Source organism: Lacerta agilis, chromosome 1 (genome assembly GCF_009819535.1).
Source record: "Lacerta agilis isolate rLacAgi1 chromosome 1, rLacAgi1.pri, whole genome shotgun sequence".
In the NCBI taxonomy this organism is placed as follows: Eukaryota; Metazoa; Chordata; class Lepidosauria; order Squamata; family Lacertidae; genus Lacerta; species Lacerta agilis.
In genome coordinates this window covers 6,787,693-6,909,588 of record NC_046312.1, presented here as the reverse complement: position 1 = coordinate 6,909,588, position 121,896 = coordinate 6,787,693, and the positions used below count along the sequence as shown (strand labels likewise).

Genomic DNA, 121,896 nt, shown 5'->3' with positions numbered 1-121,896 from the left:
GTGGCGAGGCGGGCAGCTGGGGGAAGGCGGCGCGCTCTGCACGTCCTCAAAGGCACTCTTTCCCTCACGCGCTGCGCTGCGAAACAGGCGCCCCCTGAGGATGTGCAGAGCGCCGTGAGCCGCGTGGGGGGGTGGGGGTGGCAGCCCCAAACCATGAGGGACTACGGGGGTCAAAGTGCCGCCGCCGCTCCTTTAACGGGCGGGGAGGCGGTGGGCGTCTGCCTGCCTGGATGAAAGGCCGGGCCGACGCCGCGGACGTGCCGGTGCCGCCTCTCCCTCCTCTCCGCCCCGAAGGCCCGTCGCCGTGTGAGGAGGAGCCGTCGCCGCCTGCTCACGGCTGCCGCCGCCGCCGCCGCTCCGCCTCCTCCTCCTCCTCCTGCCGCCGCCGCCGCCGCCGCTGCCCTTCCTTCCTTCCCTCGCTTCCCCTTTCCTGACAAGCCGCCGGCCGGGCTCCTGCTTCCCCTTCAGGTACGTCGCGCTTCGGCTTCTTCCTCCTCTCCGTTCTCCTCGTCGTCGTCCTGCGCCGCCTCTCCTCTTCCTCGGCCCGCCAGGCCGGCTCGTTAGTCAGCAGCCGGGCCCGCCCCGGTGCCTCGGCCCGCTAGGCCGGCGGGCCCTGCGGGGCTCCGTGAGGGGAAGGAGTGGCCGGTTAGCGGGGTCTCCCGGCCCCGCGGATCAGGGGTCGCCTCGTGGAAGAGGAAATGGGGGGGGGGGCTCGGAAGAAGCCCCCCACCCACTCCTGTGCAGGCTTCGCGGGGTTATTTTGGGGGCCCCGTTAGGGCGGAGAGGGGGAGACGGGCGGCACTCTCGGGCGTTTTTTGCTTCTGCCTCTCAGGAGCAAGGAATGGGGGCTTTGTGGGGGGGGGAGAGGGGGGAACCCCCAAAATAATTAAGTGGGAAGTAGTTTCCTCCAGAGTCGGGGAATCCTGTTCTCAGACTGTCTCCCCCTTCCCCACCTTTTTAATAGGAGAAATATTCCACTCACCCACCCACAAATGCACCCCCCAGAAGACCCCACGCTTCTGGTTAGGAAATACTGCGGAGATGTAAGGAAGGGTTGCTTCCCTTTTTCTAACCTCCCCCCCCCCCTTTTTTTTTAATTGTTAGGCCTTTTTAGTCCGCATAACCAAAACTGACAATCCAAGTTGGGGCACACCTGGGCTTGAGCTCTCACACCTGGGAGTGAGCTCAGTGGGACTTGCTTCTGAGTAGACATTGCTTTGCGCTGGGAGCGGGGCAAGAAACCTCTTGCATGCTGGCAGGAAAATGCCAGCCCGCCTGTGGGTGTACCTGAAAGGTGTGTGTCCCTTCCAAGAAAAGTCTCTCCTCCAGCCCCGTGATAAGAATCTGGGGTGCCAAATCTGTGGTCCCCAAGGATATGCTTTAATGTGCTGGATCTTCTCACTGTTACCCCCCCCCCCCCTGCCCCTCCGCTCATAAAAGCTAGGGGTCCTAATTGTGCCTTCAAATCCCTGCTGATAAAATAGTTTGGGTGGGGTCTTCTGTTTCATAGAAGAAAGGGTGCTAAAGTTGTAAGAAGGCCAACAGTGAGAGGCTGAGGCAAATTCAAGACTAAGGGATATGCTCTTAGCTATGGAACTGTGCGTTTTAAAATTTATATTTTATTTCATTGATGTCCTGCTTTTCTCCCAAGGAGCTCAAGGTAGATTACATAGCTGTCCACACACCCCATTTTATCCTCACAACAACACTCTGGTTAGCCTGAGCGCTTTCGAGTGGCCCAGGGTCACCCAGCAAGCCTCCTGATTTGAACCCTGATCTCCGGTCATCGTCCAGTACTCTTAACCATCACTGCATACTGAAGTTCATTTTAGCTAAAAGATTCTCTAGGGATAGACTTCCTGGGAATGATCGGGTGAAGGAGATGGCAGTCTTTGGAAAAAAGTCCCGTGGGAATATGGAAGGTGAATTCTGAGTGACATGGTTTAATTAATGAGGATCTGATTAGAGTGCAATATCTTGGGGAGATGTGTAGTATTTATGAGGAGGGATAGGCTGAGGTGTGGACTCCTCTAATTTTTGAAGGGCTCAAGGGAATGGAATTCATGCCTCGCAAGTTTGCTTGGTGGGAAGATGATCCAATGCTTGGGGGTTCTGTGCTCCCAGTTCTATGGTTTCTTTGTTGGTCCTGAATGCATTTCTGGTTCACTCCTGGAGTGTTGGAATTTCTCCAGGAGTTCATTGCAGGTTCGTCTAATTATCAGTGCTCCCTCGTGACACACTCATTGTGGACTTGAGGGATCATGATGATGGAGTGAGATGTAGACTTTGCGCCCAAGACTCGAAGCAGACTTTTCTCTGCCTTGCTTTAACTTATTTACATTTGGATCAGGTATCAGAGTGCTGGTTTAAGTTTCAGAAATGAAATGTCAGCGTTCAAAAGAAAAATCGCCTGTGGATTTTGCCCTTCGCAGGAAATAAGAAATTCTACGTTGGTGGGCCCACTTTGGAAAATAGTTCTCATTGTGCCTGTGCTGTTCAAATATGGTTCCTGGAAGATTAAGGAAATGTTCTTGTGCTATACCTAAGGTAGGCTTTAGGTGGTTTCTTAGGTATGTTGGCTTAAGCCTTGGTGTGAATTCTTCTTGAAAGGCTGTTCATCTGTGCTTGGCTGAACATGGGCGAGGGAAACAAAGAGTTGGTTCAGGCAGGCTAATGCCTAGCAGTACAGGAACGAGCTGGCACAAGCCTTGCGTTTGCATTCCCCTTTCTCCCCTTTCTCCATGTTAAAAAACGTCCACTTCAGAGCTAATCACAGTTTCTCATAATGTCGGAGCACAAGGAACTGTGTTCAGATCCAAAACAGAAACTTTCTGTTGGCTCATGTGTGATAGGGAAAGGAAGGGAGGGGACGTGTACATAGCTTTGTCTAAACCTGGCTGTGAGTCTTCCTCTAAATTCGTAATGCTTTAGAGTTTTTCTAGTGATGACTTGGCTGAAATTTACTTCCACTTAATACCATAGTTGACCAAGTGAATTGTGAAAGCACATTGTCACCAATTAAAACATTTGAGGGAGGAGAGGCATTCAAGCAAGTGAACTAAATAGTTCGTATAATAAATGAAATGTAACTGCTGAAACAGATTAATTTCGTCACTTATTCTAAGGCATTTCTCTCCCCCACCCCATTTTACTTTATTGAAAGCATTTAGTACTGCACTGCAATGTGTAAGTGAGGCCAGCCCTTCAATTGCAATGAAAAGTGAACATCGTTTTGCTCTATATAAATTCTGGAACAGTACTTGGAAAAGCTTACGTTGGAGAAAGTCTAAGTGTACTACGCTAATAGGTTCTAGGCATAACTATTTCTATAAGTTACAGGTAGGTAGCTGTGTTGGTCTGCCATAGTCAAAACAAAATAAAAAAGAAGAAAATTCCTTCCAGTAGCACCTTAGAGACCAACTAAGTTTTTTCTTGGTATGAGCTTTCTTCAGGTATCTGAAGAAGTGTGCCTGCACACGAAAGCTCATACCAAGAACAAACTTAGTTGGTCTCTAAGGTGCTACTGGAAGGAATTTTTTTCTTTTTTCTTTTGTTATTTCTGTAAGGGTACCCTCTTCACTCTTGCATGACAGCTGCATGAGTCTGCTATATACAGTATGTATCATGGCTTAATCATCAGGTTTAGTTTGATAAAACAGTTTCAGTAATAGATTCTCTGGGTTCCCTGTACTGCTTGCTGGGAATGTTGTAGGGACTTGGCATCTTGCATTTCTTCAAAAGATGCGGCGTACTTTGCTTCAGATGTCACTGACTTTAGGGAAGCAGTAGCTGTTAATAGAGCAGCAAATGAAGTCTTAACCCTCCAGTCCTAAATATACTTCTCTTGGACCCTGTCCCATTGATTTCAGTGAACTTCCAAATATGTATGTGCTTAGACTACAGCCTAAAACCAGCGGATTGTGTAGTTCTGTTTCGCTTGTATGTTAAAATTACAATAGTCATCTTCATCTTAAAGTAACGGAAAAGGTGAATATGAAGTTAAGGCATTTGTGTGGAAACTGCGAGTAGCTCTAATTAATTACTACTCGGCCTACAGCCTCCCTTTCAGGCTATGATAAAATAAAGTCTCAGGGATATGATTCTGAAGCTGCTTCCCCACCCCACCCCGGTATATATGTAGGCAAATGTGTGAAGAAATGAGCAATGAGATTTCATTGCTTTGCTTTTCTGTTCACCAACCTTGGATTGTTTTTATTTTGAATATGTATTTTGTGTTTCTATAGTGTGATTTTATCATGTGAACTGCCCTGATACCTATGGGTATAGGGCTGTATACAAATTTAATAAATAATAATAATAATAATAATAACCTTGGACTTCAAACTCTAGTACAGGTTTCCTCAACCTCGGCGCTCCAGGTGTTAAAACTCCCATGATCCCTAGCTAGCAGGACCAGTGGTCAGGGATGATGGGAATTGTAGTCTCAAATCATCTGGAGGGCCGAGGTTGAGGGAGCCTGCTCTAGTAGTTTACTTCTTGACTATGTGTGCTATAATAATAATGATTAAATTGTCCTTAAATTCAGGGTGGATTTGATTTAAATCACGATTTAAATCACTAGTCAGTAAGGCTCAGGGTGGATTTAAATAAAAAAAATCCGATTTAAATCGGAATTTTTTTATTTAAATTGGAATTTTTTTTATTTAAATCCACCCTGAGCCTTACTGACTAGTGATTTAAATCATGATTTATATCAAATCCACCCTGCTTAAATTTATGGACTTTAAAAATGAGCTGTTATGATTTCTAAGGTGATGTCCTAGTAATAATGAAATTCTCCCCCTAACCTGTTAGATGTGGAGTCCAAGCTTATGCATGTTTACTCACTACATAAGAACATAAGAGTTCTGCTGAATCAGACCAAGGGCCCATGTAGTCCAGCATCCTGGTTTTCACAGTGGCCAACCAGATGCCTATGTTCTACCTCCAAAGGTGGAGGTAGAACATAGTCTGTCAATGGCTACTAACTATGGTGGCTATCGTCCATTGATTAGTCTAACCTGCTTTTAAAGCCATCCAGGTGAGTGGCCATCAGTGCCTTTTATGGGAGTGAATTACATAGTTCAGCTATTTGCTATGTGAAGTAGAAGATTCTTTTGAATCATCCAACATTCATGTCCATCAGATGTCTACAGGTTCGAGTGTTTATGGGAGTAAACCTCACTCTTAAGTGTGTAAAGGTAAAGGGACCCTTGACCATTAGGTCCAGTCGTGTCCGACTCTGGGGTTGCAGCGCTCATCTCGCGTTACTGGCTGAGGGAGCTGGCTTACAGCTTCCGGGTCATGTGGCCAGCATGACGTAAGCCGCTTCTGGTGAACCAGAGCAGTGCACGGAAACACCGTTTTCCTTCCTGCCGGAGCGGTACCTATTTATCTACTTGCACTTTGACGTGCTTTTGAACTGTTAGGTGGGCAGGAGCAGGGACCGAGCAACGGGAGCTCACCCTGTTGCGGGGATTTGAACCGCAAACCTTCTGATCAGCAGGCCCTAGGCTCTGTGGTTTAACCCACAGCACCACCCGCGTCCCTCTTAAGTGTGTACAGGAGTGCAATTTTTAGTTTGTATTCTGGAGCTAAATAATTGTATGAGTAGAATGTGTTCTGCCTGTGCAGCAGTCTCTCCCCCTTCTGCCCTTGCACGCCCCCCCCCCCAAAATCTGCTCTGGAGGATTCGGGGAATCTGCAGAACAGATTTAGAGGGTATGTTGGGGGCAGGAGAAGGGGAGAACATTCTGTTGCACAAGGAGAAATCTTTGTGCTGACGGAACATTCCCCTTAGCTCTGTGTTGAATACATCCTGAAGTATTGTAAAAGCCTGATAGAATCCCTACCTACAAAAAAGTTGAGATTCCTGTCTCTTTTAAAATGTATTCAAGGACAAGACCTAAAGTGTGAAGTTGTTCTTGAGGAATCTGATGAATATGCCAGATACTGTAAACAGGCTACAGAACTGGTGACACTGGAAACAACTATGCCATGCTAACCTTTTAATCTTAACTAGCTGATCCTTTTTCTATACGCAGGATTTTCTCAACATAAGGTGTTTAGCAGCGGGTGGCTCGGAAGAAGAATCTTACAAGGGCCAGGAGTAGATGCTTAAAGCAGTGAAAATATTGGTAATGCTTCTTGTCCTATGCAGATTTAGTTGTGTCTAAACCTGTTGGGATCAACAGGCTTGGAAATGCCTGACATTGTGAAGGCAGTACTTAACTGAAAATCAAGCTGAATATTGGTTATTTATTAAAGGAATAAACTGGAGCACTCAGAATAGCATATACATAAATAGTGCCTACAGGACAATTATGTTGAAGTATGGTACTAACTCCTGGTAATGGGATAATATTTGGTTTGATTGCAATGTCTTGCCATCTAAAGAATGTGTATTTTAATGGGATTATTGGTTAGTAAGAGTTGGTAAGAACAGGAAGCAGGAAGCTGGCCCTGGAGGATTGTGTGAACTGTTTAACAGTGAAATCAATTACTAGATGGGGATTTCCACATGCACACTGCTAAATATAATAATTTAAATTTCTTGGTCCTTCAGCTTCAAAACTTGAATGAAAAGAAAGCTGTTGCACCTACAACACATTGGAAAGGGCACTGTTTAAATATGATAACATGCCTTAATCCAGTACTTGCTTGTTGTAAATGCTGCCATTCAAGCTGTGCACAACGCAAGTGGCTTTTTGTTTTGTTTTTCCATTTGCTGTGTGCTCCAATTGAACTGCAAGAGCAGCTTACCAGAGGTCAATCAGTCAATCTGTGGCTAAAATGGTTCTTCTAGACTACACTAGCTAGCTTTCTAAACCAAGTTACAGGAAAGCCAGCGCAATCAGAAAATGGCTCCTCCTCCTCTATTAGATTTGGCAGCTTGGTGACCCCCTAAGCATAACACATTTTTGGGGGATTGTCAAACAGCTGTGAAGGGTGCAGAATGGGTGCCAGTAGGCTGCATCTGACTTGACAGATCAGAAGTAGTGTATACCTGACCAATATATGGGAGTGATAATGATAACTTTATAGGGTTGTCATCAAGATAAGTAAGTGGAAAATGTTGCTGCTAGTTCTGAGCCTTAAGGAGAAGGTAGAATGCCAATTTAAATAACCTTAATAACTGTGAAGAAAGACAGTAGTAACCCTGCTCTGTAAAAACATGAGCCACCGTGGCCCTTCCCCCTGTTACCGGTAAGTGGTGCAGCAAATAGCATGCCTTTGGTCATGAATTATTTCTATTGAAGACTGCAAACAAAAGAGTTTATTTAGCATGCAGGCTGCAATCGTGAACCCACTTACCTAAGAGTAAGCCCCACTGAATCTGTGTTGCAGCCATAATTGTTCCAAATAGTTTCAGTAGAGGAAAAGAAAGCGCAACTTTCCTCTTGAAAAACCTTTGCTGCTTCCTTTGGAAGGAATTCTAAAAGCACAAGAAGTTTGTTTGGATCAAGGTTGGCTCTGTTTTGGGGTTCTCAACTAGAATATGTCAATTCTCTGTGTGGCTGTTAAGCTTGCAGGCTTTCCACAGGCATCTTACTGGCCACTGGGAGAACAGGATGCTGGACTAGACGGGTGATTGGCCTGATCCAGTAGGCTGTCCTTGTGAGTTGAAGATATTCCAGCATTCTGAGTCCTTGGGCAGCCAGATGGAATGATCAGGAAAGAACTGCACCTCGGAGTGCAGTTCATTTGTTTATAGCGTTTGTACCTTGCTCTTTGGTCAAGAAGGCTCTCCCAGCAACTTACAAGAATAGCAGTCAGACAAAACAAAATAAAAAATATTTTAAAAAATCCTTCCGGTAGCACCTTAGAGACCAACTAAGTTTGTTATTGGTATGAGCTTTCGTGTGCCTGCACACTTCTTCAGATACACTGAAACAGAAGTCGCCAGACCCTTATATATAGTGAGAGAGTGGGGAGGGGTATTACTCAGAAGGGTGGTGGGAATGGGTGATCAGCTGATAGGTGTGGAAAACCTGTTGACCACTGTTAACAACTGCAATTAGTCTTATGGGAAAAGCAAGGGGTGAGATGGCTAAAGATAGCTTTGTCATCTATAATGAGATAAGAATCCAATGTCTTTGTTCAGACCAGGTCTCTCCATGGTTTTAAGTTGGGTAATGAGTTGCAATTCAGCAACTTCTCTTTCCAGTCTATTTCTGAAATTCCTTTGTAGCAAGACAGCTACTTTGAGATCTTGTATAGAATGTCCTGGGAGATTGAAGTGTTCTCCTACTGGTTTCTCTGTCTTGTGATTCCTGATATCAGATTTATGTCCATTTATCCTTTGGCAGTCCCTACTGTTGGATACTGTGCTCTGTCTCCATGGTTAAAGGCAGTACGTATGCGTCCAAACACCAAATACTGGAAATTCCAGGAGGGCACAGTCCGGTTGTGCCCAGGTCCTGCTCGCAGGTTTCCCACGGCACCTGGTTGGCCACTGTTCCCTCAGGTGGCACAATGAGTCAGTGCATCTGGCTGTTAAAACGGGAGGTTGGTGGTTTGAGGCCACCCAGGGATGGCTGTGGGCAGGATTCATGCATTGCTGGGGGTTGGACTAGATGACCCTCGGGATCCCTTCCAACTCTTAAGATTCCATGATTCTATGTGAGCAGGGTGCTGGACTAGAAGGGCCGTTGAATGGATCCAGTAGACTTTTCTTAAGACTATGCTCTTACCTTAATTAAAATATTTCCCCTTTTCTGCTTAAAAAGGTGGGGAAACTGGTTTTGGAGGAGATAGCAAATCTACATTTATGTAAATGTGTGTAAATGGTATCGCTGTTCTCCCAGTAAACACTCCGGATTCTCAATTAGTCTCTTAAGATGTTTTAATAGCATTTGCGGAACTTCCTTAATGCTTGTCTGTTAACAATTCTACTTCATGGGTCTGAAGGCCGAAGCCTTGGAGAGCTCTTGCTTCAAAGATTACAGCGCTCAGGCTTCTTTAAGGGTGCATCTGGTATTCTCTCTTCCTCTTCAGAGAGCAATATTGGGAGCTGTGCCACGTTTCATACCATGTAAAAGGAAGAGCTAGACTTGCTCCAGCTTGCAGAGGGCGGCGTGATTATGTGTAGCAGCTCTCACCCCTGCCCCCTTTCCACTCTTCCTGTGCTCCACCTTTTTCTACTTCGGAGATTAGATTATCATAGGTCAAAGTACTTCTAGTTGCTGTTTGAACCAGATTACAGTATGGGCGCTGGGAAAACTGAGCAGTTTGTGTTGGAAGTTTAGTAAAAGCAGTGAAGTTTTCATTCCTCCCTTCAGGCAAAATGACTTGGGGGGGGGGAGGCTGGGGAAGCATTTCTGTGCCTGGGGTAGTAGATAAGGGGTTGCTGAAGGTCTTCCCCATGGAAGTCATAAACACATCACAGTGAAGGTAATGAAATTGTGGTTTTGGTTCTGGAAAGATTTTAAAAAGTCCACTTGCAGAGAATAGATTGAAGTCCTACTGCTCACTGCTGTTTCACGAAGTGGAACTAACTCATTTCCCCCCCTTTGCCCTCTTTCACGTATGCTCAGATTTAGACAAAATACCTCAGATTCCTAAGAGTCAAAACCAAATATTTAGGGCTTGGCTTGTAGAACGTTGAAAGAGAGACCCAATTAAATACTAGAATGCCAGCCCAACATTTTTAGAAGCCTAGAGAACCAGGCACCCAGGGTTTTTGATACCGTGTTACTCTGACATGCATATTTGACAGCCCTTCGAAAGTTGAATTAATCACTTTCTTGCAAGCAACATAATTTGCTCTTAAATAATGTTCCGGGCGGGTGGTATTCAGCTGAGTTTAACCCACTGAAATTAATGAAAGTGACTAAGTTAGGTCTATTAATTTCAGTGAGCCTGCTCTGAGGAAAACTTAGTTGAATACCACCCGGTGTTGTTAAATAATTTGATGGAATAACACTGAAGTTTCGTAGCTGTCCGTTGATGGTACTTCAGAACCCACCGAAAGGTCACACAGCTCCTTGAAAGCACATGGTGTTTACAGGGTAACATGAGCAAAAGCCAGGCCCCTGCCCTGAAGAGCTTACAATCTAAATATATACTGTGGTGCGCTGAGAGGTGGGGAAAGAGATGTAAGGATAAAAAGTGACGATTGTAAGCAAATGCAATTATGCATCTTCAGAGTTTGTTACTGTTGGGGATTATGACTAACGGGATGAGCCAAAGTACTCGGTGTTTAGGATCTGCTTTTTCCTGTTCAGGTTTTAATAAACCTTAGGAGTTGTTTTGATCTGTGCTTTGCTCCCATATCAAGTGATGTTACGAACAGTATGTTTTCCTGTTGAAACTGCAGGCGGTCTGTGGAAGTCTTTAAACCAGATTAAACCAGATTTCCCTGCCCCAGTTTTCATGAAGTTGGAAGTAGTAGTCTCTGCACTCCTTTTTTCCTAACTCTTTTTATTTTAATGGAGGAATATAAAAAGCTGGCTAGGAAACATTTGCATTCCTTCTTTTTAAGGTATTTCTTTCTCCGTTGTGCTGGGTGAATGCTCAACATTTGAAATGTGGAACTGTGCGCCACAGTCCACGTGAAAAAAGTTTGTGAAACACTCTGTGCCCATCTCGGTCCCATTATGAGTTTGTTTTGCAAGAGCTGAAAGTAAACACTTCAGCACACAATTCATAATTGCTCTGCTGTAACTAGCTGGACTTAATGAGTACTGTAGCTTAATTAGATTATATTTGAATGAATACATAAATTCTTCAAAATGAGCTTGAAGAGATATTAGTACATCAAATAAAGATGGAGAGATTTCAAATTTGCCTCGGTGGAAGCCTTCAATGAAAACCGTTGTGGGGCAGCGACTATCCTAGGCCTTCATATCTTGTGGTATCGGGCTTTATGCAACCCAACAGCCATACAGGACCACCTCCAGGTTTAAGGAGGCTCTGGTGCCCTTTCATGGACCTCTCTGGTGGAGCTGTAGACAGGTGCCCATAAGCGGGAAATGAGAGCAGCATCACTCTCCTGCCCATGCAAATCCCCAGTAATTGATGTTCAGAGGCACACCATCTCTGATACTGGAAGCAAACTACTTGATTAATGGCCATTGATAGACTTACCCTTCATGAATTTGTCTAATTCCCTTTTAAAAGCTGTCCAAGTTTATGACCATCACTACATCTTGTGGTAGCATTCTCAGTAGTTTGCCTATGCACAGTGTGAAGAAGTCCTTTCTTTTGGCTGTCCTGATTCCTGAATCGCCTACCATTTAACTTTACTGGATGTCCTAGTATTGAGAGAGAGGGAGAGATAAGCTTCTCCCTATCCACTTTCTCTACACCATGTTTAATTTTATACACCTCTGTCATCTCCCCGCTTTACACACATTTTTTTGCTATGCTAAGGAGCCCCAAACCTTTAACCTTTCCTTACAGGGGAGTTGCTGTAGCCATTGATCATTTTGGTTGTACTTTTCTGCACTTTCTCCTAGCTCTACAATATACTTTTCAAGGTGTAGCAAGCACTGTTTTGTACACAGTATTCCAAGTGCTATTTTCAGTCCCTTTTCTACTGATCACTAACAGGGAATTCACCTTTTTCATTGCTGCCTTGCATTGGGTATTAGCAAGTTATCCACCGCAGCCCCAATAACTTTTTTCCCCTAGTTAGTCACCACAGGTTCAGACCTCAGTATTGTATATGTGAAGTTAGGGATTTCTTCCTCTCCTCCCAAATGGAATCAGTTAACACTTCCTTACTGAATGGCACTTGCCATTCTGCTGCCCATTCACCCAGTTTGGAGAGATACTTTTGGAATTACTTGCATTCTTTTGTCTTTCCCACCCTGAATAATTTGGTATCATCAGCAAACTTAGCTACCTCTATACATATGCATGCAAAATAATGTGCTATATTCAGAATATTCTTCAGGAGGACAGCATAGAGAGCTTTGTACCCCCCCCCCCCCGCCCTCTCACTATATATAAGGGTCTGGTGACTTCTGTTTCAGTGTATCTGAAGAAGCGTGCATGCACACAAAAGCTCATACCAAGAACAAACTTAGTTGGTCTCTAAGGTGCTACTGGGAGGAATTTATTTGTTTGTTTGTTTGTTTGTTTGTTTTGTTTTGACTATGGCAGACCAACACGGCTACCTACCTGTAACTGAGTCTCAATCAGGTAGAGTTAACAATGAAGATTAAAGTTTATTTCAAGCACAAACAAGTTTTAAAATATATTCGAAGCGCTGTCACTCTATTCCCTCTCAGTCTTGTCCCTGTCTCTAACTCACTCTGACTCCTCTATCTTGCCCCCCAAAAGAACCACCCGAACTAACACTGTCAAAACCTCTGGGCTGAGCCTCAAAATCAGGTAGGCTCCGCCTCCAGGCTTTCTTATTGGTCAACCTATTAACCCTTTCTCTCCCCCAATACAATTGTATCCCCAAAGAATGGGCAAACGCCACACCTGGTTTTAAGGAAGTGTACTTGGTACATAAACCTTTCCTGGAAGGTGTTGCTTGTTTCAGCTTGGCTGGCAATCATATGCGTCATCCTTTCTCATCAGTGTAATTTGGTTTTCTTTCCTGACTCAGCTAGAGCTGTTTTCGTTTGTGGACCAGTTTCTCTCACTTACCATGGTCTAGATTGCACAGGCTGAACTTGGATGAGGAGGGGTCTTCCTCTGAGCAGTGAGATTGGCTAAATTTACACCGGGTCACTTCCATCTTCATCCCTTCATTCACTTACTCACTCCAAGCATACAGTGTGATGGTGTTCTGTAGCAGTGTACATCACCGGGGTAGAGAAGGCAGAATGTGACATGAGAGGCTGTTTCAGTAATACATAGGCTCTAAAGTGAAATAATTGTAGTTTCATGAACAGACAGATAAGTGTAATTTAGGATGCAATCCAGTCATGCATCCAATGAAGTGGACTATGGTCCTCAAAAGTTATGTCATAATAAATTTGTTAGCTTTGAAGTATTGCAAGACTCTGTGGTTGTTTTTTTGGGTGTGTGTGATTTTTTGTTTGTTTGTTTGCAGCAACAGGCCCGCTGAAAATTGCCCCAGTATAACAAAATTGCATGCAGCTGTTGGAAACCAGCTGCAGCCATTAGATTAACTCTTAAGGAATTTGGTGTGTGCTGGCTAGAACTGAGATGGAGCGGAAGCAGGGAAGCAATGGAAAGGGGAGGCTCAAAAAGCAGGGAAACAGCAGGGCGGAGCTGGATTTTAAGAAGGATTCGGCATTTTGCAGTGGGGAGGAAGTGATTCACAAGTCTGTCCATTTTTGCAAACAAATCCACGGAAATTAGAAGCTGAAACATTTTTACTAGCATTTGACAGAAAGCAAATCATTAGGCTCATTGGTGCATGTGTGCTGAAAGCAGGGGAGAACAAACTCTCCTACAGAAGTTTCCTCTCTGTCTCTTCAAGCAAACAACTGAGTGGGTTTTTCATAGCTGCCTCATTTATATTGATAAAGAGTCTCCAGTGCACTGGATTGGGATGACCCTTCAGACCTATTGCCGATTTCTTTTTCTCCCCCTAGCTGTAGCCTAACCTCATGATATAGGAAGGAAGCTTTTATAACTTGTCATGCGTCACTAGTAGAGAAATATGTCTCTCCTTAGATTTGTGGTCCTTGATTTCCATGCCCCCCACTTCCTTTCACAATCGTTCTACCAGATGCCTGGGAGTTTTGTCAGCAGCATTGGGTTGCTTGCAGGATGATTTGAGCCTAGTCACAGCTTATTTCTGATAGTTTTGACCCTAGGAAGATGACTAAGCAGCTGTGTGCCACTGTAAATCATTCTGACATAGCTGTAGGCAGGTCCTGGACTTGCTGGTGACTGATGGGGATGGCAAAATGACCTTAAAATCTTGGATTCATCTTTGATCCCAACTGAAGACCTTCTTCACCACCACCCCAAATGACTTTAAAGAAAAGTTTTAAAATGGAAACGGCAAGTGACAAACTTCAGAATTCTGTGCAATCTGTAAAAATTGCAGGTACTGGTGGTATTTAAAATTGATGAGGGATTTGGAGTTGAAGGATGAACAGTGAAGGAATCAAATTTGCAAGTGGAATTGAGTTATTCAGGATGGGCACTGTCTTAACTGGTTGGCCAGCCAGCTGAATGGCAAAGGAGATCTAACCGTAAATGGGCAGAACAGTGCACATTGTGTGATGACTCATCTCAATTCTGTGTGTGCTTTTGTGGACACTGAGATCCAGTGCCGAGGGCCTTCTGGCGGTTCCCTCACTGCGAGAAGCTAAGCTACAGGGAACCAGGCAGAGGGCCTTCTCGGTAGTGGCGCCTGCCCTGTGGAACGCCCTCCCATCACAGGTCAAGGAGATAAACAACTACCTGACATTCAGAAAATACATGAAGGCAGCCCTTTTCAGGGAAGTTTTTAATGTGTGATATTTTTGTATCTGATTTTTGTTGGAAGCCACCCAGAGTGGCTGGGGAAATCCAGCCAGATGGGCGGGGTACAAATAATAAATATTATTATTATTATTATTACTTTTGAAAGTGATCTTGGTTGTTATATTAGAAAGGTCTCTGGAATCTCAAGCGCAGTGATGTAGCAGTAAAAAAAAAAAGGCAGAAACAAATAAGGAAAGGGTTGACGCTAATAACAGCAAGTAACAATGGTGCTTGCATGGCCATGAGTAGAATGCAATGTATAGTTTTGGGTTCCTCACCTTGAATGCAACAGCTCAGTGATCGTAAGAAGCTGTTTTCTACTGGGCTAGACCATAGGTCTGTCTATCCCAGTATTGTTGACTCTTGCTGACAGTGACACTCCAGGCAGGGTTATTTCCTATTGCTGCATGCTCTTTTCTGTCTAGAGATTGTAAGGATTGAACCAGGGATGTTTGGTTTTACAAAGCATGTGCTCGGCCAAGGAGCTATGCCCCCCCCCATTCAAATATTACCTTTGTGTGGGAAGTGCTGTGGCTCAGCCTGATCCCATTGACACTATGTGTAAGATATCCTACCTCTATGGTGTTGTCACTGACTTTGCATGAGAAGCCCTTTCAAAGTAGAAAGCTAGCACATTAAGCAGAAAGCTGGGCTAGAGTCTCCTGTGACCCAATAGCTTTCTGCATAATCGCCTTCTGCATGCAGAAGTCTTGAGAAAATACAATCCTCTGTGTGCATTTCTAAATTGGGCAGACTTGGGAGGGTTGAACACATCCTCCATCCCACCCCCAAGCAGCTGAATTAGCTCTGACTTGGTCATGAAAATAGAACTAGGCTTAAAATCTCAATTTTTCATTGCGCATGCAGTATGACTTAAACTGAAAGGGCAGGTTTGCCCTACTTCCTATTACGGTATATCAAAACCAAATTTGAGCAATTATTGGTGCAATACTTGATGATCCAATAAAATGTCTCTTAAGATTTATTTTGAAGCTCTGGTACAAAATTGTGACTAAAGTTGCAATCCTAACCTCTGAGTAAGTAATTGACTGGGATGTATTTCCGAGTAGACATGGTTAGGATTGTACTGTACAGTACTGTAAAACTGCTAGCACTCCTGTTTGTTTTGGAATTGCTATGGTCTATGTAAGAAATGTCCCTTGGTTGGAGCCAAGCGGTACCTAGCAGTACATGTTCATGAGGATTCTCAGCTTTCTGAATCTTTAGTTCTAAATGGAAAACTCAAAGATTGGTTTCTAGAGCCAAATCGTACTGGAGTATTGGCAGAGTTATTTACCAACAATTCTGGTTGCACCATTGTACAGATAAGGACAGCATGCAAGATGCTGAATTGGTCTTCTGAAGCCATTTTGTATACCGACTTTTGCTTGTGTCTAGAAACCAAAGACATTCCTGTAGTTCTTACTGGTAATAGAGCACTGAACATGAAAGATGCAAGTTTTGTTTCTGTTTAGCCCATCATTGCACCTCCTCTATATCTGGTGCCACAAGCGGGCTTCCTTTGGAGGGTATGTAAAAGCAAAATATTTGTAAGTTTCCTCTAAATGTTCTAATTCTATTAAATTTGTTGGGGAAATTAAAGTAATGTGTGTGTGTAGTTCTGAATTCTCATGGGACTAGGTAATTTTCATAGATAAAACCCCTATGATACATTACTGGTGTAAGGTTACGTGCTAAACTTAGTACAGTACCCTGCTTTTGGCATGGCAAGTATACAAGAGGAGTAGCAGTCCTTATCTTTTCAATGAGCTAGTCTTCACAAAATGGACTCATTTGTTTCCTAAACTGAAGCTTGTATGGGTGCTATTCTGTTACCTTGAATATTGCTGTATTAAAAAACAAACAAACATTTAAACAGAAACTCTTAAAACTCATATGGGGAATTCATGGGATAAAGAATGATATTTGAGGGGGGGTGTTGGTTAAATTTTATGTGATTTGGTTAGAGCAAATATGTTAACTGTAGAGCAAGTTACAGGTAGGTTGTCGTGTTGGTCTGCCATAGTTTAAAAAAAAAATGCTTCCAGTAGCACCTTAGAGACCAACTAAGTTTGTTCTTGGTATGAGCTTTTGTGTGCATGCACACTTCTTCAGATAGAGCGTAGAGCAAGTGTACTAACTGAGCAGCATTTTTAAAAAGTCATACTGCCTATGGAACAAATGTGTGCAGGTGGGTGAGAGAGACTTGTTCAGTGCATTAAAACACTGTTCCCTTGATAGGACTTTCTTCATCCTTGTGTGTCTTGATGGGAAGCCTTTTGCTCATTTTCCATGCCCTGATCTTGTGTGATGCTTGAACTGAGCCACTCAGAAAGTCAAATTTAACCATGCAGTACTTCAAATAGCTGAGGGCAAAATTCTTTCTAGAGTAATCTTCCAAGTCTCATTGAAGAAGGCAGAAGATTTGCTAGAGCGGAGCTCAGCTCCTGCTATGTTTATAGTTGTTCTGTCTAAAGTCACGCAGGTCTATCCACGAGCACTGCATTGGTGGAAGAATGCCTGAGAAATCACATGGAAGCTGCTTAAAACTCCTTTGGGGAAAGGCTGGGCCAGAGAGCGGCATGTTAAATATTGAGCTGGGCTAGTTGAAATGCCCCTGGTAGATTGTCACTGTCTGAAAGCTACCCTAACTCAGTTTAGAATCTTGTGTGCTGGCTCATGTGTAATCCTTTTTCTCTTTTGGAAAAATCTTCCATGCAGTCCACGTGTAGGTTTGTCACTTGGCAGAACTGCATGTGCATGTATTGTACATTGTTTTAAATGTGGTCTAAATGTGGGGACGCGGGTGGCGCTGTGGGTTTTAAACCACAGAGCCTAGGGCTTGCTGATCAGAAGGTTGGCGGTTCGAATCCCTGTGATGGGGTGAGCTCCCGTTGCTCGGTCCCAGCTCCTGCCCACCTAGCAGTTCAAAAGCACATCAAAAGTGCAAGTAGATGGACTTCCGGCTGGCGACGCCATAGCGGGTGGTCGGGGCTGCTTCGGCTGCGAGGCGCCCGATCCATCCCGGGGGTTAGGAGCCGCGCTACCGCAGCGCGCGGCTCCGGTTGGGGTGCGGGAAGAGCGTCCCGCACCCTGGGCTCCCCGGCTGTGCCCGCGGAGGCTCCGAACCCTTCCCCTACCCCCCTGTAAAGGGGGAGTGGGGGTGAAGGGACAACGGAGCCGGGCTTACGGGGATATGCCCCAACCGGGATGCAAATGCGGCGGCAAAGCCCGCGGTGAGCGTCCAAGTTCTACCTGTGAAGAATGGAGCTAAAGGAACCCGGTGGTCGTGAGTAAATAATCTTGGCAGAAATCGTGTTTTTGGAACGATCCGGGGGGAAGGAGAAAGGCAGCCTGCCTCCCTCCCTTCGAGCCTAAGAAATTAACCAATTTGAGGGATTGCTGCCACAGAACTGGTTATAAAGTATCTAAAATCGATACATGAGACTGGCAAACTTTTTTCTTGGGAAGCTAACTAGCGGAAAATATCTCTATTTAAAGTTGCGGTGTTTGCGCTCCAGCTTAGGAAAATGGCGACGAACAAAGAGACAGGAGAAGAAATATGATACCCACTTCCTCCTCCTCTGCCAGTATGCTGGGTTTCGTCCTTGAACTGGTATTGAACTCTGGACTAACAGATGAACAAAGGCTCACTGCCTTGAAGGTGGAACTAATTTACAGAAAAGTCAAAGTCTTGTGTGGGGGTCTGAAATGGAACCAACTGCCCACAGAGGAGGCTAACAAAACTTTTGACACTTTGGAAGGAAATCTTGTCAAAGAGCTGAGAGGATGGATGGAAAGATGGGAAGAAATGAATGAGCTACTTCGGAGAAGAAATTCGCTTGTTGGGGGTGGCAGCCCCAAGGCGATGTCAAGATTTGCTATATCCAGTCCCCGAGGTGTGAGCTCGGGGGCCAGGGACAGAGAATTAAGGTATTTACAAGAAGAAAAGGAATGCTACAAAGAACCGGAGAAGCTGAGAGAGGGAGAGTTGGATACCTCGGAGCTCGTGGCAAGGAGAGCTTTGGACTGTGCCTGGATCTGTGGACGTTGGGAGAGGGAAGTTGCATGGAAGTTCAGTGCTGATGCCATCAGGAGAAGAAGAATGGACAGAGGGGGTGTGGGGTGAAGTATTAAGTAAAATCTAAAGCAATCTGTTATGGTATTTTGAAATCGGAGGGTGAACACTGTCAACAATAGTTTGTTTTATTATTTGTTTGAACATGAAAAGAGATATTTCAAGTTTTTATGTTATTAGCAGCAGTTCAAAGGATAGAAGAGATAGATTTGATGAGGATGATTTGTGAGGATTTATGAGGATGTAGTATAAATGAAGTCATTTTAAGTGGTTTAAGTGTATAGATTAAGACGATTAAGACTAAGATGAAGATTAAGATGAATGTTTTACTTTATATATATAATTAAGTTTAATTTTTTTTTAAATGAAGAGGTTAAAAAGTAGATTATGGATATAAACTCGAAGGTGAAAAGGCAGGGGAAGTCAACTGTCAAGATTGGAAAAAGAAATTTTTTTTTGTAGATGTCTAATTAAGAAGAAAAATCATGGCAATTTTTGTATAAGATGTGTAATTGTATTTGTTTTGTATGTGTATAAATGTAGGTGTGGTTAAGGTTGTATGTTGTTATAAGTAAAAATGTCAATAAATTCTTATAAAAAAAAAAAAAACAAAAGTGCAAGTAGATAAATAGGTACCTCTCTGGCGGGAAAGTAAACGGCATTTCCATGCGCTGCTCTGGTTCGCCAGAAGTGGCTTAGTCATGCCCGCCACATGACCCAGAAGCTGTACGCCGGCTCCCTTGGCCAGTAACATGAGATGAGCGCCGCAACCCCAGAGTCGGACACGACTGGACCTAATGGTCAGGGGCCCCTTTACCTTTAATTGACTTTATCCATTTGCATTTTAATTTATTTATGCCATTTCTATACCACTGAATATATATGTATGTATGTATGTATGTATGTATGTATGTTTGTATGTATATGTATATGTATATATATTATAAATGGTGTACAGACAAAGCAGCAGTGACAAACAGACCACTTGAACAATAAATATTACAAAAACACAGCTACATATAAAATGTTGCATTAATACAAAATTACTAGCAATCACAAAGCAGTTATCAGTTCCAAGACACCTCTTCTTTCATGCTTCTGGCTTTCATCCAGGACTCCACCCATCCATCCTGGCTCTTCGTTAGGGCCAAGACAAACTCACAGCCTCACCCATAAAATCTCCCAAAGAGGAGGAGGAGAATACTACTACTACTACTACTACTACTACTAATAATAATAATAATTTATTTGTACCCCGCCCATCCCGCTGGGTTTCCCCAGCCATTTTGGGTGGCTTCCAACAAAGATTAAAATACATTAAAATGTGACGCATTAAAAACTTCACTAAACAGGGCTGCCTTCAGTTGTTTTCTAAATATCAGGTAGTTGTTTCTCTTTGACATCTGATGGGAGGGCATTCCACAGGGTGGGCGCCACTACTGAGAAGGCCCTCTGCCTGGTTCCCTGTAACCTCACTTCCTACAGTGAGGGAACCGCCAGAAGGCCCTCAGCGCTGGACCTCAGTGTCCGGGCAGAACGATGGGGGTGGAGATGCTCCTTCAGGTATACTGGGCCGAGGCTGTTTCGGGCTTTAAAGGTCAGCACCAACACTTTGAATTGTGCTCGGAAACGTACTGGGAGCCAATGTAGGTCTTTCAGGACCGGTGTTATATGGTCTCGGCGGCCGCTCCCAGTCACCAGTCTAGCTGCCGCATTCTGGATTAGTTGTAGTTTCCGGGTCACCTTCAAAGGTAGCCCCACGTAGAGCGCATTGCAATAGTAGAATTCCTGGAACCTGCTTGACATCACTTTAGTAGTGTCTCACTCTAGGCTTGCTTTTCATGGGCAGGCCCAAGGTAGATGGAGGATCCTCAGGGTGCCCCCAGCTGTGTCTCATTCATTCCCTGCACCCAGCCCCAGGTATAGCAAAGTTGAAGAGTTTTCCATGGGGGTCCCAAGGAAAGACTAAAAAGACACACCTCCCAGTTCTTTCTCTAACCTCTGCCCATTTCTTCTTTGTATATAGCAGGCATGTCCAACAGGTAGATCGTGATCTACCGGTAGATCACTGGACGTCTGTGGTAGATCACCGGTAGATCAGTGGCTCCCCCCAAAGAAGCAAAAAAACTTTGGCTCCCCTAAAAAAAACCTCAACGTCTTTGCCCTGCACCCCAAAAATGACCTGAACCACCAAAACAGGGCTTTCCTTCCTAAAAAAAACCTCAATGTTGCTTTCCTCCTCCCTAAAGAAGCTCAACAACTTTTACGTTGTCACGGAAAACGGAGACCCGAGGACAAAGTTACCCGTCCACCTGGATCGTCAGGCAAAGACCTGAAGACGTTGCGGAACAAAAGGAGTCCAGCCGCCACAGAGCAAAGCAAAGCACAAAGTTTATTGCGCAATAGGTTCCAGATAAATCTGAACGCCCCTAAAAGGGTTACATGAACTTTTAAAACTTCATCAAGCATCCCATCATACATTTCAGGAACGTCACCATCACATGGGAAAAACGTCAGATGATTGACAGAAGGAAGGGGGGCTTACAGGATCTGCATATGGGGAAAACAAGTTTAGCATAACGATCAAGGTGACAGGAACAGGTAAATGGTTTAAGGGTGGGTACAATACACATGGAGAGTTTCTACTGGGGAGAGACAATAGGGGATCCTTGGGAGGATGTCTGCTGCTATGGTAACTGATGGATGGAACTTGAGTGGATTATTGGGAGGGGTGCATGTCCTCCTACACCTGGATGGGGACGTGACTGCCCGCTGAAAGGATTATGGAGGTTCATCGACACAAAGTCCAAAAATTATACATGTTCAAGAAAGTGTACTTCGGATGGTCGGAGGATGGCGGGAACCGAGGGGATGAAGAGTCCATCTCCTGAGGAGAAGATAGACACTCGAACTGAGCAGATTGGACACTGCGTTCAGGAGTTATGGATTTTATAATAATAAGACCTTTTTAGCTGTCAGAATGGGCCACCCAGACTCTGAACTGTCTATTTGTTACATTGTTGCAAGTTATAATTAATAGCTTCCCAAACTGGATACATTTTGGTTTCGGTTCCATTGTTCTCACAGCAGGGAGCCTGTCAATACCCACTTAGCGTTCAGTCAAGCGTGAAGGTGATGATTGAATCATAGTAGCCAAGCTGAACGTTCCATTTTGCAGGCTGAGCTGAATGCATGCTCCTGATTGGTGGGTTTCCCGTTCATTGAGAAAATGGAGACCAGCGGAGCGCTGTTTGACAAAAGCGCTTTTCCAGGGGCTTTTCGGAACGCAGATTGGGATTTAGGGGAACCCTTCATCACGAGGGTTTTATGTGGTGCTTGTGTGACTTGCAAGGTGTAGGGAGATGGCCGGAAAAGGGGGAAAGGAATGCCCGCTCATCGTCGGGCTTTAGCGAGTTCACGAGTCCCGCACTCGCTACCGGGGAGGCATAGCGGTGGGGGAAGGTGGTGGCAGGTAAATTTCCCTATCAACGTGAACCCCTAAAAAACAGGGCTTTCCTTTCTAAAAAAAAGCTCAACAACTTTGACCTGAACCCCCCAAAAGAGGGTAGATCACTGCCAATTTTTAACTCTGTGAGTAGATCGCAGTCTCTTGGAAGTTGGCCACCCCTGGTATATAGCAACTATCAAATGTGATTAATAATAATAATTACACAGGTTTGGAAAAGCAGGGTAAGCAATATACAAATGTTAGTGTGCTCTGTCTCTGCTTGATATGTGTCTGATTACTGATGCCTACAGATTTTGATGAACATGCTTTGACATGTGTGTAGAAATACCCTCTTCAGACTAATTTGCTAGGTTGGAATGGGTCATTCCTCCTTCAGTTCCACACTATCAGTAGCTCCTTTCATTCCTCCTGCTTAACAATAGGGCTATTGAATCTGCGGAAGGTTAACGAAGCGTTTTTCTTTGTCAGCTGCCCAGTCTCTTTGTATGTGCGAACAGCAGACTGAATAGAAATAACAGACAAAATGTTACCGGGTCGCAGTGATGCGCGGCTTAAAGTTGAAGGCCTGTTTGGGTTTCCAGATTGCTGGCTCCCTTGAGGTTTTGTTGCAGGACCCTGAAGTACTTCATAACATCTTTTTTCCATTTTGTTTTGTTGTGACAAAACATAGGAGTGTGCTTCACCAGGCAGACTATAATCACTTCCTCCTCTTTTCCCCAGCCTCAGATTATGGCGGTCCTTCAGGATGCAGCTCAAGATCATTCTGCGTCAGTTACAAGTCTAGGGAGGTGTGATGTCTCTCCCATCTCTGGGTAGCAGAAACGGTCGTGAACTGTCCTGAGACTGCATGCTTGGGACCAGACTACATGCATCTTTGTGTATGTTGTGCATGTGGTTTTTAAATAGGAGCTGCAGCTGGGGAGGGGGAATAAACATTTGGATCAGGATCACGCTGTGCTTGATTTTTGTTGGGAATGAAGCATGGATCAGGAAGCCCCTGCTGCTGCTACTATTAAAAAATATACACCAATGAACCCACCCATACAACTGTATGCAAACATGTCTTTGATTTAAAGTTGGAAGAGACCACAAGGGCCATCCAGTCCAACCCCCTGCCAAGCAGGAAACACCATCAAAGCATTCCTGACAGATGGCTGTCAAGCCTCCGCTTAAAGACCTCCAAAGAAGGAGACTCCACCACACTCATTGGCAGCAAAATCCACTGTCGGAACAGCTCTTGCTGTCAGGAAGTTCTTCCTAATATTTAGGTGAAGACTCAAAAACATAAGAGCAGCCCTTCTAGATCAGATTGATGTATAATTATAGTATCTATATAGAACCTTCAGGTCCAAGAGCAATATGCCTCTGAATAACAGGGTTTTTGTGGGGGGGGGAGGCACTTGGGAATAGCAGCGAGCGATCTGGAGGTGTGCTGAATAGGCATGCAGCATTTTCCTGGTCAGGCTGCTTAGGGGAGCTTTGGGACGAATACAGGGACCTGCCAGTTTAGTGTTAAAATGCTAGACAAAAAGCACAGGAAACTCTTATTCAGGCAGCCCATAGAGTGGATAGGATGTTTATAATCTGCAGGTTGGGGGAAACCCTCCACCTACATGGGCATCTGTTATCACTGAAATTTCTGTTCTTGTCTGGCACTTGGAGAAATCTGTTCGCTAACCATAACTTCCTCTGTCGTATTCCTGCTAACAACTCTTAGCAGCTTATGTTCTGCCCAAAAAAGCACAGAGATCTCACACATACACTGCCTCTGCTCTTTTCAAGCTTTCCCCCTTCCCCCAGTATAGAGGTGAGATTGGTCCTACAGAGCTGGAATCCTGTTCTGATTCAAGGTGGATTTTAGAATTCATGTGCTTTTTATCCGGGAGTAGTGACGACACCGATTCCTCCATCTTTTCTCTTGTTCTCTGGGTGGATTTGATTTAAATCACTAGTTAGTAAGGCTCAGGGTGGATTTAAATAAAAAAAATCTGATTTAAAATTTAAAAAATCCACCCTGAGCCTTACTGACTAGTGATTTAAATCTTGATTTAAATCAGATTGATATAAATCAAATCCACCCTGAAAGAAATGATGTTAATAGAAGGTGAATGTTCTTTTTAGTGGTGCATAGAATTGAGCCAGCCCTCTGGCTTATCTCTGAAGAATAGCTGAACTAGCAATTGTCCAGGGTATTGTTGCACCGTGGTGTTGGCTTGTAAGTGTAAGAATTGCAGCTATTCCCTCTCTTCCCTCCCTCCCCTGATCCCAAGGCCTTGGAGCTTTGCCAAACAGCATTTTTCTGTGCATGTATGTGGAAGATAGGAATGCAGTGCATCCTACTTGCTCACTGGTTAAAATTTGGTCATTGTTTCACATGAAGGACATTGACTCTGCTCTGTTCTCAGACGTATGTTATGGGCAGTTCAGTCTTTGCACAATCTTCCAGCATAACCCTTGGAACCCTCAGAGTTATCCTGGTGCTGCACATCTGGTCAAATCAAACACCTTCTGTCTATATATCATTTGCTAAGGTAACCCAAGGCTTTCGTGAGCAAGGGTAGGTACTGTAAGACAAACAACTTACGTGCATTTAACTTGTACACTTTCCAGCTTTACACACATGAGGGTTCCCATTGAACCCAGTGTATTTTGACTATACACGATTTTGATTTTAGACACGATCCCTGGAACGTAACCTACCGGTGTGTGAAAATTGCAGGCCAGGACCTGAAAAGTAGTTGGACAAGACATTCAAGGGTTGATGACTGCAGTACGGTCTTCTTGGGGCTACCACTGGAGAGTCTGAAACATATTATCAATTGCTGGGGTACATTCACACACACACACACACACCCCCCGCTCTGGCCAGTTACACAGGTTGCTAATTTGCTTCTGGGCAAATACAAAGTGCTGGTTCTAAGCTTTTCAGCCTTGGGCGCATACCTTCAAGTTCAACTTTCCCTGTTTAGCCAACCTACCAGTTGAAGGCAAGTCAGAAGGCACAATTTACCGTCTTCTCATTACGGTGGATCATTACAGTAATGGCTAGAAGCCAGAGCTCCACAGTTGTGACCCCACAAGCGTTGGAACCTCCTTCCTGAATAAGATAGGAAATGGCAGAAGCAGATGCCTGATTTAAGTAGATACATATGTAATGTTGGTGGTGGATTTGAGTATTTATGGAGAAAAGCCTCTGTAGATGTAAAACACCTTGTTTGTTTGTTATGACCGTGGAAATGATGTGGCTGTTTTTAGACAGAGCTGGCAACATAATTTAAAGTTATGACTGGAACCTATCTTATCACCGCAACAAGTTATAGCAAGCTGGGCGGCGGGGGGGGGGGCACACACAAATTGTGAGCAAGTTTCCAAAGCTGTGGATTAGTATACTGGAGAGGAGATTACTACTGCTAAGAACAAAGTTCTCACCCATTTGCTTTTATTTTATTTTATTTTTATAAGAATTTATTGGCATTTTTCTATAACAACATATACCCACACCCACACCTACAATTAAACAAATGCAAAACAAATAAAACAAATACAAACAATGTCAAGTTTTCTTATTGCATCTTTCTAGAAAAAAAAAAAATTTCTATTTCCATATCTTGACTATTGACTTCCCCTGCCTTTTCACCTTCGAGTTTATATCCTTAATCTATTTTATAACCATTTCTCCTAAAAAAGAAAAAAGAAATTAAATTCAGTTGTATAATTACAATCAATTATATCTTCAACATTTTACTAAAAATACATCATCATAATAATACCTCGTCATAATTCTTCTTCATTTATTCTTATCGATTTCTTATCTTAATCTACATCTTGATCTCAATCCTCTTAATCCATAAACTTAATCCACTTAAATTCACTTTACTTATACTCCCCCTCACAGATCTTCACAACTCATTCGATCAAATCTATCTCTTCTATCCTTAAGATTGCTGCTAATAACATGATAACTTGAAATATCTCCTTTCATGTTCAAATAAAAAATATAACAGAAAATTGTTGACAGTATTCACCCTCCGATTTCAGTTTACCATATCAGGCTACCTTAAATTTTACTTAATGCTTCACCCCACACCCCCTCTGTCCATTATTCTTCTCCTGGTGGCTTCAGCACTAAACTTCCATGTAGCTTCCCTCTCCAAACGTCCACAGATCCAGGCACAGTCCAAATCTCTCCTTGCCACGAGATCAGAGGTATCCATCTCATCATCTCTCAGCTTCTTCGGTTCTTTGTAACATTTCTTTTCTTCTTGTAAATACCTTAATTCTCTGTCCCTGGCCCCCGAGCTCACACCTCGGGGACTGGATATAAGAAATCTTGACGTCGCCTTGGGGCTGCCACCCCCAGAAAGCGAATTTCTTCTCCGAAGTAGCTCACTCATTTCTCTCCAACTTTGCATCAACCCTCTCAGCTCCTTGGCAAGGCATTCTTCCAAAATGTCAAAAGTTTTAAAAGCCTCCTCTGTGGGCAATTGGTTCCATTTCAGACCCCCACACAAGACTTTGACTTTTCTACAAAGCAGTTCCACCTTCAAGGCAGTGAGTCTCTGTTCATCCGTTAGTCCAGAGTTCAATACCAGTTCAAGGACGAAACCCAACATACTGGCAGAGGAGGAGGAAGTGGGTGTCATATTTCTACTCCCCTCTTTGTTCGTCGCCATTTTCCTGGGCTGGAGCGCAAATACCGCAACTTTAAATGGAGATATTTTCCTCTAGTTAACTTCCCGAAAGAAAAGTTTGCCAGTCTCATGTGTCGATTTTAAATACATTGTAACCAGTTCTGTAGCAGTAATCACTCAAATTGGTTAGATTCTTGAGCTCGAAGGGAGGGAGGCAGGCTGCCCTTCTCCTTCCCCCCGGATCGTCCCAAAAGCACGATTTCTACTCAAATTCTTTACTCACGACCACCGGGTTCCTTTAGCTCCATTCTTCACAGGTAGAACTTAGACGCTCACCGCGGGCTCTGTCGCCGCATTTGCATCCCGGTTGGGGCATGTCCCCGAAGCCCGGCTCCGGTTGTCCCTTCACCCCCACTCCCCCTTTACAGGGGGAGCGAGGGAAGGGTTCGGAGCCTCCGCGGGCGCTGCCGGGGAGCCCAGGGTGCGGGACGCTCTTCCCGCACCCCAACCGGAGCCCCGCTTTGCGGTAGCGGGGCTCCTGACCCCCGGGATGGACAGGGCGCTTCGGACCCGAAGCAGCCCTCGACCACCCGGCGATTGCGTCGCCGCCGGAAGTCCTCACCCATTTGCTTTTAAACTGCTACAAAGCTAACTTTAGAAGTGTAGTTTTGCCATTAAAATGGATTCTGTAAAACTACGAGTCCTTTCTCCTGGGTGGATAGAATATAATCTTATTTAAAGCAACTGGCTTTTGAAATAAATCCAACTTCAAAATGGATCTTGAATTAAATATAAACATGTCTAAATTAATCATCGCACAAAACAGAACGCTATGCTATTCTGTAAGTTACTTTTGTGCTGCCTAGGTCTAGAACCTCATACGGGCTACGTATAAAATAAGCCAGGGTGGTGCGATTATACCGGCTGAACTTGCCTTATAGTGAATCAGACCATTGGTCGACCTGACCCAGGCTTGTCAGTGTTGATTGGCTGTGGTTCTCCAGGATTTCAGGCTGGAATCTTTCCCAGCTCTACCTGGGGATGCCAGGGATTGAAACTGGGACATCCTTCATGCAAAGCGGATGCTGTACTACTGAGCCATGGCCCTTCCTTTCAGGAATGGTTAGTTGCTAAACAAGCCAATTTAAAGTTGGTTTGTTTAGCAGTTAACCATGGTTCATTGTTTACCAAGATCCCTGGTTTATTACCTAACATGAAGCTGAGATTCTTTGAAACTGAATTCAAGGGGAATGGGGAGGCCTGAGCCTGATGCTTAGTTCATGCTCATTCCATCATGGTTTACTACTCCACATGTACTGGGTCAGTATTTGCAAAAGCCTTTGAAGTTCACATTAGGAGTGATGCTGCTTCCTTGATTGCTCCTGTTCCCCGAGCCCTTTCTATGTTCCTCCATCCATTGAATCATCTCCACTGTGTTATTGCCAAGCTGGCTTGAAGTGGAACGGTCTCCCTCTGGAGGTTGTGGACTCTCCTTCCTTGGAGGTTTTAAAGCAGAGGTTGGATGGTAACAACTTGATAACAACTTTATGATTCTGTGTAGTATTGCTAAGCTTACAGTGGCTGAGGTTAGCCCTTGCTGAATAATAGTCAAGTTTAGGGTGGGAGGAAACACGAAAGGGAAGAATATCAGTCAATAAATGCTTAAGAACATAAATGAGACCAGGACCCTTGTCCATGCAGAAGTCTTTTTTCTTTTTCCTCGAGCTCTTTGGAGCTCTTTAATTCAGGCATGCATTGATAATGTTTGTAGGCTTGGAAACCTAGAAGTACCATAGAATGAGCTTTCTGTTAGCTGCCTTGCAAAGCTCGCATGGTGCCTGGACCTAGTTGGCAATTCTTTCCTCCCTTTGCCAAAACATTGCAGCCAGAATAAATTACACCTACGGTATGATGACGGTAAAGCAGCATAATTGAACATAGACCTTAGTGCAGAATTCCATCTTTGTAAGAAGCTGTGTAATTATACTCCTTCCCAGGCTTGGAAAAATCCTAGACATCGAAAAGCTGGTGCTGATGCCCAAGAATGTCTCCTTTCTACTCACCCTGCATGGAACTGGAAAAAAGAGGGGAAGGCGGGGGGGGGGAGTTCCCAAGCCCCTGATTCTGACGCCCACAACTCTTCCATAATATCAGCCCACCAGCCTGTAAGTCTGTGTTTGCCTTCTTTAAACCACTTTAACAGTGTGAGGTAGGGGGAAGAAGTGCAATTGGAAAGCCTTTGGAAGTGACAAAAACGGAGGAAATGAGGTAGCGCCCTGACTTTGTGGAACTTGGGCTGGGGATTGCTCCTGTTTAAAACCCTGGAGAGCCACAGCAAGTCGTAGTAGGTCAGAGGTAGACAATGTGATGTTCTCAAGATGTTGTTGGCGTCCAGCTCCCGTCAGCCCCAGCCTGTGTGGTTAGGGATAATGCAAATGAGAGTCCAACAACTTCTGGAGAGAGCGCACCACTCTGGCTACCATTGGTGGAGATGATGACCAGGCTATGTTCCACTTCTCAGAGTAGCTTAATCGTTCGCTCTGGGTAGAGCCCTCTCCCCAAATAATATGAGAATACTGACTGCTGCTGCCGCCTCCTCCTCCAAGTTAACTGCCAGTGCATTTTATGCCATTGACAGTCATTGCTTCAGTCTTTTTAGACTGGGATATCCATGTCTCACTCCCCTTGTATGGCGGCTCCACACAATGTTGTCCATTTGTGTCTTTCACAGTGCAACTTCCATATTTTTTTTCTTGCTGCCCATGGTATGATTTACTTTATTATGTTTGTGAAGAATGGTTGGGCTGCACAATATCTCCACAAATGTAGGTGCCCTTAGCATTACTCATCTATCTTTTTAAAGAGCTGTTGTTTTGGTGTGCGCAGTGATCTGTTGGACAGGGTAGGCTCACAACTCACTACATGTTCACTATAACCTTTCTGCAGGGCACCCTGTTTATTTTTGTTTAATTGTGCTCTTAAGTAGTGCTTTTAAACTCTTCCAATCGACGCTTCCAGCCCGAAAGAAACGTTAAAGCACTTTTTTTGGGGGGGGGTGGTGCGTGCGGGTATTATTTTTTGCCTTTCATGGATAATAATGAGCGGCCATGCATAAATGAAAAAATTGTTTTTATTTTTTAAGGATCTCTTGGAATTTTTCTCCCTTAAATGACTGTTCAATTGAATTTGACTTCTCCACTTATATAGCAGCTGTGTCCCTTCCACAGGTGTGGATGGAATATAGGAGGGTGAAGACACAGAATAAGTGTCTTATCCTCCACCATGTTGAAAGCCACTTGCAGTTCTTAATGCAGGTGACATTGGAAGAAGAAGCATGATTATTAATTAGTGCTAGGAGCCATGCATCTGGAAACAGCCCTTAGCATAGGATTGGAAGTGAAAATGTTGGGAAAGGAATTCAGGCATGCAGAGATGAGCATAAATTGGCACAGCTGCTGCATGTGGACCAGCGTTAGAAACAGATATGAAAGCTAGGAGCTAAATGGCACCTCAGACCTTACCTTGGTTGTGGGGCCCAACAACAGAATGTCTAGGCATGCTTTTCAAATAACAAGAATACAAAAGCTGAAAATGAATGAGCTGCAGCTAAAATATTATGTTCGTTTTTTACATGGTCTAGTCCTTCCGTTGCCCACCCCCCTAATATTCTTAAGAGGATCTCTTCTCCAGTCTTCAGTTAGTAGCTGGAAGTGGGGAGGCAGGAAAAGGTCCTCCTTTCCTTCCACTCTGAAGTTTTAATCTGAAATCCTGGGCGCAGTACTAGTGCCCAGAGCTCAGAAAATGCTCACGCTAAAGAAATCCCCTGTTGCAAAATGCACCCAGAGCAATGGGAGTTTCGAACACAGGATGTGGACTTCTACTAGAGCTTCTCAGTTTCACTGGAAAGCTGCTATTTGTGTTCTCGCCCTTCCTTAAACCACCAAGATCTGCAGGTTATGCTGCACAGCCTAGACCAGGCATAGGCAACCTTCGGCTCTCCAGATGTTTTGGCCTACAACTCCCATGATCCCTAGCTAATAGGACCAGTGGTCAGGGATGATGGGAATTGTAGTCCGAAACATCTGGAGAGCCGAAGGTTGCTGACCCCTGGCCTAGACTGCAAGTCAGAACCAGAGCACCGAGGTCAGTATAACAGCTTGATGACATTTGAGGGTAGCTCACCAGATGGTACAGATTCCCTGGTATGGTTGGAATGGGAGGCATTTACCTAGAGGATATTTAGAGGGCTGAGATTATTGTGTTCAGCAAATGGCTTCATTGGATCAGTTTAATTGAGAGAAGAACAAGAAGATTTGAGTGAGTCTCTTGTCTGTCTGCCGTCGTCTTCTTTCTATGTTTAAAAGCAAACCGAAGGAAGAACCCTTAAAAGCTGTATAAAATGAGATTCCTGATAACTTTTATTACAAAAAATGTACCGGTATTTTAAGAAGAACGCTTCCCTTGTGAGTGGCTAACCAAATAACTGAAATTGTGCCTAGGCCTCCCTCTCCCCTCTGCTTCCTGGTGAAAAACCAGAATTTCAACAGATGGGTTACCCAAGAGATCTGGGGCGATATGTGTTGGCATGCAATTTTTTTGGGGGGGGACACACCCTAAATTGCAAGTAGCTAGGAGTGGCTGGCAGAGAGTAGCTCTTGCATGACTTGCCACCATACTGGACATAAAACTGCTGCTGGGCCCAACGGATTGGTGGTTGGGCTGCTAATAAGCATGTCTGTTTGGGCAGCTTTAAATCCTAAGAAAAGGTTTGTTGGATCTTCAGAGCAGATATTCAGCCAGTCCGGCATCCTTTCTTTCCCAGCAGCGACCAGCTGGCTCATCCAGCAGACCTCACAAGCTGAGCATGAAGGCAATAGTTTTTGTCCCCAACACTAAATATTTTTTTTTTGGGGGGGAGGTGTACTTCCTTTCAACACCGAGGTTCTATTTAGCGATTCTGGCTGATAGATTCATCAATCAGTGTTGTTTCCAGTGAATTTGTCTGATCCTTTTTTGAAAAGTTGACGAAGACGCTAGTTGCCACAGCAGCCACACCTTGAAGTGAATTCCATTACACTTCATTAGAAGTGCTTCATTACCGTCAGTTCTGCCCTGAATATCAACTCATTACTGAGTTTTAGCATTATGGGAGAGAGGAGTGTTTACACTTCCCCAGTATTATATAATTATATAAACTTCTATTGTGTACTTTCTCAATTGTATACCCCCCTAAAAAAAAAAAAAGTAGAGTGGCTGCTCTAATTACAATTCACTGCCTTGACCCTAAGGCCAAACGTTGATTGCAGGAAGTACAGACAACAAGGAAACATCCTCTTTTTAAAATTGTACCTTTGGATTCCAAGCAGCAAGCAAATAAATAGTTGTCACGGCTTATTTATACATTATTTTATTGGAGAAAGGATCCACAAAGAGAGTGCACAACATTCAAATCCTCCAGTTTGAAGTCTTAACACACAGCATTAAAACTGAGAACAAATAGCAGGGAGGAATTTAAAGCTGCCCCCCAAAGCATGCCAGGACATTAAAAGTTTTAACAACTCGCCTAAAGAAACCCGCATAAATGACAGAGCCAGCCTCTGGGGTGTTGCAACCAAGAGGGCCCTGCCCCTCATTCCAGCGAAAGGCACATCTGCCAGTGCAGAACCAGGCCTCAGATGAACACAGTAAATGGGATGCGTTCACGTGGAAGAAAGCAGCCCTTCGAATATTCTGGGCTGTGTGATATGTAGGGGCGTGAATGTGTTGGTTGTAAATACATAGAAGGACCCTGGACTATCTTTAGGGTTGGGCAGATCCCTATGAGCGGAGGTGTTACGGTTTGTAGACAAAGAAAAAGAAGGGAATGACTGTAAAAGGTTTAGTTTTGCTGAACACTTTGAAGCAGAATCAAACTCTCTGATGATTATTGACATGCAAATTCTGCAGACCACCCACATTTCTTGAAAGCGCGAGATGACTGCGCTTCCGGAAGCCTTGTCCGGTTATAGATTCCCAGAGACGTGTTTGCTGTGTGTGTTCAGGGACACACCTGATCTCTAAACATTGGAGATTGTGGTTGAGCTGCCGTGGAAGCTTATGGATTTAAAGCAGCCCCCCATAACTTTGCTGTGGACTCCGATACTTTCCTTCACTTTGCATTTCCGACTTGTTGATTAGCGTTGCTCTTTAATCTCTCTGGAGCTGTGCCCTGGGAGGTAGCTGGTCTTGGCACCAGATGGCCCTGAACTGTGTGAACTTGAATGGGGGACAAGGAAGCCTCTGCATTCTGAACTTGGGTGTGTGTCAGATGTGAGCAGCGTCACAGCCTGCAGGGCCTCTGCTTTTGGCCCACAGGAGGAAAAAAGGAGGGCAGCGCCCATTCCAAACCAACTTTGCAAACAATGGACTGTAAATTTCACGATAAGGCTCTCATTGCCAGTTTGTTTGAAAATAGCATTCAGGTGTGTGCGAGAGAGATTCCCCCAGGTTAAAGAAACGTAATTACAAACAAATTGGTCCAGGGGTCTTTGTGCTCAAAGTTCTTGGATGTAGGGGTAGAACCAAAAGGGATTTGCTTCCCTCCCTTGCATTTTGTGGGCATCGATTTTTAGAGGGGATTTTAAAAAATGAAAATGGTGTACAACATCATAGAAGTGCTCCTAGGAAATAACCTGCAAAAATTCAGAAGGATGCCCAGTATTTTCCAACCAAGCACCACTAGCAAAGAGCAGCTTCTAGTCAGAAAACCTTGTCCACTACTGATAGTTCTCATGTCATGACTCCCTTTAATGTTTTAAGGAATCCCTCTTCTTCCTCCCGTATTGCTTCTTTAAAAATGGACTTTTGAAAAGGTTTTCTTAAGTAGTTTGCTTATTAACATCTTTCTCTATTTCTTTGCAGATTTTTTCCTATAGGCAGTAGTGAAGCAAAGCACAATGGAATTCTACGAGTCGACCTATTTCATTGTCCTCGTCCCCTCTGTCGTGATTGCCGTTATCTTCCTCTTCTTCTGGCTTTTTATGAAGGAAACTCTGTACGATGAAGCCCTCGCGAAACAAAAGAGGGACCAAAAGTTTCCGCCTGCTAAGGCTGATAAAAAGAAGGCAGAGAAGAAGAAGAACAAGAAGAAGGAGGCTCAGAATGGGAACCTCCACGAGTCTGACTCGGAGAGCGCCCCTCGAGACTTCAAGCTATCTGATGCTTTGGGGGCGGAAGAGGAGCATATCCCTCCTGCCCCTTTGGGTGTGACAGAGGCCCCCAGCGGCCTCCGAGAGAGGAAGAAGAAGGAGAAGAAGCGCAAAGGTAGCCCAGAGGAGCAGGCGCCCAAAGAACCGGACAGCACCAAGTCTGGAGGGAAGAAAGTGGAGCCAGTACCTGTTACGAAACAGCCCACCCCACCGTCCGATGGAGCTGGGTCAAAGAAGAAGGCGGGGCAAAAGAAGCAGAAGAATGGAATAGGTATCTTCATGCTAGAATTTGGGGCCGGGGGGGGGTGGTTTAGCCCACTCTGGTTCCTAAGCTGATGAGATGGATTAAAATACAAAATGGCACAATATATCTTTACTGCTTTCTCTCACCTCCACAAACATTGCCCTAAGTAAAGCTTAGCTCCCGGTTTAAAATACAAAGGGTGCTTCCAGGCTGTCAGTGTTTTACAGATAGGCCTTGATTGATGATAAATTCAGGCTGTGCAAGCAGAGTGGGTTTGGCGCTCTTGCACAGCAAGCCCCCCCCCCCCAAAAAAAATTAGACACTTTTGCTGTAAGGAAAAACTTATCTGGAAATGCTCTGGAAAGTGTGTGATAACACCAATTGCTTGATGTGGTGTCATAATAGTCTCCCTGCAGACTTTGGGCTCCATAAACAGGTTGTCTGAAAGCTGCTTAAGTGTCCTGTTGCAGAATGCTTCCAAAAGAGGTTTGGGGTTATTTTGAGTCCCTGTGGAACTGCTAGCTAACTCCTGCTGCCTCCATAGAATTGGGACTCATTTATTTCTGCTCCCCACCCAATAAATCCCACACTTTTTGGTGCTGTATAGTAGTAAGCCACCGTTTTATCTAAGGATGGCAAAGATGGAAATATAAAAGGAGTGGAGAATAGTTTCAGCATGAGGCACTTTCTTCACCCTGCATTTGATCGCTACTGTTAAGATATAGTAAAAGACTTTCCAGTATGCTTGAAGGCTAGCTGGTGTCACAGGTTCAGCATAAAAATTCTCGCCAAAGCATGCAGTCTTTCCTCATTTTCAGATTACTTCTGCACCAGCATCCTGTGTTGCAATTGCTTAATGTTCTTGCATTATCCCAGATTGTTATCTCTCTACCAGTCCCCTTCCACCCTGTTCTCTTCTCTTTATTTTTTCAATGTGCTGCTTCTTTATATACACATTTGATGATTGCTACTGAGGTGCTGCTGCAAGATGCTCTATATGCTGCGGTTTTTAGGTTTTCTTTACTTAAAAAAAAATACTGCAGTGATTCAGTATTCCGAGGTGTAGTTAACTGCTCTCACGGCTAATCTCCCTAGACCTGAGTCTTAGCAACTCTGTGGTCTGAGCACAATATAAGTGAGGCAATGTTTTGCAAAACTTAAGTTTCAAAATCAGAATAAGGATGCGGACCTTGCTGCTTAACAACCCCATGACTTCCATGAGGAAATGGCTCTTTGTTATTTCAGTAAATGCTTTGCTATGTAAAGCTTCATATTGGCATGTAAAAGTTTGCCTGAACCCCTGATACTGTAGTTTTGCACCTCCTGGTGTTTTGCCTCGTATCTGTGGAGTGCAGCTTCAAAAACAGGCATGTTCTGTTGGTCCAAGCAAGCTTTTGGGCTGTTCAGAACTTGTCCCCAGCCCCAGATGTTCAGAGTAAAAAACAAACAAAAAACAGTTGTGGTATTACTAATCCACCATTCATTCTTGGTTGCAGTTCTGTGTTAACTCTTCTTTTGGCCTATATTTAAAGCCTTCCACACAGGTGCTTCTGAAAAATAACAGTTGTAACTACTTCTGTTACTTTAAATATTAGCAAAATGTTTGTCATTATGATAGGAGAGGGTGTGTATGGAGACAGAGCTTGTATATTGTAAGGATCATGGTATTATTGATGTTTGTGTGTAAGTGTGTCTCACTTTGGCAAAGTGACACAGCATCCTTGGTGTGGGGATGGGGCTGTATATATGTATATATAATCTATATGGATGGCACCTAACACAGGACAGTCTAGATTATTTACAATTGAATTTTAAAACATACAAAATTGAGTGGAGTCACCCATTTTTGAGTGCTGGGCAAATTTGCCTCTGCATTGTTCCCAAGTGCAGTGTGTACCTTCTGGCTTCCCTACAGGGGTGAATTCAATTTCATAATTAAGTAAAGGTGAAGACTTGGAAACTGATGGAGCTCAGCGTTTATACCGTTCCCCTGCATCTTGAGATCCCAACCATTGAGGCTGTTCTTCCTTGCATAGCCTCAGCCTGTGTTCCATTTCTTGGTCATGTTAGAGTGTGGCAAAATGTTGAGGTCTATCTTGACAGTGTCTAAATACATACATACAGTGGTACCTCAGGTTACATACGCTTCAGGTTACATACTCCGCTAACCCAGAAATAACGCTTCGGGTTAAGAACTTTGCTTCAGGATAAGAACAGAAATTGTACTCTGGCAGCACAGCGGCAGCGGGAGGTCCCATTAGCTAAAGTGGTGCTTCAGGTTAAGAACAGTTTCAGGTTAATAACGGACCTCCGGAACGAATTAAGTTCTTAACCCGAGGTACCACTGTATATACATGCACATATACCATGTTAGATCACTCTAAAGCCTCATATGTCTTGTCTTTTATAGATGACCAGGATGCCAAGACTGATTCATTTCTACCCCCGACTAAAAAGCAGGACCCTCTCCTGTTGCATCATGAGATAAAACAAGAAAGTGTATCAGGCAAGAAGAAAGTTTCTGCAAAGAAACAAAAGACAGATAATGGTAATATACATATTTCTCTTTCTCACTCTTCTTTTAAGATTCTTTCATCGTCAGTGGGGATGGAGTAACTGCCATGAGTTTAATTTTCAGGATTTGTCCTCTGCATTCCAAGACACTATTCAAAAATGTTTAGGAAAATAGGGTACTCACCAGGCCAGTTCAGAAGGGGGAAGGAGTAGAGAGCCTGTTGTAACCCCTCACTGCGTATGTGAACAGTACAGTTGCCCAGGGCATTTTGCTTTTGACCTCAAGGTTGCTCTATTCAAGCAAAACGTCTTTAGGGGCAGATAGAGCTTGAGGCTGCAGAACAGGAATTCATCGACATGTTTGATGTGATTTTGTCAGGGCTGATTCAGAATGTAATATTCCAAGTTTCTATTGGATCTACCTAAATCTAATGACGTTTTGACATATACATACAGGATCTTGTCAACTGATTAATAGACTTACATATACTATTGCTGTTTTCATTTCATTTTTCTCTCGCCTTTCCCTATGTGTGCTCATTTTTGATGTTGCATTACAAACAGTTCCTCCCTGCACTGATTGTGTGCGCATATACATGCATGTAAGCACATTTACAGAATGACACTTTTTAAATTGTATGCATGTGGTGTGATTGTTTTATTTATTTAAGTTTCTATTCTTCCTTTCCTCCAAGGACCTCAAGGCAGTGTATATAATCCTCTCTCTTCTCCATCCGCTGCTTCCGATTATATACTCATATTACCCCTGGAGCGTAAGTTAGACTGATAGAAGGTGACAGGTCCCAGTGAGCTTAACAACTAGTGTTAGAAACTCAGATATATAAGCTAGATGCCAAATGGCTCCTTAAACCAAGGTTATAGTTGCCAAAATGGAATGTCTAGTTAGCATTTGGGAGCCAGAAGGCTCAAAAGTTATATTCTTCGAGAAAACCTTTTGGTTCCTGAAATTCATTCTGGATGTGCAGATAAAATATCACAGATAGAATTCTACAGGGTGTGTTGTGAGTGTGTGAAAACAGGCAAGATCTGAGGATCCCCAGGCATGCACCTCCAGAGGTTGGAGACATCAGGTGGCACTGGGCATCTTCACTGGGTCGCAAGTGGCCAGTACCCAGGTACAGAATGTGCCTGGCGAATTTCGACCACTGCTCACAACTGAGTGGGGTTTAGAACCCCGGACTCTCTACTCAACCACAATGCCACACTGACCCAGTCGATCATTTCATGCAACCTGATGAAGCAGGTGCTGCTTCCCTATGAAGCTTTATTCACAATAAACCTCTTAGTAAGCAAACTTTCCATCTGCTCTATACCTGCTCTTAGTGCTTTAAAGCTCAGGACAGGCCGTGTTTTCTTCTTTTGCTGTTACTGTTTTCCCTTTCAGGAATGTGCCTAGGTCACTTTTGTAACAAAAACGAACATCAGACTCTGGTCCATCAGTATTTATCTGTCTCTGAAATCTCTATTCTGTCTTCCTGTAAACTGCTCAAGGCAGTAGGGTTTGACTCATGGGTCAAGCAATGGTATGTCAAGAATCCAGGCAGTAACTCTGTGTCTGGTTTAATAGCAAGCACTGCACAATCTTTGCTTCTTGTTGTCCTCTTGGTCAAGGTGAGCGTCATGGAGGTTTTCAAATGTTTCTCTTGAAGGGGCTGAAACAAGTCTATGTGCAACAGCTACTCTGTAAGGTTACTTGTTCTCATGGGTGCAGAGGAGCCTAGTTCAGATGTTATTGGCCAGACCATGGTTTGTGACTGCCTTGTGGTTCCCCCCTTCTTTCACATACAGTTCCTTCTCCCTTTCCTCCCCTGCCCTGACCATGGTTTACTGTGACATCCAAATTGGGCAAACCATAGCTGCTTGCCACTAACAAGGAACTTCAAACCATGGGCTATAAGACGACTTCATGGTTTCAGATTGTTTCTGTGAAAGCATTTCTGATCTGCTTTCCGGGTGGTTGTTGTTTTAAAAAATGCCCAATGTGTCCAACATTTATAATTTGAAACAGTAAGAAGTTTCGAAGCAAAACAAGCAAGAACAACTAAGTGCAATCAAACTCTGATCAGGTTGAAAGCCTGTGAGAATGAAAAAAACGTTTTCCAGTGGCATCAGAATTAACCCCATTGTGCTGGGCAGCTAAGTCTCCTGGGCAGAGAGATTCACAGCCTGGGTGCTGCACATGTTCCACCCAACAGCATCCTGGAAGATGGCAGGATATGAACAAGGGTTTCCCCAGTTAATCTTGGTGGAGTGACAGATTCATATGGGGAGAGATGGTTTTTTGTGAATGTGCTGGTTCCAAATCAATTTGGCTTTAGCGGTAATGGCCAGCGCTTTGCATTGAGAGTAGTCAGCAGTCCATGAGCCTGCAAATTGCTAATGGCTGTCAACCTCATGGCTTGGCTACATCCAAAAACAGGCCAGGGAAAACGCAGGCAGCAGCTGTGACCAGCACTGAGCAGGAGTTTGAACCCTGCATTAGGGACACCCCACCCCCCGAAAAACTCTAGCTCTCATGATAAGGATCTGGTATGGTTCAACCTAGCTTTCAAATCATTAAAAAAAAATTAAAAATAGTGTCATTGGGGGTATCTTCCACTTCCCTAAAGTTGTACTCTATACACTTGAAACTATACTACATCACGTGATTAGAAAAAACTCAGAAAGTTTCATCAAATGGTTGAGGGGTGGGTGAGAAGGAGACATCTGTGCTGAACGGCAAGCCTAGGCATGGAAGAGTGTTGCAATGGGGAAGGGAAATCTGATGACTAGTTCTCTTGGTGCCTAGGTGTGGATGTGGGTGGCAGTTCCTGTGTCAAGGCCTGTTGGTGCAGTCAGAAGAACTGTGCTGTGTCGCTGTAGGTTGCCCAAGTCCAAGGAATGGGGTTGGTGGAAGGAGCGTTCAGGCATGCTCTGTTCCCAACCCTGCAGCCCGAAGGGGTCAAAGAGGAAGTACAGCTAATGTTGGCCACATAAGCAATAATTGTTGCTTGGATTATTAGACTTGCTTATGTGGGTGAAATAGGGATGCGGGTGGCACTGTGGTCTAAACCGCTGAGCCTAGGGCTTGCCGATCATAAGGTCGGCGGTTCAAATCCCCACGACGGGGTGAGCTCCCGTTGCTGGGTCCCAGCTCCTGCCAACCTAGCAGTTTGAAAGCACATCAAATTGCAAGTAGATAAATAGGTACCGCTCTGGCGGGAAGGTAAACGGCGTTTCCGTGCGCTGCTCTGGTTCGCCAGAAGCGGCTTAGTCATGCTGGCCACATGACCCGGAAGCTGTACGCCGGCTCCCTCAGCCAGTAAAGCGAGATGAGCGCCACAACCCCAGAGTCGTCCGGTACTGGACCTAATGGTCGGGGGTCCCTTTACCTCCCTTTACCTTTATGTGGGTGAAAGATGCAAGGTGAATATTTAAGGTGGTTGCAGCACCATCTGCTGGAACTGTGGTTTTAGGCAAGGATTCAGCAACTCTGATGGCCTAAGCTTTTTGTGTTTGTGTGCACGTCAGGTATGCAACAATGCATTCACTGGTACATGCACAGCTTCTCATGCCTTGGTACACTGAACCAGGGTGTGGAGAGCTGTTGGACTTGCAATGCAAGGAGTCAAGCTTGCAGCTCCACAGTCTCCATTGATGGTGCCACATCAGACAACCATGTTGTTGCCCAGCCATACTCTACAATTAAAGCTTTTCAATTGTTCTCTCCCATGCATATTAGTTTGTATGTGCATTTTTGGTTACACTCAGATCTTTGCCACCTATGAACTCCCAGCGGTGTTGCATAATAAATTGTGAGCTGTGATCTTTAGTAGTGTTGCATAATGACTTCTGATGACAAAGTGACAGCCAAAGTTCTTACCCCGTTCTTAATTAAAGTTAAAATAAACTGGAATAATTTAGGGTTTTCTTACCCTGATACAATGTGTGTTGGGGGCTGGTCGGTATCCGGTTTTCAACCTCTCAATATATGACGAAGTCTGAAATAAGGATGGAGCTTTGTAGAGGCATTGGCTGGCTTCATGCCAGGTCAAAAATTATGAAACGGGTAAATTTCTGAATAATTAAAGCACCTTTTGCCTGTGTTCCCTTTGTTCCCTAAAACTCCAGTCATGGCATTGGTAGACGAGCCTTTGATTCATGCAACGACTTATATCCCTTTGATGGATAATGCTGACCAGAACTTGGCAGGGGAAAAGAGAGAAGCGGCTGACTTGGTGAAACAAGATGGGATTGAAGCGCTGCAGAAAAGCAACTCCAAGAAGCTGAAGAATGAAACCGACAAAGGTACTGCGGTAGAGGACATGGCAGGGCCAAGGGAGGCCTGTGGGGTGTGTTGCAGAGCGTGGAAATGCGGTCAGTGTGGCGAGAGCTGAGGTTTCCTTTCCATCATGTTTCTCTCCTTCACAGTTGAGGGGAGATGTGGGCAGATGTGCAATTTCCTGTAAATGGGCAGGAAGTAGAGGGAATCTTTCGGAGTTTTAGTCTTGCAATATAATTAGCTCCGCTCACTCGCCTTCTTCCCTTTCCCCACCAGATGTGGCTCTCTAAATGACGTTTGAATCTCGTTAGCTGTACAGTTGCAAACCTGAGGCTTGGATGGCAGTATGGCCCTCCAAGCCTATCTGTCTGGCCCCAGGAGTTCTCACCAGGCTGCACTCACTGCTGGCCCTGCTTTGCCCTCTCCTTGTGTGTGTTTGCCTTGCTGGAATATGCCCTTGAACTTGCTTGCCTGGATGGGAGGGTAGAGGGGGGTGGGTGTACCTAGGAACTAGCCTACTTCAGAAAGGTGAAATTTGCATCCATTGCCCCACCCACTTTTGCCTCTGGCCACACCCACCTTTGCATGCCCCCACCCGGGAAGGTCGCCCAGAAGAGAATGTGACCCTCAGCATGAAAATGGTTCTCCCCGCTTCTGAGTTAGCTGAATGCTGTAGCTATGAGAGACAAAGCAGGTTTTGCTGAAGGTTTTTACTACTGGTTAAATCAGTTTTTTCTCCAAACTTGGGTCTCCAGCTGTTTTTGGACTACAACTCCCGTCATCCCTAGCTAACAAGACCAGTGATCAAGGATGATGGTCCTGGAGACCCCAGTTTGGGAAACACTGGGTTAAATGGTACTAGAAGCACAATGTGACTGCGTGAGCATTGGTGCGGGTGGCAGATAATATGGACTGAGTGCAGTCCTGCATGTTACAAATGCAGCAGGACATACTGGCCAATCTTTTTTGGCACAGGATCCCTTTAGCAGGCAATGCGAATGAAGCAATGCTTGTGTACACACACACATCTCTTGCAAAAGACCCTGGTGTGAACGGTAACAAATCGATGTGTCCTGCAGCAGTCATAACGTGGCTAGCTCTGAAGCCTAGACCTGGCAAACGTGCACATTGGTAATCGCACCACAGTTTTTTCAGCATTGCCTCTACTCTCCCTTCCCCTGCCTGCCCCCCCCCCCCCGGTTCCTCTAGTTCGGCTTCCTTATGCTGTTGCAGTTTCATTGTTTTCTTTCCTACCCTTCCCATGCTATTGATACCATAATTTGCAACCTTACTATTATTTTTGTTATTTAGTCGTTTAGTCGTGTCCGACTCTTCGTGACCCCATGGACCAGAGCACGCCAGGCACTCCTGTCTTCCACTGCCTCCCGCAGTTTGGTCAGACTCATGTTGGTAGCTTCAAGAACACTGTCCAACCATCTCATCCTCTGTCGTCCCCTTCTCCTTGTGCCCTCCATCTTTCCCAACACCAGGGTCTTTTCCAGGGAGTCTTCTCTTCTCATGAGGTGGCCAAAGTATTGGAGCTTCAGCTTCAGGATCTGTCCTTCCAGTGAGCGCTCAGGGCTGATTTCCTTCAGAATGGATAGGTTTGATCTTCTTGCAGTCCATGGGACTCTCCAGAGTCTCCTCCAGCACCATAATTCAAAAGCATCAATTCTTTATTGTCAGGCTCTCACTTCCATACATCACTACTGGGAAAACCATAGCTTTAACTATTATTATTGACGTTTAATTTCAAGTACGCAAGGAAAACGGAGCTTAGTGGCGGCACCGAAAAGAAAGATAATTTGTGGCTGATGGTTGTAGTTTTAGACATTCCCCATAATCTGTAACTTTATCCAAATGTAGCTCCTGTAATTCTTTTCTTGTGAGGCCTGGGATTTGCCAACCCAAATTAGAAACACTCCCCTCTGCATATCAGTAAGCTGCTTTTTGGGGGCATCAGAAAAGGTTTTTCCTGTCTTTACTGGGAGCTCTGAGGACACTTCCTTTGAGCCAAGCTTTCCCCTTGTCAGGGCCTGGTGCTGCCTTGCTGTGATGTTTACATTGGGCTAGCCTCTTTGCTTAAGGTCTGATTCTGCCTTGCTTTAGGACAGCTGCCTGTGCTTGTTCCAGAGAGGGCATTATTGCATTGCTCCAGCAGTAATCTGGGACTGACACAATCCTGCATGGATTTTTAAAAATTAGTTTTTATGAAATATTTTCTTGTGTGACAAAACAAACAGTTAAACAAGGAAAAGTACGAATAGCATCTCCACTGGCAATTCATAGTCTTTTCACAGTTTGTTTACCATTCGTTATGAGACACTATTGTAATAGACATTGTGCAATAGAGGGAAAAGAGAGGGGAGGGAGATTGGGGGAGTTAAATGATATTTCTTTCTATTGCATGTTGTTTGTGCACGGTTTTTTGGTTGGTTGCGTTTGGCTGGTTGCAGTGTGATTTGTTTGTATGTGTGAGGAGGGGAGTTGTTGGGTCACATTCTGTACCATAAAAGAATGCAGTTCCCTGGTCCTATTGTTGTTGGGTATGGAGAGCATGTTCTCTTGACAGTGTACCACAAATCAGACTCCCTCAACCTGGTGTCCTCCAGAAGCTGTGGACTACAACTCCCATCATCCTGGCCAGCACAACGCTGAATTCCTCCTGTAACAAACACACCCCTGTATGTTAAATGTTGCTGGTGGGTTTTATTGCAGAAAACGCCGAGGTAAAATTTAAGGACTTTCTCTTGGCTATGAAGAACATGATCTTCACAGAAGAGGAGGCCTTGAGTGTGGTGGAGCTGCTGAAGGAGAGATCGAATGTGATTCAGGATATTCTGCAGAAAGTAAGTGCTACTTTGGGTCACAGCACTTGACTGGAAAGGAGGGTGTTGGGTTTGCTAGAGCACTTGAGGCTAACACTTCTGGTCAAGGACTGCTTCTGCGACCTATCAGCATTTTTAGTTTTAATCATGATTTTATACTGATGCTTTTACTGTCTTCTCTTATGCCATCCTGGTGGATTTACTGAAAGGTGGCCTAGAAGCCTTGCATGCAAAATAATTACTGCAACAGAGACAGTCATTCTCACACTACGTGCTTCGTGCTTTTTCAGACACTGGTGTCATAAGCATTGATCCTCAGAAGTTATTTTCTGTAGGTTCCCTCTCACAGGGCAGAAACATGCATTGCAAGGATGCAGAACTCTTGAAAGTGCTGTGCCAACAATTTTTATTAGAAGGAATAGCTCAGGCATTGCTCCTCATGCAGTTCTCTCTGAAGAAGAATGACAGTATTCAGAATATGTTGGGCTGCAGAATATGTTGCTTTCTAATAAATAGTTTTTATAGGAACTTTTCTAAGTTCTAGATTTGCCTTTGTTGCTTTCCCCCCCAAGTCATTTCTGCCTTGGGTTGGGTTCTTCCCCCACCCCAGTCCTAAGACATTTTTTGCTTGTCTCTGTGTGCAGGTGTTTAATTCATCCCCAAGTATTTAATTCATGCCCAATATGAGACTTCTTTGAACTGGATCGGGCATCATGAAAAACCATGTTTTATTGTGGTGCGAACAAGCTGTGGCAAGGCTTGGACTCATGCCCTCCTCCCTGCCGTTCCGTGGCACGGCTGCGAGGAGATGGAAGCTTTCTCTTCCATCTTTGACTAATTTGCAGCTTGTCAAAAAACTGACAAAACATAATAAAGATTAACCATGGTTTGTTGAAACAGCCAAGTTTCAAACCATGGGTTATGAAGCTGGTTTGTTTCATCAGAGCATAGTTACGATTAGTCACTTTTTAGGGTTTGGATGTAATGCTAAACTGTAGTTGATTAAAAAAACAAAACACCTAGCTCGTTGAGGCTCATTCCTTTCATGACAAGCTGTAGTTCATCAGGATGTCAACCTGGCTCTTCTTACCTTCATTGTTTTGCTCTTGGTTGTTGCAGGCTAGTAAGGGTGACTCGGCAGCAGCCCAGCATCAGCTTCAAGAAAAGGACAAACTGCTTGCTGCTGTGAAAGAAGAAGCTGCCACTGCAAAGGAGCAGTGCAAACAGCTCTCACAGGTATGGTGGCTCACAGGGCACGTAAGTGCGCCAGTTTGGGTCTGTGATGTTTGGCTTCCTTTGCCATCTTTTCAATAGGGGAGAAGGGAATGTAAGTAAAATGCTACAGTGGTGTAAGGAGAAGGGAACAGGGAAAGGGTGCATAACCGTCTCGACATTCTCCTAACCCCCACCCCTTTCTGCTTATAATCAACAAACTAAGTTTCAATATTGTAATCTTTCTGCTCTCAGCTTCCATATTTAGCTCTATCATGATTTTTTCCTCCTCCAGCTCTCCTACTCTGAGTTGCCCAAACATTTAGTGCTCTTTAAAATGCCCCCATTGCTTCCCATGCACCCCCCCCCTCTTCCTCCAAATCTCATTCTCAAAACATGAAGGCTTTGGCTTAAAAACCTTACTCCTGTTCCTAATATTAAGAGAAAATTATGTACAGATACCCGCTTTTGTTGTCATTCTGTGTTTGTCCATCTGTTGCATTTGTTGAAGTTTGCTTGTAGAAGTGAGGCATAATTTTTCCCCCTTCCTAGGAGCTAGTTTCAGAGAAGGAAAGAAGCAGCTTAGTGGCAGCAAAGCTGAGAGAAAAAATTGGCACCCTGGAAAAGGACCATGGAGTCTTTCAAAACAAGATCCATGTAGGCTACCAAGAAAACCAGCAGATGAAGATGAAGGTAAAAACTTCTCACTTCTGCTTGGCTGAGCAGATGCTTTGGGTGGTGACAATTCCTTTCGCAGAGGACATTGCGTTTTGCTTGTCGAAGTGCCAGCGAGTGAAATTCAGTGTAGGGTTTTTAATCTCTTCTGTGGAGCCTCTCAGGGGCATTTTCACTCTTGAGGTTTAAAATGGTTCCTGCTGCTTTGCAACACGGATGCAGAAATGTCGCAGGTGCGCCTTCACAATCCAAAAGCCTTTCCTTGACATTAGTACAGAGCAGAGAGCGCACAAGGTGGTTTTGAGCTGACTTCCTGTCTCATATGTAAAAGTGCTTCTGGAGGTGGGCTGGGAGGCTCTGCAGGTCATTCGGCCCAGCCCCCCCCTGCACCGCAGAATCTTGTGGTTTGTCTTCTGGGCCAAGATAGTGCATAGATTTTATTAGGTATATATTTTAAAGCAGATTTTAATAGATGGGGTGGTTTTGTATAACCGTGCCTCTAAAAGTCATGGAAGAAGGGCAGTGAGGCATGCGGGCTGCTGGAATTCCACATCACTGGAAGTTCCCAGGCTCTTTAATTCTCCCTGCCTCTCAGCTTCTGAGATTACATCAGACTTTGCCCTCACCCTTAAAAGTCTGCCTATGCCAGGGGTGGGGCGAAAGTAGATTAGAGTTTCTGGTAGATCTCTGGCTGATTTGCAGTAGATCATCAAAGCACTTTTCTGATTTTCAGTTGTTTAATAGCAGGTGCAGCAGTACACCTTTTCACACCATTTAGGCTGCTGTAAGGTTCGCGTGATGGTGCTTACGAGTAACAAAGCAGGAACCCAAACAGTCTTTTGGCAGTTTTATTGTGCAAAACTATTTACAGTGCAAAGCTACAAAAGCATGTCTGTCTCAGTCGCTGGCAGAATCTGGGAGTAGCCCCTTCCGGCTCCTTCCCCAGCATAAGAGCCTCAGCACCCCAGATCTCCTACCCTCCTTGCGTTTCACCCCTCTGCGCAATTGGGGTGCCGGAAATGGCGTGCTTCCCTCCTGACCAACTGGACGAGGTGAGGTGATGGGGCTCTTTGCAGCACCCCCAAGCCCTCTCCTTTCCCGGCTGGCCCCTTCCCCTTCCTCCGCACTGGAGGTGTGGCTGCTCTTCGTGCAGAACACGTCAGGGCGCTCTGTATGCTAATAGACCCTCCGTTCCCCTCAGCTGGCCAGGTGGCAGTTCCCTGACAGCTGCTGAAAGAAAGCTAACCAGGGGTGGACTTTGTCAAAGGATTAGGAGTTCAGCTCAGTACAGTTCTGGGACTGCAAACCAATCACTAGGCTCAGAACCTGCTCTGAGGCACCTTGTTCTTTTCATTCTGTCTGTTAGTCTGTTGCACATGGCTCTGGTTCATAGATCTTGGGGCTCTAGGTTTTTTTGTGGTTTTTTAAAAGAAGATCTTACCAGCCTGAAGTCTACCCACAAGTGATCTACACAGCTTTAACAACTAGAATCTGCAGTTCTTGGGATGCTAAACAATATAGTCCTTTTAAAAATCTGTCCTGCATGAAATGCAGTCCTGCATTTTTCTGAGCCAATAGTCCTGTTTAAGGAAGTTGCCTGTTGCTTTTTCTTCTCCATGTGTAGTTTCAGCAAGTTCGTGAGCAGATGGAGGCAGAGATTAATCGCTTGAAGCAAGAGAATGGTATCTTGAGAGACGCTGTCAGTACTTCCACCAACCAAATGGAAAGCAAGTACGCTATTGGTGATTCCACTAAGACTTAAGTTTTATAGCTTTTACCCTAAAATTATGATTATGATGTGCCTGGTGCAATGCGTTCTTGAAGGCTGTAGACTTTAGTTGTGCCTGGTCTAGTGCTAGCTAAGGATACCTCCATTAGACCTATTGCAATGTATTGAGGAACTATGGATTTATTGAGGAAAAGGTACTGGCCACATCATTTTGTGTATCGGGGGCTGTGATGACTCATAGGATGATGATGTAGTTTTTACTTCACTGTCCCCGTAGATCTGGCCTCTTCTTCTTCTTCTTTGCTTTTCCAAAATGTACAGAGGATCAGTCTGGTGTGAAGTCTGCTGGTACGCATCATTCATTAAAGACTCAGTGTTAATTTTCTATTGTTTTAAGTCTTCTTCAGCTGTTATATTGGCACAGGGTCAGGGTTAGTTTGTTTTGTAATTTAGTGTCAAACAGGAAAGGTTTGGCATGAGGACTCGTTCTCCTAAGTGGATGGGCTATGCTCACGTAATGCTGATGACTATGGCAGTAGAAAGCTGGGATGCGAGATGGGGGCCGGGGAGAGTGTGTGTGTGGAGTCTGACCAACTTTAGCCAACTCTATCCACCCACCCCTGATAGCTTTCAAGAAACAGTAGCTTGGAGGACAGGGTCTTCACAAATGTTGGGGGTATGCATCCCCCCTAATTCAAGCAGTGGCACTGTTAATGTTATCAGGAGAGCAGATGAAAACCTGAAAAAGAGTGCCAGTCTTTTTTCTCTTGGTCATCTGTTGCTCATACAGTGGTACCTCGGTTTTAGAACGCCTCTGTAGTCGAGCCTTTTGGAACTCGAACGCCGAAAAGCCGGAAGTTAAATGCCTCGGGTTTCGAACGCGCCTCTGTAGCCGAACAGGAAATGTGGCTTCCGTTTTGAGTTTTCCGTTTTGAGTTTCGGTTTTCGAACGTTTCAGAACTCGAACGGACTTCCGGAACGGATTACATTTGAAAACCGAGGTACCACTGTATGTATCTAACATAATGTCTGCCCAGGACTAGAGTTATATCTTCAGGAGTTTGCATGTTTCCTTCTGGTGAGTTAATGGTACAGATTTTTCTCAGCTGCTTTCAATACTTGAAAGCATGAACACACAGAACAGCAAAACTCACTTCAACAAAAGATTGCTTCACTAGATTCTGTAGTTTATAACTGGGACCTCAATCTTATCAGTGAATGTGGAATTTTCACAGCAGAGGAATTGACCAGTTCCAATAATTTTGTGATAGCATATTTCAGAGTAGGTTTTTTTAATCAAAATATTTCCTTATGCTCAACTGCCAATGGCAACCGTCAGGCTTTCTGCAGACGCACATTCCCACTGCCAAATACTGCCTTGTAATGTGAAAAACAACCTTCCTTCTTTGTATCTAGACAGTCGTCAGAGCTCAACAAATTGCGCCAAGATTGTGCTAGGCTTGTGAATGAGTTGACGGAAAAGAACAACAAATTGCAGCAGGAGGAACTCCTTAAGAAGAATACAGAACAAGCTGTTAATCAACTAAAGGTGAGCTCCATCTTGCCTTCTGTGGTTGAGGTAACGCCACCTGTCCCCAAACATGCCTATCAGACCTGATCAAAGCTGCAAACAGAATTGTGGTTTTGCAAACCCTCTAGTTGGATAGTTAGCAACAGGGTGCTACATTCTTATCGTACAGCCCTCATTTATTGGCAGAGGCAAAATGTGGACATATGCATGAGGCTGTTGCCTTTGCTTGTGCAAGGTGTCCCTGAAAGGTCCTTCCTAAAGTTTGGGGGATCCCCTGGAAGGGCTTTTCAGAGTCTGTGAGAGGCGGCAGCTGTTCCGTGGAGGATATGTCTACCTTAACTGTATCTTCTACCTTACTTCTCTATTTTGGGGCTGGCAAATGTCCAGCCCATGGGCCAGATTAGGCCTGATACAGCTCCCACTTACCGGTACTCCTGTGAAGCTATTCCCCCCCCCCCGACTCTGCCGACCTACCCTACCCCAGACATCATTTGTGATGTTGACTGTGAGGTGCCGCTGGATCATCAACCTGTGGGGAACTCCCATCAAGCAGCTGATCCCTGCGGAAAGCAGCTTTTCCCGCCCTACGCTTGCCACTTGAGAAGTGAGAAGTCTTGCCCTTTGCATTGTCCCATGGGGCTGGGGACAGATTAAAAAGATCTGGCTCACTGGGCTAGAAAGGTTTCCCATCCTTTCCTATGGAATCTCCATGTTAAGAGGTCAACAAAGGGCAGTTTGACCCCAAAGTGACTCATGGGCAAATAATGTGCTATTTGTCCAAACAGACAGAATATACAAGTGCTATATACTTTTCTCTTAATAAGTTACCAGCTACAGAAGCTTTGTGACCTGTACAATTGATTAGTTCCAGCAGTATAGTTTAAAAAAGCATTTTGTAGCCAAGTAGTAGACCCAGCCACCCTTCAAGAGTGCCCCACTACAGTGTCTTAACTGGATGTGGAGCCAGCACACCAAGGACACTTCTAAATCTAATAATAAGATCAAACTATAAATTATGTAAGTGTCCCAAATCTATTTTTCCGATTGGTTGTATGCAAGTAAGACAGACTGATTGGTATGTATAATTTTTCACCTGTGCTTTCAGTACGTAAGTGTTGCCCAACCAGTTCACAATAAAAGAATAATATACTCTGGTTTCTCTTGAGGTTGCATAAATATAAAAATATGAACAATGGGATGGGTGGAAGAATCCTCATAAATCTGAAGGACCACAGGATGAAACAGCAGATGCAGTGGATTATAAGACAATAGAAAATACTTTTACACAGAAACTTAAAAGTTTTTTTAAAATAAAAAAATGGAATAAAAAGGTCTTGACTTCGTGTAGGAATCAAAATCAGGTGCCAGGTAAGCTTTCCTAGGTAGAACATCCCAATGTTTTAGGGAAAGCTCCCAAAAAATACTATTGTAATGTTGCTGGGATTAGCCAATCCCTCTACAATTAACAATTTTGCAGTTAACAACAATAATAAACTGCCTAACTCATTATAAAATTATGTAAATGTTATGCTCAATGTCAGGACCACTAGGGGGTTGCTGGTGGATCCAAGCCAGTAGTTTACTGCTGTGGAAGGTGAATGCCACTGCTATGGTTTCTGAATACTTTGGCACTCCAAATGATGTGATCTGGGTACCTAGGGCAGATGAAGCCAGTTCATGCAAAAAGGCATCAGGTGGGGTGTTTCATTCTTGGTCTCTCTCCCCCTTCTTGAACATCCATCTTGGGCTATCTGTTCCACTTTCATTACCCTGAATCACGTATTAGGAGGATGAAATAAAAATGTTGGGGTTGAGCGCTCTTCCCTTAGCAAAGGATGAACTTGAGCGCTGCTCAGAAATGACAACGGCAACAAGAGACATGTGAGGCACTCTTTATCATGTGTGTGTGTGTGTGTGTGTGTGTGTTTGTGTGTGTTTCTTTGAGAGGTGATGCAATAACATGATCAGAGATGTATATTGTTCTCTGTTTTCTTAACATCCAGGCGCAACTACAGGAAGCTGAGCGAAGATGGGAGGAAATGCAGAGCTATCTCAGGAAACGAACGGCAGAACATGAGGCAGCCCAGCAAGGTGCATTATTCAGTTTCCCCTTTTTTCCCATCAGTGGGAAGAAATCCCTCCACAGGATCCCGTAGAAGCCTCTGTAAAGATGTTTGGTTGCATCCGGTGGTGGCTTTGTGCTAGTGTCAGGGACTGGCTGGACTCAGAGGAGCGGTGGCTGGATACTGAGGAGTGGGCACCAGGAGAAGCGGAGTTGGGAGACTGACTTGGAAGAAGTCGTCATTGATCTGGGAGAGCCTGTAACGTCCAGAAGACAAGAGGCAGAGGCAGGAGAAGCTGCAGGATTGGAGAGTGACGAACAGAAGGAGAGAGGGAGAGGTCAGACTAGTGTGGAGTCAGAGGCCTCCACACCTCCTCCTCCTGCCCCATCTCTCCTGGTTTCCCAGGACCAGGAGAGGATTGAAGAGGGAGGAACAGAAGCAGGTTATACGCGGGCATAGTCTGCCTGATTGGGTGGAGAAGATTAATAATAATAATAATAATAATAATAATAATAATAATAATAATAATAATTTATTTATACCCCGCCCATCTGGCTGCATTTCCCCAGCCGTTCTGGGCAGCTCCCAATCAAGTGTCTAAAACAATACAGCATTAAATATTAAAAACTTCCCTAAAAAGGGCTGCCTTCAGATGTCTTTTAAAAATAGGATAGCTGCTTATTTCCTTGACATCTGATGGGAGGGCGTTCCACAGAGCGGGCGCCACTACCGAGAAGGCCCTCTGTCTGGTTCCCTGTGACCTCACTTCTCGCAGTGAGGGAACCGCCAGAAGGCCCTCGGCACTGGATCTCAGTGTCCGGGCTGAACGATGGGGGTGGAGACGCTCCTTCAGGCATACAGGACCGAGGCCATATAGGGCTTTAAAGGTCAGCACCAACACTGAATTGTGCTTGGAAACGTACTGGGAGCCAATGCAGATCTCTCAGGACTGGTGTTATATGGTCCCGGTGGCCACTCCCAGTCACCAGTCTAGCTGCCGCATTCTTGATTAATTGCAGTTTCCGGATCACCTTCAAAGGTAGCCCCACACAGAGCGCATTGCAGTAGTCCAAGCGGGAGATAACAAGAGCATGCAGTACTCTGGCGAGACAGTCTGCAGGCAGGCAGGGTCTCAGCCTGCGTACCAGATGGAGCTGGTAGACAGCCACCCTGGACAAAGAATTAACCTGCGCCTCCATGGACAGCTGTGAGTCCAAAATGACTCCCAGGCTGCGCACCTGGTCCTTCAGGCACACAGTTACCCCATTCAGGTCCAGGGAGTCCCCCACACCCGCCTGCCCCCTGTCCTCCCAAAACAGTACTTCTGTCTTGTTAGGATTCAACCCCAATCTGTTAGCCGCCATCCATCCTCCAACCACATACATAAGTTGGGGTCGGGGTCAGGGCCTCTATATTGCGGCAACTACCTTATTGAATGCACACCTAGGAGAACCTGAAAGATGTAGGACTGGGAGGCATGCCTTTTCATTTCCAGCACCTATTTGATTTTGATTCATATATTTTGGCTAACTTACATTTCAAGAATTCCCAAAACACGAAGTCTTACTTAATATATACCGTATTTTTCACTCTGTAAGATGCACCTGAACATAAGACGCACCTAGTTTTTAGAGGAGGAAAGGGGGAAAGCACTGTTTTTTTGAGGATCAGCTGAAAGTGGTGCAGCTTCTTTTTCAAAGAGGAAAAGCCCCGTTTTTATGGGGTTCAACTCACAGTTCTGCAGCTTCTAGTCCTACAGCCATTTCTACAGTTTCCAGACATATAATCTAATCAGCCAGTCACATGTCACTGGGGAAACAAACAGCCTCCCTCCGCATTCAACAGTGGAGGCCTGGGCAAGGGGGCGGGGCTGGATCTCCGATCACTTGCTGAACAGCTGTTCAGCGGCTTCCTTTCAACACCCCCTTCTCTCTTTGCAAAAAAAAAAAAAAAAAGCACGATCTGCTTTTGGCCCCTAGGCAATCCGGCTCCAGGGACCATGCATTCGCTCCATAAGACGCACAGACATTTCCTCTTACTTTTTAGGAGGAAAAAAGTGTGTCTTATGGAGCAAAAAATACGGTAAGTCTGCTCCAACATTAGAATGGCACTCTGCTCTTTTTTGAAAAGGCCTTTGTTGTTGTTCTCATGGATGTGTTTCACAAATACTTGGGTCTGTTTGGCTTTGAGATATTGAGTTGCGCATGTTTTTATTATTAAGACTTCATGTATTAGAAATTGTTGAAGTGTCTTACATTTGTTAACTATAAGTGTATATACCTTATACTTGGTCCACCAAACTCACTCTTATCTGTCTGTACTGTTTAAAACAAGGGTGGGCAACCTCATTTCTGAAGAGGGCCACACTTCTTTGGAGTAAAGGGATGTGGTTGCAGCCCAGTGGTGGGTGAACTTGCTTTAAAATGGCAAAAGCGGTGAAGGGCAGAGCAAGAGGAAAGCCCCATTGATCCCCTACTTAGGGGCTTCCCAGAGGGATCTGGCTAACCATTGCGGGAAGCAGAATACTGGAAGAGTCGGACCCTTAGTCCAATCTTGCAAGGCCAACATTTTATCTTACAGTTAGGTAGCCGTGTTGGTCTGCCATAGTCAAAACAAAATAAAAACTAAAAAAATTCCTTCCAGTAGGACCTTAGAGACAAACTAAGTTTGTTCTTGGTATGAGCTTTCGTGTGCAGGAAGAAGTGTGCATGCACACGGAAGCTCATACCAAGAACAAACTTAGTTGGTTTCTAAGGTGCTACTGGAAGGAATTTTATCTTACTTTTGGGGAGTGTGCACTCGGTAGCCAGCCTGGGTTTGTCGCCATCAGGTGCCCTTCTGTCCATAGGGAGAAAAAAGTAAACGTAGCTTTTGCTAAGTCTTCAGTTGCCTATCAGTCCCCTTATTGTTCTTCTCGTGGCAGATGTGCAGAGCAAGATTGTGGCTAAGGACAATGAGATCCAGAGTCTGCACAGCAAGCTCACCGATACGATGGTATCAAAACAACAGCTGGAGCAAAGGATGATGCAGTTAATGGATGCAGAACAAAAGAGGGCGACGGCCGAGGATTCAATACAGAGGCAGCTTCAGGTATGGCTTTATCTCACCCGCTTGATGCGCCTTTTAGTTTCTCAGGTTTTTCTTTGCTACATCAGAGCGGTGGAACTCCTTTCCGCTTTACAGGCAGAAATCCAAGTGCGCCTCCTGGCTTTGGGGCTATCCATTGGCCGCTTTCTTCCAAGCTCAGCAAGATGCCTCCTGCAGGATTGGAATGCCAGAGGTTCTGAGCTTGTGACAGATTCCTTCTAGAGACCATTCCAGTGACTGCTTCACTGGTCAAGCTATGTGCCACTCCCTCCAACAAAAGCGGCTTGCAGCAAACCTTAGCTAGGTGCTCATTCACGCCCACCCCTGTTTTTCCACGAAGTGCAAGATGACACGACACCATCTCCTTCTAACATTCCTGTATCTTGCTAATCTAGTGTGAAGACACCATTGCAATGGCTTACAGACAACGAGAGAAATGAATTCAACATAGGTGGACTTAAGTGGCAGCGGCAGCACAGCGTAATGTTCCAGCCACCCAGCTGCTGGCTCGAAATATATATTTCCTAAATATATTTTCTAAATAAAGACATGTTCTCTGCCTGAGTGAGGCCAGTTGAGGGGCAGGAGCAGGCTGGCCTTCCTGGGCAAGGTGTTCTCAAAAACACCAGGTGCCACCTGGTTGCTGCCTGTGCCCTCTTTACTCTGTATGACCTGGAGGTGTGAAGGTGACACGTTTTGAAAAGGGCTTGGGTGGAAACTACTAAGGCAACATTAAACAATGCAGTATCGGGTACAATGCCAATTATTCAGAATCCAGTAAGCATCCTTCACACGGCTTATGATAGCTTCAGCAGCTTGGATTTTGTATCCAATCTCTCCCTTTCTTTCTCTGTAACCACGATGCAGACCGGGGCAACTTCACAATACATCCAGGTTTAACCATTTAAGCAGAATAATCCTAGTGGAGCTGTGTTATCCTTTTTCCTATACAAAGCCATTTCAGAACGGGATGTTTCTAAAGGTGCTACCTGCTTGACCTTTCGCATCTCTTTTTCCAAAAGGAGCTGATGGAACAGAACGAGGCTTTAAAAGCCCAGCTTCAGAAGTTCCATTCCCAGATGGCAGTCCAGGTATGGAAGCATCGGAATGTCTTGTAGCTGTCATTGTCCCCTCTTCCTTCTCCTTTGCGTTCAGAGCTAATGCCAAGTACTTTGGAACTGAACTGGTGTGGCACAGAATGCCAAGAGTAGCTCAGTGCCATAATCTACATTACGATGACACACGGCACGTCCGTGCATTCATGTGGGGTGGAATTCAGCATCGTGCTATTATAAATGCTCCATCTGCACAAGCTTTTCCACTTGACAGACAGAACAGTCCCCACTCTCCACCTCTTGCAACCTCCTGACACCAGTGTGGTGTAGTGCAGTGTTTTTCAACCACTGTTCCGCGGCACACTAGTGTGCCGCAAGATGTTGCCTGGTGTGCCGTGGGAAAAATTTGTTTATTTGATTCCTATTCAAGAGAATTATTTTATATATAGTCAATATAGGCACAGAGTTAAAATTTTTAACATTTTCTAATGGTGGTGTGCCTCGTGATTTTTTTCATGAAACAAGTGTGCCTTTGCCCAAAAAAGGTTGAAAAACACTGGTGTAGTGGTTAAGAGCGGTGGACTCATAATCTGGTGAACCGGGTTCGTGTCCCCGCTCCTCCACATGCAGCTGCTGGGTGACCTTGGGCTAGTCACATTTCTCTGAAGTCTCTCAGCCCCACTCACTTCACAGAGTGTTTGTTGTGGGGGAGGAAGGGAAAGGAGAATGTTAGCTGCTTTGAGACTCCTTTGGGTAGTGATAAAGCGGGATATCAAATCCAAACTCCCCCTCCTCCTCCCCTCTCCCACAGCTGGGTGTCCTTGGACAACTTGCTAGGTAAAGGCTGTACGTGGTGACTGGCAGAGTTTCATAGGTAAAAACCGATGGTGCCCCAAGGCTACAGTTGGGACTTTTGGGTAAGGTGATAAGACAAAGCCACTGAGAAAAGGCGGGGTTTGAAGGCAGGGAGATATGAAGAGCCCCTCTGTTCTTGGAGACCTGGAACAACTGTATCACAATTGCATGTTCAAGTCCTGGTTGGGCTTGCTTGGAATAAGACTGGTGTTGAGCAGGGTGGCTCCATTTTTACCTAAAAGAGATCCATTTACAATGGATCGAAGCCTCATTTTCAATCTGATTTCTAGCTTTGAAATACGAAGCTTGCAAAGACCCTAAATGCCCTTAAACATGGTGATGCCTGATCAAGTACATAGCTGTCAACCCTCCCTGCTGTTTCCCAATGCTATAATAAGGGAATTTCCCGCAAAAAAGGGGAAAGGTTGACAGCTATGATCAAGTGTTCAATTCAGAATACCAGTTTCACCTGCATCTTCTGTCTTTCAGAGTTCGGCATCAGCCCTTGCAGAAGAATTGCACAAGGTGTAAGTATTATTTCATTCCTGGGTTTGTTATTTGCTTTGGTGTGTAGGCACTTTAGTTATGTGGGAGAGATTTTTCTTGGAGGAAATGTTGTCATTTCCAAAAATCATACCCGCCATTGTTACAGATTCCCCTAAGAAACCATAACCATCTTCCTAAGGATTTCCCCTCCGTGCTTAACATTTGCAGTACATTGTATTGTGTGTTGTTTTAGCAGGAGAAATTAACTCCGCCCCCTCATTTTTTTAAAAAAATACAACAAAATACCCTCTTGTTGTAAGATTCAGTTGAGTGACCATGAGATTTCTGAGTGTGGCGGTGGATGGGGCAGGCTGTGGGCGAGGTTAGAATCGTTTTTGTGTATGAAAGCTTTTTTGTAGCCTGTTGCACAAACCAAAACCCTAACCATGCATGGAACTAGGGTGGCCAACTCCCAAGAGACTGCGATCTACTCGCAGAGTTTAAAAACTGGCAGTGATCTACCCTCTTTTGGGGGGTTCAGGTTAAAGTTGCTGAGTTTTTCTTAGGGAGGAGGAAAGCCCCATTTTGGGGGGGTGCAGGGCAAGAATGTTTAGCTTTTTTTAGGGGAGCCAAAGCTGTTGAGCTTCTTTTGGGGGGAGCCAGTGATCTACCACAGGTGTCCAGTGATCTACCTGTTGGATGTGCCTGTATTATATGAGATTCAGACTTTGGCTCCATCTCGGCTGGTTGCGGTTCTCTGATTAGCAGCAGCTCTCCTAGTATTCTGGCAGGGGGAGGTCTTTTATAGGAATTTAGATTTTTAATTGGGTATCTGGAGCAGGGCTGATGAGTCCAGTAAGAAGAGAATCCTGGGGAGAATCGTGAGGACTAAATAGAGAGTCCTGGATGCTGATACCTAGTTATTGATGTGCTGATTTCTTTTTTACAAAAATACTCTAGCTCTGGTTCTCCCCACCCCCGTTTGCATTGATCTTCTTTCTTTCCTGACATCTGTATGATTAACTTACCTGTTGCAATATGTTTATGTAAACCTGACACCACTTCAGTTATGCAACATGGTAGGTGAGGTTCGGCCCTGGGCAGGGGCCAGTGGTTCAGAGGGGGAGCTCAAGCTTTTCTGGGGCAGATTAGTCAGACCTGCCTTGCTTTTTGCCCTCTGCCCTGTGAGAAGGAAGGTCAGAAGCAGAGACTGAGATAAATGGGGTCACAGTGACCTCACAGGGTTCACTAAAGTCACCATGGGAGTGGCGGTGGACGGACACTGTCCTGTAAGCTGCCCTGCTTCTGCAGCGGCCTTGAGCTTCTGCTCTTGACAGTGGACACTAGGAAATAGGGCATGTGCTGATAGGGAACTGTAGCCATGGATTGACTCTCTGCTCTCTGGCCCCATCAAGGTGCTGGTTTTGGTGAGCTGTTTGTTCAGATCCAGAACAGATCTCCTGGGAACTGTCTTCACCTCTCACTATAGTATTCTGCATTGCAGGTTGCTAATGCAAATCCAGAACAGATCTCCTCCCTCCCCAGCATCCATCCAGCATTAGGTTTTGTAGCAGTCCTTAAAGGACTGGATCTTGCGGTATTATCACCCTGGTCATCAAAAGCTGGAGTGCAGAATTTTGGACAAGTCATGCTGGGGGTGCAGCTGCAAGCTGCGCGCATTTTCTTTTCGTTTAAGGAGGTCCTGCTGCTTGCATTTCTAAAACCAATAACTTACCGATCGTCAACTGCAGTTGGGCAGATTCTCATTACCTCTTTGTCGGCTCTGCTTGTTGTGATGATACATTGCTAATGGAGGGGTGCCCTTTAATTTTGTCCGTTTGTTTTATTGCAGGATTGCAGAAAAGGATAAACAGATAAACCAGGCTGAGGACTCGTTAGCCAACGAGCGCATCAAGCTAACCAGCAAGGAGGAGGATCTCATGGTAAAGCAAACGCTCAAGTGTTGCGTGTGAAAAGTGGAGGCTTTGATGATGATGATGATTTCATTTCTATACTGCCCTTCATCCAAAGATCACAGGATGGTTTGCCGTATAAAAGCACAAAAACCACATACCACAATAACACACAAGCAAAAAAAAAAAAGTTGTTATTGAACCTGATGTAGCATGTGTGTTTTAATCCTGGCACGGTAGATTAAAATAGTGGCTGTACAGATGTTATATATTTATCTGAATAAGCTGTTTGCATTCCATGCAAAAAGGAGACTACCTTGCTCCTTCCTCTCCCTTTGCCAAACACCACAGACGTTGTGACTGAGTCATGGTGGGGTATGGCTTTTCTACTTTCCCTCCTGTGCTTGCACATCTCAGTCTCTTGTGGTTTTCAGCAAGGCGAGAAGTGGCCAGAGGCAGTGGCATAGGGAGCCGCTTTGCTGCCCGGAGCGGCAAACGCGGAGGCACACCCCCCCCCCGGGGTGCAGGGCACCGCTCCCTTGCGTGCGCCCTGACGTCACGATGCACGCGCAGCATCCAGGGTGGAGTGCGCATGTGTGGACATGCACAGTCCACCCAAGATGCTGGGTGCGAGCGGCTGGCACCCCTTCTGTGCGGGCACGGCGGTGGCAACTTTTAAGATGTAGAATTGGTCTTCATGGCAGGGACTTTCTAGCCACACCCTGTAACGTGAAACCCTTTTCTCCCCTCTCCAGGTTGTACAGAACATGAACATGTCCCTCAAAGCGGAAGTGCAGAAGTTGCAGGCGCTCACCAACGAGCAGGTTAGCAAACCCATATTCATATCTTGACAAGTAGTGTGTTCTGCCATTCCATTTGACAACACTTGAGTATTATTTGTGCTGGGTAATATTTGTGCTTAGCAAGAGTTAAGGAAGACTGGCTCGAAATGTGAAAGGTCGGATCATTCAGTGCCACTTGGGAATGATCTAAACTCAAAAGTACTTAAGGTGTGCTCAGTTAGAAGCACACCTCAAGGGGGTGTGTTTCATCTCTTATCTGCTGTTCTTTGCACAAAATCTTGAAAAGAAAAGCTTTGGCTCACACTTGACCTCTTACATGGAAGCCCCTTTCCCCCTGCAGTCAGAAATTTAGAAGCTGGTTAGAGTCGACTGTTGGTGATGGGGGCATTTTGCACATGTTCTAGAGCCATAGCTCAGATTTTGTGCTGCACATTCAGCCCAAATGTGTACTTAAGCATAGTATAGAAATGCAACAATTCTTTATCCATCCTAGGCCTACATTCTGCTTACCTATACTTCTCAAACAAGACCTACTAGTTTTTGACCGCCTGGAAAAATCTAGTGATTTTTGTTGCTTAGGATGCTCCACCTTTGCCCTGGACCCTCCTCTCTTCCTCAATTCCAAACCTCTGCACAATTCTTTTGTTTTGTAATCAATCCACTGCTACTGCTAACACGTTGTGGTAAGAAATTGTACTTGCCCCGCCTAAACAGGTGAGACAATTTGAGATCTAGGACTTTTGAGGGAAACGTGAAGGAAACAGTTGACTATTTATTCAAGTAAATAAAAAAGCAGGAGTGGAGAAAATCTAGCCCTCCGTATGTTGTTAGACTTCAGTTTCCATCAGTCTCAGCCAGAATGGCCAATAGTCAGGAATGATGGGAGTTGTAGTTCGGCAACATTTGGAGAGCATCTCCTTCCCCACCCCTGAAACAAAGTGTTGCACAGTGGGAGATTCTTGTTCTCTGTCCTTGTGGGCTTGAACTGAGTGGAGGATGGTTCATGTTAAGGCCATGTGTAGCAGGCTAAGGAGACCCAGGTCCAGATCATCTCTCTGCCCTGGAGAGGCACACTTAGCGATGGCGCACCCCTCACTGTTTCTCAGCCTAAAATAACTCGCAAGGTTACACATACTTTCCGTCACAGTTGTGCTTCCTGCAGCTGGCACACAGAGTAGGAAAGACAAATGTGCTCTTCATTCACCTATGGGCACGTGCCGGAGAGCTGCAGCCCAGTCGGGTTCCAAGCACATGTCTTACCGATGCTAAAGGGCATGTGTCTTATCATTCATGCTTTCACATCTTTGCAGACAGAATCTGTGTTAACTGCAGCAAATGCAAGTGCCGTACAAAGCGTTGAGCCGCCATGGGGAATTAAGCACCTGTTTGTGGATCGTTTCATTGCAGGCGGAGGTTTCACTGTGTTCGCGGCTTCAGCCTGCTTTGAAGCTCCTCCAGCTTAAGGGGGAAATCCTCCTTTTTTCTAGATTGCAGCTTGAAGTCATTTTCGTAATATTAGAGTAATGGAGTTGGTGCCCCCACACTGGAATAACTCTCTGCCCATTCATGTGCAGATATCCTCTCCCCTGCCACCAGCTCTGTGGCATTTCCTTTAATACAGTCATATACATCATTATCCAGGGCAACGGTGCCCTGAGCATTTTCACTTCCTAGCCTGTTACCTAAAATAAAGTGCTTTCTTTCCTAGATTTGAAAGCATCGCTGCAGAGCACAGTCTGATGAGCAGGTTACTGAGCATGTGGCGGTGCCTTTTTCGGAGATGGGCAAAACATGTGTCTCCCCACCCCCCTTTTTTATTCCTTGTGGCAGAAAAGGAGAGGCACAGCAAGAAGCTAAATTCCATAGGCTCAGTCTTGGCTTTTTAATGTTCTATATAGCCGTGTTTGCTGACTCTTGCTCGGATGCAACACACTAAACAGTGCTAATCCTCTTTCCATCTAGGCTGCTGCTGCGCATGAGCTGGAAAGGATGCAGAAAAGGTAAATAAACAAAGAGTGCCATCTGATAAGCCATTGTTCTTTGATTGTTATGTGCTTGTTTTGGAGTGGGCTGGGCCTTGTAAGCAAGTGGGGGGCCCCTTTTATTTTCTCTTTAACCCTTTGCCCTGTTTTTCAGTACTCAGGCCAGAGATGAAAAAATCAGAGCGCTGGAGGAGCAGCTTCAGGGACACCATGCCAAAGCTTCAAGTGCAAAAGAGGAACTTCAGGTACTCTGTGTGTGTGTGTGTGTGTGTGTGTGTGTGTGTGTGTGTGTGTGTTGCCTAGAGCAGCCTTACTCACAGCTGGACAGCTGACAACTTGGCAGCAGGACTAGGAAGGGCACAGGAAAAGGTGCTGGATGGTAGTGTAGCAGCACAGCGTCCCAAAAACAAATGGAGATGTGGATTGAAAAAAATTGCTGTCAGTGATGCAGGAAAGAAAAGTGAGGTGTCTCATCACAAAATTGTGGCTCAGCATGAAGTGAGCACAGGGGCACTGCAGTGTCTATGAAGATCCCAGTGCTAAGAAGCTTCTGAAACAAGTGGGGATTTCAATACAGTGCTACCTCGGAAGTCAAACAGAATCCGTTCTGGAAGTCCGCTTGACTTCCAAAATGTTCGGAAACTAAGGCGCAGCTTCCGATTGGCTGCAGGAAGCTCCTGCACGCAATTGGAAGCCACGGAAGTCGTGGCAGACGTTCGAGTTCCAAAGAATGCTCGCAAACAGAAACCCTCACTTCCGGGTTTGCGGTGTTCGGGACCCAAAACATTCGACTCGCAAGGCGTTCGGGATCCAAGGTACGGCTGTATGAGCAAAAGTATGCACTGAGTTTGATTAGCGTCCCCTCCTTATTTTTATTTTTAATCAGGGGACTTAAGGTCTAAACTACATGTTACTATATTCAGTGTTTTTTAAAGTGTGCTTAAACTGAACTCTTTTATTTTGAGGGAAAAGTAGCTGCAGGACATATGATCTAGAATATGCTCTGATCCAGATCAGGCTTGCAGGGTTCCCTGCTGGAGAATGATAACAACAACAACAACAACAACAACAACAACAATACCCATAGGTGCTGTTCACAGCAGTGCTGCTAATAGAGGCCAGGTTTTCTCCCAAATGCTAGATTTGCTTCCACTTGCTAGACCTTTAGGGTGTTTTTTTTTGGGGGGGGGGTCCTAGTCTACCCACTTCCCTGGTTCCCTAGTTTATTCTAGTTCTTTCTTTGAGCAGCCCTCCCTTCCAGCTCGATGCTGTTGAAACGTGATCCCCTGCATTCAGGAAGAAGGGCCAGAGCTCAGTGGTGGATCACCTGCTTTGCATGCAGAAGGTCCTTGCTTCAACCCCTGGCATCTCCAGGTTCAGAACCTTCCTTTCCCCTTCTGAACTCCTGGAGAGCTGCTTCCAATCAGTGGAAGCAATACTGAGCTAGACAGACCCAGTGGTCTGATTTGCCATAAGGCAGCTTCATAGGTTCAGTGTCTCTTCCCACCCCCCACCCCCCAAGATCAAATCTGTACTTCCTCCCCTTATTCCTTCTGCTCCATCAAAGCACTTTCCCCTGTGTTCAAAGCACTCCACATAGGCTGTTCCAGTACAAAGTGCCCCTTGGGATCGCCTGGAGCAAGCTGGTATCGCCATAAGCGGGTTAAAGCGAAGACCCTTCCCAGAAGTGCTGTCATCATAATCATGGTGCCGATCCACCCTTTTCAATTCAGTGGATAGATAGCCAACCCGAACAGGAATTGGGACTCTCTTAACATTTCTGTCAATTGCTGTTCATCAGAACCACCGTTTCTCTTCCAATAACACAAAGAAAATTGCAGGAGCAATGTCTGGGTACAGAATTCCAAACTGACAGTGCCGTCTGGCGATTTTCATTTCAGGTTCTAAAGGATCAAAACAAAGCGCTGCAGTTGGAAGTTCAGAAGCTGCAGGCTCTCTTGTCTGAGCAGGTATGGCAGACAAATTGCTGCTAATAATACTATCTTTGTTCAGAAATGGCTGCTGATGTAGATGCAGCTGATTTGAGGGTGTGGGAGCCAGCAGAGGGTTAAAGGATGTTTATCCTGTGTCTTCTAGTTGCTTATAGAACTGAGTTTGGAACTAATTCTGGGTAGGATGCCGTTTATGTAATACTGTATATTAATGTTAATTATATGAGATATTAATTGAAAAATAAGACTCTGGTCCTCCATGGGCATGGTTAGAATGCATGTAGCAAAAAGCATCCCCTTATAATATCGAGTCTTTTTCTCTTAATCATACAACTTCAGGGTAGGAAACAGCCAAATGGATCCCCCACTTCATTTGGCCACTATTTCTTCATTTGGCCACTAATTCCTGCATTGGAAGGGGTTGAACTCGATAACTCTTGGGGTGTCTTCCAACTCTACGATTCTATGATTGATTCTTATCCTCTCACAATACCATTATGTATTGTGAAGAGAAGCGGACACATAGCGATGGATTCAAACTACAAGAAAGAAGATTCCACCTAAACATTAGGAAGAACTTCCTGACAGTGAGAGCTGTTTGACAGTGGAATTTGCTGCCAAGGAGTGTGGTGGAGTCTCCTTCTTTGGAGGTCTTTAAGCAGAGGCTTGACAGCCATCTGTCAGGAATGCTTTGATGGTGTTTCCTGCTTGGCAGGGGGTTGGACTGGATGGACCTTGTGGTCTCTTCCAACTCTGAGATTCTGTGATTCTGTGTCTTTGGGGGGGGGAGTTGGAGTAAACAATCTGAAATATACAAAAACGACGCATGCACGTTGAGAACATGCAGGCCCAACAACTCTTTGGAGCACATTAATAGGCTTTTCCTGCTTCGCAAATGCCAGCAGTGCTCTAGGTGACGTTTTCAGTAACGGATGCCTTTAGTTGCTTATGCCTCTGGCAGTACAGTATTACAATATTCAGACGGGTGAACAATACTGTGATGATCAGGGTTGCTGGTCCCTTGGCCAGGGTGGAGAGCACCAGCTGCTTGTGTTATCTACTAGATCTTGCTGAGTAGGCCAGACCTCCAGGGTCTGGGTGAACCTTAGCTTTACTCTTTGCTTGGATAACAAGAGGGTTTGGTTTGCGTTTGAGGCTCAGGGGCTGGGAATGGAGATGTTGGGGCCACTGTATGCCATGCCTGCTCCAGATGGCAGAGCATAAGCCCCTCTGATCTCAGGCTACCTGACCTAGAAATGGTTGTTTTGGTGCAGCTCCTGGGAAAAGGGAATCCGCAAAGAACTAGAAGTGCTGCCGCCCCCATCAGCTAGCTTGAAAGGGAGCATTTTGGGAGCAACAGTTTGCTTAGCTCTTTCGGCTTCTTTGATTTCTTTGCCCTTCACTTCTTGCCACGAAGGAGCAGCCACATTTGGGTGCACAGGTCCTGCAGGTGCAGCCGGCCAAGTTGGCTCTTGCCAACATCTATGGAACAATATCCCATTGTAAGTACAGGTAAAACTCGAAAAATTAGAGTTTCGTGGAAAGGTTCATTTCTTTCAGTAATTCAACTTAAAAGGTGAAACTAATATGTGAGATAGACTCATGACATGCAAAGCGAGATATGTCAAGCCTTTATTTGTTATAATTGTGATGATTATGGCGTACAGCTGACGAGAACCCCAAATTAACAATTTCAACTTGGGGGTTTTCATCAGCTGTGCGCCATAATCATCACAATTATAACAAACAAAGGCTTGACATATCTCGCCTTGCATGTCATGAGTCTATCTCATATATTAAACTCCAGTAGCTAATGAAAACAATTGCTTACATAAATGGACTTTTCCACAATATTTTAATTTTTCGAGTTTCACCTGTAACTGGGAGATTTCTCCAACATAGTCTTACTCAGAGCAGACCCATTCAAATTACTGGACCTAAGTTACCCGTGTCCATCAATTCCAATGGGTCTTCCTTGATCTGCCACAGAGCTCATCGTTTTATTTGCTACAATAGTTTAACTCAGGGGTCAGCAAAGTTTTTGCGGCTTGGGCCGGTTCACGGTCCAGGAGACGCCGCAGTTGGCTGGAGTGTGTGCGTGCGCACGCATGCGCAAACACTATTTCTGGCGCGGAGGAGGCGTGTGCAGCTTCCCATTGGCTGCAGGAGAATGTGAAATCTTGAGAACTGAAAAGGGGGGTTGCTGAACAGGATCTCCAGCACTTAAAAAATAGCCCGGGAGGGAGCTTCACTGCATTGTGTAACTCCTTAGCCCTTCATATGTACAGCAGAAGTAGAATAAATCATGCAAAGATCTGTTAATTGGTTAGATTTCAATTAATTTTTCTAGTTTCTCTTAGTGCAGGGCATACAGAGTTCTGCTCGAAGGAAGGGCAGGATTCTGGGAATGGGGGAAAGAGCAGAAAGGTTGCGACATCTTGCATTCAGGCTATATTAGTTTAGCAGGAGTGCAAGGGACCAAATCAGAATCGCTTAAACACAAAATAAATTTATTTAAGTAGTAAAGGATGTTTTAAAAATTCATTTTTCTTTGGCAAGTGGCTCCTATGTGGAGGCAATAATCTTACATTTATTACAGAAGGGGGGGGGGCTTTTATGTCTTAACAAAGGAAAGTAGGTGATGTTGCTTGCAAGTAATCTTTTTTTAAACTGGAGACTAGCTCATTGAATGAATCAAAGCTTATTCTGTCAAAATGACAAAATAGTGTAATAATTACAAGGTGTGGAGAAATGTTGTTCAGAGGATTTTGGTGGCTAGTATCTAGTATCTGACCAAACTGCAGGAGGCAGTGGAAGACAGGAGTGCCTGGCGTGCTCTGGTCCATGGGGTCACGAAGAGTCGGACATGACTAAATGACTAAACAACAACAATCCAAGGCAGGCATAGGCAAACTTGGCCCTCCAGATGTTTTGGGACCACAACTCCCACCATCCCTGACCACTGGTCCTTTTAGCTAGGGATGATGGGAGTTGTAGTCCCAAAACATCTGGAGGGCCGAGTTTTCCTATGCCTGATCTAAGGGTACAGAGACTGGGGTGAGGTATGTTAGGGAGTAAGAAAGCATCTCCTTGGCTCCAGGAAGCCCTTATCTGTTCTCTCGTTCTCAAGTTATCTTTAGCATAATCTGCCACTTTGCTTTGAAATATTAACTGTAACAGTGAGAGCTGGGAACATGTTCTATTTGGCTTGGATAAAAGCAGCAGTTCCAGAATTCCTACTTAATAGGAATCAGGATATCTGGGCCATTTGTACTGCTAGGCAACGCATGGCAGTTTTGGAGCATCTTTGAAAGAAATCTAATCACCTTTTAACATGATTATTATCATGGCTGGGGAGGGGGATTTTCAGCTTCAGACTTTCTAATGTTTGAGGCTGGCCCTCACGGCTTTTCTGCATCGGCGCTTCAGATAATCAGCACAAATGCAAACAGCCGGATTCTGAGCAGTTCCCTTGCTCACTAGAGCTGCAAACCAGCATTAAGCATGACTTCTCTCTCTCTCTCTCTTGCTTTCAGACTAATAAGGATTTGTTGGAGCAAATGGAAAGAAGGTAAGAGCTGGGGCAGTAGGTAGCCGCTCATTTATTTCACAAGGAAACTCCCCCCCCCCAAGCAAACATAGCAGCTAATCTTATTAAGAATAATAAATCTGTAGGTGTTTTGTGCTAAGTACCTGCAGCCTAGCAGGGGGAGGACCCCATACCTCTGTGCTAAGGTGCATGCTTGACATGGAGAGTGTCCCAGGTTCCATCCCTAGCATTTCCAGTTAACAGGTTTTCAGTACCTGGACTGGGAACAACTGCTATGCCTAAGACACCCCAAGAACCATCATCTGCTAAATGAGACAGTGCGGGCCTAAACGACTCTCATTTTATGGCTGCTTCGTATGTTCCTGCTTGCTCGCTGCCAGTGCCCACCGGCTTCAGCAGGCAATACACCCAAACAAATGAACATAGGATTGTCGTCCTGGTAGCACCAGTTGATTTTGAGTTGAAGTTCTGAACATCCTTTTCAACTCCTCCTCAGCATGACAGACAAGGATGACAAAATAAAGACGGTTGAGGAACTCCTTGAAGCTGGACTCATAGAGATGGCAAATAAAGAAGATGAGCTAAAGGTAAGCTCTCTTCTTAAGAGTCAGGCGTGCCCAGTGCATGAACAGTGTGGCATTGGGTGCTAATACAGTGTGTCTCGCTCCACCACAGGGTAGTTACATGCCCAGAGTATAGCAACAGCAGCTGCTGCTTCACTTTTGTCCCAAGCTCCCCTTTTCTACTGTTCTGTCTCTCCATAGCTGTCCTGCCTCAGTTGCTCTGTTCTCTTCCCCGCTCTCTCTGGAAACATAATGGGCTGTTAAATCCAGCAACTCAGCTTAGGTTGAGGTTCAGTGAAAGACTGGCAAAGGAAGAGGACTACCTCTGCCCCATCTTGAGTCCAGTCACAGAACTAGTTAAATATCTTACACAGCAGTTAGTGGCAGGAGGTGAAATCAGCAACTGAAGATCTTACTAAAGTATATATATAAATAAATAAAATTCCTTCCAGTAGCACCTTAGAGACCAACTAAGTTTGTTCTTGGTATGAGCTTTCATGTGCATGCACACTTCTTCAGATACACATGAAAGCTCATACCAAGAACAAACTTAGTTGGTCTCTAAGGTGCTACTGGAATGAATTTTTTATTATTATTTTGTTTTGACTATGGCAGACCAACACGGCTACCTACCTGTAACTGAAGATCTTAAAGAGTGCGGCAGTGGCAAACCCATGTTTTGTAGTCTATAAAGGGAGGGGAGCAAGATGGAGTGGGGGGGGGGTAACCCAGCTGCACCAGACTCCAGATGCAGTCGTACCTTGGAAGTTGAACGGAATCCGTTCCAGAAGTCCGTTCGACTTCCAAAACGTTCGGAAATCAAAGCGCAGCTTCTGATTGGCTGCAGGAAGCTCCTGCAGCCTATCGGAAGCTCCTGCAGCCAAGCGGAAGCCCCGTTGGACATTCAGGTTCCAAAGAACGTTCGCAAACTGGAACACTCCCTTCTGGGTTTGCAGCGTTTGGGAGCCAAAACGTCCGAGTACCAAGGCGTTCGGGATCCAAGGTATGACTGTAATCCCTGTCTGAAAAGCAGCACAATCTTTTTCCAGTTGCAATCCCTTTAAGAATGTAGTTATGGACTTTAATCTTACAGGGCAAGCTTTTTTCCTTTCGCTTTCTTCTTTCTACACTTGAGAAAAGTGAAAGCCTTCCATTCAGACTCTCCTGTGTGCCCCATTGGTACTTATCTACCGGCCGAGCTTTGTAAGCTTGAAGGAGCGTGTGATGCTTAGATCTTGGGTGTGAATCTCTTCCTTTGACCTGCTTATTCTGTTTGGGCTGGGTAAATGTTGCTGCGCTCCTTGCAGGCTGAAACCCAAGGGCACGTATCAGTGGATAAGACTAGGACAGTCTTTTTCTGAGATGTTTCACAGGGTGAGAACCACCACTTTAAAGGTTTTATTCTTGGGGAGAGATGCTAGGGTACAAAACAAAGATGATGTCAGGAAAGGGAACCAGCCATGTAAACCGCGACTTCCATACGTTAAAAATGTTGTCAGATAAGTCAGCAGCCATAATAGAATGTTGTTCTTGGCAAATGTATCGTCTTCCCTTTTGTGGTTGCAATTAACTCTTCCAAAGTGTCAGTACTGTGTTGAAAATGTTTTCCTCTTAAAAGGCACTGAGAACAGAGAACGCATCCTTGAAAAGTGAAGTTGAAAATCTGCAGAGAGTACAAACAGAGCAGGTACGTTGCCTTGGTTTTGTTTTGTTAAGAAAGGTTTTAATATTGGTTGCTGTTAAGTCAATCCCTGTCGGAGGATTTCGCCTGAAATTGCTGCTTCCTTTTTGCAATGTGTCTCATTGCTTTTGCCTCGCGCTTTTCGTTCAGTTGGATTCCAAAGAATTGGGGCCTTGAAGAGTTAACTGCTGACATTACTGCAGTCTGCTAACCCCTGTAAATAAATGCCTGCACAAATGTCTTACTCCACATGAGCAGAGGAATAGTGTAAAGAGACGCTCTCAGAAGATCTCCGTGGCCTACTTCCATGATGAGAAAGATTGCATGTGAGCTGTTGTATATGCATAAACGGCAGTTGCAGTTATGTCTACATTAGCCCTTGTGTGACACGTGATGCAAATATTACTGCTGCTTAATCCGATCTAAAAATATAATTGACCAACATTCAGATTGTGGGTACCCTTTCCATCAGCAAAGCTAGCAAGAGGTGATGCCATCTGTTCTAAGTTCTGCCCTCGATCCTCTGAAGCCCATTCAAAGCATGGTGAAGGTTTTTCTAAACTAGAAAGTAGTTGCTGTGACTTTCTGCAAGTCCTTCCCCAGCACTGCTGGCCCTGGAGCAGTCATCGACTCTTGATGGTTTCACTGCACTTCTACTTGCAGCTATTGCCCGTGTTGACTGTGGGAATGTTTAGGAGTGTGGATGATGATATATTATTTTTTATATTTCATCCCAGCTTGAGTTAACAAGCTCCAAACTTAGCAGAGTTACATTCCCTTTTAAAACACAGCAGACGCGCTTGCATAGGCTTGCTAAAGCCTCTATAAGAAATATATATTCCTGGTATATTCCCCTTCTTCCCTCTTAAAAGTAAAGACACAACACAGTACTGTTTATAAGACATAAAAGAGTTTACTTACAGGCATCCTGAGTTACAGCATACAGTCTCAGAAAGGCAGACAGGCTTAGATAAATGTATTTACATGTAGTGAAGCTGATTCCATAGGGGAACAGGCTTCACCTCTGCTCCTCTCAGCTGCAAGCTGAGAGAGAGCATCCTGCTTGTTCAAAAGACGAGGCAAAATGAGGAAGATGGAGTCTGCTTCCTGTGGTTTTGTGTAAACCTGCTTAGGTGAAGCCACACCCATCTCCAGTTAGATAGAGGAAGTTGTCTCAGTCCAGGTAAAAAGGAAGTTAAGGCTGGAGGACTGAGACACCTTCATGTCCACTCTAGGAATCTTGTGTTTGGCTGCTCTGTGTTTACATCCCACATTGACAAAGGGAGTAGGGGTTTAATGTTGCAAACTTGTCAACATCTTTGGAGAAGTCAAACAAGTGAGCCAAGCCACATGCGGGAAAATAGGCAGCCATCCAAGTCATTACCCAGTTGGGCTTGTGGAAAAGGTTGCATTCAACCTTGTTGACTGTCTTCAGAGTGTAAGCAGAACCTGTCGGTCAAGTCATGCAAAGGTAAAACCTTTGGCCGTGCAGCAAAGTCCCACACTTTCTAAGTGCCCTCCCAAGGTACAGTAGCATTGCAGAAGAAGGGAAATTGTGGGTCTCAGTGAGATTCCATTACAACAGGAGCTTGCAAAGTATCCTTCATAAAGCTGCCCTACCTCTGTTTGGTGAGGACACCTGTATTCCTCAAGCTTACTCTTAAATTTTGCAAAGAACTAATTACAGGTACTGCAAAATGCTACAGTTTAGTCCGATTAAAAATATTGGACTGATTAGCTTTCCAAAACGAACTCCATCAGCAAAGTTGGTGAGAGCTGGTTACCATCTGCTAGCTTCAGTATTCTGACTTTCTCTCTAAACACCCGCCCTTCTTGCTTTTGTACCCCAAGGTTTCCTTTGCAACGTTGGTGGAAGAATTACAAAAAGTGTAAGTAGAAGCACATTACCTTTTCTTCAGTTTGAAAGCCCTCTTTACCCTTACGTCTCTGTTGTCCACGAAGCCTGTGTGGGCAGGCTTTTACTACAGAAACACCCAGACTTTAGAATATAATCTGTGCAGTGGGATGTTCGAAGTTGCTGCATTTGGCTCTTCAGAAGAAACCATGATTGTGAAATGAAAGGCTTCAGGGTGCAGCCTAAATTGAGGCTGCTGCCCAGCAGGGCTTAGCAGAGCAGCGGGGCCATCACTGCATCCATAGTCCTGCCAAGCTTGACAACGGGGGTGGAAGGGAGGAGGACAGGCAGATCCCTTCACCATTCTGGAGCTAATACAGTAGTCAGAACCGAAGCTGACCCAGTGCTGTCATGTGACCATAATGGAGCCAACTTGGGATCCAGCTGATTTTTGGGCCAGCTCAGCCCCCCTCCCCGACCTAAATAAAACAATAATATCATCTACTTGTGTGTTGAAACAAAATTTCCCCCCTGTATGCTTGCTCAGGTCACGCCAGTGCACACAGAATAAAGTTGGATTGTTTGCAGGAGATTTATAACTTTTGGGATTTCCTTTTTAAAGTCCCAGGTAGCTTTCAAGTCGGGTGCCAGCAGCTGCACTGGCATTGGGTGAAAACCCAACCTTGTTTTAAAACAAGAAAGAATGTCCTGCAGTAATAGCAGCAGTGCTGTATTATTTGAAGGAGATTACTTGCAGAAATTGCTTTTCTTTAAACAGAAGCTTCTCTACCAGCAGATGCCGCTCTACTCTTTCAGTTGTGAATCAGTTTACTTTATACCTAAAAATACCAACTTGATGCTTGCTCTGATTCATTTGGGCATTATTGCATTATATTCCTCAGCAACTTCCTGAAGCATTTCTTTCCCACCCTGCGCAAATGCCTTCCCCCCTTCCAATGCTGTACCACTGAGCGTATCTGTACCACTGAGTTTCTTAACCTCTCTACTCCTTTTTCTCTCTCTTTGCTAAAGAATTAGTGAGAAGGATGGGAAAATCAAGTCTGTGGAGGAACTGCTTCAGGCTGAGGTCCTTAAAGTTGCCACCAAGGAAAAAACTGTCCAGGTAGGTGCTGGATCTGTGTGTTATCTGCCTTTCTTGTGTGTTATGTGTGCTTGTCATTGCATTGCCCTTTTTGTGGCCGAATTTTTTGCACCCTCCTTTTTCTCATTTTTGTGGGATGTGTTGTCTCCATTGTACAACCTTGTCTGTTTTGTCATTGAAAAGGGTTTGGCACAGGAAATAGAGGCTCTGAAAGAAGAAATAGGAAAGGCCCAGCTTGGAAAGGACACACAGGTAAAGTGGTATTGATCCGGCAGCTGGAAGGGAGTCCTTTGCTTTGCAGTCTTCCTCTTCCTGCAGTATGGCTCCTCCTTTCCTATCTGTCTGGGGGGTGGGGTGGGGGCTCTTGCTGGGAGAGGCCTGGCTTTTTCATGCACTGCCATTGAACCCAGGGGAGGCTTGACCACTGGGTGAATGGGGTGCTGCCCCACCAACATCAGCCAGCCCCTGCCTGCCTCCCTTCCTACTTACATCCAGTCCAGGAGGTGGCATTGGCTGTCCTCTTAGCCTCAGTGTTGTCCTTGTAGAACTGAGCATCAGGAAGGATGGGAACAAGACCAGAATTAGCTTACTCTGACTGCCATTGGCTGTTAGCTGCCCTTACTTTTTGTGCCCCCTTGCCTTGTTCCCTGTTAGTCCCTGGTGGGCGCCAGCTGCCGCTGAATGAACCATGAGATATATGTCTAATCGATTAAACATTCAGATTAACAATTAAAAGCTTGTCGCTCGGCGAAAGAGGCATTCTCAACTATTCCGTCAGGTGACTTGTTAAAAGGAAATCAAAATTCACGAGCACATAATAAAACTGTGAGTGATTTGTTTCACAGTGTGTCTTGAAAGCCCCTGCACCCACGTTTAAGCAGTCTCTTCCGCCTGGTTGCATGCCAGAGGAGGAAGGGGGGTACGCACAAGCCTGAGGGTCTTCATGCAGTGGGGAACTGATTTCACATTGCGTCTGAAACAGTCCCAGGAGTTTCCGCTGCTTAGAGTAAGGACTGCAGTCTTACGCACACCCTTGGGGAGTCAGCCCTGTTTTAAGTTCCTGGGAGCGACTTCAGAGCATACAAGTCACCCACCTCCACTCACTTTCTGGGATCTCAGCAGTGGCCCTTTCCTTCACCTGTTACCTAATTATTTATCTGGAGAGACCAGAGTTAAAACCTGTCCCCGCCCACAACCGGCGAAGCATATGGGCTACGGCTGAATTGCCACAGCACCCCCTTCCCTTCATGCACAGCCCTGCAATCCATAGCCAAGCAGTGGCTGTATCCTTACCCTTACACTGAGCACTTGCAAAGTCGTCTTGGCACCTGTCAGGAGCTGAGCAAAGCACTCTGGGACATTGCCTAGAATTCCCTGCCATGTGCAGAGAGCCCCATGGCAGGGGTACACATCTATGTGGAAAGAGTTTCAGCAGGAAGAAGCTTTCAAAATTTGTTTTTATTATTATGTACAGTCGTACCTTGGATCCCGAACGCCTTGCGACTCGAACGTTTTGGCTCCCGAACGCTGCAAACCCGGAAGTGAGTGGTGTTCCGGTTTGCAAATATTCTTCGGATCCCGAACATCCGACGCGGCTTCCACGGCTTCCAACTGAGTGCAGGAAGTTCCTGCAGCCGATCGGAAGCCGCACCTTGGTTGTCAGAACGTTTTTGGAAGTCAAACGGACTTCCGGAACGGATTCCGTTTGACAACCAAGGTACGACTGTATTAAATTTGTACACCGCCCTATGTCCGTAGATCTCAGGGTGGTTTGAAACCACTGGGGTTACGTGTCCAAGAGTATAGCACCCTCTTAGAATCATAGCATTGGAAGGAACCCCCAGGGGTCATCTAGTCCAACCCCCTGCAGTGCAGGAATCACTTTTCTACCTAAATAATCTGAGTGCGTGGCACAGGAGGTTATCAGACAGCTGTGTGCTACTATACATTTTGTCTGGAGCTCAACATTAGTATCTTTTTGGAGGGGGGACGTATTGGGCTACATGGAGCATATTTGGTCTTGTCTTAATTTGTTATGGAAGAGGGCACCCGTGAGGTGAGCTTGGCTTCTCTGAAAGCGGGGCTGGGGGGGGGGGGGAAACTTAGCTTCCAGATAATGCCCCGTTTTCCTTGGGGGACGCACCCATGAAGCTTGATCTGGAAAGTGTTTATAGGTACGCAGGTTTAGGGCCACATGAGGCATTTCATATATTAAGCGGGAAATAAATGTAATAATTTAAATAAAATAAAATAAATGACAGACGGCACATTGGTGTGGGTGGTGGCGCATGAGGGCGTAAAGCATGGGAGAGTTGAATGGGGCAAGTGCATGAGCAAGGGGCCTCTGGCATCTAGCTGAGCCTGTGGCATTAAAATGCCCTTGCTCTTCCTTCTGAACTGCGTGGATTCCTTGTCATCCCAGGAGGTGTCTTCGCTTACTCTTCCGTCTTAGGAGGCAGTGTGAACTGTTGCTCTCTCTGCAGCATTTGAACAGATGCAGCTATAAGGGCCTAGAAGCCACACGGCGGCATTTATTGGGCGGCCAATACAAGTGTTGCACTTGCGGTCTTGAGATTGCTTTGTAGGAAATCCTGACATTCTGCACCTTCTCCCTTGGCCATTCTAGCTCTTCATCTTGGGATTAAAATCCAGAGAAGGGGGAGAAATTGATACCCTAGTCCAGGGTTTCCAAAATTTGGGTCCCCAGCTGTTTTTGGACTACAGTTCCCATCATCCCTGACCACTGGTCCTGCTAGCTAGGGTTAATGGGAGTTGTAGTCCAACAACAGCCGGAGACCCAGGTTTGGGACTTTGCCCTAGTCCCTTTCTTCCATCAACCCCAAGCTGGACTTTGTTCTGCTACAATAAAAGCCTTTTGAGCCAAACCTGGCTCTGGCATAGTCATCTCACTAAAAGTTTTTAATTGTAACAAAATAGAAAATTATTTCCAGTAGCACCTTAGAGACCAACTGAGTTTGTTCTTGGTATGAGCTTTCGTGTGCATGCACACTTCTTCAGATAGTGTACATGCACACGAAAGCTCATACCAAGAACAAACTCAGTTGGTCTCTAAGGTGCTACTGGAAATAATTTTTTAATTGTGTTAGCGAGATAAAACTTAACCTTGATTTCAGAGATGGCAATGCATGCCAGTGGTTAAAGCAGCCTTTCTCAACCTTGGGTCCCCAGGTGTTACTGAGCTACAACTCCTTTCATCTCTGACCACTGGTCATACTAGCTGTGGGCGATGGGGGTTGTAGTCCTACAGTTTCTGCAGTACCCAAGACTGGGAAGTGATGGCTTAGAGTGTGATGTTTTAACTTTCAAACCTTAATTCTTTCAAGCTGGTCTTAGCCTCTGGATGGACTTAAAACAATCTGTTATCTCTCTGGGCTGCAGATCCTCCGGACTGTGAGACTGGAAGGACAGTGGCTAATCTCCTGGCATTTGGGAATAGGAATAGCAGGTTAAGGATATGTTGATTTAATGCGTTTAAAATATTTGTGCTCATGTCTGCGTTCAAAATGGCTTACAGAAACAAGAGCTTTTCCTAATAGTGATTTGAAATGTGAAAGAAATGATATAGGCAGATTATTGGACCATAGAGTTTAACCCCTTTCAGTTACTTCTAGAAATTCGCATTTTTTTCTTCTTCAGGGGCTACTTCTCTTTTTGCATCTTTTTTGGTTTGTTATCCTCAGATTTGATGCTTTTGAGGGGTGTAGGGACATTACTGTTTACGTTTACTTAGTGCTTCTTTTCAGAATAACTCTTGTGTTGTGTACTCTTTCTGTAGATATCAGCTGCCCAAGAAGTCAGAGATCTTCAGAATCTGTAAGTGTTGTTTGCTGGTTTGTAACACTGCAGGTGTCCTTGTTAACATGATAATGGGTTTTCCCCCCCCTACAGGTACCTTTTTGTGACTGATCTTGATTTATGAGCAAACAGCTCTAGAATCTGAGAACTCCTTAACCTGCCCTCAATCTCTGATTGTGCACTCTGAGGTTAATCTAAGGCTAAGACTTTAAAAGCAGGGGGAAAGCACTTAGATAATTTTGACATTAGATAAATTGCCATTTTCTGTAACAAAGAGCACCAGTACATGGAGATGTTGCATCCAGAGGTTCAGAATACCTTTAACTATTTCAGTTGGTTTCTGATAATGTGGATTGTGGTCGGTGCTGCATAAGCAGAGAGTCATCGTGTTTAATCCTTGGCGATTCCAGTTAAAAGGACCTTGGGTTGCTGAGCTGGGAAAAGATCCTGCAGCTTTGTGCATTAGTATGAGCTTCGAGGGGTAGTAGCATCACAATAAACCGAAAACAACATATGGCTATACATTTTCTTCGCAATTATTGTTCCAAAGCATGAACAGCAACAAAAAGCACCCATATGCCCCATAGAGTTGGTCTGCCAGCATTTTCTTGTAATAAGTTAATTTGAAAACTGTCGTGATGTACCATTCTCTCTCCCCCTCCCCAAGCCATTCAAAAAGGTCTGTTTAAAATAAATATAAATTAAAAATATAAATATAATATAAAAGCTGCTGCAAAAAAATAGCAATGGCAAAAACAGGGGGGGGGGGGGAGGAAGAACACAACACCCTTCCACTTTTTTTTTTTTAAAAAAAACCTAACTAAATTCTATCTAACAATCCACAGAGTCATAAAAATTCCAAAGCATAACCTCCTAAATTCAATTCAGCATAAACCAATAAAATCAAAATGCCCAGCAGCACAAATAAAATAAGCCGTATCACTGCCTAAGGTCATAAGAAGAGCTTGCTGGATCAGGGCAGTGGCTCATTTAATCCGGCATCCTGTTCTCACAGTGGCTGAGCAGATGCCTATGGAAAGCCCCAAAGCAGGATTCCAGCACCAGCGACTCTCCTCCTGCTGCAATTTCCGGTAACTGGCATTCATGGGCATTTCTGCCTTCAGCTTTCAAGGCAGAGCATAGCCGCCATGTCTGGTAGCTGTCGATAGCCCCCTCCTCCATAAATTTCTCTCATATTCTTTTAAATTAATTTATGGTGGTGATCCTCACTGCCTCCTGTGGGAGTGAGTTCCATAGTTCCGACTTCGTGACCCCATGGACCAGAGCACGCCAGGCACGCCTATCCTCCACTGCCTCCCGCAGTTTGGCCAAACTCATGCCAGTCGCTTCGAGAACACTGTCCAACCATCTTGTCCTTTGTCGCCCCCTTCTCCTTGTGCCCTCCATCTTTCCCAACATCAGGGTCTTTTCCAGGGAGTCTTCTCTTCTCATTATGTGGCCAAAGTACTGGAGCCTCAACTTCAGGATCTGTCCTTCTAGTGAGCACTCAGGGCTGATTTCCTTCAGAATGGATCGGTTTGATCTTCTTGCAGTCCATGGGACTCTCAAGAGTCTCCTCCAGCACCATAATTCAAAAGCATCAATTCTTCGGCGATCAGTCTTCTTTATGGTCCAGCTCTCACTTCCATACATTACTACTGGGAAAACCATAGCTTTAGCTATACAGACCTTTGTTGGCAAGGTGATGTCTCTGCTTTTTAAGATGCTGTCTAGGTTTGTCATTGCTTTCCTCCCAAGAAGCAGGCGTCTTTTAATTTCGTGACTCCTGTCACCATCTGCAGGGTTGTGTGAAGAAGTACTTTGTTTTATCTGTCCGTAATCGTCCAACGTTCAATTTTGCCGGATGTCTGCAAGTTCTAGTGTTAGAACTAGGAAATGCTCACCTCTCAAAATGCTTTCCAGGACAGGAATATTTTGGCCCTTTCCTGAAGAAGAAAGCGGAGAGTGCCAGCCAGAGAACAAGGCCTTTAATACCACAAGAGTTCTGTTTTGGCACATAATTTTGTTGTTGTCGTACTTCTGCTTCTACCCATTGAACTCCTGCATGCTATGGGCCTGATTTATGTCTGTGCTGTGCCTCCACAGTCGGAGACAGTATTGCATGTGGGTATCAGTTGCTACAAACTGCAGAAGGGGGAAATGTTCTTGCAGGTTTCCCGCAGGCATCTCGGTGACCAGTCCAAGAACAAGGTGGTGGTCTAGATGGGCGACTGGCCTGATCCAGAAGGCTCTTCTTGTGTTCTTATGGGCGCACACAACAAAAGACGTTGACCCAGGTTATAAATGCTGGCCTGTTCCAAGGCAACAGCGCAGTGACACAGTGGCAGCACACCAAAAGCTTCTAATCACATCTTTTGACGGTTGTTTGTCAGTGTTAAATCTGTATTTTTTAAAAAGAGACTTTTTTCTTCTCTTGTGCTTCCTCTTGCAGATTGAAGAGGAAAGAGGAGCAGGTGACAAGTATGGAGGTGTCATTGAGAGAAAAGGAGAGTGAGATTGCCAAGAAAGGAGAGTGGCTTCAGGTAAAGCCTTGTGAAGTGCTGAAAGCTCTCTTGGAGCCTACAAGAGTGCAGAGATTGCATGTTTGATCTGGTGTTCTTTCTCCCTTTTTAAAAATGCCCTTAGGGACAACAGGATACACTGCAGCACTTGAACAACAAAGTCAAGGAACTCGAGCAGCTGAACTCTCAGCAGGTGGGGGCTACTTGCTGTGCTTCCTGTCTCTCCTTTCAGAGTTTGTTTAATGCATCCTAAAGCTTTTGCTGTAGGGGGCGCGGGTGGCGCTGTGGTCTAAACCGCTGAGCCTAGGGCTTGCCAATCAGAAGGTTGGTGGTTTGAATCCCCACGATGGGGTGAGCTCCCATTGCTTGGTCCCAGCTCTTGCCTACCTAGAAGTTCGAAAGCACATCAAAGTGCAAGTAGATAAATAGGTACCACTCCGGCGGGAAGGTAAATGGCATTTCCATGCGCTGCTCTGGTTCGCCAGAAGCGGCTTAGTCATGCTGGCCACATGACCCCGATGCTGTCTGCGAGCAAACGCTAGCTCCCTCGGCCTATTTGCTACCAAGGAGTGTGGTGAAGTCTCCTTTGGAGGTCTTTAAGCAGAGGCTTGACAGCCATCTGTCAGGAATGCTTTGATGGTGTTTCCTGCTTGGCAGGGGGTTGGACTGGATGGCCCTTGGGGTCTCTTCCAACTCTAGGATTCTATAGAGCGAGATGAGCACCCCAACCCCCAGAGTTGTCCGTGACTGGACCTAATGGTCAGGGGTACCTTTACCTTTACCTTTAAAGCTTTTGCCAGGAAAGGCAACACCTTAGTGACAAAGTACCTGTGCTGCGTTCAAAAGGTCCCAATATCTTTACTCCCCAATATCTTTAGGTGGGAACATGAGACACTACCTGGAACCCCGGAGAGCCTCTTCCAGTCAGTGTTCACGGATACTGAGCTGCATGAATCAAGGGTCTGACTCAGTATAAGGCAGCTTCTTGCATTCCTATCCTTGCCCTGTCTAAGCAGTCAAAACCAGGCAGGGGTCATGACATTGTTAGCTGCACTGCCACAATGAAAGCAAATCCTTTCTTCCCTGTCAGGTTTCTGCTTCTTCGTCGATCAAGGACCTCGAGGCTCTGTAAGTAAACCGAGTGGAGCATCTACCACAGTTACTTTGCTCTTTCATCCAGCTTTGTGTGATGGCTATACTCTTGGGGGGGGGTGTGTGAGAGAGAGAGAGCACACTCATGACCACATTTCAATTAGTATTTGGCATTGTCTAGAGTAGCATTCTGCACCTTCCTGAAGAGCTGCTTCTCTCTAATCTCCTTCAAATGTGCAGTGAAAGTTTGGCACATCATTTGTTGCCAGGCAGATGAGCAAGAGCAGCCGTCATTAGTTACTTGGGAAAAACAATGTCCATGCAAAACTGTTTCCATACAACTCAGCCCAAACTTTGCTCCCTGGTCATGTAGAATAAAACTCTTCTATCTTGGGCAGTGTGTCAAATAATTCAGTATCTGCTTGCCAGTTCACATGTCTGCCACAACACAGACTGGCAAGAATTATCATCTGAGCACTTATGCAGAGAAATCTGGGAGGTTCTGTAAATACTGTGATCCTTCCTTAACTTACATAAAACCAGCATGTTACCTGCTCTGTGAACCACTTTTGGCTTATTTGGGTAAAGAGAATTAGGATGCACATAACAAAAGCAACCTCAATAAATGAGTAAATAAACTGCAGACCTGATCGTATGCGAGAAAGGTATGTGAATAACTTTTAAATTGTGTCCGCAGACTGAAAACGAAGCAAGAAGAAATGCAAAAGATGGAGATCTTACTAGATGAGAGGGGGAAAGAAGTTTCTCACCAAAGGAAAGAGTTGCAGGTGACAGCATAGGGGCCTTAGGAGGAGGAGGAGGAGAGGGACAAGAGAGATGAATGGGCAGCCATGTCTAACACATCGTCCTCACTTGCAGGTCGCACAGGAGGAGAATCGGTTACTAAGAGCACAGATTCATGAAATAAAGCAGGAAAATGGCGAACAGGTATTTCTCCCAATTTCTGATTTGGGGTGCACATAGAGGGGCTGCTGTGTTGTATTTATACATGCCAGCATTTTAAATAATTTTGGTTGAAAACATTCAGGAGGCAAAATTTACGGGGAAGTAAGATCTAAATCACCCGCAGTAACTGCTTCCTGTGTTCTGTTGAGGGAGGGAGGACACATTTTACTGCGTGATTTCTTGGTGGATTCTCAGGGAGGGAGAGGCTTCGGCTGTCTCTCCCTTTGCATTGGTCCTTCTGCAGGCCCCACCTTTGACCTGTCACTGCAGCCTCTGTGTTTTGAGCCTTGAGAAGCTGGTTGGAAGAGAGACGTATTGACAAAGGGGCTCAAGCGCCCGCTCTGCAGCTTGTGCATATCCCTTGCCTGTTGACCACGAGTTGATTGTGCAAACCAGGTTGCAGTGTGGCAAACCAGCCTTTGGATGCTGCTGCCGAAAGCAACATACTGCTGCATAATTAATACTGATAAAAGCCAGGCACCTACCTGCTTCTGTTTAAATAAGGTGTCCTAATCTCTTTCAGGAATCTCTGGCCATCAGGAATGAACAGCTTCTACAGCTGTAAGTATTGGTAGTCAATTAGAAGCCAGTTTTAGCAAGTAAGCAGCAATGTAAATCAATCTGTAATAATACTTTTACCCCCAATTAAACTGTAATATTCCCTTTTCATGGGTGAAGGCAAATATGTTTCTTTTGGATGGAATGGATAATACTGTGTTCCTAGTTCTCTTCCCTAGCTGGTCTTCCCCACTTAAATTGCCTCCCCGCTCCTGTGTTCTCTCCCATCAGAAGTGCCCTTTTCTCTTCCTAAATATGCTGCCAGGCTGCCATTAAACACTGTCAAGTGTAATGTGCAGTTGAGTCCTAGGCTGTCACATTTATAAACTGTGCAAGCTTCTAGCCTTCACTGCCCAAGGGAAAACCTTGACATTTCTCTGGGCATATTTTCCATGGAAGGGGACAAGTGGGGTGGGGAGTCCTCCAGAGTCACGGAGCCATGTTCTGCGTGGAGGGGGGATTCTGAAGGTTCAGTGAAATGCGTGTTTCTGACGCTTTCTGTTTCGTATGGATTCAGCATCACGGGGAAAGAGGGGGAGATCGCCAGCCTCCAGAAGGAGCTGGGCTCCTTGAAACATGCGGTGGAGCAGCAGAGGCAAAAGAACAACGTAAGTAGCCTGGAATTCACTGGGGGAGCTTGACTGCTTTCTTGACTGCTTTCTTGCCCGTCATGTGGCTACGGAGCAGGAAGCGCTCTCCTCTCTCCTTCCTGTAACAGCCAGAGCAGCCTGGCTTTCCCAGTAGCCAGAGACGGATCCTGCTCTGCGTGGTAAGAGACTGCTGCACGCAGCCTACTGGATCCCACCGTTGGGGGCAAGTTGAGCTCTGCTTTGCGGGCAAAACCTCAGAAGGCCGGAAGTGAGCTTTGCATGCCTAGGTGTGTGAGTCTGATGAATACGAGGAGGGGGAAAGACTTTGGGAGGCCATATCCAAACGTGGGCAGATCTGAGCTACAGAAGCTTGGGGAGTGCTTGCTCAGTCCAAGAAAGCCAGCTCTTGTCACCTTGTTGTGTGCCTTCATTTCACCTGTTCCAGAGATCCTGTGGCTTGGCTTGGCTTCCTTCTTAAATTTTGGCAGGGGAACCTGTGCCTCTCCACATGGTGTTGGTCTGCTGCTTCCATCATCCCAGCAATGACTGGAGCTGATGGGAGCTAGAGTCTATCATCATTTGGGGGGGGGGGCAGAACAGGCTCTCCATCCTTGCGTTTTCATTCATGTTCCGGGCAATCAAATACTCTTTTCTAAGGTGGGTTTTGTGTGGTGCCTGTCTGTGTCCTTTTGAACTTCCCTTTCAGCCACCTTTTTTTTCCTTGGCAGGTGGGAGTACAAATAACTAATTGAAATAGAAACAGACTTTCTGGGTCTCCTCCCTGAAATTCATGGGGTCCAGCAACACACTGGAACAGAAGGGTGTCCTTGATTAGCATTTGCAGACACTTTGCACCCTTGTTGGGAATGGGTGCGAGCAGAACTGATGCATGGGACCAAAACTGTTCTCAGGGAGCTGTGTTACCCTATCAAGCCTTCAATGCCTGTGCAAAAAAAATATCCCCCACTCTAAATTCGGGATGGACGTTATACCCAGTAGCAAGAACTTCTTAGGAAGTTTTCTAGCAGACACCAGCTTAGCTAGAAAACGAGAAGCAGAACACAGCCCTCAAAACAAACAGATGAATATTCTCTGGGCAACTAAAGGCCACTTCAGCCCTATAGTCCACTCATTATTTGTTTAGAGCAGGGTTGGCTTGTGCTGCTTATTCTGCATGTGTCTCCAGAAGTTTGCTCCATCTGTTGCTTCCTCTATCCCAGGAGCATTTGGAAACCCTGAAATGAATTGAACAGTTACGTTTGCAGACGGCACTTTTCCTCCTACAACCATGTTCTCAATTTTTCTGTGTTATTTCATATCATTGAGAGTTGAGATTTCCCTGAAGAGCTGAGCTTGTGAGCCTGGGTGTCTTCAGGCCCTCCCAGCCTGTGTGTTGAAGCCCTTTGAACATGTTACAGTGCTACATTTCTACATTGCGGGGGGTTGGACTAGGTGACCCTTCCAACTCTGCAATGGGCATTTATAGAATTGTAAACTAGTGAAATAGCACAGTTGCCAAAAAAGAGAGAGAATAAATAAGCTGAAGTATCACACCCCTGAAATACTTTTCATGTCCCTAAGCTTCCTTTAAGCACAACAAACCCCACAATATAAATAATATAAAAATAACTTTAAAAAATATTAAATGTGTCCATCTTCAAGCTAATTTAAACACACATAAACCACATGCACACATTCCTAGTTGTGGGTAGTGCAGTTGGGTTGAGGCATGGCTAAAGCAGGCCCTCATTGAAGCCTGCATTGTGCCAATAGGACCCCCCCCCCAAAAAAAAATCATGCCGTCCTAGGCAGGCAGCAAAAAACAAAGAGGTTTATAAAGCCCTTGGTGGGCCATCATATGCTGAAGTCAGCTTGGTGGAGCCGAAGTTGCATAGGCCTGGTGTACTAGATCCTTCATTCCACCACAGTTGCTAGTGGAGATCTGCCTCCACTCTCAGAGGCAATATGCTGGGGTTCACATAGGGAGAATCCTGTTGGACCCAGGTCCTGGCTGGACACTCTGGGAGCAGGATTCTGGACCCAATTTGGCTGTGGCCTGGTCGAGCAGAATTGCTCTCATGTTCTTATAAGAAGCTGCTGTAGAGTAGCAGGAAATGCCATTGCCCTGGGTTCAGGGGCAGGTGGGTGAAATGCAACAGATGCCAGAGAAAATGGGATCCCCCCCCCAACAGTTGCTAATTTCGGGAGTCAACATGGGGGGGGGAGTAAAGCCCTTCTAGTAGAATGACTGAGAAAAGCATAGAGATGATACGATTTGACTTACTTCATTAAGATGCTGCTTTGTTTGCTCTCTTTAAAATGCAACATTTTTGACGCTGACAAAAAAGTTAGTCCTCTAGTCTGCCTCGTGGTCCAGCCAATGCAGCACGAATTGGAGCAGGACTTTCACCTTCTCTTGAAAGCCCATCTGCAATTTGGTAGGAGGGTGAACGTCTGACGCTACCTTCATATTGAGTCAGATCATTGGTCTTCCCAGCCCAGCGCTGTTTACCTTAAGTGGCTGAGCTCTCCAGATTCTCAGTCAAGTGGGTCCTTTTGTAATTGAAGCTACTAGGGATTCAACCTGAGACCATGGCTGGATCTACACAGATTAAAAAAAACCCACTATAAAAACCTTATTGGAAAAATTAGCTCCCAATGCAATTTACCAATGACTTCGGATTTCAGCTCTACACCGCCCTCTGGTGTCACATTTGTATAACGCGTTTATAACATAATAATTGACCTGTGTAGCTGAGTCCCTTCTGTATGCAAAAGATCCCTTCTGTTTCTGAGCTATGCACCCTCCCTAGGCTGACAGCCCTGACTGCTGCAGGTGACACTTGAATTGCTGTTGATTTCTGGGTTACGCAGGTGAATTAAAGCTTGGTTGGTCCCAGGGTGCGTGCGTGTGTATTCCTCACTTTTGAATACTCCTCTTCCTCCTCCTTCCTCACAAATGCAGTCAAAAGGGGGAGGGGGGTCCCTAGTAGTGATGCTGCAGACAGAGCCAGGAAATAGAATGGCAGGATATTGCGGAAGAAGTAACTTTTTGTTTTTTTGCTTTTGAAAAAATCCACCCCAAGACAAATTCTCTTTCCCTTTTTAACATCACACTTGGTTGGGTTTTTTTTTTTGTTTTTGTTTTTGTTTTTTTGCTAGTGTGCCTCATCTTAATTGACCACCCAAATCATTTTGCAGTAACCTGCGCTTAAATGCAAGCGCTCTCTCGCTCTCTGAAGTGAAAGCAAGACACCGTTTGATTATTGGCTGAACTGAAACCATATCTTTCTAAAAACGATTAGGACCTTCGAGAGAAAAACTGGAAAGCAATGGAAGCATTGGCCTCAACTGAAAAATTGCTGCAAGACAAAGTGAACAAGACTGCTAAGGTTGTAATACTAACTGCTAGAAACAACTGCATTGAAACTAGAAGTGATTCGGCAGCTGCCTTTTAGAATCAAATGGAAGCATTTAGCTTTTACTGCAATTTTAAATACACTCTGTTCTGAATGCTCTCTCTTTCTTTCTTTCTTTCTTTCTCTCTCATACTGCACTTTCCACCTCTGTTTGTGCATGTCATCTTAAACCTTCTCTTTATTTTATGTCCCCCTTCCCTTTTGATTTGTGAGCATGCTGTCTACTCTGGTTTTGCTTGGAACAGTTGCTAGAGCTATAGGGCTGTGTTCTCCCTCTCTCTGCACACCTGCCAGCGTCTTGTTGGCCACCCAGACATCCTCTCACTTTTGTACCCAACGAAACCTGTCCATCATGTAAGGACTGTCACACTCAGTGCCCTTAAAAGAATGTTGAAATTAAACACGCAGGCCATGATTCAAGCTGGGGGGGGGGAAACGACAACAACTTTCCCCATTTATTTTGACAGAAGAGTTAAGCACAAGCTGCACCCTCTCACTTCATTGGTCTCAGCAAAGGGTATTGCCCAGTTGTGCATTTTGGAATGTTTCCTTATGGGCCAGCAAGGGCTGCTTTTGCTTTTCATGCACACAGTCCTTCAAATGGCTAAGATTTGGAAGTGTTCAATCCAGGCTGGGATTGCAACGAAATTGGGATACCTGCTGCTGCCACAGCATCGCTTAGTGAAGTGTCATTGGCCCACTTTAATTTTTGCAGACGAAAGGAAACAGCATAAATGAAACGTATAGATAGGTGGAACGAAATTCTAAATCGCAAAATAGCCTCAAATGTGGACTATGGTGTGAACTTTTGACTGTGGTGTGAATTTAGATGTGGCAACCCGGATCTGGCAAGTTAAGGGAAAATTCTAAATTTAAAAAGTTAAGTGTTTAATATAAATGAACAAAATACACAAACTGGGGAAAAGGCTTATCAGTGGCCTAGAAGGAGTAGTTACAGGTGGGTAGCCGTGTTGGTCTGCCATAGTCAAAACAAAATCGAAAATTCTTTCTAGTAGCACCTTAGAGACCAACTGAGTTTGTTCCTGGTATGAGCTTTCGTGTGCATGCACACTTCTTCAGATACACTGAAACAGAAGTCACCAGATCCTTAAATATAGTGGGGGGGTGGGGAGGGGTATTACTCAGAAGGGTGGTGGGAATGGGTGATAGGCTGATAAGTGTGGAAAACCTGTTGACGACTCTAAACGGCTGCAATTAGTCTTGCAGGGAAAGGCAAGGGGTGAGATGGCTAAAGATGGCTTTGTTATGTATAACAAAGAAGGAGTAAATATTGACACACAGACAGCTAATGATGTGCCAGTTTTGGGTTGTATCCAGTGGGGTTCTACTGCCACTGCGGGACTTCTGTTTCCTCTCTTTTCCCTGTATGTCCCCAAAATCCACTCTAGAGGGTCCTCAACCCTCCAGAGGTAATTTTGAAGGGTGCACAGTGGTCTGGGCTGGACTAGAAAGGGAGAGGAAGTTCCTTTGCGCCAGCAGAACTAGAGTGATGGATACAACCCATTATATGGTGATATATGAACAGATTATAATGTCTGCTGGTATTATTGTTCTGTTTCAACTTGCATATTTTCTTCATTTAAGTGCTGTTTTGTGATTTAGGACTCCCAATTTAAAAATCTTGTCAGATTCAGGTTTCTGCATCTTAATTCGCACTATGGTTAAAACTTCACTCAGTCCCAATTTAAGGTGCATATTGACTGGAGGGGGGCAGTTTAAAACCTAAAATCTACCCTGTCAAATCTCCACGGGCTTCAGTAACTTACAAATACCTGATTTTTTAAATAATAAATCTGAGAAATGTGAAATATTTTAAAATGCTTAAGAGAAACAATGTAGTTTAAACTACATAAATTAAGAATAGCCACTGTCTCCTGCCCCTGTCTTCCTGCCCCTTACATGTGCAGCTCTTTATGCACATGGAATCTTTCCCCCCAGCCAAACTGACAATTCACTTCCCTGACAGAAGCGCTACTATTTAAGCTTATTTTAAAAATCATATCTTATAATTTTTTATAAAAAAAACTAACTGAAAAAAACTTAATATAATCGTATCATCCACTTACTGAAATTACACAGAATTTGGATAGGAGATGAAAGCCATTTAGCTGAAGAATAAGCTGCTTTGGGGCATGGGGCTGTAGAATCTCCTTCCTGGAAGTGTTTCAAGAAAGGGTTTTTCATTGGTGTTTGCTGCAATGCTCTACAGGGCCAGGAGTTTGAACGAGGACAAGGGACTTGAACGAGCTGCCCGCTCCATTGGAGTTCCTTCAGGCTTTGACTCAGCAACTTTTGCGAAGAGCCCCAACTCCCCCTCCCCCAAACAAACAAATTTAAATAAAAGAAAATTGCAGTGGAGATGGTTCCAACCTCTGGCAAATCATGGAGGAAATGAAGTTCATTGCTTTATAGAACCTATATATTTAGACTCCTCTACCCAGGCCTCAAAGACTGGGGATTTTTTGCCGGGGGTTCCCCCCCCCCTTAAGTTTATCCACAGACTTGTACCTCCACAACGGGTTAAATTCTTACTGCTGACACTAGGAGGGCAGTAAAGCAAAGGGGGTTTCTGCCCTGTCTCTTGGGGCATATCGGAGTCTGCAGTCATGGGGAAGGGATGCATACAGGATTGCCTTGTTGCCTTGATCATTGGAGGCCGTGAGCATTCACGTTTGCTGGACCGATTACGGTGAGGGGAAAACGCTGCCCAGCTCTATCAATTGGTTTCTGTTTTGCTCTGCATTCTGGGGAAAGAAAAGCCATGTTGCAGGTGGAGACAGCCTCTTAAGGAATGTTCCGTACCATTTTTGAATGGGGCAAACCTTTCGAAAGTCCTTAAATCAGGACTCGGAAACCTGTGGTCCTCCCAGACATTGCCAGGCTCTGAGCTCCCCTGCCCAGCTGGCATGGCGAAAGGTCAAGCGTTAAGAGGAGCTAGAGTCCAGCAACATCTGGAGCGCAACAGGTTCCCAACACCTGGCTCAAAACTCCCATATTTAAGAGGCTGTGCCTTTCCTAAAGTCCCATCATTGGGAGAGACATCTCTGATTTGCCCCAAAAAAATTCCTGGTCTGATTCTTGGGGGGGGGGTGAGTTTCATTGTGAGCAGCTAGATCAGCAAAGGGGAACTGAGATCACCTCCAGGCGATGGTGCACTACACTTGTGATTGGGTATTGCGCTATATTGTGCTCCCAGACATGCAGAAAGTAAACCCAGCCAGATGGGTGCCCTGGGATCTGCTGTAGGCTTTGAGAACCCTGGACTAAATAAGTCTCAAGAGCATGTCCTGAGATGGGCTTCATATATGGCAAATGGTGAAGGGTCCGTTGTAACAAGAGATGCTTGAGTGAACTTGCTACCTGCCCCGAAGCCCCTAGGTGTGTGCTTAGTGCACTGTGAAAATGCTTAGTTGTAGAGGTGTAGAATGGCTGCCTTGCATCCCCTCCCAGGATGCAAGAGCCAAAGGGCATAATGGGCAGTACATACATGCATATCCATCATTTGATGACTTGGAACACCTGAAGGTACCATCTCCCAACCAGAGATCAGTACCTTTTCATAGTTCTTACCTGCGGTCACCTCAAAGGAAGCACTCTTTTAGTGGAGATGATTCACACGCTCAGCTGAGATTCAAGTGATAGTAAATCAAGGGGAGTGCATGCATGTGTGAACTAGCCCTAACTCCTTCCATTTGACACGTAGATGGGAGTTGAAACTCTCCACTTACAAAAGTGAGCTTTCCAGACGGCAGTTTTAGTTGCTGTACAGTGTTGAACCGAGTTTCCATCCCCTGTTGACAGAAAGGGGATAAAATGGGGAATATGGGAAACGCACGCCCACAAGAAATCTCACTTTGATACTCACTTCAGTACAGAACATTGTTTTCTTGTGATGGCTTAATGGTCAGGTAAATAAGATTGCTTTGCATCTGATCCCATAATTACTTGGGCCTTTCAGAATTTTGCAGTCCATATTACTTTCATGGTCTCATTCAAATGGAGATCAAGGATCAATGCCAGAACTTCAGACTGTTATTATTTTGAGTGTGTATTCACTGGAGATGGGGGAAGAGTACCGTGTATTTAAAAGTCAAGGGCAAGAAAGGATGAGCAATATCAGGGGGAAGGGGAAGGTGGTGACCCTCAGAAAATTTCTAGGGGAAAACCCAGTTATTGTGTGTGGGGGCGGGGTATACCACAGAATAACTTGACAGTCATCGCCCCTTTTTAAAAGATTTCATCAAAATGTGTTGGGCTTTGTAATAATACTTCTTCCTGGCGCCTCTTTGAGGAATGCTTCTTCAAAAGTGAAGAGCAGGAGCCTGTGATCTGGGCCTCCCAGAGTGTGGTTTGACATAGCTGCCAACCCCACGTGCCCCTCACCCCGCTGTGCACGCATTCTGCCTCCCTAAACCCCTTAAGCGAGGGAAAGAAATGAACAGACTCTGCGGAGGCTTCTTTTGAGAACTTGTTGAAAGTACAAAACGACACGAAGGCCAAGCCCTGAAGCGTTTCTGTGGTGTTAATGCAAGGGTCGATGGGTGAAACTGTTTCTGGCCCCTCGGAAACAGTAGCGCTCAATTAGGGAAGGAACGTTTAGGCCAAGGAAGGAAATTTTATCTTGCCATCTGGTGGAAATTTTGCATTGACTTGGCCCTTCCTCCTTTCACTCTGTCAATCCAGGAGAGGCAGCAGTATGTGGAGGCTGTTGAAGCGGAGACGAGAAGCACACTGCAGAAGCTGTTCCCCATAGTGTCTCTTCCTTCCACCTTGGTAAGATGTGCCACAGTTCTGTGCCTCTCCAGCTGCCTGCTGGCTACAGTGGAAGCAAAGCTGTTTGCTTTGTAGATGCTGCTGAAGAGTGGAGTGTCTGGGCTTCCTGGCTCAGAGCTGCTGGTGTGCAACTCCAGGGCCTCCTGCTAATCGATCTGTTCTGCACTACTCGCTTTTATGGTCTAGCGGCATTGCGCATTTAAAGGCTGCTTAGTTTTGTATCCCTGTTTTATGCATAAGATTCCAAGCAAATTGGTGACGTTTCCTAATATCTCTACCATGCAAGCGTAAGAGCTGAATCGGACCGTTGGTCGATGGTGTAACTTGGGCTGTAGTTCAGTGGTAGAGCATCTGCTTGGCCTTCAGAAGGTCTGGGTTCAATCCTTGGCATCTCCAGGTGGAGCTGGTCTTGGAGAGCCACTGCTAATCAGTGTGGGCAATACTGAGCTAGGTGGACCTAGTGGTCTGACTCGGTATAAGGAAGCTTTCTGTGTACTGCTCTCCCAGAAAGTCAGGCAGGGACTGAACATGAGATGCATCCGAACAGTCTTCTTTGGCGATCCCTCGTAGCCAAGTAGCCAAGTAAGATTGTCTTCCATGGACACAGTCTTAACAGTGAGTCTGTAAGTGGCTGTGGAGGCCAATTCTAGATCCACACGTCCTTCCACAGTGGGGACATAGGTTTCCGGGCAAAAGTTGATCACGGTGTGGGCTTTCCAAGCGTGCCTTCCTCTTAGCACGTTTATCCCTTTTGTCATGAGTTCGAGGTTCTTCAAAGCCCATAATTGGAGCTCTCGCAGGCCAGTGTTTCCCAGTTATCAGTGTTATCTGCCTCTTCCGGATACTGTGTGTGGATGGAGGATAGGGAGAGGAGTGTGAGTAGAAACCAGCCTAGCTTACAGAGGTAAATTTTACACCCAGGTGGAAGGGCAGCTCTAGCTAGCTAGTTTTTGTCATTCTCGGGATACCAAAAAGATTATCCTCTCTTGCACAGAGCCACAGTGACTGGATGCGTGGGTTTGAAAAGGCAGTAAGAGAACATACAAAAGATACATCTCGACCAGAGGAAATTAAGGTTGGTACAAGCGGCATATGTGGTGTGTGTGTTTTAAAAAGCCTTAAAGGAAGCTCTGCTCAGGTGAGCCAAAATTAATCTTAAATTTGCCATATACAGTCATACCTTGGATCCCGAACGCTACAAACCCAGAAGTGAGTGTTGCGGTTTGTGAACGTTCTTTGGAACCTGAACATCCGACACGGCTCCCACAGGTTTTGATTGGCTGCAGGAGATTCCTGCAGCCAGTCGGAAACCGTGCCTTGGTTTCTGAATGTTTGGGAAGTCGAACGGACTTCCGGAAGGGGTTCTGTTCGACTTCCGAGGTTCTACTGTAATGGGAAACTCCCTGGCTGATTTAACAAAAGCTTCAGCTCTGGCTATGCTTCAGGAATTCTGGAAGATGCATCTCTACAAAAGTGACCATTTAGTTACAAATAGAGAAACTGCTTCCCTCTTGAAGGTCTCCTCAAAATTAAAACCTAATTTGGAGTGTGATACTGTTGCTGTTTAATAGTAGCTCAGTTGGTTAGAGCGCGGTGCTGATTAACTCCAAGGTTGCAGGTTCGATTCCCCATATGGGACAGCTGCATATTCAGGTTGGACTAGATGATCCTCTGGGTCCCTTCCAAACTCTGATTGTATGATGAGGTTTTTGCACAACCACCAGCTGCTGAATCTGGAGACCTCCTCAGACTCCTGCACCTTCAATCCTGGCTGCTGACCTGAAGGGAGCAAGAGAAGCTCTTCTACATAGCAGAAAGCATATGGCTAATACAGGAACAAGTGCCCAGACCTGTTATTGCCTTTGCTGGAATAAGCCTGGAAATTGGAGGGAGATTGTAGGTGGCTGAAGAGGGGAGGTGGGGAGGGGAAATGTTCCACCCATGAATTTTGTTAGGTTGACTTGGCTTAGGATCCAAGCCATCAATCTCTCCCCACCCCAGGCCAATAAGAGCAAACTGGTTGCTCTTTCTTGCCAACCTGCAAGATACCTATATGAGATTTATTTTTTTGCCTTCACAGGCCATGGAGCAGAAGTTGAAGGAGGCAGAGGAGATGCATGTCATGTTGCAGCAGGAGTGCGAGAAGTATAAAGTAGTCCTTGCAGAGACGGTAGGAGTGTGTCCTGTGAAATTTACACACAAACACAAACACACTCCACAATTTTCCTTTGGGTGTTTGGTAACTGAAATTCTGTGTGTTGCTAGGAGGGAATCTTGCAAAGACTACAGAGGAGTGTGGAAGAGGAGGAGAGCAAATGGAAAATAAAAATCGAAGAATCGCAGAAGGAACTTCAACAGGTATCATGGGGAGATCCTGCTCCCAGAGCTTCACTCTTGAGTTTCTCCTCTCTGCCCCTCTAACTTCTGGGGGTGCTCCATTTCTAGCATCAAGGGGCAGATTTTGGGGAAAACACTTATCTAAAACCCGACTTAGGATTAGAAGATGGCTCCACTGGCTGCTCCACTTCATGTAATTTTATCCGTGTATAAAATGTGACGCTTGCTTTTCAGTATAACCTTAAGGTGAGGGACAAAAGTGGAAATGCAGTTTAAAACCCCCAATATGAAGAGGATGAGATAGGTAGCAATGGCTCATTTGTCATCGTCACGAAATAAGGGACTGTAGTGTCATCAGCCCAGTCCTGTGGAATGCTCTGCTAATAGAGATTGAGCAGGCACCTTCTGTTTCAACTTTTAAAAGCCTCCCCAAAATGTTTCTATGCCAAAAGGCATATGCCGACAATTAGGAATACCCGTTTCCATAATGATTATGGATAGCTGATGGTCTCTAGTTTTCCTTTTTATGTGTGTTTCTATTATATGTAGATACCCTAAGGGATCAGCAGCTTGAGGCAAGTTCACTGAGGATGCTCACAGCATGTCATTATATTGGAATCAAAACAATGGCTTGTGGTTCTTTCCACCAGTGGAGGCAGGGAAGGCGTTCCTTAGATCAGGTGTGGGGAAACCTTGGCCCTCCAGATGTTGCTGAACTGCAACTCCCATTTTCCCTGGCCACGGGCCATGCTTGACAGGGGTGGTGGAATTGTAGTTCAGCAACATCTGGAGGGCCAAAGGTTCCCCAGGCCTGCCTTAGATGCAGAGAACATGCTTTGCATGTGAACGGTTCAAGGTTTAGTCCCTGTCACCTCAAGATCCTATGCTAGAGCCCAAGTCTTATCAGGACTGTGTGTGAGGCTTCTGTTCCCAGCTAGAGGAGACAGTTCCAGGCTGGAGGGGCTGAATGTTCTGATTTGAGGAGCCTCACATATTCAGTCTATGGCCCGAGTTAGTTACAAGCATGGATCAGTCATGCCTCCTGAAAACAGCATACTGAATTAATCAGCCTTTTGTACACTAGCTGGCAAATCTGTGATCGTGTATAAAAATAGCAGCACATTCTCGAAGTAATATCAAGGGGCTTAATCCTGTTTTTAAAAAGGAAAAAAAACGCGCCACCAGTGTTGTACTTCTGTGGCTTTCCTTTGCTTTCATCAAAATAAATTAATCTCTTTTAAAATGATTCAGATTATGCATCCAGCAAGTGCTTACTGAAGCAGACTTGATGCAAATGGGGGCAATGCCTGGGAAGCCCCACCCTCTGGCAGCAGGAGACCAACAGCACTTCATTGTTAACTAGGAAAGACCATCTGCTGCTGCATCTCCACCTTCCGTGGAGTTAAATGATCTGGGTTTAGTAATCTCTGGTTCACGGATGGGAGCTGTCTTTGCCACCTAGATGAAGGAGGTTTGTTGGCCCTCTCTGGTGTTCAGAGTGCTACACATAACATTGGTAGAGACCTTTATGGGTCACAAAGGCCAAAGAAATGAAAAACTACGGGTAGTAGCCAATGGTCGCTTCCTGTCAGTGCAAGGATTTCCACTTGGGGCTTCCCTCCTCCTTCCCCCATATGCTGCAAAGGGTTGGGGGGAGAGAGGGGGAGAGAGAGAGTGCTACTGCACAAGTGAAAACCTTTGCACAGACAAATCTTTGCAACAAAGCTTTTAACAATAGCATGGGAGGCCATCTAATTATTCGCAATTTGCTGAGTGTAAATGGAGAAACTTCTCCCTCTCCTGTAGCGTAGGAACTCTGTGTTGCTTGGCAGAATTGATTGGAAGGAGTTTCAGAACAGACAAAAGGAAGCTTTTCTCATAACAGTAATTGTGAACAACCACAACAACCTGAAGCCAGTTGGAGTCTAGCGAAATCAGCAGCCCCTGATCATCCATTTCACAGTCTCGAAGAGTAAGACATTTGTGTCATTTTAATAATAATAATAGTGTTTATATTTTGTCTGATTGCAGATGCGCTCATCGGTCGCTCCTTTGGAGCAGGCGGTAGAAAGATTAAAGGAAGAAGTCAAAGAAGTTGATTCTGTATGTTTCGTTTAATCTGTACATGAAGCGTTACTTTATCCCAAACCTTCTTGGGGTGTTTGTGTAAAACTGGCCCAGTTCAGACATAATGATCCCAGTTGGAGAAACAGTGGACTTGGAATGAGCAATGTGCCCACATGGCTCTCCTTGCCCTGACCTCTCCCTCGCCTCATGCACCTGTCTTTGCCAAAGATTGCCTAAACCACCGTTTCACACGGCATCTGGAGTTGGGGCAGGGGCGTTGTCACAACAGGGGACCCATAGGAGTGGTCAATATATTTTTATTTAAAAGCTAATTTTTAAAATGACAAGTTTTGGGAGCGGGAAGCCAAATCTTTCCATACTGGCCATGGGCTAGTCACCCCCCAGCTGCAGATTAAATTGCAGCCGTTTTGTCCAGAACTTTTAAATGTAGCCATTATGATATAAACCAGGCACGTCCAACAGGTAGATCGTGATCTACCAGTAGATCACTGGACATCTGTGGTAGATCACTGGTAGATCACTGGCTCCCCCAAAGAAGCTCAACAACTTTGGCTCCCCTAAGAAAAGCTCGATTTTTTTGCCCTGCACCACCCAAAAACAGGGATTTCCTTCTTCCTAAAAAAAGCTCAACAACAAATTTGACCTGAATGCTTTAAAAACGGGGCTTCCTCCTCCCCAAAAAAAGCTGAACAACTTTGACCTGAACCCCCCCCCCCAAAAGGGGTAGATCACTGCCGGTTTTTAACTCTGTAAGTAGATCACAGTCTCTTAGGAGTTGGCCACCCCGATATAAATGCTAGTTGCTAAATACCCCAGTTTTAAGTTGCCATGGCTGGGTTTTTCAATTCATACCCACTGAGCCACCAAGGACATTACTGAAAGATAGGTCAGATCAGGGTATGAAATCTGACTAGCATTTCAGGAATTGGTGAAGCTGGTGATTAATGTAGTTTATGGTTAGCACTGGAAGAATGGCTTTCAGCTTGGTGGTAACAAATGAAAATGTCTGGAAGCAGAGCAGACACCTTAGTAGCTTCATGACTTCTTTGCCCTTTTTTTGCAGCTTAAAAAGGAACGAGAACATCTGGAACATGAACTGGAGAAGGCAGAAATAGAGCGATCCACGTATGTTTCAGAAGTCCGGGAGGTAAGCTGCCTGTCCAAATGCAGCAGTTGTTTTTGCTCTCTGTTGCACTCAACGCATGGCTCTGGTTGTCCCAAGGACGAAATGCTCGTTCCCCTCAGGGGCGTTTGCTGTGTCTGTGACTTCTAACCACGGAGCCAGAACAGGGGGGAAAGGGGGTGGTGGCAGAAGGAGATGCATCTTAAAGCCTCTGAAAACTTCATTTCAGCTCAAAGATCTGTTGACTGAATTGCAGAAAAAACTTGATGACTCATATTCTGAAGCAGTAAGGCAGAATGAAGAGTTAAATTTGGTAAGAGGCCTGTCCTCCTCCTCCGCTGAATACAGCTTACTCCAAAGCGGAGGGAACCTTTCTGAATCCTGTCTTGTCTGCTAACCACTCCGAGCTCAGACTTTGTCTGCTTCAACCACTTTTACAGCCCTTTCCCTGCCTCTTAATAACAACATTAAGTGTGTTTGCTGCTCCCTCTGGCCCTTTTTGCTTAAAGCCTTAGCGTTTTCGATGGTTTGTGAATTCAGAAGCCTGCTTTCTCGGAACGCAGAGGGTCTTGGCTATACAGGTGTGGAAAGCGCTGCTTCACCTCAATTCGGTGCTAGGTGGAGCTGCGAGACGGGAACCGGAGTGTCTGCTTTTAGACTGCACCTTTTTCCCTTGAAGGAGGTCCCAGTTTCTGGAAGGTGAAACTGGACGGTGTTTGTATTTGCATACAGAGAGGTTAAAGGAGGCAAGGGGCACAGAATGTGGCATAATGTAGCCTACTGGCCTGAGGAAAGAGTACTCTTTCTGCCCTTTGAGTGCAATATACATTCTTAAAGGAAGGAGAGGGAAGCGCTAGGTGCCCCAGACAGAGACGGGTCAGTCTCATACTGTTCGTATGAGCCACTGCCTGTTGGGCATAGAAAAGAAACCAGACCAGCCTTGCTTTGCTGAAGCTTCTGGCATTATGGAATTTATTCATATAACTAACTCTCAAGCTGAACTGCCTCCAGCTGGGTCGCTGTGAGTTTTCCAGAACCCAGAACGAAAGTTTGAGCATCACCGAGGATCACGTTGAATAGGAAAACGTCATTACAAACGGTGACTTCCGCCCATCCTGTCATTCTTGGGTGAAGGTGGTTTCACCTTTATGTCTCTCCACATGCAAAAACCTGTATTAGGTCTCATATTTGAAAAACTCTGAAAATTACCAAGTACTTAATTATTACCTTAATTGGGACGCGGGTGGCGCTGTGGGTTAAACCACAGAGCCTAGGCCTTGCTGATCAGAAGGTCGACGGTTCGAATCCCCGTGATGGGGTAGCTCCCGTTGCTCGGTCCCAGCTCCTGCCCACCTAGCAGTTCGAAAGCATGTCAAAAGTGCAAGTAGATAAATAGGTACCGCTCTGGCGGGAAGGTAAACGGCGTTTCCGTGCGCTGCTCTGGTTCGCCAGAAGCGGCTTAGTCATGCTGGCCACATGACCCGAAAGCTGTACGCTGGCTCCCTCGGCCAGTAATGCGAGATGAGTGCCGCAACCCCAGAGTCGGACACGACTGGACCTAATGTTCAGGGGTCCCTTTACCTAATTATTACAATCTTTTTGTGGTACTGCTTTTTTTGATGAGAACAAGCTATTTTGGATGCACGTGAGTAAAATTATGAAGATATCAGAAGTTCTGGCTAGCTCAGAGGGTTGGCCTGTGTGGGAGAGAGGCTGTGTGTCAGTGGCTTTAGTCCACTTGCTGTTCCTCAGGTCTTTTAACTAGCTGTTCCCAACCTGGTGGCTTCCAGATGTTTTGGTTTAACACTGATGATGATTGGAACTGATCTGTAGAGCAGATACTCGCTTGTGAAAAGCTTTGTGCAAATGCCCTGATAAGGCTGGTGAGGCTTGGATAAAATATCCATTTAGGAACAAAGTAGAAAATTCTTTCCAGTAGCACCTTAGAGACCAACTGAGTTTGTTCTTGGTATGAGCTTTCGTGTGCATGCACACGAAAGCTCATACCAAGAACAAACTCAGTTGGTCTCTAAGGTGCTACTGGAAAGAATTTTCTATTTTGTTTCGACTATGGCAGACCAACACGGCTACCCACCTGTAACTATATCCATTTAGAATTTTCTCACTGATTCTAACCTCTATAGTCACCTGTAGCTTTCTGTAGTAGTTCTTTTTCATCTGTCTTGCAGATGGACTCCCTTTGCTGCCCAACTCTCCTTGTAGTACATGTTTGATGACTAATCTTCACTCTTCCTTCTCATGTGTGTGTGTGTGTTTATACTTGTAGCCACCTCTTATTCCCTTGCTCTAACCCAAGAGGGATGCGCTCAACTGGCTTTGTCTTATCTGTTGCAGCTGAAAACCCAGTTGAACGAGACTTTATCCAAACTCAAAACTGATCAGAGCGAGAGGCAGAAACTAGCAGTTGACTTGCCTAAGGTAAGGAATTGGTCTAAGTGGTCTAGGGGTGATCAAAGATACAGTGCTTTGTTGCTTGAGGCCCAGCTGCAGCCTGTGTCACACAGTGATTTCCTCTAGCTCCGTGGTTCTCAACCTTGGGTCCCCAGATGTTGTTGGGCTACAACTCCCATCATCCCTGACCACTAGTCTTGCTAGCTAGGGTTGATGGGAGTTATAGGCCAAAAACATCTGGCGACCCAGGGTTGAGAACCACTGCTCTAGCTTAAGTTACTGTGCCAGTTATGGCTCACCCTCGCAGACAGAGAAGTCCCGGTCACAGTTATCTATCCTTTGCCAACCTCTAGGCTACGCTGTCGCAGTGTGTTTCCTGTGGGGCTTCCTTTTTAAGGCTATTCGGAAAAGCCTTTCCAAAATGCTGCTTCGAGGCTATGAACAAGAGACGGGCTGTTGGGAACATAGCTCACCTGTTCTCCGACAGCTTCCCTAGCCCCAGATCTGTTTCCCCGAGAACAATTAGCTCAGTTGGTTAGAGCATGGTGCTGATAACGCCAAGGTTGCAGGTTCGATCCTCGTATGGACAGCTGCATATTCCTGCATTGCAGGGGGTTGGACTAGATGATCCTTGGGGTCCCTTCCAACTCTGCAATGATATGGTTCTAAAGCACTTGAACCTAAGAAGGGTCTGGCTACTGGATAATTCCATTCCATTCCATTCTAATTAAAAGTCATTGTGCTTATTTTTAAAGCCCTGTTTTATCCCTTCTGCCATGTCAAACTTTCTGTGTCATGAAATGCTTATCTGGTGTGTACCTTACTTTCAGAAATTAGGCAGGATGTGACTGTAAGACTGTGTTGTGGAGCCACCGCCTCTGTCTTTCCAGCACCAGGCAAAGACTTTTTAATCTCTGGCTGTTTATGGGTTTATCTGGCTGCTGTGATCTTAGGCTGCTTGTGATGCCATTTTGCTTACTTCTTTGGCTGCCTCGAGAGCATTTGTGAAGAAGGGCAAAAGCATCGCCTAGAGCACATCCCTATCAGATGCCCAGATGGACACGTGCATCACCCTGTATTTGTGCAGCTCGTGAGATTGTGTCTCACAGAAAGTGCTTGTCCAGGGATGCTCAAGAGGGAGCCATAGCCACTCCTGGATTCCTGATTTAAGCGAGCCCACATGACGCCTGTGTTTGGAAGCACATCTGTTGCATCCATGCTTCATATTTTCAAATACCCCACCCCACAAAAACAGTCATCAGCATTCTGGTTTTTTCACCCTTACCTGAAAAATTCTCTGTTTCCCAACCTTAGTAGCTCACAGGGATATCTGGTGTTTTACTATTTCAACAAGCCTTCCGCACGGAGGTCTTTATCGCAGTTGGTGTCCGTGTTGAATTGAGCTGATCTTATGTACGTGCTGTTCTTGTCTATACACACACACACACACACACACACACAGTGCTTTTATATGTGTATCTGTATTTTAGATGCTTTCATTATATTGTTAATCGTTTTGGGGCACCTAACAACAGGAAGCAATTCCTAAACGAAACGCACAATAATACTCAAAAGTATTTCCTCTGCTGCTTCTCCCTTAAGGCCCAGGAATCGCTCATTACTCTAGAAAGGGAAATAGGAAAAGCTGCAGGGGACACCAATGTGATTGAGAACAGTGACGTCTCCTCACAGACGGTGAGTGTTACCTTGGGCACATAAAACGCCATATGATGCGCAGGCATTACCAGAATCCTTCAGCAGCAGCTTCGTTGGTGTGTGTATATGTGTGTGTGTGGCCAAACGGCTGTATTTGGCTACCAGCCGTAATGAATTGTTGCTTAATCCGGCTCCATATGGTCCTGCCTGCACTGCACTTTTGCAGAGATCCTGGAAGACGTAATATTCGCTAAGCAGATAAGCAAAAGTGCAGAGCCAATTAGCCATGGGCTCGGAGCGCCTCTTCGCACTCCTCTCTGCCTAGACAATGGCGCACATCTTCCTCAATCGAGACCCAGACGACTTTCTGTTTTTGAACGGCTGCTAACGGGGAATCCTAGTCCCAGCCCGTTCCACGTCACTTTACGACTGGGTGGCCCAGCACAGTGTGTTTGTCTCAGGCTGTTGAGGCCCATGGTTGTTGGAGGGCCACTTTCAGAGATCTGAATGCGGCACGCAGCACTGTTGTGTCCCCCACCCCCCCCCCTTGTATTTGTGTGTGTGTGGTTTGCAACTCTGGATGAATGGAACGAAGGCCAAGTGCTGCTCTGTCCCACCAGAAGGTGGCAGGCCGGCTGCGTATTGGCAGGCGCAACTCATTTCCAACCAAAGGTAGTTTTCCCCTCCTGGTTGCAGATTATACCAAGCCGGAACCTAATATGAAGGAACATAGGGGCCTTTTGCCCTGGGGCTTCTGCATCAAGGCCTACTTCTTGCTGCATCTGGGCTGTTCCACTTTGGATTGCAGGGGTGGTGGTGGTTACAGGAGCGAATGGCCCTCCATTAAAAATAAAGCAATCCACACACATAGAATAGTAGCATGTTAGGGGAGAGCAGTTCTATCCCATCCTTCTCCCCTGGCGTGCTAGTTCTCGGTGCAGAGGGATTTTTTAATTTTTAATTTTATTTTTTGTACAGTGGACCTGAGAGCGTCCTTGCCCTGCTGTGTCTTGGGGATCACTTGGGGAACAGAAGGGAGACCGGCAGCCTGCCTTGCTCTTCGTTCTGTTCCAGAGGAGGGGCATCACCCTTTCGTTACGTGTTACGAGATGTCTAAGTGGCGCAGCCTTGGGCATGGCAAGCCCCTTCGGCCTCTGGCTGATTGCCTACCCTGCACTCTTAAAATTCAGTGTTAAATCTCCCCACCTGCCCACTCTCAAGCTGTTCCTTCCACCGCGAATCCTCTTTGCTAACTGCTTTCTCTCCCCCCCTTTCCCCTCTAGGCAGGGCCCGATAAAAGCCTCAACATAGCCATGAGTCTGAGCCAGGACGTTGCCCATCTCAAGAAACTGCTTGCGTCAGTCAGCCAACTGCTTGTGAAAGGAAAAGAACACTACCAGCTACTAGGTAAGAGAGTTCCAGGGTGGGGGTCACCACCTGCGTTTCCTGGGGGTAGGCAAAAAGCAGGGCCGGCCCACCCATGAGGCGGAGTGAAGCAGCTGCCTTGGGCGGTGGAATACCACAGGGTGGTTCCCCCGCCTGCCGATGTTGCTGCTGAGGTTTTGTGGCGGGGGTAGCTTCCAGCGAGGTTTTGTGAGATTTCATGGAACTCTTGCGAGATACAACGAGACCTTGCCAGAAGCCGTCGCCACCGCACAACCCTGGTAAGCAAGGCTGCAGCAGGGGGCGGCAACTTTCCATTTCGCCTCAGGCGGCAAAACGGGACAGGCTGTCCCCTGGTTGAAACAAGAGCTTTGGGAGACCAGGCAGCAGAATGAAGTGGTATGGAGTGGAATGTACCATCTCAGGGCTGCAGTTGAGGGAAACCATTGTTAAAGGCTCCCTAATATAAAATAGCACACCAGAAAAAGAGGTTTGAGACCATTCCCATCTGTTAAAGCGAAAAGCTTTTCAGGAAGAATGCTCTGTGTGTGTGCTTTTTTAACATATAGGAATATTTATGGTGGTACAGTCCTCTTGACCCCCTCACAATTCAACTATGTTGTTCTTTTTGCACGTGTAGACTAGGCCTAAGCGCCTCCATATCCTGAGTCTGATCAAGTTATATAGAATTGAAAAGAATTCCTTCCTCTAGTTAAACTGCCAAGGGGTCCTGGGAGACGGGCTGCTTCCCATTGTGCAGCTTGACTTGCTTGCAGGAGCTACTTGCTCAGTTAAAACGGTGGCTTGTGTCTCTCGCCCTTCTGGGCAGAACATCCCACAGGGCTTTCCCAGCTCAGACTTTTGTGGGCTGCTCCCATAGACTCAAAATCAGTTCCGAGGAAGGATCACACCTGTTGTGATCTTGGGATCACACAACTTCTCCTTTTAAGTTCCATTTGCAAACACGTGGCTTTGATAGTTCAGTTCACAACAGTCTGGGGTTGTGAATTTTTAGTTTTCTGAATATGCTGTTTAAGATAACAACAACAACAACAACAACAACAACAACAACAACAACATGCAGCCCATCTGACTGGGTTGCCCCGGCCACTCTGGGCAGCTCCCAGCAAAATATTAAAAACACAGTAAAGTGTGTTTAGAAAAGTTTTAATTTTGAAACACCACTTTTGACTTCCAATGTGTGATAGCTCTGAATATTCAGCGGGTTTTGAATTTGAGCTTATTGTGCCTTTTCCCTCCCTTATTTAAAAAGTCCTGATTCCTATTTTAAAAAACTTCAAAGCCTTCTGGATATTTCTTCATTTATAAATAAGATGGTTTTTTGCCCTTCACCATAAGATTCCAGGCTGGGTTACAACGGTACCATATACCGTGATAATAGGCAGATACAATAATTAACAATTTATAAAACAAGTAAAACCGTTTCATATGGAATAGAGCAGTATAAATTCAACCAAAGAGGTAGGGCCCACAAACTGAAATAGCTCTGCTGCAAAAAGGAGGTGTTCCTTCAGAATATGGTGTTGCCTCTGTTGGCTTTTCAGTGCCTACTAAAGACCTTCCTCTTCCAAGAAGCCTTTTTAAGTAGAGACCTTTCCAAGGTCCCCATCTGCATTGCATTTTTTGGGGGGGGGGGGTTAGGTGCTTTACGGTTTGTGTGTTTGCTGCCCTGGGTTCCTTTGTGCGAAAGGGTGGGAATATAAATTTAATAAATAAACGAAATAAGATGGCGAAAGCTGTACAGTGAAGACGTTTGGGGAAGGAGTTCCACTGTTAATGAACTGGCGCAGTGAAAGCCTGGGCTGCCATTTCCCGCTTTATTTTTCTTCTATTACATGTAACCCTACTGTGCCCTAAAGTTGTAGGACCCCTTTTTCAGTGTATAAAAACAATTTTTTAAAAAAGTATTTTGAAATAGCTACTTTCTCATGCAACCCCCAGGCTTACCTTACCTTACCATTCTTTTCTTTTGTTTCTTCTTCTTTTGCAGAATGAAATCATGGGGAGACCGTTAATTTGGGGGTAGCAGAAGGCACTGTATTTTATATTTTGCCAAATTAAAGCCTTATTTATGTGTTCACAACCCTTTCTACTTCGTCAAACACTGAACAGAGTTTTGTCTTTTCTACTCCTTGTTAGACTACTGATTTAAACAAGATGATGAAGAAGAAGACTCTGCAGACACCTCCAGAGTTTAGTTTTATAATAAATAAATAAACAAAACAGTTTGGATAAATTAGAGCTTTACATTCCTGGAGCCTACAGTGAACGTGTAACCTCTTGTCTTTACTATGCTCAGTAAAACTTGTTCAGACACACCCACCTGACGTGGTAACAGCAGCAGCAGCAAACAGTAACGTTTTAATACTGACAGTCTACACTGTTTTACTTAGATTTCGGGGAGTAGAAGCCTCTGACTTCCACCTTCAATTAAACACTCCTCCCCTCTCCTTCTCTCCCCTGCCCCCTTTTTTTGGTTGCTAATGTAATCAGTTTTTGTAATGGTGTCGGCGAATAAAGGGATGCTTATTACTCAGACTGTAGTGTTGTGTGTTTGATTTGTGACTGGAGTGAGCCAGCAATAAATCTCACAGGGAGTTAACCCTGTATTAGCAAAACCATAATCTGTACAGGGGTGTCAGGCCTAATGAGCACAGCAACTCATCTCCGGCAGGTCTTGCCCCCATGAAGCAGTTGCTGAGACTGAAGGTCTCTGTCTCCCCACAGCTGCCTAAGTCTCCTCCTCTCCAGGGTTTCCCCCAAGCAATCTGAGACTGTGCCTCTGTGAAGCTAACTTCACCTCTGCCCTGTTCACTCCTCTGCTGGTTCTGGGAAACCAGGGGGAGCGGAGCTTGTCGCAGCAAGAGGGGGAGACACCTGTGCCTCTTCCCCAGTTGGACTCATCTCTGCCGCTTGGCCTTCTCTCCGGCTTCAGCTTCTGCCCCTGAATCTGGACTTCTCCTTTGAACCACAGACTTCCCATGCTCACTCAGCCCTGTTACCTCTTCAGCTTCTGATACCTCCCCGTCCCAGTCTTCTCCCTCTGACCACTCATCACCGTCCCACCACCAATCCCCTGGCTCTGAGCCTTCTTCCCTTGGCGATTCCCCAGCTGGTTCCTCCCACCTTTCCTCTGCGTCCAACCAGTCTGGGATTTCCTGGAGGAAGTTGGCATCTGCCAGGTCGCAGTGCGCATAAGAACATCAGAAGACAGCCCTTCTGGATCAGGTCAGTGACCCATCTAGAAGAGCATCCAGTTCTCACAGTGGCAAACCACATGCCTCTGGGAATCCATCAAGCAGGACCCTGTGCACAAGACAACTCCCTTCTTCTGTGGCTCCCAGCAGCTGGGATTCAGAAGCATTGCTGCCTCCAACCATGGATGAGTGCAGAGAGCACCACAGGTTCGTGGGAAACCCAATTGTATACGACCTGATTCTGGGTCAAGGTTTCGGATGTAGCAGAGCAGCTACCTTGCGGCGATCTATGGAAAGTCAGCCCTCGACACAAGTGATTGTTTATTCGACACACAAATAAACTTGCAGTGAACCTTGGTTAAGCTGATGCCATGACAACGTCAGGAGCAGCTCTGCTGGATCAGCCAAAGGGCCTATTTAGTTCCGCAGCATCTTTTCCCCAATGGCCAGCCAGATGTCGAAATCTGGAATGGCCAAACAGGACATGAATGCAACAGCCCTCTTGTGTTTCTTCAGCTGCTGCTGTTCCGAGTCGTGCTGGCTATTCACAGCCTTCATGACTAGAAGCCAGATGTATGTAGCTTTATCCTCCATGTGTTTGTTCAATCCTCTTCTAAAGCCATCTAACCCAGGGTTGCCCAAACCTGGGTCTCCAGCTGTTTCTGGACTACTACTCCCATCACCTCTAGCTCACAGGTCAAGGCTGATGGGAACTGTATTCTTCACGAGAGGTCCAGAGGGTGGCAACACAAGAACAGGCCTTCTCCGACGTGGCTCCCCATTCATGGAATGCTCTCCCCAGGGAGGTTCACCTGGCACCTTCATTATAACCATTAGGCGTAGGGGCGTAGCAAGTGGGGTGGGGGGCCCGGCCGCCCAGGGTTCCATAATGGAGGGGGCGACAAATTATCAAGGAACAATTTTTTTTTGAATTTTTTGTTGTAAATTTTTTTTTGAAAATGCCTGCTCCGAAGGTCTTATCTTACTATACTAGGGATTATATAGCTATATATGAAATTTCATGCATATCGGTTAATATCTTGACCCCCCTTCCACCAAAATAGCTGTTCACTTGGCTGTTTTGTCATGAAGACTGAAATTTCAGTTCAGAGAACACACTGTTCCCAACCTTAACCCTTTGGAAAGCCATCTAATTAGACTTTAATTTGATTTTGTGATGTTTTTAGGAGGTAATTTAATTATTGTTTGATTTTTATACCAATGTTATGTATCTGATGTTAGCCACCCTGAGCCCGACTTTGGCTAGGGAGGGTGGGATATAAATAAAAGTGTTTTTTTTTAATTACTTGTTATTATTCCTTTGTAAGAAAATGTGAAATAACGTAAAACCATTTTTGCGGGGGGGGGGATCAATGGGGGGGGGGTTGACAAGAAATTTTTCGCACCAGGTACCACCTGACCTTCCCATGCCTGGGGGGGGGGGGGTTGACAAAAAAATTTTTTTGCCCCCGGGTACCAATTTACCTTGCTACGCCCCTGATTAGGTGCCAGGCAGAAACGTTCCTCTTTAACCAGGTTTTGGGCTGACTGACATTCAGTGCCCTTTTAGAATGTGTGTTATTAGGTTGTTCTTGTTTTTATTTTGATCATGTATTTTGTGTTTTTATATTGTGATTTTATCCTGTGAACTGCCCTGAGACCTGCTGGTATGGGGCGGTATACAAATTTAATTGACAATAATAATACTAATACTAATAACAGTCTAAAAACAGCCAGAGACCCAAGTTTGGAATGCCCTGATCTAACCCAACAGCCAGCACCATGATTTGAGATTGCAAATCCCATAGTTCAGCTGCGTGGAAAAGACTTGCCTCTGCCTCTCCTGTGTTTCTGAGTTTTTTTGAGGGAGGGAGAAGAAAAACTTATCACCACTTTTTCTTTTCTCTACACAACGCAGACCACATTCCCCCCACAAACTAACCCCACTTAAACATATTGTAACCTTTCCTCATAAGGCAGTTTCTCCATCCTGCTGGACCTTTTCCAGCTCTACAGTAGCCCTTTTGAGGTGAGGCAGCCAGAACAGAACACAATATTACAAGTTGTGGTCACATTTGTGCAGAGCAGTCCTTCCCAAACTTAGCACACACACACACACACACACACACACACACACACACACACCTGCCTAGACCACTTGAAAATGGCTGAGGGTCTTAGCGACTTAATGAATTTTCTGCCTGTTGTAGCAGCTGCAACAAATAGGCTGCGCTAGATAGTGTATGATTTTTAATTGCATTTTTATTGCTTCGCTTATTTCCGATAGACCTTATATAATGCATTCCAAATTCTTATAGGGTAGCATAACAACATAAGAAATAAAAGAAGCAATTAAAATACAATTCAAAACCGCCATGGATGTTAAATGTGATGGGTGTGTTGTCTTCTATCTTCAACCACAAATGCACAGGCATGCCACAGAGACATGATATTGGCAGCTTCATTTTTTTAACCCGTTTCCTAATAATTTCTGGGGCGCAATTTGACAATAGAACGTTGCAGCACCCTCTCCTCTCATCCCAATTATGGGCTCTCCATACAGTTGAGAGTTCCAATGTCCAAAAGTCCAGGATGGCTGTCATAGCAAATGACACTCCACTTCCTTTGCCCATATTGCTGCAGCAAAGTTGTGACATCAGCAATTGGGAAGGGGACTAACAGTGTGATTGAAAAAGGAAGCATGCTAAATCTCCCCACCTTTCTCTCTCTCCCCCCCCCCCAAGGAGGTGTATGCTGTTCTAATTTAATCCCTGCAACAGCCCTGCGAGGTAGGTTTGAACTTGAAGGGAGGGAGGATACAACATCTTCCTCTCATTCGGGAAAAAAAAATCCTCTGCTTGTTGGAGAAAAGGCTCTTTCGCTGCCTCGAGATTCCTGGGATAAAAATATAGTAATTTAATTACTTTATTTTAATAATATAGTAATTTAATTTAATTTTAAAAATATAGTAATGGAGGAGACTCTTGAGAGTCCCATGGACTGCAAAAGATCAAACTTATCCATCTTAAAAGAAATCAGCCCTGAGTGCTCACTAGAAGGACAGATCCTGAAGTTGAGGCTCCAGTACTTTGGCCACCTCATGAGAAGAGAAGACTCCCTAGAAAAGACCCTGATGTTGGGGAAGATGGAGGGCACAAGGAGAAGGGGATGACAGAGGGTGAGATGGTTGGACAGTGTTCTCGAAGCGACTAGCATGAGTTTGGCCAAACTGCGAGAGGCAGTGTAGGCGTGCCTGGCGTGCTCTGGTCCATGGGGTCACGAAGAGTCGGACACGACTGAACAACAGCAACAACAATTTAATTTTATTGTTGGATACACTGAGCATTGCATATTTTGCCGCAAAAGCATAAATCCCTCACAAAAGCAATAATTTACATGAATGCATGTGTAGGGCTTTGCCAGCTTGCCCCACCTCGGGCATCTTGCCCCCCCCCCCAGCTTGGCCCCAGTTCTGTGCACATGCTATACCATGTAGTATTCAATACCTGGAGACATGGGGCATTTTTGGGAGCAGGACTAGTGTGAGGGTGCTCACACAATACATTCAACGAGTGTAGGATAGCACTGCTCCTGTGCAGCTACTCATGTGTAATATTCAGTGGGTGTAAACAGCTGGGCTGCACAAATCAAGCCCATTTACTCTCACACCACATGCTTGCACATGTGTAGGAATCTTGACTTACTCCTCGTGTTTTGGGAACTGTTAAGGCACCTTGTACATGTGCTCAGTGTAAGGTGCGAAAAAGCCTACAGATTTTAATAGGAATAGGAAAGTACTGATTCCCTAGAAAGGAAGGCGGATCTAACTCCCAGTGCGGCCAGGAAGAAAACTTGTCTCACCTACTCCCCCCCCCCCCACTGAGCGCGCTCTCTCTCTCTCTCTCTAAAACAAAACAAAACAAAAATTACTTATACTTTTCAGTTTTATACATTTCACCAACTTCACAATCATTTTAAAATTTCAAAACTTGACTTCCTTCCCCCTCCCTCTTTCTGCGGTTCCTTGAATTTATTTTTCATATCTTCTCCATATCCCAATTAACTTAATTTGCTCATTTATTCATCTACTTTAAATATATACTCTTCTAAAACTGCAGGTTGGTACGTACAATAATCCTGCCAGTGTTCTTATCTGTTTACAATTTATCTGTAAATGTTCAACAAACCATTTCCATTCTTTTATAAGCAGTTTGCTGTCTTGATTTCTTACTCTTCCGATAAGTTTTGCCATTTCTGCATATTCCGTGAGTTTTTGTGTCCATTCTTCCTTTTCTGGGACTTCTGCTTCTTTCCATTTTTGGGCGAGTAACATTCTTGCCCTTGTAGTAGCATACATGAATATGCTTCTGTACAGTTTAGGTAGTTCTATCCCTATAATTCTGTCCCCTATAGTTCTTTTGGGAATTTGAGATTTTCTCACTCTCGGAGCTATCTTTGAGCCATACCATTAGTTACTGTACTTGCAGTCATGCAGCCAGGCCAGCAAAAGGGTGTCCTTAACAAGTAGGTTCTGGCAGTGGCGTACCGAGGGGGGGGCGATGGGGGCGGAGCGCCCCGGGTGCCAGCCTGGGGGGAGGGTGACACTCTGCGCCACCCCACCCCCCACTCCGCCGCCCGGCACCCCTTCCATGCAGTGGCGGCGGCAACTTTTAAGGCTACAGTGCACGAGCATCAACACAGACACCTGTCTGTGCTGCTGCTCGTGCGCTGCAGCCTTAAAAGTTGTTGCCGCCGCACAGAAAGGGTGCCGGCTGCTTGCGCCCGGCACCTTGGGTGGAGTGCGCATGTCCGCACATGCGCACTCCACCCTGGATGCTGCGCATGCATCGTGACGTCAGGGTGTGTGTGCGTGCTAGGGAGCGGCGCCCCGCCCACCGAGGGGTGCCCCTGCGTTCGCCGCTCCAGTCGGCAAAGCAGCTCCCTACGCCACTGGGTTCTGGCGCTGAGTTGGGGTCCATCTCTTTTGCCTTCCCTGCCCTATAGTTTAAACTTGCCCCCCGATCTTTCTACTTTTGGGGGATAAGCTTCAAAGCCCCGTGCATCCTTTGCACCCGTTTACTTCTTGTTCTTCATGGCGAGAAGTCAGTAGTGACCCTCCTCCTCCTCCTTCTACTCCTCCAGGCCCACCAAGAGTTTCTAGTATTTTTTTTTAATAAAGTATGTGTATGCTTTGGATTAAAATGCTCAGCTGAGCCAAAGAGGCGGCTTTTGTGTGGGGCCCGGAGCATACAGAGGGGTGTTATCCCCGTTGCCACAGCAACGCGCATTTGAATTCAGAACAGTTGACTTGGCACCGTTTCCAGGCAAAAGGCCTGGTTCGAAAGCCCTCGTAACCTGCCTCAATAGGCCTGCTTGTTAATGCGCCCGGCACCGACGTAATCATTAACTGCGCGGTTGTGGCAGCTTGCATTTCTCTGTCCTCCTCCTGAACTGTGAAATTCACGGGACGCAGAGCTGCACTGTGCGGGAGACGCTGCCTTTTGCCTCCTCCGGGAGACATAAAGCATATCGTGCCCGTCCTGCCCTTTTCGGAGGAAACCAAAGTTTGCATTTCAGGCGCACAGGTCGCTGCACAAAACCGTCTGTATCCGCAGGGTGGCGGCGCTGCAGAGAGAGAGATGTATTTGGTTCCTCGCCGTCTCATTAGAAGTGCACAGATGGTTTTGCTCAGAAGGAGGTTGTCCCCCTTCTCTGCGAGGGCCTGTAAATGTGGGGTTTATTTTGCACTTTCCTCAACCTGTCTCAATAATAGTGGTTTGGTAGGGCTGGAAGAATCGTTTTGCTAAGTGTAGGGTTCTGGGCAAATCGTGAACCAACCGCTTACTTTTGGGACGGTCCTAATGGGCAGGTTTGCAACCTCATGCGCAGAGGCATCTGGTGAGTCCTGGCTTTTGAGAAGGAAGAAACTATTTATAGTCAGAGTCCGTGTGCCACATCTAATGTGCTAACTGGAGTACCAGTGGGGCATAAATGGGTCTGTGTGGTCCATTTTGCCCCATGGATTCCACACTGTGCGTTTCTCTGAACCCCTGACCACTCATTTTCTTAGTGTTGTTGCTAATAAAGTTATTTAGTAGCTGAGATTCTTGCGTTGCGGATGGTTGGGCTAAATGACCCTTGGACCCCTTACAGCTCCACAGCTCTATGATTATTTACAGCTCCCTGGCAGGGAACTAAATATGAGCCTGCAGAAAATGATTCTGTTTAGTCCAAGTTTGTCAAGGTTCATCTGGACTACAACTAGGAATGCCAGAGAATTTCACTGGAAGTGGAAGTGAGTGGAAATTGCTAGTGTTTGCTTAATTGTCACATCTGCAAGCCCTAGACTCTGTGGTTAATAATAATAATAATAATATTTATTATGTATACCCCGCCCATGTGGCTGGATTTCCCCAGCCACTCCGGGCAGCTTCCAACAAAAATCAAAATACATTAAAATATCACACATTAAAAGCTTCCCATAGCACCACCCGCGTCCCATAATAACAAACTTAGTTGGTCTCTAAGGTGCCACTGGAAGGATTTTTAAAATTTTGTTTCAATGTTTCAATGGGGGAGGAGACACTCCTTCAGGTATACCGCATGCCTCATCCCTGTCTCCTGGCCCCTCTCTTCTTCTTCTGCTTCTGCTTCTGAGTCTGGACTTCTCTCTGCCACAGGCTCTTCCTGCTCACCAAGCCCTGTCACTCCCTCGGCTTCCAACACCACCTCCTTCTGGTCTGCTCCCTCTTCTCCCTTTGACCACTCGTCACCAATGCCCTGGCTCTGAGCCTTCTTCCCTTGGGGGTTCCCCAGCTGCATCCAGCCAGTCTGTGACACACAACCCCTTTCTATCTCTGGGCACTTCATGTTCAAGCTCCTTGATGTCCATTGACTCATCACAAATATTAAAACAACCCTGTAGGATGGGTTAATATTATCCCTATACTGCGCAGGGGGTGGGGCCTCAGACTGTGAGATCGCTAAATTTCCAGCACCTCTCATTTCCAAAACCCGGAGCACGAGATTTGGCTGCCTCTGAAACACGCCATAAGCATTGCACAAAGGAACACACTGACCTGTCCCGCCCCCCCCCCCCGTCCAAGTCCTTTCCAGCCTTCTCCTAAAAATAGGCCGTCTGCCTCGTAAGGGTCTCTGTGTCCAATTTTCCCTCGGACAAATTACGATGCAGTTCGACGGGATGGCGGCAGCTGGCTCCATTTGAGCTGCCCCATTGTTCTGCGTTAATTTGATTTCCATTGTGTGCGTGCCGGTATCGATAAACTCGGTTACAATTCCTGTGGCCACCACATGCCCTCCTTTCAGAAGGGCTGAATTGCAGCCGCACACTCATTATTATGCTAAGCGGGCCAGCCAATCGGGTAAATGCGTGTGCACGGGGGGAGAAGGGGGTATTCAGTGCCAAAATAAATAACCCTTTTGTCCAATTGGAAAGCAGCTTGTTTATAGAAGCTCGGAGCTGTTCGAAAACACGACTGTCCGTAGACGAGACGATAATACACACATCCGTGGTATGCACAGGGCCTGTAGGTGAATATTGCAACGTAAACCCCAGAGCACCTACATCTCTCACGTGGATCGGTTCAATTTGGATCAGTCCTCAGATGTAACAGAGACAATTGGGTGCCGTGCAGTCACTCCTGCTATGGCGTGTCCACATTCAATGGATGTCCATTAGCACTGTTAAGAGAATGAGGGTACATGATTTATTCCTCTTTCAAAAATGCCGGGGTCTCACCAGCAAAGAGAAGCCATTTATAGGGCAAATGGCGGCTCGCTCCCGAGCTCTTACTCCTTAACTGAACGTAAATCAGCATTTTCCACGGGGAGGGTAATTCCTCACATGCGAAGCAAAATCCATGCGTGAAATTTGGAACGGTGATGTATGAAATAATTACAGGTAGGTAGCCGTGTTGGTCTGCCATAGTCAAAACAAAATAAAATAAAACACTGAAGAAGTGTGCGTGCACACGAAAGCTCATACCAAGAACAAACTTAGTTGGTCTCTAAGGTGCTAGTGGAAGGAATTTTTTTTATTTTATTTTGTACAAAATAATTGTTTTGGTACTGGACCACAGATCTGTCTAGGGCCGCCACTTTTTATAGGCAGCAACGGCCACCGACCTAGAGGGGTTTAAAAGAGGGTTAGGCAAATTCAGGGAGGAGAGGGCTATCGATAGCTGCCAGCCGCGATGGCTACACTCTGCATCCAGAGAATTTCTTCACACAGCACATAGTTACACTGTGGAACTCCCTCCTGCAGGAGGCAGCGATGGCCAAGTCAAATGGATTAGACAACTATATGGAGGAGAGGGCTGTTGTCGTTCAGTCATGTCCGACTCTTCGTGACCCTATGGACCAGAGCACGCCAGGCATGCCTATCCTTCACTGCCTCTCGCAGTTTGGCCAAACTCATGTTAGTAGCTTCGAGAACACTGTCCAACCATCTCATCCTCTGTCGTCCCCTTCTCCTTGTGCCCTCCATCTTTCCCAACATCAGGGTCTTTTCTAGGGAGTCTTCTCTTCTCATGAGGTGGCCAAAGTACTGGAGCCTCAACTTCAGGATCTGTCCTTCTAGTGAGCACTCAGGGCTGATTTCTTTGAGAATGGATAGGTTTGATCTTCTTGCAGTCCATGGGACTCTCAAGAGTCTCCTCCAGCACCATAATTCAAAAGCATCAATTCTTCGGCGATCAGCCTTCTTTATGGTCCAGCTCTCACTCCGGAGCTGGAGGAGAGGGCTATCAATGGCTATCTCTGCCTCCACGGTCCAGCTTGCAGGCTTACCATTGCAGGGGCATCTGGTTGGCCCTTGTGAGCATGGGATGGTGGCCTAGATGGGCCACCCGCCAGATCCATAGAATCATGGAATTGTAGAGTTGAAAGGGACCCAGGGGTCATCTAGTCCAACCCCCTGCAACGCAGGACTCGTCTTATTTTCCCATGTACCATATCTTAGCAGAGACACTGGGGTCTGGTGGGGGAGTCCCTAGGGGCCATGGGCTGGTGATTCATGCCTGGCTCACCTCACGAGGCATTTGCAAAGATAAGAAGGCGGGTGGTTGGCAGAACACTGGCTCTTCTCTGAGCTCCCTGGAGGAAGAGCAGGATGGGACTGCCATAAATTCTTACCTTCTCCCTTTTGGAACTGTGAACTAGCATACAGCCCCTTTAATGCAATCCAGTAAATCAGCAATTTTCCTCTCGGAAGGTGGTGGTGTCATTGCCACCTCTTTGGCTCTGCGTGAAGCAAACTGCTGAGAGCTGTAACTTATCCCTTCCTTTTCCTGTTCATACAAGCATGAATGGAAATCAGGCCCGTCGGGGCAGATGAACAGCTATAGATTTCGCCTCCTCCAAGACAAAGAGATGGAAAGCACCCTAAAAGCTATCTAATGTGAGTAATAAAGTATTTAGGCAAGAGAGAGCCTCTCCCCCCCCCCCCTACACAAAAAATTGTACCCAGAATATAGCATTACTGTTTGTGTTTCCGGATGGAGAGTAATGTGGGTAATAAAGGAACATTTCCGAGGGGAAATGGGAAGCTGTCAGGATCCAGGTGTAGACGGCAGGTTGCGGGAGAGAGTTTTCCACTTACGCATTGCCAAAAAAGAGGGCGCAAATTAGCATATACTGATATACCGCGCTGGTGCAAAGTTAGAGACAGGAACTGTAATTTAAATGGGAAAATGCATCTCCCTGTTGTGAGGAAGTCTGTGACCAGGTATCACGTGTGCACCTGCTCCATCCGCTGTCGAAGTGCTCACCATTGATGGGCCTCTGAAGGTCTCTGTTCTTGGGTGTCAAGGAGCCAGAGTTGTGTCAGGTCAGCAGTAAAACGTCCCGGTGTCTTTATTCAAAGGAACCAAAACAGCTCGGTCCTTGTGATCCCAGCAACTCTTCCCAGTAGGCTTTGCCCCTTGAGGCAGTTTGGAGGATGGAAGGTCCTTGCCTCTCCATCCCTCTCTCCTTCCCCAGCAGCGTAAGGCTCCTTCGTCTCATCTCTCTTTGCTCCGACTTCTTCATTTCTCTGCCTGTTCCTGGAGATCAGGGTGGAGGGGAGCTGGTTGCAGCAGGAGGGGGAGACTCCCTGGATTCTTCAGCCATTGCCACTTGGCTCCACTCCTCACCAGCCTCTGATTCTGCCTCTGATTCCGGGCTGCTCTCTGCCACAGACTCTCCCAGCTCACTAAGCCCTGTTGCCTCTTCATCTTCCTACGCCTCCTCCTCCTCCCAGTCTTCTCCCTCTTTTCTCTCTGACCACACATTGTTGTCCCACCACCAATCCCCTGGCTCTGAGCCTTCTTCCCTTGGGGGGGTTCCCCAACTGATGTCTCCCACAAGTCCTCTGCATCTACCCAGTCTATGACATTGAGTTGCATAGAATTATAGAATTGTCACGTTAGAAGGGACCCCAAGAGTCATCTAGTCCAACCCCCTGCAATGCAGGAATCTCAACTAAAGCACCCATGACAGGTGGCCATCCAACCTCTGCTTAAAACAGGCTTCCTCAACCTCGGCCATCCAGATGTTTTTGGCCTACAACTCCCACGATCCCTAGCTAGCAGGACCAGTGGTCAGGGATGATGGGAACTGTAGTCTCAAAACATCTGGAGGGCCGAGGTTGAGGAAGCCTGGCTTAAAAGCTTCCAAGGAAGGAGAGTCCACCACTTTCTAAGGGAGATGGTTCCACTGTTTTACCACCAGAAAGTTCTTCCTTTAACCTGGACTTGGATCAGGCTGGCCACTGGCCAGCAGACAGAGGGCGCCTTCAAACAGAGAGCAGGTATCTGACAGCCTTTCAAATAGGTGTGGCATTTATGCTATGCTTTTCGTGACCTCTCTGAACAATTCTGGCTGTTAGGGCTGGAGAAACCATTCAGCGCCATGGTAGGATTCTAAGCTAATTGTGAGCAGCTTAGACTGCGCAGGTTCCTTATCTTTAAAGCACATTTGGACCAGGCAGGCCTTCAAGCACAGGATGCTTTCAGGTCTTCTCTGCAAAGTAGGACACATGGACACCCTACTTCTCATTTCACAGCTCACCTTTTCTCCAAAGACAGCAGTAATTTGGTTTTTGTGCTGCAGCTGGATTTATGGAGGGAGACAAAATTTTCGGGCTCTTTATGCTATTTATACCGGTTTCCGCATTTCATGCATCTGAAGGCTGAGCATGCCTTCATTTGATGACAGAGATGAGGGGCGGAGGAGAGAATTCAGCCCCGGTTTCAATACTTTCCACAACAAGAAGCAAACACAGCTATCCTTTTGCGTGCCTCTGAATTTTGTGGCACGGTTCTCCACCCCAACCATGTTTCCAAGAATGTTTCTGTTAGGGGTAAGCGTGCAACAGATGCATATATCAATGAAAGTAACATTTAAAATGCATTGCACTGAGGAAAATTGCTTGCAAAAGTATATAGGCCAGGAAAACTGCGTACAAAAAATGTATTTTTAAGAGAAATCCACCATTCAAACGGTGATGAATTTTCATGAGGACTCTTCCTCTCTCTCTCTCTCTCTCTCTCTCTCTCTCTCTCTCTCTCTCTCTCACACACACACACACACACACACACACACCCCACAAACGGATGCAAAACTAAACTTGAGACCAGATAAATGGTCTATTTATAGATTGTTTTTCACCCTAGATGGCTTACACAACAATCAACCCAAACCAGTGGATTCGAGTAAAGAGAAGGGAGATAGGATCACACTTCAAAATGACCTTAACAGATTAGAGAACTGGGCCAAAGCAAACAAGATGAATTTTAACAGGGAGAAATGTAAATTACTACACTTGGGCAAAAAAAATGAAAGGCACAAATACAGGATGGGTGACACCTGGCTTGAGAGCAGTACATGTGAAAAGGATCTAGGAGTCTTGGTAGACCATAAACTTGACATGAGTCAACAGTGTGATGCAGCAGCTAAAAAAGCCAATGCAATTCTGGGCTGCATCAATAGGAGTAGCGTCTAGATCAAGGGAGGTAATAGTACCACTATATCCCTCTTAAAGAAATGGGAGTGCCTGATCACCTCACCCGTCTCCTGAGAAATCTGTATGTGGGACAAGAAGCTACAGTTAGAACTGGATATGGAATAACTGATTGGTTCAAAATTGGGAAAGGAGTACGACAAGGCTGTATATTGTCTCCCTGCTTATTTAACTTATATGCAGAATTCATCATGCGAAAGGCTGGGCTGGATGAATCCCAAACTGGAATTAAGATTGCCGGAAAAAATATCAACAACCTCAGATATGCTGATGATACAACCTTGATGGCAGAAAGTGAGGAGGAATTGAAGAACCTTTTAATGAGGGTGAAAGAGGAAAGCGCAAAATATGGTCTGAAGCTCAACATCAAAAAAACTAAGATCATGGCCACTGGTCCCATCACCTCCTGGCAAATAGAAGGGGAAGAAATGGAGGCAGTGAGAGATTTCACTTTCTTGGGTTCCATGATCACTGCAGATGGTGACAGCAGTCACGAAATTAGAAGACGCCTGCTTCTTGGGAGAAAAGCAATGACAAACCTAGACAGCATCTTAAAAAGCAAAGACATCACCTTGCCGACAAAGGTCCGTATAGTTAAAGCTATGGTTTTCCCAGTAGTAATGTACGGAAGTGAGAGCTGGACCATCCAGAAGGCTGATCGCCGAAGAATTGATGATTTTGAATTATGGTGCTGGAGGAGACTCTTGAGAGTCCCATGGACTGCAAGAAGATCAAACCTATCCATTCTCAAGGAAATCGGCCCTGAGTGCTCACTAGAAGGACAGATCCTGAAGTTGAGGCTCCAGTACTTTGGCCACCTCATGAGAAGAGAAGACTCCCTGGAAAAGACCCTGATGTTGGGAAAGATGGAGGGCACAAGGAGAAGGGGACGACAGAGGATGAGATGGTTGGACAGTATTCTCGAAGCTACTAACATGAGTTTGGCCAAACTGCGGGAGACAGTGAAGGATAGGCGTGCCTGGCGTGCTCTGGTCCATGGGGTCACGAAGAGTCGGACACGACTGAACGACTGAACAACAACAATTCCTCTCTGGTCAGACCTCACCTGGAATACTGTGTCCAGTTCTGGGCACCACAGTTCAAGAAGGATACTGACAAGCTGGAAGGTGTCCAGAAGAGGGCAACCAAAATGGTCAAAGGCCTGGAAACGATGCTGCCTTATGAGGAACGGCTTAGGGAGCTGGGTATGTTTAGCCTGGAGAAGAGAAGGTTAAGGGGTGATATGATAGCCATGTTCAAATATATCAAAGGATGTCATATAGAGGAGGGAGAAAGGTTGTTTTCTGCTGCTCCAGAGAAGCGGACACGGAGCAATGGATTCAAACTACAAGAAAGAAGATTCCACCTAAACATTAGGAAGAACTTCCTGACAGTGAGAGCTGTTCGACAGTGGAACGGACTCCCTCGGGAGGTGGTGGACTCTCCTTCCTTGGAGGTTTTCAAGCAGATGTTGGATGGCCATCTGTCACGGATGCTTTTAGCTGAGATTCCTGCATTGCAGGGAGCTGGACTAGATGACCCTTGGGGTCCCTTCCAACTCTACCTTTCCACGATTCTTACCTTTGCATATTATCCCACCTGTTTTAGCATAAAGCTGTCTGCACCACATACATGTAAAGCACATTTTATTCCCAGAATCCGGGGAACTGTAGTTTATTAAGGGTGCTGGGAATTGTAGCTCTTGGAGAGCTAAACTACAGTTCCAAAGATTATTTTTGGGTGTCTGTGGATGTGCTTCAGATGTACGACACGTATAAAGTCTATAGTATGTGGATTTGGCTGTGTGTGTGTGTGTGTGTGTCAGTGCAGCTCCCAGCTCAGTGGCAGTGCTGCTATTTAAAAATATATATACATATTTTTTTTTAAAGTAATGAATAATTTGTATTTTGTTCAATGCGTATTATTGGTTGTTCCACCAATATTGGAAACAGTTCCGGTGAATTCCAAAAAGACCCTTAATGCATGCAGCATAGCAAACGTATTTCACAGTCTCCAAAGTTCCCCATGTGATCGTGGTGATCTTTTCGTTTGGTTGTCCCTACGAGGTGAAAGCTTGCCAGGTTTCGTAGGACCAGTGATGGCCTCCCGTTCCCCCTTGGCAGCATGCGGCCGTGCTGCTAAACGAGTGGCAGAATAATAGCCTCTGACTGCTGGTGGCGCTGGGCCTCCGGCCGCCGAAACTGTAACAGGAATGCTCTTTCCCAGGCAAGAGGATTAATGAGACGCGACTTTCCTGAGCTAATGTGCTCTCTGTGGCCGAACTGTTCTTTTTGCCAGATGAGCCCGACTTTACACCCAGCTGTGAAGGCTTCCTCCGGGGATGCTTCTCCCGGTGTTTGAGAGAGCGCCACACTTGCCTTGTGCGCATTACTTACAGCTGGCCGGAGGCGCCGAGGAAGATTTCCCTTCTCTCCGCCATGCGCAGTCGCCATGGAAATGAAAAGAGGGGCTTGCGTGGGGGAGAGCCGGGACTTTTGGTGTTACCAGCTGGCTCTGTTTATTTATTTTAAACCTTTGCCATTGCCTTCACCCGGCATTGCCCAATTGGAAGAATTAAGAGTAGCAAAATGGGCGGATTTCTCCACCCCCATTGCTGCATATTTGGCTATTTGCTATTTTATATTCTTTTGATTACTTGCAGTGGCAGATTTACGTATAAGCTAAACAAGCTATAGCTTAGGGCCCCACCCTCTTGGGGGCTCCCCAAAAGGAAAAAAAAAACTCACTGGATATACATTTCCAAAATATAAGATAAAAAACAAATAAAATAAAACCTACATACAACAACAGTGGTTTGTGCTGTGTTGTGTAGGCTCCTGTGATGTAAATCATGGGCCCTGCCTGCTAGCCTGCTCCCTCAAATAACATTGGTTTGCTCATTTCTATATATAGGGTGCCTACATTCTGCATGGACTGGTTGTAACAATTAGTTTGATAAAATACATATTTTGTTACGTGCAAATGGCTTTAGATACCTATTAGGTCAGGGTTCACCAAACTTACCTGGCCTCGGGCCCGTTCCTCCAGCGCCGATTGAGCGGAGGGCTGGAGGGCGGGGGAGCGCGTGCCCACATGCTATTTCCGGCGCACTTCTGGGTCGGCGGAGCACCGGACATAGCTTGTGTGCGTGTGCACGGGGCTCGGCAGACCTGGAAGTGCGCCGGTAATGACGCTTGTGCGTGCGCACAAGCTATTTCCGGTTTTCCAAATATTTAGTTGGAATCTCCTTTCTTGCAACCTGAAGCGATTGGTTTGAGTCCTCCCCTCCAGAGCAGGAGAAAACAAGCATGTTCCCTCTTCTATGTGACACCCCTTAAGACATTTGAAGATGGCTACCATGTCTACTCTCGGCCTCCTCTTTTCCAGGCTAAACATATCTAGCTCCTTCAACTGTTCCTCATAAGGCTTGGTTTCCAGATCCTTGTATCGACTTGGTCTCCCTCCTCTGCACACACTTTCCAGCTTGTCAACATCTGTCTTAAATCGTGGTGCCCAGAATTGGACACAGTATTCCTTGAGTCCCATGGACTGCAAGAAGATCAAACCTATCCATTCTTAAAGAAATCAGCCCCGAGTGCTCACTAGAAGGACAGATCCTGAAGTTGAGGCTCCAGTACTTTGGCCACCTCATGAGAAGAGAAGACTCCCTAGAAAAGAGCCTGATGTTGGGAAAGATGGAGGGCACAAGGAGAAGGGGACAACGGAGGATGAGATGGTTGGACAGTGTTCTCGAAGCTACCAACATGAGTTTGGCCAAACTGCGAGAGGCAGTGAAGGATAGGCGTGCCTGGCGTGCTCTGGTCCATGGGGTCACGAAGAGTCGGACATGACTGAACGACTGAACAATTCCAGGTGTGGCCTGACCAAGGCAGAATTATACTTCTGTTGACAAAGCCTAGAATAGCATCAGCCTTTTTGCATCACACTGTGGACTCACGTTAAGCTTGCGGTCCACCAAGAATCATAGAAACATATAATTGTAGAGTTAGCAGGGACCCCAAGGGTCTCACCTAGTCCAACTAGAGTCATCTAGTCCTCTAGTTCTAGAACACAACAAGGGTGAAGAACTCCCTTCCATCCACTTGCTCTATACCACACGACATAATCTTACACATTCATGATGTGTCCCTCCCCCTCCACATCCCAAATATTTACTGCCAAAGCAAAGGGTTAATGAGAATAGCCCAAGCAGTCAGGAATGTGTTTTGTTTTCCATCCATTTATACAGATTTATTTATTTTTAAAGGGGTGGTGGAAGGAAGTGGGTGTTTTTGCCGTTTTGTTCGGTGGGGAAAATAGCAGATGGGGGGGACGGAGGAACACAACGTGGTTCATCTTTCCTGAAGCCCCGGCAAGGCATTGTTTTCACAGCAAACGTGATTTCCACCCCTCCCAGTGGCAATAACACTACACAGTTATCTCTTCTGGAAATCCCATAATAGTTCCAGGCGGTGGCTGGATCCAGCTGTGGTTTGTGATGTGCTGGAGCCAAGGGCCTGATTAAGTTGCTGAGGAACTGCAGGTGCTCAGCAGTTATGGAAAATTGGGGGCAGTGGGGCGGGGGGACCGCCATAGTCGCGGCTGTGAGCATCTTCCTGCTTGGGCCATGGCTGTGCAGAGGACGGGTGGCTGCCATGCAACTCTCTCGTCCTCCCAGATCTCTCCCCCCGCTGCCATGTCAGGGCCTAATGACGCATGGATAGCAATGGCGTTCTGGGTTTTTAAAAATTAAAAACCGACGGGGGGGATTGTAATTGGCGTTCAGGGAGGGGAGGTTAAAGCTATATCTCCCTGGCCGAGATTTCACGAGCATCGTCATCCTGAGCCCGCCCTGCGAATCCCGTGCAGCAAATTGTTGTTAGTCGTTTAGTCGTGTCCGACTCTTCGTGATCCCATGGACCAGAGCATGCCAGGCACTCCTGTCTTCCACTGCCTCCCGCAGTTTGGTCAGACTCATGTTGGTAGCTTCGAGAACACTGTCCAACCATCTCGTCCTCTGCCGTCCCCTTCTCCTTGTGCCCTCCATCTTTCCCAACATCAGGGTCTTTTCCAGGGAGTCTTTTCTTCTCATGAGGTGGCCAAAGTACTGGAGCCTCAACTTCAGGATCTGCCCTTCCAGTGAGCACTCAGGGCTGATTTCCTTCAGAATGGATAGGTTTGATATTCTTTCAGTTCATGGGACTCTCAAGAGTCCCATGGACTGCAAGAAGCAGTAAATTAGCAAATTAGCACCAGGAAAAAAGAAACTAAGCTCCCTTGGTCATGCCTGGGGAGGAAAAGCTTAAATCTCCCCTCCTCCCAGCCTGCAGTGCCAATGAAAGCCCCCCGCCCCATGTTGGGAACTTAATGATGAATCATAGAATTGTAGAGTTGCAAGAATTGTAGAGTTGCTATGACCACCCAACCTCTGCTTAAAAGCCTCCAAGGAAGGAGAGTCCACCTCTCGTGGGAGAGCAGTCCACTGTCAAACAGCTCTTGCTGTCAAAAAGTTTTTCTGAATGTTTCGTCGGAATCTCCTTTCTTGTAACTTGAAGCCATTGGTTCGAGTCCTAGTCTCCAGAGCAAGGGAAGCATGCTCCCTCCTTCATGTGACAGCCCTTGAGATATTTGAAGACGGCTATAGAATTACTCTTTAATTTAATAGCTATTTTCCCCAGTGGCACAATGGGCCAGTGCGTCTGGCTGTTAACCAGAAGTTTATTGGTTCGAGCCCACCCAGGGATGGCTGTTGGCAGGGCTTTGGGCTAAATAACCCTCAGGGTCCCTTCCAACTTTACGATTCTATGGTTCTATGGCTCACCCATTCCCACCACCCTTCTGAGTAATACCCCTCCCCACTCCCCCACTATATTTAAGGAACTGGTGACTTCTGTTTCAGTGTATCTGAAGAAGTGTGCATGCACACAAAAGCTCATACCAAGAACAAACTCAGTTGGTCTCTAAGGTGCTACTGGTCTCTAAGGTGCTACTGGAAAGAATTTCCTATTTTGTTTCGGCTCGCAAGGATGTTTAATTAGGAGAAATTCACGGTAAAATGATAATGAATTTACATCAGGACTTTAAGAAAAAAAATTAAGGGTGTCACATGGAGGAGGGAGCAAGCTTGTTTTCTCCTGCTCTGGAGGGTAGGACTCGAACCAATGGCTTCAAGT

General features: G+C 45.6%; 1 protein-coding gene across 9 annotated transcripts; it reads left to right on the top strand.

Annotated features, from left to right (window-relative positions):
• Window positions 1-200: 200 nt before the first annotated feature.
• KTN1 (kinectin 1) lies at window positions 201-103,045 on the top strand. 9 transcript variants are annotated; one of them, XM_033169332.1, is made up of 44 exons: window positions 202-468; window positions 33,482-34,039; window positions 36,423-36,560; window positions 40,658-40,834; window positions 43,527-43,657; window positions 44,756-44,872; window positions 45,401-45,541; window positions 47,148-47,254; window positions 48,669-48,801; window positions 50,787-50,874; window positions 53,770-53,936; window positions 54,956-55,024; window positions 56,333-56,370; window positions 58,182-58,272; window positions 58,998-59,066; window positions 61,008-61,045; window positions 61,182-61,272; window positions 62,929-62,997; window positions 66,516-66,550; window positions 67,026-67,116; window positions 68,711-68,779; window positions 70,625-70,662; window positions 71,661-71,751; window positions 71,914-71,982; window positions 75,527-75,564; window positions 77,999-78,089; window positions 78,193-78,261; window positions 79,159-79,196; window positions 79,858-79,948; window positions 80,040-80,108; window positions 80,650-80,687; window positions 81,202-81,292; window positions 84,580-84,666; window positions 89,398-89,487; window positions 90,482-90,562; window positions 91,568-91,657; window positions 91,753-91,845; window positions 93,856-93,927; window positions 94,976-95,059; window positions 95,265-95,348; window positions 97,391-97,474; window positions 99,050-99,132; window positions 100,386-100,510; window positions 102,647-103,045. In XM_033169332.1, exons 2-44 carry the CDS (start codon window positions 33,517-33,519, stop codon window positions 102,652-102,654), a joined length of 4,086 nt encoding a protein of 1,361 aa, XP_033025223.1. In that variant the 5' UTR covers window positions 202-468; window positions 33,482-33,516; the 3' UTR covers window positions 102,655-103,045. The 9 variants fall into 9 exon arrangements, with proteins under 9 accessions (XP_033025396.1, XP_033025719.1, XP_033025223.1 ...); XM_033169163.1 differs by having other exon boundaries at window positions 99,050-99,142; window positions 100,387-100,510; XM_033169248.1 differs by having other exon boundaries at window positions 203-468; window positions 99,050-99,142; window positions 100,387-100,510; window positions 102,498-103,045.
• Window positions 103,046-121,896: the final 18,851 nt, after the last annotated feature.

Coding starts and splice junctions, on each gene's coding strand:
- KTN1 (XM_033169163.1), top strand. CDS start 33,517: ATGGAATTCTACGAGTCGACCTATTTCATTGTCCTCGTCCCCTCTGTC. Junction 58,273..58,997: donor GCAAGGAGGAGGATCTCATG/GTAAAGCAAACG, acceptor TCCCCTCTCCAG/GTTGTACAGAACATGAACAT. Junction 97,475..99,049: donor TAGCAGTTGACTTGCCTAAG/GTAAGGAATTGG, acceptor TTCTCCCTTAAG/GCCCAGGAATCGCTCATTAC.